Source organism: Peromyscus maniculatus, chromosome 2, assembly GCF_049852395.1.
Source record: "Peromyscus maniculatus bairdii isolate BWxNUB_F1_BW_parent chromosome 2, HU_Pman_BW_mat_3.1, whole genome shotgun sequence".
NCBI classification, from domain to species: domain Eukaryota; kingdom Metazoa; phylum Chordata; class Mammalia; order Rodentia; family Cricetidae; genus Peromyscus; species Peromyscus maniculatus.
In genome coordinates this window covers 58,492,081-58,635,327 of record NC_134853.1, presented here as the reverse complement: position 1 = coordinate 58,635,327, position 143,247 = coordinate 58,492,081, and the positions used below count along the sequence as shown (strand labels likewise).

Sequence of the window (143,247 nt, the reverse complement as noted above, 5' to 3'; positions counted from 1 at the left end):
AAGATCAAAGCAAGTCTGTTGTACAGACTGACTTCCAGCCCAGCCGGCGGGGCAAGAGCCAGACAAGGGGGGGGGGGACACCTTTAATCCCAAAACTCAGGAGACAGAGGCAGGTGGATCTTGGTGAATTCAAGGCCAACCAGGTCTACAGAGCAAGTTCCAGGACAGCTAGGGAACTCAAAAATCCAAAATGAACCCCCCCCCCAAAAATGAAACAAAACAAGGGGCCGGGACAAGCCCTTGCTGCAGCTGCAAAAGACCTGAACCCCCAGCGGCACACAACTGCCTCTAACCGCAGCGCCAGAGCACCAGCGCCCTCTCTTTGGCACCTTTGCTTGACCCCAGACTCTTAAAGTTAGGCTGGAATCCCCATTTCTCACTCAGCTTCCGGTTTCTGCTTAAACTGTGCACTCAGTAATGCACAGAGCTGCAGACACCTGAAGTCAACCCTGGATAGAGGTAAATTCCTAACGGGAGGGTGGTCCTGGGTGAAAGGGAAAGATTTGATATCCCAGCAAAGAGGAAGGGGAAAAATGACTAGGAAGCTAGTCCAGTGTGAGAAGTCTTGGAGGATGTTGGGGCAGGACCTCTCCATGGTCAGCAGCTTGTGAATGAAGGATCAGAAAATCAGGCCTGAATCATCTTCCGGTTCTGGAAGGAAAGGTGGCCTCCAGACTTGACATGATCTCCCGAGCTGCCTGATAGATAACCATTAGATCCAGGCTCCACAAAGCTCTCTCTGAACCTGGTAAGATGGTAGCCTAGCAGGAGCCTTCTGGTAAAACATTAGTCCACGAAGGCCCTCACTGAGCTCCTTCCTGTAAAAGCCAGTGCGAGTCAGTCCAAACAGACCTAGCGATCACTTGGCCAGGACTCTGACCTGAAAGGAAGGTTTTTGTTTTCATTAGCAGAGAAGCGAGTCAGACTCTGTCTGATGTGTTGGTTGGGTCAGTGTGGTCTCTTTGGCCATGGTCCCTGTTATCTTTGAAAGTGTGCTGTGCTTGCTTTTCCGTGACCTCTGCCTGTCTTCCCCACCACATTCTGTGTCAGAGTTCTTCCCAGAGATTACAAGAGAGATGGGGGCTGAGCCACTAACAAGATCACACCACATATTACCAGTAAGCGGAGAAGACAGGCTAAAGGAGCGTAAGTATGGGGCAATGCCGCCCAGTGGTACAGGACTTGCCTACTTTGTAAGAGGTCCTGCTATCAGCCCCCCTCCCCGACAGACACACACACACACACACACACACACACACACACACACACACACACACACACAAGTTAAAGTCAACAAATCTGCCTCAGTGCCTGTGTTTGCACTGAACAAAGAAAACAGGTAAGGAAGGTCAACCAGCTCGGAGTCCTGGAAGGAGCCGGTCCTCAGCCTCAGGAGTGTTTCAGTGAATAGACAGATACAGCCTTTGTCCTTGGCAGCTCCGGAGGCTTTCTCATGAATGTTAATAGAGTGTAGCTACTCTGTTTGACACTGATGGAGTGGGGTTTGCATCACGGCTCTGCCCAGCCCACGGCTGGAGGGATGAGAGGGCTCAGTGGTTAAGAGCACTTGCTGCTCTTCCAGAGGTCTTGAGTTTGATTCCAGAACCCATATCAGGAGTAAAATATAAAAATAAAAATTTTTATAAAGTGTCTTGGGGCCATGAATTCCTTGTTTAACCCAGCAAAACCCAAGTATGTTATAGTATTTGGTATACAGGAGGTTTTAGTGAGTGAACATTTGTAAAGTAGCAGTGTATGCCTTTAATCCGAGCACTCAGAACACAGAGGCAGGCAGATCTCCGTGAGTTCAAGGGCAGCCTGGTCTACAAAGCAAGTTTCAGGCTAGGCTAGCCAGAGCTACACAGTGAGACTCTGTCTCAAAACAAAACGGAAGGAAGGAAGGAAGGGGGGAGGGAGGGAGGGAGGGAGGGAGGGAAGGAAGGAGGGAGGGAGGGAAGGAAGGAAGGAAGGATGGATGGATGGATTCTGAGCTCTTACTAAGTGTGGAAGAAATACATGAATGTGCTCTTCACTAGCACCTCCTTTAATTAACCTGTTTGTATAAGGCTGGTTCCCCAAAAGCTTGAAACAGAAATTACATGTAAAGCTTTGTTTTGTTTTGAAAACCATCTCCTTGCCACCTATTACCACCCTATGGTAATGATCCTCAAATCCTTTAAACCTGTTTTAAAAATGTTCATTTTATGTATGTGTTTCACCTGTATGTTTGCATGTGCACCCTGTGCTTGCCTGGTGCCCACAGAGGTCAGAAGAGGGCATCGGGTCCCCTGGAACTGGAACTGCAAAAGGTTGTGAGCCACCATGTGGGTGCTGGGAACCAAACCTACACCCAGGTCCTGTGCGAGAACAGCAAGTACTCTAGACCACTAAGCCACCTCTCCAACCATGTCCCCTTCTCAAGTCCTTTCAAAGACAGTTACTCACTTCTTGTTTTCTTTCCTTCTCTTGTTCTTTCTTTTCCTAAGATAAGGTCTCACTATCCAGGCGTGGCTATCCCAGAACTCCCCCCCGTAACCCAGACTAGCCTCTGTTCATGAGCAATCCTCTTTCTCAGCATGCCAAATGCCACGATTACAAGTCTGTATCACCGTACCCAACAAGACACATCTTCTTAGTGCAATAATTTGTCTTCTTTTCCTTTTTGCTACAAAACAGAACTTGATGATTCTTATTTTTTGCATGTGCATATGTGTGATTTGTGTGTATGCATGCTTGCATGTATGTGGTGTGTGTACATGTATGCATGTTTGCATGTGTGTGGGTGCATGTGGGCATGCATGTTTGCATGTGTGTGGGTGCATGTGGGCATGCATGTTTGCATGTGTGGGGGTGCATGTGACTATGCATGCTTAGGTCTGAGGTTGGTGCCGGGAGCCATCCTCATTCACTCTTTACTTTATGCTTGAGAAAGAGTTTCTCCACTGAACCCAGAGCCTGTCAATCCAGCTGTCTGTGTGCTTCTGTGCCTCCTGGGGTCTGGAATTACTGACAGGCCACCACACTCCCCCTGGCATTTTGATGAGTTTTGGGTCCCCAAACTCCTGTCCCCAATATTCGGTACTTTATCCACTGAGCCATCTCTCAGACCCAGTTTTGTTTTTTCTTGTAGGGCCCTCTGTTGGCTTCTTGGTAGAGAAGGTTTTTTGGTTTCTGGTCTAAGGTATTTGCTGCTTTTCATTCAGAGAAAGGTCCCAGCTGATGCTTTGCTTGACCGTCTCCGAGTGAGATTGCTCATTAAAGCAGCAGGCGCAGCAGGCCAGGCTCCTCGTCATTTCCAGCCAGAGGATCTCTGTTATGACCCATTCAAAACTCAAAAGACTCCACAGCTTTTTACCTAAATCAGGAAAGTGGTGCCGAGGTAAGAAAGATGTGGAATTTAAAGGGAGAATCTTGATGCTAAAGTGACAGATGAACCAGGCATGGTGCACATACCTGTAATCCCAGGACTCAAGAGACCAAGACAGAATTGCTACATGGCTAAGGCAGTCTGGGCGACACAACACATTTCAGGCCGGGCTTCCCAGGAGTTACGGTTACAGCATATAATGACGTTCCATCTCTTTCTGTAGTCAGATATGGCTAGCTGTGATGAACATACTGTATCATGTTTCTCTATTCATTCTTTGATAGACTTTGGCTGTTTCTGCTTCTTTACTTTGAACACTGTGTAATGGGCTGAGGTATCCTTAGTACTGGACAGCCCTGAGTTATGAGTGCCCTCTGCACACGACACCCACCACACACTCCCTGTTCTATGTAGACTTTGCCATATACATGATTTCGGTTCTTTTGGGTGCACCAAGGAGTGTTACTGTTAGGTCATCAATAACCGTCAAACATTTTTTGAGGAACTGACAAAACTGCTTCCAAGACAACTGCATGGTTTTATAACATCACTCTGAAATGTGAGCCTGTCTACCATAGCTACATCCTCAAAGTGATATTCTTTTTTGCCGGCTTGACTGGATTGAGAGATATGTAGGATATCAATAAAATGCACCTATGGGTGTGCTGTGAGGATATGTCCAGAGATGACTACACCATGCGGGCTCTGACCTAGGCAATGGTTTAACCCACTGATGGATTCATATTCTCAATAGACTATTGGAAAGTTGTAGAACCCTGGGTGGTAGGGTCTAGTTAAGGAAGTAGGTTACTTGGGGTGTGCCTTTGAATCATGCTTTGGCCCCACTCCACCCCTTGACTTTGTTATTCTCCATATCCTGGGTCCCGTTAGGGAGCCAGCATCTGACACCTGTTCTCAGTACTTTGATATCCAGCATTACCTTGGGACCAAAGTCATAGATTCGGCCCACCCTGGGTAGAAACTGAGGCAGAATAATTCTTTCTTCCTTATGTTATTTCTCCCAGCAACTGTCATGGAGTGAAAAGTTCACTAATACCCACCACTGCTGGCTTTCTAACTCTAGCCAGCTTGGTAGATGTGACATGGTATCTCATTGTGGTTTCACTGAGATGTGGTCTTGCTGAGTAACCCCCGGCTGGCCTGGTACTCACTCCGTTCTCCAGGCTGGCCTTGAACTCACAACAATTCTCTTACCTAACTTCGCAAGAGTTAGTATTACTTTTTTTTTTTTTTAATTGACACAGGGATCTCATATAACCGAGGCTGGCCTTGATATCACTATGAAACTAAGGATAGCCTTGATTCCTGGTCTTCCTCCCAAATACCAAGATTACAGATGTTGGCTACTAGGTCAAGCAGCTCTTGGAATATATTTTTAAATTTAAGATTTATTTTTATTATTTTTAACTATGTATACGTGTCTATGTATGGATGTGCCTGAGGTGGGTGCCTAAGAAGGCCAACAATGTCAAATACTCCTAGATCTTGAGTCACAAGCACTTGTGAGCTGCTTGATGGGGGTGCTAGGAATTGAACTTGAGTTTTCTTTCTTTTCTTTTTTTAAATGAATACGGGGGTTTTGTCCCCTTGTGTGTCTGTACACCATGTGCATGTCTGGTGCCAACGGAGGCCAGAAGAGGGTATCAGATCCCCTGATGGCATTAAGGATGGTTGTGAGCTGCCAGGTGTGTGCTGGGAATGAAACCTAGGTCCTCTGAGGAGCAGCCAGGGCTCTTAACTGCTGAACCACCTCTTCATCCCTGGGTCCTTTTTTAAGGACCACAAGTGCTCTTAACCACTGAACCATCTCTCCAGTCCCTTGGGACATATTTTTAAATAAAATGCTTAAAACACATTTTATTTTCACCAGTGGGGACAAAAGTGATGAAACATCTGTTTAGAGAATGTATAATATGTATATGTATTTTTGTTTTTGCTATTCATTTGGCAGTGAGGATCAACTCCAGGACCTTGCCCATACCAAAAGTATACTCTATTGCTTAGCCATTCCTTCAGCTGAAGATGTGGCTTCTTTGACCTGTCAGTACCCAGAATCCCACACACAGACAGATATCTACATATATGCACATATTCTTTTCCCAATCTTCCTATTATGGGTATGTCATAAATTTAAAATCTCTTGACATCTGTTTCTTATACTTCTGTTCTTCTTTCAAATTAATAAGTGTAGCTGTAGACATAGTTCAGTTGGTAGAGTGTTGGCCTAGCATGTGTGAGGTTCTAGGTTAATCCCCAGGGGGCATAAGGCATGTGTGTTGGTGCCGCATGCCTGTAATCCTGGTGCCTGGGAGGTAGAGAGGGGAAGATCAAGAACTCAAGGGGACCCTCAGCTACACAGTAAGCTTGAGGCCATTCTGGGCTATATGAAACCCTGTCTTAAATAGTAATAGTTTCCCTGACCCTTTCCTTGATTTTGTTTTTCATTTATCAATCATTTCTTTATCCCAGAACTCTCTGACAGAGAGTACATCTTTTTCAACTCTTTCAAACATACTACAGATTCTATCAGTTTAATCTTTTTAATTGAATCCCCTAGCAACCATCAATTCTGCTGCAGACTGGCCTAGTTGGTCTTTAGGCCACCTGCACAGCTTGTCACACTAAGATCACCTCTCTCTCTCTTACCCATAAATCTTTTCACTCTTTTCCCAAATGGGTCATCATCCTTCCTCTTTTCTTTCTGGATTTGTCTCTGAAAAGAGGGGTGAAGTGTGATCCTAATTAGTCTTATCAATAAAAACCAGGAGTCAAATATCGGGGTAATAACCTGAAAGATCAGAGAAGCAAAGGAGCAGCCACTAGAGACTTCTTACAGCTACGAATCTTCTGACTGAATGGGGGCTGAGACCCTATCTCCATCTGCTTTATATTCCTGTCTCCACCTCCCAGTTGTGCTGGGATCAAAGGCGTGAGCCTCCCAAGTGCTAGGGTCAAAGGTGTGAGCCATCACTACCTGGCCTCCAGTGGCTAGCTCTGCCCACCCTCTGATCTCCAGGCAAGCTTTATTTGTCAGAACACAAACAAAATATCATACAACAGAGAAGCTTTAAGAACGACCAAATGAGAGCAAATGTCTTAGGTTTTATGTGTTTGAGAAAGTTAGATTCTGGCCCTACGCTTGACAGTTTGGGAGAAACAGGCTTCTGTAACACAAATCTTAAAAGGTCTTACTAATAAAAACAAACCCAGGAGCCAGGTATTGGGGTGAACTCGGAAAGGTCAGAGAAACAGAACAAGCCACAGCTAACCTCACCTTGCCAATTCCTCAGCTGGTTCTGTTTCCTCACACTGGAAGCCTCTGAGTCCTCATCCAAATGGATTTCAGCTGAACTGCTGCTAAAAGCTAAAAGCTTAAAAAAGGCTCTAGTTCTTGGTCCTCACGCCTTATGTCCCTTTCTGCTTCCTGCCATCACTTCCTGGGATTAAAGGCGTGAGTCACCATGCCTGGCTGTTTCCAATATGGCTTTAAAGTCAGAGATCCAGGCGGATCTCTGCCTCCAGTATGCTAGGATTAAAGGCGTGTGCTACCACTGCCTAAACCTAAGTTTAATCTAGTGGCTGTTATTGTTCTGTGACCCCCAGATAAGTTTATTGGGGTGCACACTATATCAACCACAAGCTTCTGTGTTGGTAATCACTTCCCTTTGGAATGTTGAGGTCATTTGGGCACTGTCTTGTACCTTCCAGTTCTAGTGATCAGATACCACTCAAGGTTTAATGCTTCAAGGGAGACCTGTGTCTCTCTGGCAGTGTTTCAGTGATCATCTCTTTTCTGATCATTAGGTTTCTCCATGTAGGAATATTTTCAACTAGTGTGCTGACAACGTGTGAGCTTTCGGCCTGGAGGTTCATGTTGCTCGTTCACTACATCCTTGATACTCTGAGATAATTCATTAGAGGGCATTATAGTTAGGGTCCTGAACGTCCCCGGAGCCCTGTGTATTGAGGGCTTGGTCCTCACCCTGTGGTGCTATTGGGAAGTGGAACTTCTAGGGACAGAGCCCTAGTGGGAAGAAGATACGTTATGGGGGCATGCTCTCACAAGGTACTGGACCGTGGCCTCTTCCTCCCTCCTGCTGTCATGTCCTCTTGCTCTGGTGCTCTGTGTCACCGCAGATCCAAAGCAAATGACCAGGGACTGAAACCATCACCAAACGAACCTTTCTTCCTTCCAGGTGAATTCTCTCAAAGCATATATTTTGTCATAGTGACAAAGAGCCAACAAAACGTGGTCCTGGAATTTTTTTCTTCTCTGTTTCCATGGCTTATAGATTCCTTTTGTTACTGTTCAGTCCTCAAAACTCTCATGACCCAGCTGGGCATGGTAGAGTATATCTATAATGCCAGCAATTGGGGACGGGAGTGGGGTGGGGTGGTGGGGGTGGAGTGCTGGGGGTGGGGGTGGGGGGTTGGGAGGGGCTGAGGCAGGAGGATCATGAGTTTGAGGCCAGCCTGGGCTATATGGAGAACTCTAGCCCAGCTGAGCTACATAAGGAAACCTGTCTTTTAAAAAAAATGAGAAAGAGACAGACAGACAGACACACAGACACACAGAGGCTGAGACTCTGATTGTAGACTTTGTATATAAAGCACAAACTATTAAGCTAGTGGGAGTCACAAAAGGATTAGCAAACTAGGCTTAGAGAACCATGACATTGTGACTCAGAGGACACTATAATAAAGAGACAGAAGAAGTACAGGAAATATAGTCAGGTATGCTGGTATGTCTGTAATCCCAGCACTTGGGAGGCAGAGGCAAAAGGACTGAGCAATCCGGGATGGCCTGAGCTAGACTCTGTTTCAAAAATACATAGGTAGGCAATAGGTAATAGACAGGTAGGTGGGTAATAAATATAGATCTATTAATAATGAGGTCTCATATCAAAGATGAAAGTTAGCATCAATATTCAAACTAATCACATGTTGTGTACCTGTACATATTAAGAATAACTGTAACATGCTAACTTACCAGCTAGGCTAAACTTTAGTTATTCTCTCCCGAAACTGGGAATGATAATTACATCATTTTAGATACTGCATTTATAGCAGTGAGTCATCATCAATACTAAAATATGACCTGGCAGAATGCCAACACGAGCAGCTCCTTCAGTGAGTCTCTTGAAAGAAGTTTCATTTGGCCTTTAGCTCTATAAGCCACTGGGCTGGTCTTTCCATGTTCAGTTGGTTTTTTCTTATTGTTGATGTTTGAGACAGGGTCTTATATAACCAGTGTTGGTCTTGAACTCATTATGTATCTAAGAATGACCTAGAAATCCTGATTCTCCTGCTTTTATCTCCCAAGTGGCTAGGATTATAGACTCTACTACCGAACTACAGCTCCAGACCCTCTTTTTATTTTGATACTGGGTCTCACTAAGTTGTCCAGGCAGGCCTGGAACTCATTATGCAGCACAGGCTAGGTTTAAACTCACGGTAATCCTCCTGCTTCAGCTTCCTGGTTGCTGTGATTACAGGTGTGTTTCACTACACCCAGCTCTCTTGATTTATTTTAAACTTCTTGGAAATAATTGAATGTCACTTTTCTGAAGAGATCAGGTGAAATCAGAAAATAAGACTGTAATCATTAAGTCTTTCTCTGAGTAGGCGTAATACACTCTATAGAGAGGTCATGGACCAAAAAAAAAAAAGCACCACTTTATTATCTGAAGATTCTTCTCTTTTTGAAAAAGAAAACATAAAAAATATTAAGCAACGAATGTTAAGCACACATCTATAATTCCAGCATTTATAGATATAGAGGGAGAGGTAGGAAGATCAGAAATTTTAAGGCCAGCCTGAGCTATATTAGCACCTGTCTTTAAAAAAAAACAAAAACAGGCTGGGCAGTGGTGGCGCACGCCTTTAATCCCAGCTCTTGGGAGGCAGAGGTAGATGGATCTCTGTGAGTTCGAGGCCAGCTGGTCTATAAAGTAAGTTCTGGGACAGACAGGGCTGTTACACAGAGAAACCCTTCTCAAAAAAAAAGTTGTTTTTTTTTTTTTTTTCAGTTCATTTTGCTTTAAAGGATAAAGGAAACCACCTGAAGGGCCGTGTTTCCCCAGAGTCTGGAGGCTCTGTCTACAGAGATGAGACCCAGCAGCCAGCCCTTTCGTTCTCTCCCCAGTTAACCATCTCCCTTTAACTGTATAGGCATTTCTAGCTTATTTGCCTCAGATGTGCTCAGAAGGAGGCCAGTGAGCTGAGCACAGGCCTTACCTGACTCCAGCCAATTATTCTTAACCCAGTGATACAGCCGGAGTGTTGTTCCCCGACTTTTATGTGCTGTAATTGAATCCCAATTGTGAAATTTTGTGTGGGTAGAGGCCTAATCTGGCTATGGTGCTTAGAAGTGGGGCCTCAAAGCTGGGTATAGGGGCTCAAGTCTGTAATTCAGGAAGGAGGGTGAGACAGGAGATTGCTACCAGTTTGAGGCTAGCCTGGGCTACATACTGAGTTCCAGCAAGTCTGAGATACAGTAAGTACAAGGTTAGCCTTAGTTACATGGTGAGTTTGAGGCCAGTCCAGGCTACCCTAGACCCTGCTCAAGAAAACAAACCAAAGTAAACAAACAAACAAAAGCCCAGAGGATTCTGAGAGGTGATTGGGTCACTAAAGTGGAGCCCCCATGATTGAATCATGGTGGATCTGTAGGAGGGTAAGAGCTGGGTGTGGTGGTACACACCTTTGATCCCAGCACTTCAAAAGCAGAGGGGGCAGATCTCAAAGTCTGAGACCAGCTTGATCTGGCAGCAAGTTCCAGGCCACCCAAGACCACATAGTGAGACTCTGTTCCCCCCACCCCAAAACAAAGAGGGCAAAACACCAAAAGAGATAGGCACACATATGTGAACTTCCAGTCTTTTGTATCACAGCAGGACTATGCCAGCAAGGCTACCACAAGATACAGACCCATGACTTTGCCCTTTCCAAATCATGAGCCAAAATAAACCTGTTCCAATAGTAAAAAAATGAACTAGTATTACAGGGTTGATAATGTAGTGTTTCTAGAAACACCTGTTTCTAAGAGGAGTCAGAGTTCCCCAACATTTCTCTAAATTTGTTTTTTATTTTTTTACTTCCCTTACACTGGTAGAGATCAAATGTTCAGATGGTGTTCCAAGCTTGGAGTGAAGGTCCAGCATTACCAGTGCCCTTCAGTGCTAGTACAACAGGATGCCTACCTCATGCTGTTATAACTAACACAGACTTGCCTTTCAGACTGCTGGAGGCAGGAAGCCCAAGGCCAGGTGTCAGCCTGGTGAGGACTTATCTTCAGAGTCACACAGACTGTGGACTTGCTGTGTTCGCACACATCACCATGGGTCTCTCTAGGCTCACTAACTGCTGCCTGTGGGCTCCCATGCAACAAAATCACCTCCCGGAGGACCCACCCTTCAATGCTATTACCTGGAGAGTTAGAGCTGTGTGACAGTGTATTAGTCAGAATTGTTGAAAGTAACAGAACTTATAGAACAACTCTCTTTATTTATAGAAAGGGGATTTATTAGCATAACTTACAGACTACGGTCCAGATAATCCAACAATGGCTGGCTATGAATGGAAAGTCCAAGAATCCAGTAGTTTCTCAGTCGGCAAGGCAGGATGTCAGCTGGTCTTCTGTAGACACTGGAATCCTGAAGAAGTAGGCTCTAAAGCCAGTGAGCAAAAGCTTCCTTCAGAAAGTGTGGCCCAGATTTAAGGTGTGACTTCCTACCTCAAAGATCTGGATTAAAAGAGGATTTACCTACTTCAAATTAAGCAAAAGTCCCTCACAGGTGGAGACGTTTGGGTTTTAGCTAATCCCAGATGTAAGCAAGTTGACAATCAAGAATAGCCATCACAAATACTAACCCAGGCTGTCAACTTGACTGCATCTGGAATCAACTGAAACCCAAGCAGCTGGGCATGCCAATGAGGGATTTTCATGACTGGATCATCTGAGATGGGAAGATCCATCCCAGATCTGGGCCATACTTTCTGGTGTCAGCCCACATGAGAAACGTGGAAGAAGGAAGCTTCTGCCTGTCACCTTCTTGCCCTCACTCTCACAGGCAAGCTCAACTGTCCTGCTGCATAGTAAGGCCCTCAAAAAACAAAAATCAAAACCAAACCTAATCTTCTAGCATGGCAAATAATACAGGTGATGATCATCAACCATGTGTTTTGTTGTTTTGTTTTTGAAGATAAGGTCTCACTATGTGGCGCTGGCTGTCCTGGAATTCAGTGTGTGGATCAGGCCTGCCTCCCTCCCAAGTGCTGGGATTAAAGGCACAGTGCCACCACCTCCAAGGCCACCCCTGCCCTGCCATTTCAAAGCGGTGCTTTTAAGGAAGGAGGTGCACCTCAGCATTGAAGCTGGAGCCCTCCCAGCATGATGGCTCACACCTTTAATCCCAGGCCTGGGGAGGCACAGGCAAGCAGATCTCCATGAGTTTAAGGCCAGTCTGGTTTACATAGTGAATTCCAGGCCACTGAGGGCTATACAGCAAGACTCTGTATAAAATAAAAATAACTTTTACTTCTTGTTACTGGAAATTTTGATGAGTCTCTTTTGGGGTATCACATGCTACCAGGGAAATTGAAGTCCCCTCTCAAGGTCCTTCATCTCAGTAAGAAGATAATGTAGAACAGACTTAGAGAGAAGCTCAACAAAAAAATTACTAGACTTTTTGGTTTGGTTTAGTTTGGTTTTGAAGATCCTCGAGTGGAAATGCTGTAAATCCCAACAGCTGGAGGGAGAAGACAGAGCAGAGGGAGAGAAATACCATGCCTTTTTGTAAAGCCACAGAGCAGGAAAGCTGGTTAGACACATCAGAGGAGAGAGAAAGTGTGACCAACCCAGAGTGTCCAGGAAAGCACATCCAGGCTCTGGCCAGTATCTGAAAGAAAAAGAGATAAAAAGGCAGTTATAGACTGTCATCTTTCTACCCAAGGCAAGAGGTAGACCCCATGCTTTTGACTAGGAAGAAATAGCTTTCCCTTAACGGTCCGCAACAGAGCCCAGATTAAGGCAACTGCAACACTCCCACCTCAGCAAGAGGTAACCTTAAAATCATTTACAAGGAGGGCTGAAATCAAGGAGTAGATATACCTTTTCAGGATGGAAAGCCAGGGACTTGTATTCAGATCTGGTCACCATCAGGAATTAGTGTCTGAATTGGAGTTTTGGTCACATTCTTACTTTTACCTTCCACATGGGAGTGGTTATTTAGGAAGAAATGAGAATTCAGGGCTCCCATCTAGTGTTCCTGGCCTGAGAACAAGGACATTCCCTACTTCTGGCCAAGGACAATAATGGAGCTACTCTGTGATGATAATTGTGTTCCCCAATATATTGAGCATCCTAATAAACATACCTGCGGTCAGAGAACAGCCACTAGATATAGAGGCCAGAAAATGGGGCACACACACACCTTTAATCTTAGCATTCCAGAGGCAGAGATCCATCTGGATTTCTGTGAGTTCAAGGCCATACTGGAAACAGCCAGGTATGGTGACCCAAGCCTTTAATCCCGGAAGTGATGGCAGGAGGCAGAAAGGTATATAAGGCCTGAGGACCAGGAACTAGAGGCTAGTTAAGCTTTTAGGCTTTTGAGCAACAGTTCAGCTGAGATTGATTCAGGTGAGGACACAGAGGCTTCCCGTCTGAGGAAACAGGATCAGCTGAAGAATTGGCAAGGTGAGGTGGCTGTGGCTTGTTCTGCTCTCTGATCTTCCAGCGTTCACCCCAATACCTGGCTCAAGGTTTGTTTTTAATAAGATCTTTTAAGTTTCTGTCTAGTCCATTCCCATCTTCTGTTCTCATCAGTGTGTGTGCCTGTGTGTGGCAGGAGCAGGTGTGTCACAGCATGTGGTTGGAGGTCACAGGGAAATTTTGTGGTTTTGGTTCTCTTCCATTTTTATGTGGCATCCAAGGATGGGACTCAGGTTGCCAGGTTTATGTAGCAATTACTTTACCTACTTGCTGATCCACCCAGTTGGCCCTCTTTTTATTATTTTGAGGCACTCTCATTAAATTTCCCACACTGGAATTTACCGTTCTCCTGCCTCAGCCTCTTCAGAGGATAGGATTACAGTTCTGAGCCACCAGGCCCTAGCTTCAAACTTTAATCCTACCAAACCTGGATTTTTGTTAACTTTTTTTTTCTTTTTGGTTTTTCGAGACAGGGTTTCTCTGTGTAGCTTTGGAGCCTGTCCTGGAACTCACTCTGTAGCCCAGGGTGGCCTCGAACTCACAGAGATCTGCCTGCCTCTACCTCCTGAGTGCTGGGATTAAAGGGATTAAAGGCGTGAGCCACCACTGCCTGACTTTTGTTAAGTTTTTAAATGATTTGTGTCAAATCCTTTAGACTCTGTATGTCTTAATCCCCCTACTGTAAAAATGAGGATTAAAAAATAAGTTAATCGCTGGACGGTGGTTGGCGAACGCCTTTAATCCCTTCAATCCCTTTAATCCCAGCCCTTGGGAGGCAGAACCAGGCGGATCTCCATGAGTTTGAGGCCAGCCTGGTCTACAGAGCAAGATGCAGGAAAGGCACAAAGTTACTAAGAGAAACCCTGTTTCGAAAAACCAAACCAACAACAACAACAAAAGCTAACCATTAAAGGAATGTTTCAAACAAGATGATTTACGGGATTAGTTCTGAGAACCTACTTGTCTGGTAACTGGTGGCCACAGTTCTTTTATGTATAAACCGTGGGGAAAGGTTAACTAGCAAACTGTAGCAGGGCTGGTTTTGTCCTTACTGGGACAAAGGCCAATTGGTTTGCTGCAGCAGCATCAAGAATCAGGGGCAGTGTGAGATCTCAAGGCCCTCCCCCAGATCTTTAGCTATAAAAGCAGTAAAAATTCTAAGGCCCATTTTCGAGACTATAGAGAACTTTTATTTATTTAGTTATTTTGTTTTTTCGAGACAGGGTTTCTCTGTGTAGTTTTGGTGCCTGTCCTAGATCACACTCTCCCGCTCTGTAGACCAGGCTGGCCTCGAACTCAGAGATCCGCCTGGCTCTGCCTCCCGAATGCCGGGATTAAAGGCGTGCACCCGGCTACAGAACTTTTTGCAAATTCAGGAATCCATCAGTTAAGGCCTTTAATTCTTATTTTCTTCGCCAGGGTTAACTAGCAGCGTCACAAACCGAATAAATGAGAAACCACATAGCCACACTTTACTGTAGGTTAAACCGAGACAGATCTTCACCAGTGCTAATGAATAAACCCTTGGTGTTCTCTGAAATCTCTTAAATACGAATTTAATGTTGAGCTGAAAACGAAATAGAATGAAAGAGCGGGGGAGGGGGGAGGCTGGGTTGTCCTTTCCTGAAGTCAGCAGCTTCCTAATTCCTCCACCGCCCACCCCTCCCTCCGCCCACCCCTGGCGAGAGCCTCCGGGGAGCTGAGGCCAAAGTCGAACTTCATTGTTCACGGGACACTCTCCAGAAGAGCCCGTTGGGCGCGCATGCGCAGAGCGCGCTCTTTGTGCCCGGCTGCTGCAAGCCGCTTGTTTGTGTCTTGCCTCCGGGCGCGGAGGCGGAGCCGAGGGCGTGGCCTGGTAGGCGCGTCCCGATTGGGCCGCCGCAGGGAGGTGGGCGGGCACGGGGCGTGGCCTCGGGTAACAACACTCGCGGCCGCGGCCCGGGCTATTTGTTGCTGCGCCGCCTCGCTCGAGTCATGGTCCTTGCTCCGAATCTCCCAGCAGCAGCCGCCACCGCCTCCCCGTGACGCCCGCTTCCCGTCTTCGGACGAACCCCGAGCCTCGCCGCGCCATGACCGTCGTCTCCGTTCCGCAGCGAGAGCTCGCTCTGGGCGGCCGCCTGGCGCCGCTCGGCTTCCTCGGGGCCCTCCCGATGGTGAGCCCGGCCCCGCCGCCCTTGCCGCGCCTTCCGGACCCGCGCGCGCTGCCGCCCACCCTCTTCCTGCCGCACTTCCTCGGGGGAGACGGCCCGTGCCTGGCCCCCGCGCCTCGCACCGCCGCGCCGTCCGGATGCAGCTTGGCCCCGGCGGCCGCCCCGCGGGCGGCGCCCAAGAAGCGGCGGAAGAAGAAGGTGCGGGCCAGCCCGGCTGGACAGCTCCCCAGCCGCTTCCACCAGTTCCAGCAGCACCGGCCGAGCCTGGAGGGCGGCCGCAGCCCGGCGCCGGGGCCGATCGCCGCGCAGGAGGAGCGAGGCCCAGCGGCCACGGCCCTGCTGCACAGACAACCCCCGCTCGGCAAGGAGGTAGGGCCGGTGGGGGCGGGGCGGCTGTTTACTCGGGAGGGAAGTTTCCGTGACGCTCGCTGGAGTCGCGGGGCGGAAGCGGGGAGGGGGGTGGCCGTGGGGGGGGGGAGTCCAGGGCCGCTGCGCTGGCGCCGCCCATTGGCTCCGCAGCCAGCCAATGGGAGCCGCGGCTGCGGCCCAGCAACAGCCCGCATTTAGAAGGTTGGCGGCGATCCAGGGGGTTTCAGCGTTCGGGGCCCGCGGACTGGCGGAGGGCTGACGTCAGCCCGCTACGTGCGGCGCTCTGGGGCGCTCATGAAGGTGGTGCTGGGTGGGGGCGGGGGCGCAGGCGCGGTGCCCACTGGGGCACCCGGGCGGGACCCGCGCGCGGCCTGACCCACGGAGGCAGTCGGACCTGGGGTTTTGGAAGTTGGCGGGAGCGTGTGTCGTGTGTCGTCAGATGGCCGACTCGAGTGTGTCCCAGCCCCCGTGCTGTGAGCGGTGCCCAAAATGAGTTTTAGAAGTTACCGAAATGAACTACGCCGATTAACTGATTTGGATGATATGGATAAAATTACCTCGGGGTTAGAGGGGTTTGAGAGTAGTCTTAGCAAAACAAAAAACAAAAAAACCTTTGCCGTGCCATTTGAAGGATTTATTCTTCGTTGATACCATTATCAAAAAGCAGTCATCGTACTGAAACTTGTACTTGATCAAGGTGTGCCCGTGGAGGGGAATCAAAATTACAGATTTTAAAGTGTTTTTATTTTTTTCATTTAATATTTTCAGTTTCAGTTTTTCACACAGGCGCTTATGTGATCTATATTAGCTTAGAACTCACTATGCAACTGAGAATAACTGATAATTTAGCCCCGCCCCCACTCCCCAAAATTCCGCGATTACAGACGTGCAGCATCACATCTGCTAAGATTAGTTCTACGATTGTTTTGAAGTATTAATCTAAAAGGCCTGGCCACGAAGATTTTAGTCTTCAAAGGCAGTATTGAAAGGGGAGGCTGTTCCACCCTTAACGATGTGTGGGTGGGTAAGTGACCTGGTACTTAGCTTTCGGTTTTTGTGTCTTTGCTATCATGCCAGTACGAGAAAGGCGAGAATCTAAATTGTAGAAATTCTCGTTTGATGAAAATTTCTGTAGGTTCCAGTTTTGGTTAGGAAAGTTACTACAATGAGCAAAAGTTTTTGTTCTGTTTGTTGGGATGAGTCAGTTTACAAGATTAGCCAAGTAGCCCAGGCTGGCCTAGATCTCTTGCTTCTTTCTGCTTTACTGGCTTCTTGGCAGGGCTTAAAAGATTTTTCATAGCCGGGCGGTGGTGGCGCACGCCTTTAAATACCAGATTTCGGGAGGCAGAGCCAGGCGGATCTCTGTGAGTAACAGCTGAAAACAAGTGTATAACACTAATAGGAATACAAACCAGATGGCGGTGGCACATACCTTTAATCCCAGCACTCTGGAGGCAGAGCCAGGTGGATCTCTGTGAGTTCGAGGCCATCCTGGGCTACAGAGTGCGATCCAGGACAGGCATCAACACTACACAAAGAAACCCTGTCTCGAAAAAAAAAAAAAGAAAGAAAGAAAAAGAAAAAGATTTTTCATGAATTTATCAAATCTGAAAGACATACAGGAACATTTTTCTAACCCACAGAGGACACTCGCTTGTTACAGTTGCTTACAGTTAGATAAGATGGACATAGTTACTTTGAATTTTTTGTTTGATATTTTACTTTATATGTATGCTGGTAACAGCATTGATTTTCATGTTTTGAGTAGCAACATATTTGGAAACCTAGTAGCAAGCACAACTAATACATAAATACTTAGTTGAAACTGGATTAAATTCTAGAGGAATTTGAAAGATGATATGCAAATTATATGATATAAAGATAACTTTTAAACTGTATTCACTTTTGTGTTCCTTTGTAGGTTTTAAAATCAAAAATGGGAAAATCGGAGAAAATTGCCCTTCCCCACGGCCAGCTTGTGCATGGTATACACTTGTGTGAACAACCAAAGATAAACAGACAGAAAAGCAAGTATAACTTGCCACTAACCAAGATCACCTCTGCAAAAAGGAATGAAAATGACTTTTGGCAGGATTCTGCTTCCCCGGATAGAATGCAGAAGCAGGAAAAAAAGCCTTTTAAAAATACCGAGAACATTAAAAGCAACCATTTGAAGAAATCAGCATTTCTAACAGAAGTGAGCCAAAAGGAAAATTATGCTGGAGCAAAGTTTAGTGATCCACCTTCCCCTAGTGTTCTTCCAAAGCCTCCGAGTCACTGGATGGGAAGCCCTGCTGAAAATCCTGGCCAAAGCCGGGAGCTGATGGCAGTGCACTTGAAAACACTCCTAAAAGTTCAGACTTAGATTTTAGTTTTCAATATGTATGTTAAACATAGATTTTTCCCAAATCCTTGGACTCTAAAAGGAAATGGATACAGCAGTGGAAACTTGCCAGCAGATGAGCTTAAGTCACACATAAGCAGCTTGTATTATATTTTATATTTTGTAAATACTGTATACCATGTATTATGTGTATATTGTTCATACTTGAGAGGTACATTATAGTTTTGTTATGAAAGTATGTATTTTGCCCTGCAGATGTGGTGGGTGTTTTGTATATATACAGTGGAGATATTTTAAGTGGTGCTTACGGCACGTGGAAGACTGTTTGCACAGGTACTGACGTTTTTTTTAAGAACAGCTGTCAGATCTCAAAAGTGAAGACCTAATGTGAAATTCATGTACTACTGAAGGTGAAATCTGGCACAATCACTGTAAACATGGAGTTTGTCTGTGTTTCTCTAAATTGACTTGCCTTTTAATCTGTAATTACTAGAAATTTTCCTGTTTTTACCAAACTTGAATTCTGGACATCAGTATGTAGCCATTATTGAGATTTAAAACGCCTCAAATTTTAAATGCCAACAAAATTGGTTGTAATCAAATTTTAAATCAATAATAATTTGGCCTCCCCCCCTTTTAAGCTAGTCTTGGCTTTTTGTGTATGACTGCTGACTGAATGGATGTGTGAGCAGCTGACTTCATGATTGGACTTTGAAATTCTTACGGTCTTTACCAATCTTACTACAAAATTTAATTGAACCTACCTCTGAGAGCAAGAATTTCTCATCTTAGAAGTAAAGCTGGTTTAAATATAGGCAGTTCTGACAGGATCTCATGTAGTACAGGCTGGCCTAGAGCTTGGCTATATAGAGGCGAGATAGCCTGGAACTTGAGATTCTGCCTTCAGTTCTCCGATGCTGGGATGGCTGGTGTGCACCACCGCCCCTGGCCCATGTGCTAGGGATTAAACACGGGGCTGTGTGCATCCTAGGCACGCTCCCTACCAGTCAACTATCTAGGTCAGGAATATGTAGTTTTTCGTTTGTTTTTTTTTTTTGTTGGAGTTTCCCATGCTGTCCTTGAACTTGTCCCATGGTCCAGCAGAGCTGAAACTTGTCTTTTTGCCTGGGCCTCCTGAGGAGCTGGTATTAAAGGCAAGCTCCCACACCTGACTTAGAATTTACTTTATATATATGAACTATTACTGCTTTACTTAAGTGCTTTTTAAACATTTTTACATAACAATTAATTTTTAATTATGTGCATGTGAGTGCAATGCCCTTGGAGGCTGGAGGAATTGGATCTCTGGAGCTCAAATTGCAGATGGCTGTGGGCTGTCAGTGCTGGGAAATGAACTCAGAAGAGCAGCAAATGTGTGTAACTGCTGAGCTCTCAAATGCCCCTACATTTTTCAGGGAGAAAAATACTACTTCTATATTAAATTAAAGGGATGAAGGAAATGGCTCAGAGGGTAAAGGAGCTTGCTTGGAAAGCCTGATTTTGATCCCTGGAACTCACTTAAAGGTGGAAGAGAGTTTACTCCACCGAGTTGTCCTCTGAGGTCTACTTGTGTGCTATGGCACATGATAACCAAACAATTGTTGCAGTGTTAGATGGAGACTTTGGAATTTAAAGCTTACATGAAGGTAAGCGGCAGTTGGACAGTGAGATAATCACATTTCTCAATAGTGTATGTGTGTGATGCTTAAAATGGAGAGACTTAAAATCCGCACTCTTTGTGGTAAAACCAAGGCTTATCCTAAGTTTTCCTGAGCAGTCCACAAATACACGAGTCAATGGGTAAAGGCACGTGGCACCAGCTTGAAGTCCCTGGAAGCCACGAGATGGACAACCTCTGTCTGCAGGTGATCCTGTGACCTCTCAGGCACCACCCCCAACTAAAAAACATTGGAAGGGTTGGGGAGATGTCTGCAAGCTTGAGGACCCAAATTTGCATTCCTAGCAGACTGAGCCAGTGACCTTGCAATCATGGAGGTAGAAGGGAGACGGAAAGATCCAGTGCTCACTGGCCAGCCAGCTCAGCAAGCCTGTGAGCCTCAGCTCCTGCAAGCCGCAGTGGGTCAGCAGGTGTATGTGCTACTGCACAGACCTGACAACTTGAGTTTCATTCCTAGAAGCCACAGGAAACAGCCTGGAAAGTTGTTCTCTGACCATGCACTTGCTACAGTACACATCCGCTACATATGTACACACGAGGTAGGGAGCCATCGAGTAAGGTATACACATGCGGTGGACAGTGTTTTATGTTTGGCCTAGTGCTGTTCCAGTGCCTGTATCCTAGTACTCAGAAGTTGCAAGCAGGAGGAGGGTACTTGTCTCAGAAAAGGGTCATGGTAGCACATCAGTGACGCCAAGTGCCAAGACCTACTGTGGTCCCTTTAAAACCAGTAATGTGGAGATTCTTAGACATTATTTGCCAAGTTCTCCAGCCACCTTGACTTGTAGTCTTGACCTGCTCAGACCAGTGTGTGTAGCTGACCTTCAGGAGATACTCTACTCTCCAATGAAGCAGTTTTGTCTATGATGCTAGTTAGTGACAGCTGATTTTTCAGCTCCAGCAGACCACCTGTTGTCTTGGTAAAGCCAAGTTCCGCATTTCAGTGGTGCCATGTGCTTGATCACAGATGATTCTTCAGCCGCAGCTGACCAGCGGCCAGAGATTCCAGAACATCACTCAGTGGTTCCTCAGAGTCTACTTTTGTCTGGAACTTAAGCCAAGCCCCTCACCTGACTTCCTTCCCTCAAAGGTGGACTGTAGGGCCAGGCATGGTGGCCACCACTTTTAATCGCAGTACTGGAGAGACAAGCAAATCTCCTGTGAGTTCAAGGCCACCCAGGCTCTGTCTCAAAACTAAACTCCCAAATTGCTTTTGGTCATGCTGTTTACCATGGCAACAGAAACAGGAGCTCTAAATGTTAATGCTGAGAAGAAACAGACCCAGGGCTCCACTGCAGTGTTTCTCCCCCGGAGCACCAAGGCCAGAACAGCTCTGGAAAGGGTGTAACTAAACACCCACCCAGTGGCAGTGGGGATCAAGAGTGGCTGACCGATGAGATTCCTGGGTCTGGTGGTGCTGGCGCAAAGCCAACAACCCCCACCCTGTTCCTGGTTCACAACGGCGTGCTGGGGAGAAGTGTGTACCGAGTGTGACGTTACAGAAAGAGAAGCCAGTCTTGCCAGTGAAAGTGGACAGTTAGCTTTCTGTTGCTGCAATAAACAACATGACAAAAAAGAAACTTTGGGCTGGGTCTGGTGGCTCACATCTTTAATCCAGCAGTCAGGAGGCAAATGGATCTTTGAGTTTTGAGGCCAGTCTGGTCTACATAGCAAGTTTCAGGCCAGACAGGGATGCATGGAGAGGTCCTGTCTCAAAACAGGAAAAAAAGCAACTTGGGGAAGCAAGGATTCATTTTATTTTACAACAAACAGGTCACAGTCTGTCACTGAGGGAATTCAGGGCAGGCCACCAGAGGCAGGAACTGAAGCAAGACCAAGTAGGAACACTTTACTGGTTTGCTCCCAATGACTTGCTCAATCTCCCAAAACAGACTCGTCCCCGCCAAGTTTCCATCTCAGACCTCTGGAAGAAGTAGAGGGGCTTTGGCAGTCTACTTTGTCATGTATCATCGTTAATGTCTACCGAACCCACCCTTCACCAAAAAAAGTTATTTTTGTTTGGTTTTAAGCATGGTCCCATATTACTGTAGTCCTGGAGTTCACTGTGAGGCCTGCCTTAGAAGGCATGCATTACCACATCCAGCTCTAAAAGGCAGCCTGTGGTGTGTGTGTGTGTGTGTGAGAGAGAGAGAGAGAGAGAGAGAGAGAGAGAGAGAGAGAGAGAGAGAGAGAGAGAGAAGAAGAAGAAGAAGAAGAAGAAGAAGAAGAAGAAGAAGAAGAAGAAGAAGAAGAAGAAGAAGAAGAAGAAGAAGAAGAAGAAGAAGGAGGGAGGGAGGGAGAGAGGGAGGGAGGTGAAGAGTGAACCCTGGGCTTTGGGCATGTTAGCAAGCATGGTACCATAGAGTTATATATATCAGCCTCTCTGATTTTTCAGTTTGAGACAGGTCTTTCTATGGAGACCAGACATCCTTGAGTTTGTGGTCCTCCTGCCGGTGCCTCCCCACTGTTGGGATTACAACCATGTCCAGCAGTGGTGGGTGCATTAAATGCATTGTTGGGGCTGGGAATACTGTTCAGTGCTGGAGTTCTTGTCTACCATGCAGGAGGCTCTAGCTTCAATTCCCCACACTGAAAAACAAACAAAAATTTAAGAACTACTAAATTATTTGCCAGACCTAGTGGTACATACCTATAATCCCATGCCATAAGCCCTCTCCCATACGCATACACACAATGAATTTTCAACATTAAAAGTACCTGTAAATATTACAGGCTATCCTCCAGAGCTGCTTGTGTGTACTTAAGTTACAGAGAATTCCCCAAGATGAGAGTTAGTTAACCTGACTGACAAATGTGAATTGAGAATGTGTTCCTGGCAGTCTCCTGTGTTGGGAGAAAAGATGGCAGGTCAAAAGTATTTTCCTTTCATCTTCAGAATTTGTTCTTCATTTTTAAAAATTCTTAGTTTTTGTGTATGGGTTTTTTCTGCATCTATGTCTGTATATCACATGTGTGCCTGCTACCCACAAAGGCCAGAAAAGGGAGTCAGGTGATCCTTGGACTACAGTTATGAATGTCTGTGAGCTGCCAGGTGGGTGCTGGAAATCGAACCTGTTCCTCTAGCCTTAACCACTACGCCATCTCTCCAGAACCTGGGGTGTTTTGTTGGTTGATTGGTGTGTGTGTGTGTGTGTGTGTGTGTGTGTGTGTGTGTGTGTGTGTGTGTGTGTGTTGTTTGTTGTTTTTAATAGGTTTCATTGTCCAAATTGGCTTGGAAAGACGGGCCTCCTCCCTTCGCTTCCTGATTTTTAGATTACAGGCATGCACATGCCTTGTTATTTTCAGTTTTATTTTTCATTTTTCTAACAAAATTTTTCCCCTTGTATTTTTGTTTTCAGATTTTTTTTTTAAGTAACAAAACTTGTTTTTACACTTTTTGTCTTACTATTTATTTATTGATAGACAGGGACTCTTACAGCCCAGGCTGGCCTCAGACTCAGGATCCCAAGTGCTAGGATTGCGGGCATGTGCCACAATGTGCGGTTGCTTTTTTCCTTTCAGTAAACATTTTGATGACTTTCAGTTATCTCCAACATAGCTCAGCTCTAGAGTGCTTGCCTAGCATTGGAAACAAACACCCTGCCCCTCACCCCAAAAGCTATGTGTGGGGACCACAGATTGCCCAAGGCATTTGAACAGGAGATTTTGGGTGGTGGTGGTAGTTTTTGCTATTGCTGTTTGGTTTTGGTTTTGGTTTTTTTTCTTTTTTTCTTTTTTTTCTTTCTTTGGTTTTTCGAGACAGGGTTTCTCTGTGTAGCTTTGCACCTTTCCTGGAACTCACTCTGTAGCCCAGGCTGGCCTCGAACTCACAAAGACCCACCTTCCTCCCGAGCGCTGGGATTAAAGGCCTGTGCCACCATCGCCAGGCTGGTTTTTAGTTTTTGAGATAGGGTCAAAATGGGTATTACAGGCATGGACTGCCACACCCAGGGGAGCAGGAAGATATTTTGGTATTTACTTGAAAACATGAAATCATAGAGGGCTTTGGTTTTGATCCTGTTAAGGCTGGATGTGGTATCTTATGCCTATAATCCTATCTATTCTGGAGGTTGAGCAGGAGATCAAGGCCTTCCTAGATGATATAACTGATTGAGAATTAGCAATATCATCTCTTAAAAAAAAATTTAAATGGGGCTGATAATATGCTTACTGGTGGAATTCTTCCCAAACATACACAAGGCGTTAAATTCATTCTTCAGTGTTATCCAAAACATACTAACACCCCCTACCCAACCTTGGACAAGTTACTGTTGGGGTGTTCTTGTTACAAAACAAGGGCTCACACTGGTTCTGTAAGGGAGGTTGGCCCCCTCAGAGTCAGTACAGGACACACCCAGATACCAAGTTCTCAGCACCAAGGAGATTTATTATCCAGGATGGGCAAATGGGTGGGGGTAGGGGGTAAACGGCTGCAGAGGCAGGCAGCAGCAGCAGCAAGCAGGGTTTTTGCAGTTGAGGGTTTTTAATGGGAAAAAGGGGGAGTCTGTTCTAGGGTGAGTTGGTAAATCCTGGTTGGACATGTTAGATAAACAGTGAATTTTGATTGTTGGACCTTGGTGTTTTGTCTCAGGAGTGAGTCATTGGCCAAATAAGGGAATGGACTTTGGGAGCCAGCTTTAGGATTGAATCTACAGTTTAGCAAGAGGGAGAGGGGAAAAGGGAAACCCTGCCAATTCCAAGGTTGCCCTGCTCTGGCCTGCTAGAGCCCTTCAGGTTCCTTACAAAGGTAAACAAAATAAAGCTTACTCTTCAAATATTAGGCTGCTCTTAAATGATACAAGAGGCGAGTCTTCAAAGATGGAATTGCCTCTTTCTCCCCACCTCCCATGGCTCTTAAAGCCACTGTGCATTCAGACCAATATCCCTGTGTGCATTTTACTTTTCTTTTGTTTTCAATTTTGATTCAAGTTTCACGTAGCCCAGGATAACCTAAAACTCTGGAGGCATCTGAGAATGACCTAAATTCTCGATCCTCCTGCCTCTTCCTCTCAAATGCTTGGGTTACAGGCATGTGCCCCTCTGGGGGTTTGAATAAGAATAGTCCCCATAGGCTCATAGATTTGAATTTTCGGTCACCAGGGAGTGGCACTACTTGAAAGAAGGTGTGGACTTGTTTGAGTAGGTGTGGCCTTCTTGAAGGAAGTGTGTCACGGGTGGGCTTTGTGGATTCAGAAGCCCAAGCCAGGGCCAGTGTCTCTCTCTTCCTGCTGCCTGCGGATCCAGATGTAGACCTCTCAGCTACTTCTCCAGCACCATGTCTGCCTGTGTGACACCATATTCCTCCCTGCAATGGTGACAATGGACTAAACCTCTGAAACTGTAAGCCAGCCCCAAGGAAACGCTTTCTCTTATGAGTTGCCAGGATCATGGTGTCTCTTCACAGCAATAGAGCACTGACTAAGACAGCCACCATGCCTGACCCTAAGGTACAGTCTATAATGATAGAAGGCAACTTTACATGATACACAGCCAACTTTCACCCAGGGCCACAGTCCACGCTGAAGCCCATGGGCATTTAAAAATGAATTTACTTGTTAGCATGCACACCACAATATGTTTATGAAGGTCAGAGGACAATTTTTGGTCACCAGGCTTGCAGAACAAGTGCTTTACCCACTGAACCATCTGGCCGACCCTCCATATGCATTTTCCCGATTCGGTTCTCTGGCTTTCCTCTAGATATTGTTTTAGCTTTAAGGTTATTTTGTTTTGTTTTGAGATAAGAGTCTTACTGAGTAGTCGTAGGTGGCCTGGAACTCGTAAAGGCTGCTTTTTACAAAAGATAAGACACAGTGCTTAGGGAAAGAACTCTGAATGGACCTTCCCTCAGCTTTCCAGTAATGTCCGTGTGCCCCTGGACTTCATCCTTCTGCATCCTATTTGGAATGGCATTGTTTTATGATAAAGATGTGGTCAAATACATGAATGAATAACTTAAGAGTTCCAATGAATAACTTAAGAGTTCCAAGCACACAGTAATAGCCAAAAATAGTTGAAGGAATCCCCTAGAAGACAAGCCTCTAGGCACACCTATGCGGGACTATTTAGCTTCTGAGCATGCCAGTCCAGAATTATGTTGGTTAGGTTAGTTGAGGAAGAAAGGCTGTGGTGGTTTGAATGAGAATGGCCCCCATACATTCATATATTTGAGTGTTTGGTTCCCAGTTTGTGGACTATTTAGGAAGAATTTGGAGGTGTGGCCTTGTTAGAGGAGGTGTGTCACTGGGAGTGGGCTTTGAGGTTTCAAAAGCCAAACAAGACCCAATCCTGTGTAGCACAAATCTTAAAAGGTCTTATTAATAAAAACAAACTCAGAGCCAGGTATTAGGGTGAACGCTGAAAGATCAGAGAAACAGAACCAGCCACAGCCGACCTCACCTCGCCAATTCCTCAGCTGATCTTGTTTCCTCACACTGAAAGCCTCTGAGTTCTCACCCGAATGGATCTCAGCTGAACTGCTGTGAAAAGCTAAAAGCTTAAAAAAAGGCTCTAGTTTCTGGTCCTCACGCCTTATATCCCTTTCTGCTTCCTGCCATCACTTCCTGGGATTAAAGGTGTGTGTCACCATGCCTGGCTGTTTCCAGTGTGGTTTTGAACTCACAGAGATCCAGGCAGATCCTCTGCCTTCTGAATGCTAGGATTAAAGGCATGTGCTACCACTGCTTAAACCTAAGTTTAATATAGTGGCTGTTCTCTGACTCCCAGATAAGTTTATTAGGGTGCACAATATATTAGGGAACACAATATCACCACAGTCCTGCTCTCTCTGCCTGCAACTTTCAGACTAGATTCCAGTGCCATGCCTGTCTGCCTGCCCATGCTCCCCACCATTGTGGTCATGGACTAATTCTCTGAAGCTGTAAGCAAGCCCTCAGTTAAACGCTAGCTTTTAAAGATTACCTTGGTCATTGTTTTGTCACAGTGAAAGTTGGCAGTAACTACAATAGAACTTGGTACCAGGAGTGGGATACTGCTGGTCATGTTGTCTGTGGGAAGAATATGGAAGACCTTGGGGCTTTGGACTGGAAAAGTGGTTGAATGCTCTAAGTGGGGATTAATCCATCCTAGTAGGAGCATAGAAGACAGTAGTGCTGAGAGCACTCTGAAGGCCCAGCTCAAGAGCTTTCAGGGGGGATGAATATTGCAGACCATTCTTGTGACATTTTGGGAAAGAATATGCCTGCTTTTTGCCCTTGCCCAAAAAAATCTGCCTGAAGCTAAATTGAAGAGTTTTTGACTAATGCTATAGGTAGGGGAGATTTCAAGATAGCCTATTTTTTGTTGTTGTTGTTGTTGTGGTGGTGGTGGTGGTGGTGGTGGTAGTGGTTTTTGTTTTTGTTTTTGAGACAGGGTTTCTCTGTGTAACCCTGGCTATCCTGTAGACCAGGATGGCCTTGAACTCACAGAGAGCCACCTGCCTCTGCCTCCCAAGTACTGGGATTAAAGGTGTGCGCCACCACTGCCCAGCAAGACAGTCTAGTGTTGACTATGTCTTGTGGCTATTAGTAATCACGCTTACGCAGAACTACAATGAAAAGAGTAAGCGGGGCAGAAAGAGACATAAAATGTACAGTTTGAAGAAAAAAAGGAACACCGGGAGAGGTAAAGCGGGAGCCAAATCCTGTGCTCAAGTAGATGAGAAATGTGAAGAGGAGCCAGAGCTTCACGGAATGAAGGTGAGCCACCGTTCTTGTCAACTTCTGTCTTGAGTAGGATGATTATTGGGTGACAAAACACCATGGCAAGGCAACTTGTAAAAGAAAGCGTTTAAATGGGGACTTGCTTCAGTTTCAGAGGGTGAGTCCATGACCATCATGGCAGGGACGGTGATGGCAAGCAGACAGGCGTGGTGCTGGACAAGTAGTTAGGAGCTCACCTCTGATCCATGCAGTGTGTTGAAGAGGTGGAGGCAGGAGGACTAGGGAAGCAGTCCAAGAGAGAGCAGTGTGTTGCAGTCCGCAAAGCTGAAAGGAATGGGAAATTCAAAGAGTCATCTAATAAGCCCTTTGACATTGGGCACGCACAAGTTGGATTTGGAGTTCGCCCTGCTGGTTTTTGGTCTTGCTTTGGTACAGCATTTTCTCATTATGCCCCTTTCTCCCTTTTGGCATGATAATATACATTCTATGTTGGGAGTATGTTACATGGGTTTTTTGTTTGTTTGTTTTGTTTTGTTTTTAATAGGGACTTATAGTTAAAAGATTGCTTTGAGTCTCAGAAGAGATTTTGGACTGTTAAACCATGTTGAGACTATGAAGGACTATGGGGACTTTTGAAGTTGGACTGAATACACTTTGCATTATCATATGGCAAGAGTCTATGGGGCCCAGGGAGTGGTTTGAATGAGAATGGCCCCCAGAGGCTCATATATTTGAATGTTTGATTTCCAACTGGACTATTTAGGAAGGATTAGGAGGTGTGAGTGTACTGGTTCATTTTGTGTGTCAATTTGACACAAGCTAGAGTCATCAGAGAGGAAGGAGCCTCAGTTGAGGAAATGCCTCCCTGAGATCCAGCTGTAAGGCCTTTTCTCAGCTAGTGATCAATGGGGGAGGACCCAGCCCATTGTGAGTCCTGAGTTCTATAAGAAAGCAGGCTGAGTAAGCCATGTGAAGCAAGCCAGTAAGCAGCACCCCTCCATGGTCTCTGCATCAGCTTCTACCTCCAGGATCCACCCTGTTTGAGTTCCTGTCCTGACTTCCTTTGGTGATGATTAGCAATGTGTAAGTGTAAGCTGAATAAACCCTTTCCTCCCCAACTTGCTGGAGAAGTTGTATCCAGGGGTGAGCTTTAAGGTTTCAAAAGCCAGGTCCAGCCCCACTCCGCCATCACACACACTTTGCCTGCAACTTTCACATCAGATGTGAGCTAGCAGCTACTACTCCAGTGCTCAGCCTGCCACCACAGGCTCCACCACGGTCGTAGACTCACCCTCTGAAACTGTAAGCAAGCCCCAATTAAATGCTTTCTTTTAAAAGTTGCCTTGGCCAGGCATGGTGGCACATGCCTTTAATCCCAGCACTCGGGAGGCAGAGGCAGGTGGATTTCCAAGTTCAAGGCCAACCTGGTCTACAGAGTGAGTTCCAGGACAGCCAGGGTTAGAGAGAGGAGCCCTTTCTCAAAAAAAAACAAAAAACAAAAGGAAAGTTGCCTTGGTCATGATATTTTGTCACAGTGATTCCTTAACTAAGACCAAGACCAACAGTAAGAATGGGCGGTACCATCCCCTGGGCTTGGGTTTCAGACGCCATGAACAGGAGAAAACTAGCTGAGCACAAGCATTTACTCATTGCTTTCTGCTTCTGCCACCATGATGGACTGTGTTTTGAACTGTGAGCCAAAACAAATCATACCTCTCAAAAAAAAAAAAAAAAACCCACAATCGTTTAAGAGGCTGGAGAGATGGTTCAGTGGTTAACAGCACTCAAATGCTCTTCTTGGGAACTCAGGTTCATTTCCCAACACCCACATGGTGGCTCACAACCATATATAACTCCAGTTCCAGGGATCCGACACCCTATTCTGACCTTCCTGGGGCACCTGGCACACATATGATGCACAGACACACATGCAGGCAAACATACATACATACATAAAATTTTTAAGTTAAAAAATATTTAAGCCAGTATCATTTTACATTTCATTCAAACTGAACAGTGTCCTCCTCAGCACTAAGTACTGATGAACCAGCCTGCCTCCATCTTAGGCTTGAAAGCCATTTTATAGTAAAGACAGCTAGGCTTATTCCTGTTTATGATTAAACCTCTATTTCTCAAGGATTGGGCTATGCACCACCTGTAACCTTAACTACAAGTGGTTCTATACTGCCTGTTCCAGGAAATGGCAACCATGTCTCTGTTTCAAAAGGTTATATGACCACCTGTGACAACCTGTGGTCATGACTACCTTGTTATGACCACCTTGCGACCATATCTTTGTTTCAGGAGGTCATTATGACTAACTTGGCATGCTTATGTTCTGCTTCTGTAACCCTGCCTATTCGTCTGCCAAATCCCCCATTTGGGCTATAAAAGCTTTGTTTTCCTCACATCCAATGCTCATCTCTTGAATCTCAATTTTAGGAGGAGACAGCCTTTGGACATAAATAGAAAAGCTTGCTTTAATTAGTTGCTTGCTTTAGTTAATTTGGCCATGATGATTCGGGTCAGTAGTCTTTCTACTTGCATCTTTGGGATTAATGGTATTATACTGGAAAACCAAGACAAGCATAAGTGAAACTTTTAAATATGTTCAGGAATAAATTAACTTTTTTCTAAGTGTTATGGAAGGCTGTTATCTGGGCATGACATGATCACTGCCATGTAGAGATCAGAGCAGGCTTGACTACTAAAAGTACAGTTAATTCCTTGGTTTCCTGCCCCTGCCCCTGCCCCTGCCCCGGCAGTGCTGGGATTGAAGAACCCAAGACTTTACATGTGTTAGTCCTTATTGAAGACGACAGTGTATACATATGCACATGTCAGGATAGCACTTCAAACCTTCCCGTAAGTATTCAACAGTCTCCTACACTTTTATAATTGCTTTATTACAGAGGAACATCAGAGTGAAATTTTGAAGTAAATAAATTTTGCTATGGTTAAATAGAGAAAATATATTCAGAGAGTATAATATACATTAATTTGTGGTACTTCTCCAAATATCACTGACATACAAATTATTTTGTAAAGTTGTTTCTCACATAAAGGATTTAAAATGCAAAAAATATGGAAGTCTATATTGGAAATTAATAGTAGCAACATGGCTCCAAACACTGAAAACGTAAGACATGTTTCTTAGGTATTCCAGGCATAAATATTAGCTGTAAGGGCTGACAGTGTGTTTCAGTAATGTGATCCAACAAAGAAAATCTGTAAACATATCTCTTATGACAATCATATGCAAACCTTTTAATCACAAATCTACCAAAACCCTCTGAAATGTAAACCTCAAACACATTTTAAAAGAAATTCTAAGTTATAACAACTACAAAAGCAATAATTGTCAACAAACTTATTTGGTTTTTAAAATGTAGAGTAGCATAATGTAAAAGTCACATACCTCACCTCAAAGCTGTTTTTATGAAATCTTTTTCTTTTGTCTGTGTGTGTGTGTGTGTGTGTGTGTGTGTGTGTGTGTGTGTGTGTATCGGGTCTCTATGTTTCCCAGGCTGGTGTCAAGTACCTGCCTTGGCTTCCTGAGTGCTGGAAATACAGGCATGTGCGTGTGCTACATGTCTGGCTTGAAGATATAGCTTTGAACATGAAGTTTTTGCATACATTTGTGTGTGTGTGTGTGTGTGTGTGTGTGTGTGTGTGTGTGTGTGTATGCCCACACATGCTATAGTACAAGTGTGGAAGTCAGAGACAGTTTGCAGGAGTCAGTTCTCTTCTACCTTTCAGTGGTTTCAGGAACTGAACTCAGATTGCCCAGCCTGCACTCAGGTTGCCAGGTTTGGGTGGTGAGTGGATTTCCTCACCAAGCCATCTCCTTAGCTAGTACTTCTTCATATAATGTACTAAGTGTTTAATTCTTTTTTAAAAAAGACTTTGTATATAATTAGGATATTGAACTAGAGCTCTAAAAAGAAAAAATGCAGATGAAAATAGCTATATAGAAATAATGGTATAAATATGAATTTATACAAAATGTACTATTCTTCAAATATGTAAGGCTTAATATGAATATTTGTGGATTCTGAGTGTTCCACATCATAATTTTTAGAGTAGTCTCAAATCATTCAAAATCTAGTACTTCTAAAATGATTTAACTTTAAAAAAAAAAAAGCATTTATTTATTTATTTATTTTTAGACAGGGTCTCATGTAGCCCAGTCCATGCTGGTTTTGACCCTCCTACCTCATCCCCCAAGTGCTGGGATTACAGGCATGTGCCACCAACACCTGGCTTTGTTTTCATATTTTAAGCAAACATTTATATCATTTCATGTCAACTGGCCTATGCTGTTGTATTAAAAAAACAATGACATGCTCTTTGAGTTATCTTTTAAACAGTTATGGAATCTCTATGTAAATTTTATCTTTTGAGATTTGAGAATACTGTAATTTGAACTAGTACCTACCAAGAATTGGCCCAAGCTTAAACAAAAGTCACAAGAAAGACACAGAGAGTTTAAGTTTGGCCTATGCAATTCCATATAGTCACAATTACTTTTTATGTGGAAAGTGCTTTAGAGTAAAACACGTTTTTGTAAAGGACATTATTGATAATATTTAATATCTAAGGAGAATTTTTGTATTGGTTCCCTTTTGCCGACTTCCTTTGGGAAGTACCCCTTGCTGCAATGTGAACAAAATACAGCCTGCCGATGACACTGCAGACACAGTGGTTTGTGGATAAGCCCTTACATTGAGATCAAATATTTAGTCGCCAGAGTTAGGGCGATTTGATTCCTTCCGTATGCCCAAAGTGACTAACACCAGTTCACATTTCTATAAGCCTTGAAGAATTTTAACCACAACCAGGTCTAATAACTTAGCAGAGCCCTGGAGCTCTTCGAGACGTTGCTGTTCACCAACTGTTTTTAGGATGATAATTCTGAGATCTGGAATGTGACCGGAAATGAGAATGCTTTGCTGTCTGGGTCTTAGTTCCGGAGCTGCTGTACGCTCTGGGGGACTTGCATGGCGATCTCGCTAGGGAGTCACAGTGTCGTCCGTGTGATCTTGATTTTGCCCCTGAGCCAGTCTGCTTTTGAGGTGAGCGTGACTGAGATTTTTCCATTGACTCGGACCTTTTTGGTAAGGACTTGGATCTTGACCTTCCTCTAGATCCAGAATTCCTTCTTGGTGTTCTTGACTGCCTTGATGAGGTAGACTGCCTTGGTAGTGATTTGGAGCGAGATTTAGACTGACTGTAAGAAGACCGCCTGTGTCGAGACCTGAAAACATGTGTGACATTAGAGCATGTACTTTATACAAGACAACAGGTTAAGAGACAGTACTTCCGGGCATGCTTTATATTGCACTGAATATGTGCAATGGTTTGAATATGAAATATACCCCCACAGGTGCTGTCAAGATGGCTCAGTGGCTAAAAGCACTTGCTGCTCTTCCAGAGGATCTGGGTTCAATTCCTAGCAACCCCATGCTCAGGCACACACAACTGTTTGTAACTGCAGTTCCAGAGGATCTGGAACCTTCTGTCCTCTGAAAGTATTGCATACATGGGAGGCACAGACATACATGCAAGTAAAAGACCCATACTGGTAAAATGAAAACGAAAAGGAAAAGAAAATATCCTCCCCAGACTCAAGTATTAGGGGCCTGGTTGCCAGCCAGTGGATTCTGAGGGCTCTGACTTTATCAGTGGGTTAGTCCCTTGATGAACTCATAGTGTATGGCATCATCAGGAGGAGGTGTAAGGTAGAAGGTGAGGCCTTCTTGGAAGTAGTGGATCACTGGGGGTGCTTTTAAAGCGCTAGCTCTCTCTGTCTCTCTCCGTCTCTCCTCTCTCCTCTCTCTCTTTCTCGGTCTTTTGAACCAGGGTTTCTCTGTGTAGCCCTGGCTGTCCTGGAACTCACTTTGTAGACCAGACTGGCCTGGAATCCAGGGAATCAGGGATCCACCTGCCTCTGCTTTCCAAGTACTGGGATTAAAAGCATGTGCCACCACTGCCTGGCAACAGCTGTTTCTTATCACCTGTTCTTTCCTCCAGGCTTACTGTTTGCCATGAATTGAGCAGTTTGCACCATAAGGTCCCTGGGCACGAGAGTCTGTCTCACCTCAGGCTCACAGCAATGGACCTAGCCTCCCATGGGCTGGATCCTCTGAAACTCTGAGCAAGATAAATCTTTCCTCCCTAAGTTCTTCTTGGAGATGTTTGTTATAATGATTGGAAATCTGATTAACACATTATATTTTAATAAATTAGTGACAAGACACTCTTTTTCTTGGCAGCACTGGGTCTAGAACCTGGGGCTGTTGTGGAATATTGATTTAAGATGTGTTACATTTGTTTCTGCTGTGGTACATTTGTTTAATGATGCAAAGATGTGTTACATTCTTTTATGTTGCATTTGTTTAACTCTGTAAAGCTGTGTTACTTTGCCTGTCTAAAACACCAGATTGGTCTAATAAAGAGCTGAATGGCCAATAGCTAGGCAGGAGAGAGAAAGAGATGGGGCTGGCAGGCAGAGAGAATAAATGGGAGGAGAAATCTAGGGAAGGGAGTGAGCAGCAAGAAAAGGAGAGGCAGACACCAGGGGCCAGCCACTCAGTCACATAGCTGGCCACGGAGTAAGAAGGAAAGAAAGACACATAGAATAAAGAAAGTTGAAAAGCCCAGAGGCAAACAGTAATTAAAGAGAAATGGGATAATTTAAGTTAGAAAAGCTGGCTAGAAACAAGCCAAGCTAAGGCTTAACATTCGTAAGAATAAATGTCTGTGTATTTATCTGGGAGCTGGGTGGTGTGCCCCTAAAGAGTAAAAAAAGAAAAAGAAAAAAACTACACGGGGCCTCGTGTTTGCTAGGTGAATACACCAAACCACAGCTCCAGTCCTAAAAGAAATCCTTCTAATTTTATCACTCATGCTTTTGGCTCAAACATAAGTAACCAGTCTGCAATACCTGTTATACTAGAATATATGTCCAAAATATTTTTACTGTGTGACCCTGTGTCATAGGCCATAGTTCTGCAAAAAGTCCCATAAATTTAGATTGGGTTAAGCATTCTCTCTGTCTCTCTGTGTGTCTGTCTCTGTCTGTCTATCTGTCTCTCTCTGAGACAGGGTCTTGCTGCGCAATCCAGTCAATCTCAATTTTGTGATTATCCCGTCCAACCTCACAAGTGCTGGAATTAAAGACATGTACCCAGCACCCAGCTGGGTTAAACAACTGTTAACAGGCATAAAAATCAGAAGAAAAAAAACCTCACAAATAGGGAAATAAAGAAAACAATTCTTTAAAGTTCATAAACAATGCTTGTAAAAGCAAAACCTGCTATATGAGCTAGCGTGATGGTAAATGCCTATTGTCCCAGCTTTCCAAGAGGCTGAGGCAGGAGGATCTCAAGTTCCAGGCCAGCCTTGGCTACACAGCGATACTCTCTATCAAAAGAAAAGCAAAACCCTCCTCACAACACTTATAATCTGAAAGCATTAGAGAATAAAAATAAACAAAACTTGAGTTACAAGCCTCAAGAGATCAAAGCTATCAAAATGGCTGGGACTTAAGAGACAAAATTCCCAGAGATGAGGGCATTGCAGACCCAAAACTCCTAAAATCTGCCCCAAATTCTGCAGAAGTAAAAGGCTGTCTTTATTTTTAATTGTGTAGTGGTGGTGGTGGGGTATGTGCATGTGTTGGAATGGGGGTGGGGGAGTGGTGGCACCCGTGTGTGAGCATGCAGAGACTAAAGGAGAACGTCTGTTACTCTGTGGTAATTTGCCTTCTTTAAATTCTTTATTTTAATTTATATATATATATATATATATATATATATATATATATATATATATATATATATTTGAGACAGTGTAGCTTTGGAGCCTGTCCTGGAACATGCTCTGTAGACCAGGCTGGGCTAGAACTCACAGAGATCCACCTGCCTCTGCCTCTGGAGTGCTGGGATCAAAGGCGTGCGCCATCACCGCCCAGACACCACTGGGTGTCTTACTCTATGGCTTTCCACTTTATTTTTGAGACAGGGTCTCTCGCTGAATCCAGCTCTCACTAATTGTCTAAACTGGCTGGTCAGCTAGCTCCAGGGAAATGCCTGTCTCTGCTTCCTCCAGTGCTGGGCCTGCAGACACATGGCACTGCGTCCAGCTCTGCCTTGGTGCTGGGGGTCCAAGCTCAGACTCTCAAGCTTGCACATGGGCACTTCGCCAACCGAGCCTCCTCCCTAACTCCACAGTGCAGGCGTACTGGTTTTCTTGTTCTCTTCTCTCTGTTTATTTGCTTGCTTGTTTTTTCAGCCTGGCACACATGTGCCCTGGCTAGTCTGGCACTCTGTGTAGCTGAGGGTGGCCTCAGATTCCAGAGCCTCCTCCTCTACCTTTCAATTATCACCACATCCAGGTATCCGGATCATACTTTAAGATCAGAATTCACTTTAAAATTCCACAGTGAAAAAGTTAAAGCATTAAACCATAAATGTTCAAGGGAATTTGGGCTTGACAATCCAGTTTCAATGACTGTTTCAGTAGTATCAACATTTAATTTCCACCGTGGTTTACTATGTTCTAATAAAATAGATACAGATTCCAAAGTAGAAAAACAGGTAACTTGCAAATGTTACTTCTTAACAAACTTACTATTTTCTTGTCTCCTTTCTATAATATGGGCATAGCTGGAATTGATTCTTAATAAAAATACATTATCAATTTATAAGAATAAATTGTGCTTGGGAGGCAGAGGCAGGCTGATCTCTGAGTTCAAGACCATCCTGGTCTACAGATGGAATTCCAGGACAGCAGGGATATACAGAGAAACTCTGTTTTGAAAAGCAAAACAAACAAAAAAAGAATAAATTGATTTTACTTCAGTCAACCTCCTTTCTTCAATAAACAACTGTAGTACAGTTTTTTAGTTTACTCCTTTTCAAAAGTCAAGATTCTGAATTACTGGGTTCATTTAGGAAAATTTTACTTATCTAAAATTCCTAACCTTGTTTGTTGAGTATATATTATTTTATGTATTTATTTTTGAGATAAGGTCTTAGTGTGTAGCCCCAGTTGGCCTTGATCCTGGGGCTTAATATCCTGCTTATTCCATTCTTGAGTACTGGGGGTAGAGGGCACATGACACCCACAACATCCCGCCTCTGTTTCCCCACTTTGGGGGGTATATATTATCTTTCTTTTGTGGGGAGGGGAGTCTGAGACAGATCTAGACATGCCTGAGTTAGCCTGACTGAATTCTAGATCTTCCTGATTCTGCCTTCCAAATGCTGGGTTTCTAGGTATGTGCCACTATGGCCAGTTTCATAGAATCTATTTAAAAAGTTCAAATTAAGTCAAATCCCCTGACACTTCAAACGGTTACTGAAGAACACTGGAATATATCCAGTGAATCCAAGCTGACAACCATATATGAGCTAGGTGTGGTGATGTATGCCTGTAATCCCAGTACTTGGGAAGACGAGGCAGGAGAATCATCTCAAATTTGAGCCCAGCCTGGGCTAAATAGTGTGTTCAAGGTGAGCTTGGATTATACAGCACCTTTAAAAGGTTAGGCAATGGTGCACATCTGTAAACCCAACAATGGGATGTGGTGGAGTGGAGAGAGTGGATTCCAGGTCACTGGCCAGTCAGTCTGGCCTAAAGGTTGAGCTTCAGGTGAAGTGAAAGACCCATTACCAAAACCCAAGGTAGAGAGTGATCAAGAAAGACATAAACCTCTAACCACACGCATGCATGCACACCCACACGCCTTCATGTGCACACACATACATAAGCATGTACTTATAACGCACACAACCAAAATAACAAGAGCCTGTCTAAAGATAAAAAGTTTGAAAAGGAGAGGGTGCTGGGAATATAGCCCCCATGCCTGTGGAGGTGTAGTAGAGTACCTACGAGCATGTGCCAGGTCCTGAGTTCAACCCCACTGCCCAGGAAAACAAGCAGAACCAATGCATGATAGAGAAGAGCATATCTTCCTACAAAAGTTTGTTTGTGCATATTAAACAAAACCATCATCTAAGTAGCCCGACCCCAGTATTCTTTAAAATGTTTTCCAGAAAACGTAGACAATGAAGCCGTGCACAGCTGCTTTCAGAACTCACTCCTTCAGGCTGTCTGACCGCCTCCGGTCTCTTCCCCAGGATGAACTTCGACTCCGAGATCTCCTCTGGCTGGGGCTCCTGGATCGCCTGTGGTTACTTGGAGAGCACAGGTGGCGTTCTTTGGACTTCATTTGGCCTGGTGCTGGAATACGAAGAACAAGGCTTCTAATGGTTCCCTACCTGAAAACCACAGTTGCTGCCACTCAGTCGATATCACTTTCTGAAGAACTTTAAGTAAAACGCTACTGTTGCTGAGGCCCATTCTGTTAAGTAATCGAGAGCTAATGGTCATTTACACTTACTTTTGCGATCACCTTGTGCAAACTGTATTTCAATTTGCCGGCCACATACCCACTTCCTATTGAGGTTATAAAGGGCATCTTCAGCATCTCGAACATCTTCAAACATGATCAGCTGTTAAGGACACTTTGGACATCAGATGGTAAGTAAAAATATTTCTAGGGTATTATTTACATGTGAAATTAAGTTACAGGAAAACCAAGTTCTGGCTCCAATATCAATAACCAGAAAAGCTTTTGTATTTTATTATGAAAACAAATCCCCTCTTGTGATTTAGAAACATGAATTTAAAAAAGGAACAGTAGTTACAATTAGCAGCATAATTTGAAATGTGAGAAAAAATTAATATCAAATTAGTTGGCATTTTACAATAAACTGTTTAGAGCTTATACCCAACCCCCTTTTCAGAGAAAGGATCCATCAGGGTTTTCACTGAAAATATCAGTGTGCAGAAGCTTTTATTCTGTAAATAAAAGTACTCTATCACTAAAAGTCTAGTTATGAAATTTAGGAGAAATGACTCATAAACAAAACTGCAACAATAAAAGTAAGCTAACCCAAAGGACTACTTTGGTCCTTTGAGGATGGTGCCCACCTTTGAACCTACTACTTTGAACAGTCCCTTAGGTGTTACTACTGGGATGTAAGTATGAAATAACAGGAAAACAGTTAGGTCTCAAAGAAACCTGGGAAATGGCTGAGGTGCCTATTAACATATCAAAGTGGATGCTGGCCACCTTCTTTCAGCTTTGCAAGTACCTGTTACAGAGTCATCCTGGCTGGCATACCCTACCCCCTACCCTAACCAGTCTGTCCCCTTCCTTCATCTCCCCTCCCCTCCCCTCCTCTCCCTTCCCCTCCCCTTCCCCAGCTTTTCTTCCCTCTACAAGACAACTAACTATTTTGGATATATGCTCTCTTGGCCTCTTGGGTCCTAGTTCCTCTCTTGCCCCTCCCCCCATAGTCCAGTTCAGCCTGGGCCCTTCCAGATGCCCCTGGGCTGTTTTCTCTCTCATGTCTACAATGAGGAAAAGTCCTCAACTATATATAGGAGCAGTAGTGTCCTCATTTTTCATTCAAAAACAATCTGTGACCATCTGGAATCACATATCCTGATTTGAAATGCTCCACTAAATTCCCTCCTCTAGAGCATATGATCCCAAGCCTTACTATAATGGACAATAGCTGTGTAAAATGGACGTAGCTGTATTTCAGGAGGTTGCTTACTAGCTTGTTCTCTCTCTCTTGAGACGGGGTCTCATTTTATAGCTCTGCCTGGCCTGAAGCTCTATATATAGACCAGGCTGTCCTTGAACCAACCGCAATCCCTCTGCTTCCCAAGCTCTAGGATTAAAGGTCTGAGCCACCATGCTGGGCCTTGTTACTAGTTTCTTAAACTAACAAACAAAAATGCTCAAAAAATGCACACAAAAGGAGACTGGCAATGACCTCAGGGACACTGGGTCTTGAACATTTAACTCTTTAGGACTTGCAAAGTGGACTTTTCAGAGATGTAGAACCAATAAAATCAGATTTAGCTTTGACTCCAGAACTCTGAATAAATGTAGGAAAGCCGGAAGTCTCAAAAACTATCTGTCTTTTGCTTGATAAAGGCCTCATTCTTCCAGGCTTTACACCTGTGTCCACCCTCCCTCTTTACTCTGCTCCAGCTTAGGTGCCTTTTGTCATGCTAGGCTTATGGTTGGAGTCTAGCTAACAAGCTGGCCCAAACTGGGGGTATGGGAGCACTTGCCAGCTACTGTGGACTCTTTTAGATTTTCTGAGATAAACATTAGACAATGTCGATCTCATAACATACACCCCTAAATACATATAAGCCCATGTATATTTGCATGCACATATAAAATAAAGGATATTGAACATAAGCGAATCCTCGGGGGCGGCGAGTGTAGAAGTCAAGTGGGATGTAAACATCTACTATGGGGCCATATCGACCAAATTCTCGGCGTAAGTCTTCAGGCCTGGAGTGGTATAGAAATAAGGCAAAGAAATATAAATAGCTGGAATAAACACTTTGCCTACAGAAATCCAATTGAAACTTTCAAAATAAAATGTATTGTTGGGCCAATGAGAGGGCTCAACTCAATGGGTATGTAGCTAAGCCTAAAGACCTAAGTTCAAAACCTTACACCCACATGGTGGAAAGAGAGAACAATCTCCTCTAGCTGAAAGTTTTCTTGTGTCCCACCTGGCTGGCGGTCAGGACAAATCTCTCTCACCTGCCACTCCAGCAGCTGCTCAGATGCAAATACACACACACAGGCTAATATTATTTTTAAACTATGGCCATGGCAGGCTTCTTGCTATCTAGCTCTTATATCTTAAATTAACCCATTTCTGCCGGGCGGTGGTGGCGCACGCCTTTAATCCCAGCACTCGGGAGGCAGAGGCAGGCGGATCTCTGTGAGTTCGAGGCCAGCCTGGGCTACCAAGTGAGTCCCAGGAAAGGCGCAAAGCTACACAGAGAAACCCTGTCTCGAAAAATCAAAAAAAAAAAAATTAACCCATTTCTATTGATCTATAAGTTGCCACGTGGTCATGGCTTACCAGTCTGCTGGCATGTTGTTCCTTCAGTGGTGGCTGGCATCTGCTTTTTCCTCTCCTTTCTCTTCCTGTCTATCTGTTTGGATTTTCCACCTACCTCTAAGCTGCCTTGCCATAGGCCAAATGGCTTTATTTTTTAACCAATCAGAGCAACATATTTTCACAGCATACACAAAGACATTGCCCCATCAATCTCCTGCAAGTTGTCTTTTAATCTTCAAGCATGGAGAGAGAGGACCACACACAAATAAAAGTAAAAAAAAAAAAAAAAAATTAAGTGTATTGTCTAAACTTCTGTATCTAAAACTGTCTCTTGTAACAATTATCTACATTTCTTTCTTTTGGGGAGGGGGGATGTGGAGGGGCCCCAAAACAGCTTGACCACACAGCTGCCATGACAGGCTTAAAGGCCCAGACCCAGCTTCTGTGACAGGCAACACCCAGACCCAGGGAAAGCCATAAGCTGACCCCACCCAGGGAAAAGTACCTGACATCCCAAGCATTCCAACCATCAGACAAGGTGGCCAGATGTCCCAGAGTCTAGCACACACCTATTTCTGTTTTACAGATACCCCCAGACAAATGTCAGCCAATCAGGGTCCTGAACCCTGGAAGTCCCCTCACCCCAACCTCTGCTCTGATTAAAAAAAAAAAAAAACAAAAAAAAAACAAAAAAAACCCCACCCTGCCTGGGCTCTGGGCTCTGCTCTCACCCCTGGAGCCTGAAGATAACAAAGACTCTTTGCTTTTACATATGGGATTGAGGCTCCGCGGCAGTCTTTTGGGGACCCCCGAGATTTGGGCACAACAGGAGAGCCGAGTCTTGCTGTGTAGCCCAGGCTGGCCTTGAACTCCTGGTCCTTCTGCCTCGGCCTCCCAGGGGCTGGGACTGCAGGCTGCACCATCATGCCAATTTCACCCAAGGTTTTAAAAGGGAAACCAAACCAAACCACTCTCAACCTTTCTCTCTTGGAGACCCTAGTTCAGGGAGTCTGGATTAGGGGGCTGGGAGTCTGTATTTTTACCAACATTACAGGTGGTTGTTAAACTCAGCACATGCACCTTTGAAAGTTACTTCCATCACAAGACTCGATGGTTTCATTTAAGAATTCATTCATTCATATATTCACTTGTCTCACTATAACTTCATGTTTATTGGAATTTTGTACGCAGAAAGCAAGAATTAGAATCAAAAGCAGTCTCAGAATTATTTCTTGAACTTTAACCAAAAAATGTGTATTTTCCCATATAACCCAAAGCAAAATAACTATTCTTATAGTTGATGGTGGTTTGAGCCTTCTGTATGCTTTCTACCGTTATAGACACAGGGCTTACTTTAAAAAGATAGGGGAGAGAGAGAGAGAGAGAGAGAGAGAGAGAGAGAGAGAGAGAGAGAGAGAGAGAGAGAGAGAGAAACAGCCAGGACATCTGGAAGAGTCCAGGACAGAGAGAGAAAGAAGTAGACTGGCCCTGGCCAGGGCTGTCTGCGAGGGCGAGGGATGCACAGAAGGGGACAGGAATAGAGAAAATAGTGAGAGAAGCAGGAGCAGACTACAGAGAGAACATAGCGAGAACAGCAGTATTATAAGGAGAATGAGTAGCTTTGGGGGAGGGAGTCTGTGAGCTGGAGGGAATTTGCAATCCTCCTGTAGTCCAGGCTGAGCTCATTTCTGGATATTTGAAATGCTTTCTGGAGTCTGGAGAACTGGAGTTTCCTTGGGACCTGACAGTGGCGTCATGTCTTTGTGGAGCTACAATTTAACCGGAGGTACAACTTGTCCAGCAGTGCGAGCTGACAGTTACATACACAAGCTGCTCATCTGAAGGTCATTTAATTCTCACAGCTCTATGGTGGTTTACAGACAGGTTAGCCTGTCGGTAACATCGCTGAGCTAGCAAATGATGGAGACGGAATCACACACTAGTCTGTTATTAATCACATGGCCTCGGGGAGCTCACAGGGACTCGGCCTTACGCTTCTAGTTCACAGCACGGCTCTGCAGAAAGAAGAATGCTTTGGAAGCAATGCAGAGCGGGGAGACTCCAAGGTGACTGCACAGCTCCTGGCTGCAGCGAAAGGAAGGAAGTTGTTGTTAGGACGAAAGTTAGTAAAGAGCTTGATGAAAGAAAGAAAGGGGAGACAGGGAGCTTCCTGGTGCAGAGCTGCGGAAGGAGATGTGCTGTGTTCACAAAGCCTGTGGGCATGCAAGTGAGGTTAACCAACTCCTCTCCAGACTAGATAATAACGTCTGACTTTTAATTACAGTTGAAAATTTTAGTTTCATATTAACGTCTGTTTGTGTGTATGATGTGAGTCCGTGAGTCCGGGCAGGCACGTGCCATGCATGCCAGGGTCAGAGACAACTCTTAAGAGTTAAATCTCTTTCACAGTAGGATCTGGGAATGTGGGGTTGTCAGGATTGCACATGGAGTGCCTTTTCCTGATAAACCATCTTGATGGCCCAATAGATGAGTAACTAAGGCTAGAGGTGAGGATCTAGGAACTATTACATAAAGATTCAGTTAACATTGACTAGGTATCCACTATATGCCCAGGCAGTGTCTAGTTTATGATATACTTTATTTAATGTTGCTTGGCTGCCTTTTCAAATAGTCTTTTAGTTGGCAATGTTTTTTTTTTTTATTTCTTTCACCTCTTCATTCAATAAATCAGAAGGAATGGGTCTCCTGAAAAAACTGGCTTTGGTCCATCTGAATGTCAGTCATCCTACCCACAGCACTGACTAGGAACCATGGGGATCCCCACAATGAAACCCAGAATGGCCTCAAGACTGAAAACCAAGCATCATTTAACTGGTCCACAACAAGTTTAGGTAACAGCAAGCAAAGATCCAAATACCTACTCAACAAGAGTGAGACCAGAAATTCACACCAAGAAACACCACAAACAATCTTAATCCTGACGCTCCATCCCATTGCAAAAACACAAACACCATGAACAACCATGACAGCTAGTCTCCTTCAGAAACTGGCACCCCCACTGTAATATTCCCTGAGACAAGCAACTTAGGTGATGCACAAGATCGAGACTTCAAAACAGCAATTATAAATATGTTCAAGGAACTCAAAGGATATGTATAAATCCCTGAAGTTGAATGAAAAGATGAGCACAGTTTAAAATATGAAAATAGAAGTTTAAAAAGAGAGAGGATCTTTGAAGAAAAGCCAAAGGGAAATACTTTTTAAAAATATTCAGGAATCCAAACAAAGATCTCAGAGGAAAATATCCCCAAGAGATTGGATCAGAAGAGAGAACATCAAACCTTGAAGACAAGGTAAAAGAAATGGATCACGCAATCAAAAAAATGCCAAATCTAAAACAAAACAACTAAGAGAAAACCCTGTCTTGAAAAACCAAAAAACCAAAACCAAAACAAAACTAAGAACAGAGCATCCAGGAAATCTGGGACACTATGAAAAGATCAAACCTACAAATCATAGGTATAGAAGATGGAGGGAAAAAAACAGGTCAAAGGCACAGAAAATATTTTCAATGAAATCATAGATGAAACTCGCCACAATCTAAAGAAGAAGTTGCCTATCAAGGTACAAGAAGTATACATAACACCAAATAGACAAGAAACTCCCCACAACATATGATAACCAAAACACTAAAGTACAGGACTTAAACAAACAAACAAACAAGAGTATTAAAAGCTGCAAGAGAGAAAGATCAAATCACACATAAAGACAAGTCCATCAGAATTACAGTAATTTTTTAAGATTTACTTTTATTTTCTGTGTAGAAGTGTTTTACATGTATGTGGGTGTATTGCTTGTGTGACTGGTGCTCAGTGAAACCAGGAAAGGATATCAGATCCCTGGAAACCAGAGTTACAGATGGTTGTGAGCCATCACATGGTGCTGGGAATATCAAATTCAGGTCACCTGGAACAGTAGCCAGTGTTTTTAACTGCTGAGGCATCTCTCTAGCCACCAACACACTGACTAGTCAATGGAGACCACCAAACCAAGAAAGCCCTGGACTGATGTTCTACAAGTTCTAAAAGACCAGAGATGCCAACCCAGCCTGCTATACTCAGCAAAACTATGAGTTGTAATTAAAGGAGAAATAAAATATTTAATGATAAAAGCAGATTTAAAGCATTTAATTTACATCCACTAAACCAGCTCTGCAGAGGATAATAGAGGGAGTACCTCGGTCTGAAAGGAAGACTAAACACACCCAAGAAGGCACAAGGTCTCAGAAGTCTCAGAAAACAACACCATGGTAACAAAACAAGAACTAATAAACACTTGTAAGCAGAGTTTTTGTTGGGACCGCCAGCTCCAAAATGAATGCACAGAGACTTATTATTAATTATAAATGCTTGGCCAATAGCTCAGGTTTGTTACTAGCTAACTCTTACCACTTAAATTAACCCATTTATATTAATCTACATCCTGCCACATGGCATTATCTCTCTTTCATCTTGCACCTCCTGTTTCCTCCTGTGTCTGGCTGGCAACTCCTCTGACTATGCCTTTCTTCTTCCCAGTGTCCTTAATCTGGTTCTCCCACCTAACTATATCCTGTCCAGCTATTGGCCAGTCACTTCTTTATTAAACCAATCACAGTGACATATATTTCTACAGTGTAAAGGAATAGTCCACAAACACTGTTCAACAACTATCAGTATTAATGGTCTCAATTTCCCATATGATCCATCTTTGTGCTGCCTCCAAGAAACACACCATCTAGGGGAGATACCATCTTGGTGTAAAAGGACAGAAAACAGAATTCCCAAGCAAATGGAACCAAGAAGCAAGTGTATATATTCTAGTATCTGACAAAACAGACTTCAAACCAAAACTCATCAGAAGTAAGGAGGGGTACTCCATACTCACTTAAAGAAAAATCCACCAACAGGATATTCCAATCCGAAACATGTATGTATCAAACACAGGGCAACTAGTTTCATAAATTAGCTCTAAAATTACATATTGACCCTCATACAGTGATAGTGGGTGACTTCAATACCCAACTGTCATCAATAGACCACCCAGACAAAAACTAAGTGGAGACACTGGAGTTAATGATAACATAAAGCAGGTAGACCTCACATATCTACAGTGCGTTTGCCCGAACACTAAAGAACAGCAGCTCATTGAACTTTCTCCAAAACTGACCACATATTAAGATACGAAGCCAGTCTCAACAGATATAGGGAAACTAAAATAACATCCTGCAGCCTATATGACCACAAAAGAATGTATGTTGATATGTATATTAACAGCAATAGAAAAGGCAGAAAGTACACAAACTCATGGACACTAAACAGCATACTATTTAATGAAAATTGGACCAAGGGGGAAATAATGGAAACTGAAAACTTCCTATAATTAAGTGAAAACAAAGACAGAACATCTATGGAACACAATGAAGGCAGTCCTAAGAGGAAAAGTTTAACACTAAGTGCCTTTGTCAAAAAGCTTGAGCACTCTCATAGTAACAACTTAATGGTAACTTGGAAGCTTAAAAAGAACAAAAACAAACAACACTCAAAGTCAAAGCATTTCCACTAAAATCAGGACCAAGATAAGCATGTCTGCTCTCTCCATTCCTGTTCCAAACAGTACTCGGAGCCTTAACCAAAGCAACCAGACAGGCGAAGCTAAAGGGGCACAAGTAGGAAAGGAAGAAGTCAAAATAGCCTTAGTTGAGATAATATGACTTTATACACAAATGACTGAATAACCCACAGGAAGCTTCTACAGCTGACAAACGCATCTAATGAATTTTTTCATATTATACCAGTCAGAATGGCCAAAGAAAAATGTCAGGAGATGCTGAGATGCTGGTGAAGATTCAAAGAAAGGGGAGCTTTTAGTCATGGCTGATTGGAATGCAAACTGGTGCAGCCACTAAAGAGATCAGCGTGTGATTCCTCTGGAAGCCGAGAATTTATCTATCTCAAGATCTAGCTATACCACTCTGGGGCATACACCCAAAGGACTCTACATCTTCCTATGGAGATATTTGTGTATCCATGTTCAATGCTGCTCTATTCACAACAGCCAGGAAATGCAACCAGCCTAGATATCCATCAACTGATGAATGGATAATCAATATTAATTAGCTGTTAAAAAAACTAAATCAGAAGCTTACACACACACACACACACACACACACACACACACACACACACACACGAAGGAGATCTAAATAAAATTGCCAAATAATGGGGGAAGCTTTTAGTACCAGGAATGAGTTACATCTAAGTGAGTTATTAGTCAAAGGGATCTCAAGGGAATCTCCAAACAGTCCTGGCACTTGCCAAGACTACAGGTTGCTCTCCACAAACTGACAGCAAAGCCCTATTGCTGAAGACAATACCTACACAACTCAGTGAACATGGAGAAGCTGAGCTGGTGCCTGCCTACACAGAGCCTGTGTGCTAGTGTCCTTAGTACAGGATGGTACTCTGCACACTACCAAAAAAGAAACGTAAACACCAAGTCAGCCAAAAGCTGTCTAATCTACAATGGTGTCCTGCCTGCAAGAGATGCTAGTGCAATGGTGGCACAAAGCCTGTGGGAGTCACCAACCAATACCTGATTTAACTCAAGGCCCACGCTACAAGATAGAACCCATACCTGACACTACCTGGGTGACCCAGAACCTGAGACTAGGGACCTAGAGTAAAATCAAATACCACTCTTCTAAAAACAAACAAAAAAGTAGCAATAAAATGACTCCTAATGACATTCTGCTATACTCATAGACCCATGCCTTGCTCAGGCATCATCAGAGAAGCTTCCTCTTGCAGCAGAAGGGAACAAATACAGAGACCCACAGCCAGACATAATGCAGAAAGTGAGAGACCTTGGAACACTCAGCCCTAAACCAGATCTCTCCATCAAATCCCTCCCCTCAGGACTCACAGGACCCATTGGAGGAGGAAGTGTAAAGAGTGAGCCAGAGTGGGATCGAGACCACCGAGAAAACAAGTCCTTCTAAATCAACATGATCCATGCACACAGGGATTCAGAGAATGAAGAGGCAGCATGCACAGGGCCTGCACTGGTCTGCATCAGTTGGGTCGTAGGGCTGAAAGGAGAAGGGACACAGTCCCCACCCCTAACCCAGAAGTGGTCTACAATTGATAGCCACTTGCAAATGAAAATTCAGTTTCCTCCAAAGGAGTCTCACTGGGGAAACAAACTACTCTCATTGGTAGGCTGTATGCCCAGCAGTAGATGCCAACAGAAAATGAACTCACCAGCATCTCTGGAGGCTCCTTGTCTCATAATGGCATGTCACAGCTCTTCATTTAAAAAATGATTATTTTTATTTTAGTTGTATATTTTTCTTCTCTTTTACCCTACAGGTCTTCATATATATATATATATATATATATATATATATATATATATATATATATATATATATATAATAGCTTCCAGTTTAGTGTTTTTATGGGATTCCTGAGTGTGAGGAAGAGGATCTCTGTTCCTTTTGTCTTCTCTTGGGTCTTTTTCTTCTGTTTGTCCAATTCCAATGTGTTAGTTTTTGTTTTATTTTATATTTTAATTATAATCCCATAGAAGCCTATTTGTTTTCTAATTAGAGACAGAAAGGGGATCTGGATGGGAGGGGAGATAGGGAAGAGCCGGGAAGAATAAAGAAAGGGGAAAACATAATCAGGATATATTGTGAGAAAAAAATCTATTTTCAATAAGAGGGGAAAAAGGAAAAAAATGAAATCATGAAATTTGCCCATAAACAAATGGAACTGGAAACAATCATTCTGAGGGAGGTAACCCAGACCCAGAAAGCAAACATCAGATATTTTCTCTCATATATAGATATTAGCTTTGAATCTTTAGATATGTGTGTTTCATTTGGAATACCCACAGTTTATGTAATCAGTAAAGGGCTATGGGGGAGGAGGGGAATTTTAAGGGAGGGGAAATAGAATGCCATTTTATAAAGGGATAAAAGGGAAAAACAGAACAGGAAGGACTGAATGGGGCAGGAAGAGGGGCAGGGTGCTGGAGGGAATACAGGAAGGGATAATTAACTCTAAAGGACTTCTGAAAAAGTCATATGGAAACCTACTACAGTAGAAGTTGCCTAAAATATATACATATATAAAAGGCATTTAAATGGATTTACTCTATAATGGGGGAGGGAGATATGCCAACTAGATACCATACACTACCAAATAAAACTGTCAGTACCAAGAATAGGTTACCTCTTTTTTAGTTACTGGCCAATGGAATCTCAACCCACCCACCCCACACACATAAAGCATTATAGACCACTGCCAATGCTATTAGTTACCCTCCAGAACCAACCTGCAAGCAAGGTACACCCATAGGTACAACATGTTATGGGTGTAACCAACTATGTTTTTATAAGTTGGATATAAGGTCTTATGGTAGTTTAATGAGAATAGCCCCTACAGGCTTGTATATTTGAACATTTAGTTTCCAGTTGGTGGACTGTTTAGAAGGACTAGGAGGTGTGGCCTTGTTGGAGGAGGTGTATCACTGGGCGTAGGTTTTGAAGTTTCCAAAGCCCACACTAGGCCCAGTCTCTCTCTCTCTCTCTCTCTCTCTCTCTCTCTCTCTCTCTCTGCTTGAGGATCGGGATGTAAGCTCTCAGCTACTGCTCCAGCATCTGCCTGCCTGCCTGCTGCCACACACCCCACCATGATGATTATGGACTAAACCTCTGAAACTGTAAGCAAGCTCCCCTTGAAATGCTTTCTTTCATGAGATGTGTTGGTCATGGTTTCTCTTCACAGCAACAGGACAGTAACCGAGATAGACCTGCCCCATGAGATGGAAGCCTGGCCTTGCTGATCAGACAGTCTAGCTGGAATAGTGAGCTCTGGGTTCAGTGAGAGACCCTGTCTCAGAAAAATAAGGTAGAGGGAAGTAGAGGATGACCCCTGACCCCCAACCCCACGTATATACACACTTTTAAAACACATGAAAAAAGAAAAGAAAATCAGCCAAATAAATTTCTTTATAATCTCATTTTATTTTTCTTCTCTTCCTTTTTTTGTTTCTTTTTTTTTTTTTGGTTTTTTTTTTTTTTTTTTTTTTTTTTGAGACAAGATCTTTAAAGATGTGGTATCATGTGCCTGTAAGAACAACCAGGAATATATAAGACCCTGCCTTCCTCTCTCAACTCCCCAACACCAAGAAAACAAAAAACAAAAACAAGACAAGGCCTCATTTGAAATAAAAGTTAAGCATACATACAGTGTACTGGCTTGTTTTATGTCAACTTGACACAAGCCAGAGTCTTGAGAGGAGGGAGCCTCAATTTAGAAAATGCCTCCTTAAGATGGGGCTGTGTGAAGGCTGTAAGGCATTTTCTTAATTAGTGACTGATGTGGGAAAGGCCCACTCCATTGTGGGTGGTGCCATCCCTGGGCTGGTGGTCCTGGGTTCCATAAGAAAGAAGGCTAAGGGAACCCTGTGGAGCGAGCCAGTAAGCCGCAATCCCCCATGGCCTCTGCATCAGCTCCAGCTTCCAGGTTCCTGCCCTGCTTGAGTTCCTGCCCTGACTTCATTGGATGATGAATAGTGATGTGGAAACATAAACCGAATAAACCCTTTCCTCCCCAAATCGCTTTGGTCATGGTGTTTCATCACAGCAATGGTAATCCTAATTAAGACATGCAGGATGGTGAAAACTAAATAAGATAATATATGTGAAGTTTTTAAAAATTACATTTGTTGCATGTGTGTGTCGGGCACACATGTCACCATGTTCATGTGGAGGTGAGGACAGCATGAAGGAGTCAGCTCTCCGCCTGCCTTGTTTGCCCTGGGGACTGAACTCAGGTTGTCAAGCTTGGCCACGAGTGTTTTAACCTGCTGAGCCATCTCTCTGGCTTATTCAGAGTTTTTCACATAGCACCTGTCACATAGTGAATATTTAACAATACTAGAAACTACTATTCTCTTGATACAAAATAATCTCAGTTTTGATTACCTCCCCGGGGCAGGCTAAAAAGTGATGAAAGAACAGAAAATAGAATTAGTAACTCTCAGCTGTCAGCCTCAGCACAGGGTGGAGGGCTCGCTGGATCCAAGGTTAGTAGTTACATGAAGACATGTTTTTATTTGTTTGTTTTACTTTATGGTGCTGGGGACAGAACCCAAGACCTCACGAATCTAAGACAAGCAATTACAGCTAAGCTACACCCCAGCCCAGATGTGTTTTATTTATTATGCATAATGTTTGGACATTATAGAAATCTAAAATAGCCAGTATTTTATAGCTTCTAAATCTACAAAAATGAGAATTCACATTATTCAACTGAATACATCTTTATTTAGTTATTGTGTGTGTGGATGTGGCTTATGTGAGGTCGGAGGTCGTGAGGAGGTTATTCTCTTCTCCCGCCATGTTGGTCCCAGGGATAGAACTCAGATGCTGAGGCTTGGAGGCAGGCAACTACTCACAGAGCCATGTTGCTGGCTCCTTATACGACTTAATAATGCTAACGTTTTAAAACTTTGTTTTTTCAGAGCTCAGGACCGAGCCCAGGGCCTTGTGCTTGCTAGGCAAGTGCTCTACCACTGAGCTAAATCCCCAACCCCATGTTTTAAAACTTACAAATATATACACTATATATTGTATATTTAAGTATATACAAATAGACACAAAAATCCAGGTTTCTGACTTCTCTTGAAAGTAAGATGAGGCCAGTTGGGGGTAGTAGTGGCACATGCCTGTAAGCACAGCTCTGGGAGAGGTCGGAGCAGAAAGAGGGAAAGCCAAGTCCTGATTGGGATACAAAATGAGTTGAATTGATGTCCCTGTCACTATAGCTCAGTAGGGGAGCCCAGCATGCATAAAGCCCTGGGTTTGCTTCTCTAGAACTGAAAAGAAAAAGTGGCATCAGGGCTTCCCCATTAGATGGTGCGTGCCCATTTGCCGCAGCCCACGCCTTCTACTATGCCTTTAAGCTGACCGCTTCACCCACCTGTATTACACCGCCTAGCTTTGTGGCCATTAGAATTGGAAAGCCCTGGGGTTTCTTTTGTAAACATGCCATGAAGACCTGGTGCTTATTGTGAAGTACTTAATATCCCTAAAAGTAAATTATCAGTGTAGTGGTGGCACACACACCCATGATCCTAGTACTTGAGAGGGAGGTGTAGGAAATAGGGATCAGAAATTCAAGGTCATCTTAGCCTATGTAGGGAATTTGAGGCCAGCCTGGACTAGGTACAGACCTTCTCTCAACAAAACAAAACTTAAATCATGATTGCTCCAGGTAACAAGTGAAGAGCTGTATAGATTTGTGCCTATTTGGGTCCAGGCAACTCCTTGAACTTGAACTTTTCCTTAAGTGGACAAGACTGCAGAACTAGAATGAGGGTTAAATAATTCCAGTGAAATTCAGGTGTCTATTAATGTCACCCCTCCCATTCCCTCTGGCTCCTGTTGAAGGAAAAAGCGCTATATGAAAAGGGGCATTTCTTAAGGTCTATGCTTGGCATCATCTAGACAGAATTTTCAAAGAGGGCTGGAGGAGATAAAGACTCCCAGCACTGAAACTGACTACTTAACCATGATGAAGGCTAAGACTGTTCCCAGCACTCAAAAACATATACATCGAATTGACCAGTCGTTTGTGTATGTATATATTTATTTATTGGGTTTTTGTTTTGTTTTGTTTTCATGTTTGTTTGTTTGTTTTTGTGACAGGATTTCTCTGTGTAACAGCTTTAGCTGTCCTGGAACTTGCTTTATAGACCAGGCCGGCCTCGTACATTAAATTTGGGCCATAAGCACTGTCTGAACAGCACAGAGGAAATTGCAAGGCCTAAGGTGCGCATCCTGAGATGAGACAGCCCCAGTTCCTCCGGAAGGTTAGTGGGCGGCGTCTGCAGGACGCAGTGACAACAAGGCCGGGACCATCACTGCCACCACAGCCAGCACCTCGACACCCGGCCAGCATCCTGACATCACGACAGCACCCAGTCAGCACCCCAACACCCCGACAGCCCGTAGTCCGGTGTCCCGACACCAGTCCAGCACCCCAACCCCCGACTGGTACCCGGACACCTGGCTGGCACTCTGACAGCCTGCAACTCAGCACCGGGGTACCGGGCCAGCATCCGACAGCCAGACAGCCCACTGCCCAGCCCGCACCCCGACACCTCGCCGCCCCGGCCCGTACTCGCGCAGGGTCCCGTCTTGGTTCACCTGGTGGCGTCGGCGACGTTCCTGACGAACAGGGAGGTGTTGGGGGGCCTGGTGTAGCGAGACATGCCGCTCGCGGCCCCGCTCCCAGCCGCCCGCCGCGCCCCCTCCCGGGCCGGCCGCGCAGCCGCAGACGCGGGCGGGGGGCGCGGGGCCTGAGCGACCGCGCGATCACCGACCTGACCACTGCCTGGGCTGCTGGGGAACAGACACGCCCTCACCCAAGCAGCCCCAGAAAAGATTCCGGGCAGGGCTTCGAAAGAGCCATGAGCAAGGGACAGGGCCCCTATTGCGGGCATGCAAGCATAGCCCAGCTTTCCCCCGGAGAGATCAACTCCATCTTCAATGGAGAACAAATGTACACACACGAGTGGGGAGGAACCACTACGGCACAGCGGCTCTGAGTATAAAGGCCGGCAGCAGTAAACTGGGAGAGCATCAAAGAAACCCAGACAAGAGGCCTTTTGTTTGCTTGTTTGCATTTTTGTAACAAGGTTTTAGGCCTAGAAACCCTTAGGTATTGTGGCTCCACTCTTGAAGCTCCAGCTGGACTTAATAATAGGAAAGTTGAGAGTACTTTGTATCGGCTAGCGGGGCTGCTGCAACAAATGTAATACATTGGGTGGCTTAATGAAAGTTATCCTCTAAGGATGTGGGGGGAGGAGGGCTCATTTGGTGGAGGGTTTGCCTAGCATGCAGGAGGCGCACTGTTCCAGTATCTCATGAAACAGGAATGAATGGTGGTGGCCCCGGTAATCCCAGCGCTCGGGAGGTGATGGCAGAGGGATCAGAGGTCATCCTCTACTACAGAAGGAGTTTGAGGCCAGCCTGGGCTAAGTGAGCCCTGTCCTCACTGATACTGCATAGATCTGCTCTTCCAATTTCCAGACGTTTTGAAGCAGCTAAGTACCTCTTTCAAAACAACAGCCTTTTGTTTGCGGGCCTGAGGCAGGAACGTTTCCAAGTGTAGACAACTAAGTAATATTACACCGGGGTGGGGGAGGGGTGGGCTTGGAGAGAAGGCTCAGCAGCTAAAGAGGGCTGGCTGCTTTTGCAGTGGACCTGGCTCGATCCCGAGCGTCCACATGGTAGCTTACAGACCCCTTAACTCCAGTTCCAGGGTATCCAACATCCTCTTCTGGCCTCTGTGGGGCACAAAGCACACATGGAATGTACATACATACATACTTATATACATGTAGGCAAAATGCTTATACACATAAAATAAAAAAAAATAATTTAAAAACAGGAATACTGCACTAAGCTTGGCCAGTGTCTTAACCAGCTGTGTTGAGTAAGTGATGAAGCTGTGCTTTATCATCCTTTTGATGTTTCATGGTACTCCTAAGGGTCCAGATTAAAAATCCTCCCTGTCCCAGATTTTTTAAAAAAAATCCCATTTACCCAAAGTTCTAGGCTTTATAAGCGAAGATCCTGCTTTGTTGAATCATGTCTTCCAAGCATCAGATGACACTCCCGGACTTGCAGAGGCTCATCAAGGAGAGTAGCAGGTCTAGTGACAGGGGAGATGCCTCAGTAGATGAGAGTGCTTGCTGTGAAAACATGAGGTTAGAATTCCCAGCACCCGTGTCAAAACAAAAACAAAAACAAAAACAAAATCCAACCTGGGCATAGCCACACACCTGGGAGCCCAGCGTTGTGAGGTCAGAAGCTTGCTGGCCAGCAAGGCCTGGAAAAGTGGAGAGGTCCAAATCAGTGAGTGACTCCTTCTTCCAAGAAGACAGAGAGGTAGAGTGGAAGACCCCCTGAAGCCTCCTCTGGCCTCGGCACAAACACACATCACACACATATGTAATCTCTCCCATTAAAATAGAAGCATTTTAAGTTAAAAGAATAAAAAGTTAGCCTAGGGTGACAATGTGGCTGGGGACATCTGCCCTGTGGACCTCTTCCCATCCTCACCTTCAAGCGTCTTAAGAAAATGATTTGACCTGAAAATTTTTGGTCTATTTCACACTTCTTAATTTCCTCCCAAAGTCAGGGCTTATATTTTTAAATATTTTAAGAAATTTGTGTATCTTTTCTCATGTAGATACTAGCATTATTTTGCTTTTCCCTCCTTTGGAGATAGGGTCTATTATGCAGCATTGGCTGGTTTGGTACTCACTGATGTAGCTCCAGGTGGGCTTGAACTTACAGCAATCCTCCTGTATCCGCCTCTGTAGCACTGGAATCACCAGCATTCACCACCATCCTTGCTATTTCACTTAGAACAAAAAAAAAAAAAATAAAGTTAAAAAGTTGTAACTGAGCCAGGCATGGAGGTGCGCACCTTTATCCCAGCATTTGGGAGGCAGAGGCAGGTGGATCTCTGTGAGTTCCAGGCCAGCCTGGGCTACAAAGCAAGTTCCAGGACAGCCAGGGCTATTATACAGAGAAACCCTGTCTCAAAAAACCAAAGCAAACAAAAACAAACAAGCAAACCCAGAACTTGTAATTGAAATCAACAGAGAGCTCAGTATGGCAGGGCTCTTACCTAGTGTGCATTAGCCTTGGATTTGAGTACGAGCTCTGTAACAATACATGAGGAAGAAGAAGAAATTACAGATCTATAAAGAGTATTGTAAAAAGAAAAATGTCAGAACCCCCTTTTAACTGTTAAAGCTTGTCTTAAAGAACAAATTCTTCTTTTCTCTTCTTTTTCTTTTCTTTTTCTTTTTTCTTTCTTTCTTCCTTCCTTCCTTTCTTTCTTTTCTTTTCTTTTTTCTTTTTTTTTTTTTTTTTTGAGACAGGGTTTCTCTGTGTAGCCCTGGCTGTCCTGGAACTCACTCTGTAGACCAGGCTGGTCTCGAACTCAGAGATCTGCCTGTCTCTGCCTCCCGAGTATGCAGATTACACAGAGCTGGGCAAATTCTTAAATCATTGTGCATGTTATATTGAAAGCGGATGGTGGCTGGGGAGATGGCTCAGGAGATAAAGGTGCTTGCCACCAAACCTGACGCTTGGAGTTTGATTCCAAGGACCTGCATGGAGAAGGAGAGAACAGACTCCAACAGCTGTGCTCTTCCCCTCACTGTACAATACACAGGTCAATAAAATGTAATTACACCAGTAAAAAGAAAGACAACAAAGGCATGTAGGGAATTCTATCTGGTGTTTGGTATTTACTTGGAGGACTTGTCTCTGCAAAATAGCTAAGAACAGTGCTTGTCATTCAAAATCCAGGATGTAGCTAAGGCCTTTCTGCTTGTTCTCTGTTCGCCAACCTATACTCTCACTCCAGAGAACCTCTCCGAAATAGTACAGGAGAACGCAACTCTGATTTCTTTTGTTGTTGTTGTTGTTGAGACAAAGCCTCAATCTGTAGCCCATGCTGCCCTGGAGCTCACTATGTAGTAAGGCCTAGTTTTAAACTCATGGTAACTCCCTACCTTGGCCTCCAATACTAGGATTATAGTCCATAAGTCACCATGTGCTGTGTGACACTGTTCCTGGGGTATGTGAACAAATGTCTACTCACAACACACCACAGTACACATATCACCAAAGATCAACTTGGTGAATCAATGAGTTTCATTAGGGTTACCTACAGGAATGTGGGTGAGGGGTTGTTTACAGGAATGACTCAAAGACAGTTGCATCACCGAGGCCCATTCTGGTATCCATAACAGCTCAGAAGAGCTGGAAACTAGCTCACTGAGGAACCTACAGGAAACTAGACAAGCTGGAAAGCATCTTCCAGGATGGTCTGAACCTCTTCCAGGCAGCTTAGCTTGTCCGAAAGTGTCTCTCAGCAGTCTTTACAGCTTATATATGCTTGAGGAGGGAGGGTCTTTGTGTATCAGGTCAGTTTCAGGGACTTCCTGAAGCCTTTGAGTTGTCCATCCCCTGAAATTAAGAAGCTTGCTATATATTATAGTCCAGGCTGGCCCTGGGCTCTGAGACTGTCCTATCTCAGCTCTTCAAACGCTGATTTACAGATGTGTGTTACTACACACATAATATTAGTGTAGCTTAATAGGATTAATTATGTAGCTTTGGTTTTGAGTGTCATAGTGGAGAACTCTAACTAATTGAGAAATTAAGTTATGCTCCGGCCTGTGTGTGCACTTTGAAGCGTGTGTGGTAATTTGATGGAGTAATGCTGCAGGTTGCCAGCAGATGGCAGTAACTCTCCTGTAGTGAGCACTGCCATAAGAGACCTCAACAGGGTCATAATGGTGATGGGGACGCTAGTGTTTTGTTTCCTGGTTTTTGTTTTTGTTTTTTGTTTTTTGCCATGGTAGTTATGTGGTGTGTACAGCGCTACTGGAGATTGAGCCTGGGCCTTGTGGCTGCCAGTCAAATGCTCTACCACAGACCACATCCCCAGCTGACAGGAGATTTATATAGGATGGATTATAAATCCCCCCCCACACACACACCCGCCCCCTGCTATTATCTCGCACTTAGTTTATAAAACACCATTTCACATAGCCCAGTTGGAGAACATATGATTGCCTCCTATTATGAATTTTATACTTATGCTGTGTGTAGGGAATATGTAAAATCTCATTCTATGGTAACCTAAGAAGGAGGGGTAAGTTGATCTCTTTCAGAAGTCAGTGAGTATGTACTCTGATGAGAATCTACATCTTGCTTGTGTTGGATGTGGGTGTTTCTTTATTTGCCACATTTTTAGGGTTGATTTACTGTATTCAAAGTGACAGGTGCCTGTAGCTGTCTGGTGGTTCTTAACTTTTCTTTCGATTTCTGCTCTGTTCATCTCCGCTTGCCCACCTGCTTACCAAGGCCTGTTCTAGAAGCCACACTACCCATCCAAAGAGACTCTATCTCTCAGCCTCCCTTGCTAAGGTGTCAGCACGACTGTGTTCTGACCAAATACATGTAAACAGAAATGTTCCACAGAGATGCCTGCGATAGCACCTGAAAGGATTTTATTCAGCTTTTGTCCTTGTTGCCTGGAGTTTGGCTGGATAGTGGAATGCTGGGAGTTCTTGGACTCACGAGGATTTCTTGAGAAAAATCACATACTGATGACAGCAGAATAGAACTACACCACTTTGTCTCTGTTGACAGTGAACTTGTAGCTAACACTAGATATCTTTTACATGAAATTCTATCTCACTAAATTATGTGTTATTTTGGTTTTTTGAGTAAATGCTGCTGAATTTTATTTTGTTTTATTTAAGCATTTATTTATTTATTTACTTTGGTTTTTTGAGATGTGTTTCTTGTGTAGCCCTGGCTGTCCTGGAACTAGCTCTGCAGACCAGGCTGGCCTCGAACACACGGAGATCCGCCTGCCTCTGCCTCCCAAGTGCTGGGATTAAAGGCATGCACCACCACTGCCCAGCTCTGAATTGTATTTATTTTTGAGACAAGGTCTCACTATGTAGCCTTGGATGTCCTAGAACTTACTATGTAGAACAGGCTGGCCTTGAAAGAACAGAGATCTTCCTGATTCTGCCTTCTGTGTACTGATATTAAGGATGTGTGCCATCATACCTCACCATAGCTTTTTCCTAAGTGCTAGGTGTATGCAGGGAGGAGAGGGTCATTTGATTCTGAGGACTTCTGGGTTTCCTATGATTTGTGCTGGTGTTGAACCTGTATTGGCCAAGTGTCCAATGTCTGCCAGAGCTATCCTCTCCGCATCTAGGGCTTCTGTTGACCACATTTAGCTTTGTAATGTGCAGGCCAGGCAGATTCTCCCACATCCCCAAGATTCCCTAGTTTATACCTCCTGAGGTAGCTTGAGGGTTCCTCCCAAGTGTGTTGGCAATGTGGGGAAAAGCCACAGCTCTGAGATCTGAATAGGTAAACTTGGCTTCATACTTTCAAAACCCACTAAGCATCAATCACCCTGCTGGAGGCACACAGCTGGGGATGCTAAGTACTCAGTTGCAAGCTCAGAACTTTTCAGTTGTGTATCAGTGAGTCTCGAGGAAGACAGGTGGTGACAGAGGTTGATACAGCCTCAGAATTATCAAACTCCACATTAATTTCATTTTATGTGTTCTGCTCTTGGAGCCTGAGGTTGGGGTTACCTTTCCCTGTATCATCACTGCCTGGGCCTCACCATTCCTTGCTTGTACTTTCTAGCTCGTGAGCATTCAGCCCATGTCCTCTTCATAGCCTCCTCCCAGACTGTCACCCTGGGCCTGGGGCAGGGTGAATTTAGGTTGCCAGCCTGGTGACCGTTCCCTGTTCTCAAACCCCTCACCCCTCGAGTTGTTCAGTTTGCTTTGTTGTCGTTATTGTGTTTGTTTGTTTTTTGAGACAGGGTTTTGTTGTGGGATCGATCAGCTCACAACGGACCAAAGTACAGATACCACCCAAGTCCAGTTCGGTGATCCACTGAGTTCTATCGGGGCTGCGTATACAAATATGAGTGAGGGGTCACTTATGGGAGCAGAAACGACTCAAGGACAGCTGCATCATCCCCAAAGCCCACAGCAGCATGAGTGACCGCCCACAGAAGCGTTCAGCCAATAGTATTGGGGTGACTAACCCTATGGGCGTGGTCTTGTCTGAGTATGTGACTGAATAAGAACAGAGGAGAGGGATTGCACTCTCTCTCTTGGGTGGTGGAAGCAGGAGCAAGCCATGGAGAAGCGTGGCTTGTTCTCATTGCCCTTGGGCAGAACGGCAGGACGACAGCTGGATAAGCAGGCATCTGCTTTGTTCTGTATTCGTGTGTTATTCCCATTGCACCCCTTAATAAATTCTTCACCAGACTTGTGGGCTCTCACTGCAGGGTGTCTCTGTGTAGCCCTGACTGTTCTGGAACTCTCTCTGTAGACCAGGCTGGCCTCGAACTCACAGAGATCCACCCGCCTCTGCCTCCCTAGTGCTGGGATAAAGGTGTGCACACCGCCACCCGGCTAGAGTAGCTCAGTTTTAAACAGTAGATTTCAGGTCAGGGTGGCAGCGGCCATGGCCCTCTGAGGTCTGGGAACCCCTTCCACGGCTGACCCATCCCACCTGGAGGAGTCACCATCTCAACAAGCCCGGCAGCTGGGTTGGAGGCTTGTGCCGCAGCTGGGACTGGCACTCCCCTTTCACCAGGACCACCCGGCATATCTTTTGGCTAAGGCGGCTGCTCCCCGCCTGTCCTGGAGAGCCGCACTGGGGTTGCATACTGCTCGGCTTTCTCCTCGCTGGCGAGTGCCTTTTCGTGTCTCACACTTGGCAGCGTCCCGTCACTCCTTGGGTGGATTTCACGAAGATTTCCCACTCTTCCTTTTTTGATACTGGTACTTTGTTGCTGGATCACATAAAAGCAGCCTGCCATCTTACCTGGAAGTCTTGAAATATTATACTGTAAAAATAGAAATAAAACAAAGACATTGAGAAAGAAAATAAAGCCGAGTATGCAGCTTAGGAGTGCTCCCCAAATCTAGAGTATACTTACTTTTCCGTATCCCTATACATATCCCTGCCCCCAAATTCAAATTAAAGAAAAAAAAGGAACCTGAATGATGTGAGGAGATACTGGCGGTGTCTGGCCAGGATAACCCCTGTTGCTACATTAATAGCGAATACACAAGTTAAAAGCATGTTTTGAAAATGCAGACTTAGAGGGACTGGGAAGCAGCTCAGCAGTGTAGTCTGTTTCCTGTGTGCTTGCCCCCTCCCCTTCCGCATGATGTTTTACTGTCTGTCTGTCTATTATCTGTCATCTATTATCCATCTATATATCTAATTTATTTTATTCTTTTACTGTGCCTTTCTAAATACTTTAGCTCATTCATTCAAAACCAAATATATGGCTCTTACAGAGCACTCTCTAGACTGTATATTGTGTGGTAGTTTCCTAGGAGATTGAAAGATTCCATCTCCCAAAGACACTCCAATAGATAGAAAGTAAAAACTCAAAATAGCTCCAGGAAGTCCCTGAAACGGACCAGATTCACTGGGCCCCTCCCTCCCAAAAATAAACAAAGACTGCTGAGAAGTGCTCAGCAGTAACTGAGTAACCTAGACAAGCCCAGTAGCCTGAAGAAAAGCAGAAATCAGCTAAGCTGCCTGGAAAGGGGCACTCTCTCCAACCCACCCAGCTGCCTGTAGGCTGTGCAGTGTGCTCCCAGTTTCCCGCTTTTGTGGGCGGTCACTCATGCTGCTGTGGGCTTTGGGGATGCAGCTGTCCTTGAGTCGTTCCTGCTCCTGTGACCCCTCACTCATATTTGTATACGTAGCCCCAGCAGAACTCATTGGTTCAGTGAGTTGGACTTTGGTGGTATCTGTACTTTGGTCTGTTGTGGGCTCCCTATCTGGGATGAGTGGACATGTGTGGTGCATCTCCCCAGGAAAAGTCAGTCACACAACACTGTACAACACAGAGGCAGAAAGTGAAAGGCACTGTATACAGAAGACCTTTGGGAACACTGTAACTGTATTTTCCTAATAGGTTTTGCTGGAAATTTCAGGTTTGCTCCCAGCTCCATCTTCTTAATGCCCGTAATAGCTGGATGTTTACTTATTAGTTTTTAGACCACTTACAGTTTTATTTATTAATAACTCTTCTTCTGGTATCTTTTTATAAAAATTGCTTTTGTAAAGCCGGGCGGTGGTGGTGCATGCCTTTAATCCCAGCACTCGGGAGGCAGAGGCAGGTGGATCTATGTGAGTTCGAGGCCAGCCTGGACTACAGAGTGAGTTCCAGGAAAGGCGCAAAGCTACACAGAGAAACCCTGTCTCGAAAAACCAAAAAAAAAAAAAAAATTCCTTTTGTAGAAACCTTGAGGATTTTAAGCAGCCTGTGACCATTCATCATTCATTCTTACTAGCAACTTTAAAATGTGTACCACCCAAATGAGTGGGAAGTGTGAGAGCGAACCTTAGTGCCAGAAATTATTAACAAGATGGGCACACATCCAGCTACATGCATTGGGGATGGGGAGATGGCTCGGGAGTGAAGTACTTGCCATGGAAGTGCTTGAATCCTAGAAACTATATGAAGTCAGACATGACAGCATGTGTCTGTTTCCCAGGACTACTACCGCAAGATGGTGGTAGAGGCAGGACTGTCCTCAATAGTTCATGGGCCAGCTAGCCTGGCAGACGCTTCAGTGAACCCTGAGTGACCCTGTCTCAAGTAAAGGAAGGCAAGGCCAGTCAGTCACCTGAGGTTTTCCTCTACCCTGCACATATGGATTGTAGCATGTGCATGCCTGCACTTACGTATGCGAACACACACACACACACACACACACACACACACACACACACACACACTAAACCATTGTAAGAATTTTTTAAAGGTCCATATGTTGCTTGAGAGATCAAAGCTGTCACGGGTCTTTCAGGTGCTGCGCCAAGCTGGGTTTTATATAGTATCAATGGGATGAGGAGCAATTGGCATTTTCCACTCATGACCCTCAGGAGGGAAATCTTCTTATCCACCACAACCAAATGCTTGTGTGTTGGTTCTGAGGGATCAGCACAAAAGAGAGGCCTGTCCCTGGATGGACCTTTACTGTTCTCATTTCCAGGAATGGCTGTGGCCAGCAGAGCAGCTAATCTCACTTGGCAGGAGAGAGGGAAGCCAATGAGAGCTTGAAGTCCCTGAGCACTGGGACAGCCAGGACTTTGAAATATCTGCCTTCCTTTTGTGGATCATTTGAGAAAACTCATACAGAACATGAAGACAAGTAGTAAGATATTGTGCTGGCTAGTTTTACATCAACCTGACACAAACTAGAGTTATTTGAAAGCAGGGAACCTCAGGTGAGAAAATGCCTCCATTAGATCTGGCTATAATGCATTTTCTTAGTGATTGATGAAGAGGGCCCAGTCCATCATCTATGATGTGGAAGTGTAAGCCAAATAAACACATTCTTTCCCAACTTGCTTTTGGTCATGGTAGTTTATCACAGCAACAGTAACCCGAACTAGTACACAGACCCCTACCCAATATGAACATGGGTCTGTGAGGCATTTTGTGTTTTCCAGGGTTGCTTTCTCATCCCTAGTTCTTCTTTTGGTTTCTTCATTCCCTGAATGCTTTGCTTATTCTTTGTGTATAACCATTCTGCATAGACAATACAGATAAATGTATTTTCTAATGTGCTTGCTTATCTCCTCTTGGGTGTCCATGTCCACCACTTCTCCAGATGTCCAACACACACACACACACACACACACACACACACACACACACACACACACACTCTTACACACATATACACATATATACACACATACACTCTTACACACATATACACACACATACATACACACACATACACATACATACATACACACACATACACAATACATATACACTCACACACATAATACACATACACACATATACACACACATATACACATACACACCAACTTGTCCTTCATCCTCCTATTGCCTCAGTTTACTCTTTAAATTTTATATTATTTGTAATTATTTCTTCTATTTTTGAGATTATGGTACAAATATATCATGCCCCCTTCCCTTTCCTCCCTCTAATACCTCATATATCCCTCCTTAATCTCTTTCAAATTCATGATCTATTTTTTCATTAATTGCTGTTACATACATATATGTGTATTTCTAAATACATAAGTACAACTGGCCCAGTCTGTATGCTGTTGCAATGCATACATACATATGCTTTCAGGACTGACCATTGGATAACCGGGTGGTCTACTCTTCCCTGAGGAAGACTATTTCTCCCACTCTCGGCATTCTTTACTTGCCTGTAGTTCTTTGTGTAGGGTCGAGGTCTCCTGGGCTTCCTCCATCCACTGTGGCATGTCTATCGTTGTCTTGCTCAGCTCATGTTTAGGCAGTCATGTTGGTGAGACTCTGTGTGTAGCTTCTGATATTACTAGGAGACACAGTCTCACAATAAACTCCCTGACCCTCTGGCTCTTCTTCTGCCTCCTCTTCTGCAATGATCCCTGAACCTTAGATGCTGGCATTGCATTGTAGATGTATCATTTGGGACTGGGCTCTGAAATTCTGCATTTTGATTTGGTTGTGGATTTCTGTAATGGTCTCCATTTATTACAAAAAGAAGTTTCCTTGATGAGGGATGAGGACTACACTTACCAGGCTAGACCTCGAAGAAGAATTACCCTTGTTTTCTTAGTAACTTCTCCTCCCATCTAATTGTTAGCACTAGAAACCTGTTACCATTTCTCTGCGTTGTCCCTAGCTAAGATTCAGATATTCAACCAGATGTCAGCTGGAATGTGGAATGTTACTGGAATTGTTGGGTTTAGCAGGAGTCTATTAGTTTAGCCTATACTTAAATGTCTTCTGTTTCCAATTCATCTTTCATTTAATCTCCAATTAGTCTTGTAAACAAAATTCTGATAAAGTTTAACACATCCAGTGGTTGGGTTGTTGGGGTTAGGTTAGGAATCCTTAGTGGCATGTACAGTTCCTCTATGTTCCTTGTAGTAGTTTGAATGAGAATGGACTCCATAGGCTCATGTATTGGAATGCTTGCTCACCAGAGAGCGGGACTGTTCGATAGGATTAGAAATTAGGGGGTGTGGTTTTGTTGGAGGAGGTATGTCACATGGGCTTTCAAAAGCTTATGCCAGCACCCCCTCTCCTTCTCCTCCCCTCACTTCTGGCTCAGCCTGCAGATCAGGATGGAGCCCTCAGTTATTGCTCCAACCATGGAGAGCATAATGCCATGCTCTCCACCATGACAAAAATGTACTAAACCTCTAAAACTGTAAGAAAACTCCCAATTAAGTGTTTTCTTTTACAAGATTTGCCTTGGCCATGGTGTCTCTTTACAGAGACCCTATAAGGTAGGACCTGACCCATTCTCCTGCCTCAAGGGGCTGGAAACGGCCGTTAGAGAAGTCAGAGTGGGGTGGGGGGACTAGATGTTGAAGCCTAGAGGGCCTTGCAAACAGAAGAGTGACTAAGGCAGAAGTTGTTACCAGAACTGGGGTATTGCTGGGACAGACCCGATCATGCTGTTTCTTGAAGGAATATGGGAGACTTTGGGACTTAGGACTGGAAAAGCTGTTGGGCATTTTAAGCTAGGCTTAATGGGCCATGCTAGTAGGAGCATGAAAGACAGTGCTGAGGACAATTTGAACTGTGGGAGCCCAGCTCAAGAAGTTTCAAGAGCAGAAGACTATTAATAAGTGGCCTAGAGACCATTCTTGTGATGTTTTTGGCAAAGAATGTGGCTACATTTTGTCCTTGTCTTAAAAATCTGCCTGAGACAAAATTGAGGAGCTTTGTGTTGTGGGATATTTATACAGTGTGTAATAATGTATTGTTGTGTTTAGTGTAATAAAAAGCCAAATGGCCAATAGCTAGGCAGGAGGTATAGGTGGGATTTCTGGGCAAGAGAGAATTCTGGGAAGAAGTAGGCAGAATTGCCAATCAGACTCGGAGGAAGCAGCATGAGCAGTATGGAGAGAGATGAGATAACAAGCCATGTAACAGAATGTAGATTAAAATAAATGGATTAATTTAAGTTATAAGAGCTAGTGGGACAAGCCTAAGCTAAGGCTGAGCTTTTGTAATAAGTCTCTGTGTTGTTATTTGGGAGCTGGCAATACAGAGAACAACTTGGTACTGTTTTGGATTAATGGCATTAGCAGAGGAAATTTCAGGACAGCCTAGTGTTAACTTTATCATGTGGTTACTAGTGATCACTCTTACGCAGATCTATAATGAAAAGGAAGAAGCTGGACAAAGAGGAATACAAAATATGCAGTGTGTGAGGAGAAGAACACCAGGAAAGGTTGGAGCCAAGTCTTGTGCTCAAGGAGATAGACAGGTTAAAGAAAAGCCTGATGCTAAATGCCATAAGGGGAGTGCTAACCTCAAGGCAAGACCCCACCCAGCTAAGCTTCCAACTTGTAAAAATGAATTAAAGAAAAGATTAAGCATTGAAGAAAATTGAAAGTTGAACAAATGTAACTGAAAGAGGGACAAGTTCCAGCCCATCAAGCAGCAGAACGTGGCAGCTTCTGCCACGTGGCTCTGGATTTATAATGAAGAATACAAGAAAGGGGTTGTGGAATATCTCTCTACATCTAAGGAAAGCCACTGAGGCCAGGTGTGTTCCAGGGGCATCCCTGAATGAAGTCCCAGGGAGGCCATTGTGTGAAGCTGTGAAGGTGAAACCTCGATCGCCTTGGGGAACCGAAGATGTTGGAGATGCCAGAGTTGTGGGATACCTGCCAAGGGAAGCTTCGAACAGGGAATGGGACCAGGCCAAGAGAAAGAAGTGTGCTACTGTCAATAAAGCTGAAAGGAATCGGAGATCTGAAGACAGGGTGAAGTCCCTCCATCTTCTATTCTTACTGAGGCCATTTCAGGTTTAACCAGAATTTGATCTCCTTGGTGGAGCATCCTATGGAAAAATTACCCAACTCTGTTCCAGGAACCCGAGGTCAGGTGGTCCTAGCTAACTTAGCTTCCGTTAAACTGCCTGCCCCCACCTTCCCAAGCTGTCAAATGAGATCCCAGGTTGTGGTTTCTGCCTTCCAAAAGCTCATGTTCTGGACACTCAGAGCCATATCTAAGTCCCCACATACTTGAGTGTGGTCCCAGACAACTGGAATAAAGACTTTCAATTGGTTAAACTGTGTTTGGGTGGTCATCTGTGGTGGGCTACCAGTAACATTCAGACATGGAGATGCAGAATTTGGAGTTTGCCATGCTGGTCTTCGGTCTTGCTTTGGTCCAGTATTTCCTCACTGTGCTCCCTTTCTCTCCCTTTGGAATGGTAATGTGTATTCTGTGCCATTGTATGTTGGAAATATGTGATCTGCTTTTTCATTTTGGTTTTATAGGGGGTTGCAGTTAAGAGATTGCCATGAGTCTCAGAAGAGACTTTGAACTTTGGACTTTTAAACATTGTTGAGACTGTGGTAGACTATGGGGACTTTTGAAGTTGGATTGAATGCATTTTTGTACTATGATATGGCTATAAGCATATGGGGATCTTGGAGGGGAATGTGGCAGTTGGAATATGAATGGCCTTCCTAGGCTCACATATTGAATACTTGGTCCACTCGGGAGAGGAACTGTTTGGTAGGATTAGAAGAATTAGGAAGTATGGCTTTGTTGGAGGAGATGTGTCACTGAGGGTGGGCTTTGAGGTTTCAAAAGCCTAAGCCAGGCCCAGTCTCTCTCTCTCTCTCTCTCTCTCTCTCTCTCTCTCTCTCTCTCTCTCTCTCTCAGCCTGTGGATCAGGATGTAGCTCACAGCTACTACTCCAGAGCCATGCATGCCTCTGTGCTTTCCATCATGATGATAATGGATTAAACCACTAAAACTGTAAGCAAGGCCCCAATTAAATACCTTCTAAGAGTTGCCTTGGTCATGGTGTCTCTTCACAGCAATAGAATAATGACTAAGACACCCCTCCACCCCCAATCAAAAATCATCTTTCTGCTGACCTACCTACTCCCTCAGTTCTCGGCTTTCTGCTATTTGGCAGCTAGTTCTTCCAACACTTCAGCCCATGTGGGTTTTTAAATGTATGTTATATATTTATTTCAACTAGCCATTCCAGAGGTAGTGATGTGCACTGGGGATTGGTTTGGAGGATTTTAGCAACAATATTCTGTAGTGACACAGTACTTCTCAGCACTCAGGTAGTGGCAGCCCCCAAATCATGCCATGGTTCTGTTTCATTCTAGACTGAATTGTTCAGGTTCAAAATATCATAACTGAAGACAGCAAGGAAGATTCCTATCCATTTTTGGAAACATTTTCTTTATTTCCTGTTTTGTTTTGGGAGGACATAACTGCATTTTCTCCATGAATCAAATCTTTCTCTCTCCTTCTAAACACTGCTTCCACCAGTATTTCTAGTTGCCTTTATTTTTACCTTAGTTTTCTTCATCTCCTCCCCCTCCCCACACACACCACTACCATTCCATCCCACTTTCTGTGATCTCATTTAGGTTACGTTTTGTCAGTCTGTAGGGGATTTCATTTGGGGATTATTTTTATCCTACCCAAAGCATATAAACCATACTGAAGCCTGTCATTTGTCAAAAGGAGGTCTGAAGCTAAAATAACATGCAGTATAATGTCGTATAATGTGAGTGGTGTTTCAGTTTTGTTTTCCACAGTATCTGAACTTTCTCCCCTCTATTTTTGCTAATAAAGCACAGGAATTTCCTGTTTCAAAGTTATCATGCCCTGTGATGGGGGCTTGTTTTGTGAGTAGTCTGGAAGGAAAGACACATCTTTGTATTTTAAAACTGGACATCATGTAAGAACTATTTCTATTGACCCCCAGTTCCTTCCCTTCAAAAAGGAAACAAACAAACAAAAAAAACCCTTAATAGTTAATTCTGTGTTGTTTCTTTAACTCCAGCCCCAGATAAAGGAAGGGAGTTTTTCTACATGCTTTTGTTCCTAGCAACAACAATTCAGTGTCCTTAGTTGCATCATAGATATGGCAGACAGTTGTTTGGACAGTAGATGTAGAATGCCACATGTCCAACCCCAGCTGTAGGAAGATATTCTTGAGCTAGTTAAGGTGGTTCAAAAGGTAGAACACCTGCTCTGCAAGCATAAGTTCAAATCCCCAGTGACCATGTAAAGAGATGCGTATGGTTGTGTGTATCTGTGCCAGCTCTGGGCATGGGTGGAAGGCAGAGACAGGTGGATTCTGGGTGGCTGGCTAACCAGCTTAGCTGAGAAGGGCCTTCAGTTCAGTGAGAGACCTTGTCTCAAGGCAATGAGGTGGAGAACAATAGAAGATACCTGAAGTCCTGCTCTGGGCACTGCATGTACATACACAGGTGCACACACACACACACACACACACACACACACACACACACACACACGTACGCACACGCGCGCACACACACAAACAAATAAAAGACATTCTTTTTAGACACCCAACTCTAATCTGTAAAGTTGCATGGAGTTGAATGTCTGTTGGTAGATTGGTGTAGTGTAATGAGTAAAACTACCATTAGAGTTAAGAAGAATAATTACCCCAAAAATATTTACTGTCACAGAGGGAGGATGTCTTCGTCAGTGTTCTGTTGCTGTGAAGAGACACCATGACCGTGGCAACTCTTATAAAAGAAATCATTTATTAGGGCTTGCTTATAGTTTCATAGGTATAGGCGGACTTTCCTGTTCCACCAGCCGCTCCCCAAATAATGATGCAGAGACTTAATATTAATTATAAATGCTCAGTTGATAGCTTAGGCTTGTTACTAACTAGCTCTTTTAACTTAAATTAATCCATTTCTATTCATCTATGTGCTACTCCAAGGCTCGTTTACCTCATCTATGAACTGTCCATCTTTCTCGACCTGAGTCTTATGGCGTCTCCTCACAACTCTGCCCTTCTTCCTCACAGCAATCTCTCTGCCCCCAGAATCTGCCTAGCCATCGGCCAATCAGCTTTTTATTAACAATAAGAGCAAAACATATTCACAGTGTACAGAAGGATCATTCCACAGCCCATAGGTTTAGTCCATTCTCATCATTGCAGAAAGCATGTTTGCACACAGGCAGACATGGTGCTAGAGAAGAAGCTGAGAGTTCTATGTCCAGATCCATAGACAGCAAGAATAGAAACACACTGGGCCTGACTCGGGCTTTTGAAACCCCAAAGTTCAGACCCAATGACACACTTCCTTCAAAATGCCACACATACTGCAACAAGGCCACAAAGTAAGATGAATCTTAAAAGGTCTTATTAATTAAAAAACAAAAAACCTGGAGCCAAATACTGGGGTGAAAACCGAGAGATCAGAGGAATAAGACAAGCCACAGCCAACCTCACCTCACCAACTCCTCAGCCTCCAGAGAGGGCTACTTCCTGTCTACTCATGCCTATATCCTTTCTGTCCCTACCACCTCACTTCCTCTCTCCACCCAGCTACATCACTCTCTTTCTGCTTTCCTCTATCACTTCCTGTCTGTCTGTACAGACCTCCAGACCTCTATGGTTGAATAGCACTGAAAATAAAGATGTGTAACACCACGCTTATCTCTGTTCCCAGTGTGGCCTTGAACTCACAGAGATCTGGATAAATCTCTGCCTCTCAAATGCTAGGATTAAGAGTGTGTGCTACCAATGCCTGATTTCTATGTTTAATATAGTGAATGGCTTTTTCCTCTGATCTTCATGCAAGCTTAATTTATTAGACCACAAATAAAATATCCACACATTTCTCCTTTTTTTGTCTAACAGAAAAAGTTATAACTAATATAAGAAAAACTATATAAGTACAATAATTATATACAATAAATAGGCAATAAATACATCAAAAATGTCTTGTCCATTTGCATTTGACAAATTCAGCAAAAATATTACTTTATCTATCCTATTTTGGTGAGTCCAAGTTGTGCCTAATTCACTTTCTGTCCTAACCTGTATTACCAACCCAAAACTATCTTATGATGTCTTTCAGACTTATAGAATTTACACCTCTTAGTGAGTTTCCTTTCTGAACTTCTTAACAAGGAAAACTGTAACTATCTAATCTTCAACTCCCTCAGAGACTAGAGAAGGAAATAATATTACCTAGTAAAACAGGAAGTACAAACAATCGGTTTCCAAAAGATATGAGAAATGACAGAACAGCTGGCTGCCTGGACAGTCACCCGAGGTTTCTCTGCAATGTTGGGGCATCTATCTTTGGCCTACAGGCCTAGCATATCTGACAGACTCACCTGTGAAGCAGAATTTTCTAAAGAGCTTTCTTACTTTGTCTTGGCAAGGAATGGCAATCCTGTCCTACTTATCCATTTTGGACAGCATACTGTCAGCAGTTCATGCGAGGGCACTTTCTTGCCTAGTGGATAACTTTTGACACAATGAAAGTAAACTCCATATGGAGTTTCTTCAATGTCCATCATCTTCTCTGAAGTAGATTGGTGATGCCAGGATGAGACATGTCTCATAGTCATTAAAAAAAGAAGAAGAAAATCTGTTATTAAGACATCTTAAATACCATATTCTGTAAATCTCTGAAGTATTTGAAGATGACCTATCTAAAATATATTTCAGTTTAACCTTGAAAACATACCTAATATGACTATAAGTTTGATTGTAATGACTAACTATTAACTTACATTTCTTATATCCTAATTAGTTGGTAATAATAACTTTCAAGGACTAGAAAATTGCATTACAATTTTAAATGAACTGTATAGGTAAGATACCTTGAACAAGATTAGGAATATATGTACAGTATTTTCTAACAAAATCAATCTCAAATTTGTATCAATACACACAATTTGCATGCAATAAACAAAAATCCAATCCAATGTAAAATATTAAAACTAGTAGTTGCTTTCTAAAAGTAGATCCAATAATCTACCTTTTTATCTTATCATATCTATATCCCCCCTTTTTTCTTTTCAGCATAGATTCAATAATCTACCCTTTATCCTATTATTTCTGTATCTTTTTTTCAGAGTAGTTTCAATAATCTACCTCTTATCTATATTCTCTTTTTTCTTTTCTTTTTTTTCAAGAACCCCAATTCTAATTTCTTTTGTTTAGCTTTTTTCCCCAACCATTAACAATTAACAACTTGTAAGCAACCATTCTAAATAATGACAATTATCTATAACCCATTGAATGACCAAAATCCAACCACCCCACCTCTTGGGAATGTGGGCATCATATTTTTAATATTACTTCCTGCTGTCTGGGAGCAACGGCATCTTTAGGGGATCCTGAAAAGAAAAAAATTGGGTTAATTGTCAAGTCCTGGGAGAGGTAGAGAAGATCCTTGCTGAATGTCCCTCAGTGGACAAAACAAGAGCTAAAAAGTAATACTCTTCTCTGGAGCCTGAGGAGATTGCTACATTTCTGCAGGGGTTTCCCCTTTTTCAGAGTGAAGTAAAAGAAGCAACATCTTAGGCTGGAGAAGCAGAGCTCTGTTGGGAAGCCCCCTTAAGAGGGGGCTGAACAAAGCTCAGCTGTAACAGCTCCCCAGGAGAGAAGTGAGATTGCTATATCCTGTGGGGAGACCATCCCCCATCACACCAGGTATACCTTGACTTTCCCGAACAGTCAGGATAGCCTTTCCTGCTGAAGCAGTTCCAGGCCTGACTTTCCCAAGAGGTCAAAAAAATTTCCCTTCCAGGGTTGGGCTGCTTCTTTGCAGTTCCAGCCATCAGAACTGTTCTAAATAGCTCCAGGTGTCCGGGACACCCTCAGGGCAGAGCTGTTGTTCTGAGCCGCTCGAGCAGGTACCTTGCCTTCCATCAAAGCTGTCCTAAGCAGCTCAAGGTGTTGCCTGACTCCCAGGTAGTCATTATCCTTTAGATAATCGATCTAAATGGCCCCATAATGGCACACTAGATCCCAATATTAAACGGGACCTTTACAACTATTGTGAGTGATCGGGGAAATGGAAAGAGACCCTATATGTAAAAGCCTTCTCTTACCTTCACTCCAAGCCTTCTCTCTGTGCCTCCTGTTCTCCAACCCAGCTATTGCTAGCTATGAAGCCAGAACAGGATGAAACAAATTTCTTTTTAACCAGCTAATGAGCCTCCACTGTATAAACCAAAGCCAAAGCCCACAGCTTCCTCTCTTCCAGTCCCTTCAGTTTCCCTCCACTAAGGCCTGTAGTTTCTCTGTTGTTAAAGGCCATTGCTGAACCAATACAGGCTTGTCTGTTAACCATTTTAAAGGTAGAGCTGTTGGTGTCTTGAAAGATCAACAGCTGTTGTGCCCTCTTCTTGTAAAATCTGGATGACCAGTGACTGTTCTTTATAATATCTTCTAATATTTTTCTCAGAAACATGTCTTAGTTTATGGTTTGTTTCTCATGTTGAAGGAATATTTTTCTCAGGAACATGTCTTAGTTTATGGTTTGTTTCTTAGGTTGAAGGAATGTTAACCTGAATATTCCATTGTTGTAATAAATCATGGCCCCAAAAATTCATAGCTTTATTAGCCACATATGGCTTTTTCTTCTCTGTCCTTCTGGCCCTATACATTTGACCCATCTTGTGCTCTGTTTCACTTGTGATAATGTTCTAATCCCTAACAGCTGAACATTATCCTGAAGAGGCCAAGTTGGATGCCAAGATTCTGGTGCAATTATTGTTATATCTGCACCTGTGTCTACAAGACCCTCAATGAGAATGTCATTTATTCATATTTTTAATTTTGGTCTTTGTTCTTTTATAGAAGTTTGCCAAAAAATTTGCTTTATGGTTTCTCCCGAGTTTTCTGTTCTCTCTGCTATAGCTGTTCTATCACCCTGAGCAGTATGGTTTTTTACAATAGGCTTTGGTTATTTAATTGCTCTGGGAAGGGGTTTCTTCTACAATGCCAGGAAAGGATGAACTGAATTTGCCACGGATTAAATAAATGCAAATAAAATATCACCAGACCACAACTAATCCCTCTCAAGTAGTACCACTCCCTAATGACTAAACATTAAAATAAGGAGCCTATGGAGACCATTCTTATCAAACCAATGACAAGAGATACATGATATAGGATGTTGGGAACTAGAACATGAAACAAGAAAATAGTATGAAGACTGGAGAGAAGACACACATTCAACAAATCATCATAATTTATTAAAGAGATTGATGAATGCAAATGACCATGAAGAAGAAATCCATGCCAAAAGTAGAAAATGAATACATATGTATATGTGTGCGCACACATACTCAGGAGGAATAGGGCCCAGAATTACCTGTCTTTCCACCACTTCAGATGACAACACTGTTAATTTGTAGCAGGCAACCTAAATAACAGCTTGTGTTTAAAATTTATATACAAGCCTATCTGTAGCTGTTTAGCATTGCCTAAAGAGAACAAGAAAGACTTCCAGTGCTTTTGGCAGAGTTGCTGCCATAAAATTCATTCAAGACGACTCTTTTCATTATGATGTGAGTAGATGCATTTATGACTGCAGATGTCTGTTTACACAAGCAATCAAGTACAGTGACTAAACACTGTCCTCTGTATAATACTGTGCCCAGTATTTAGAAGGCTGTGTAATCTCGGATACTCATCTGTAAATTGAAGATAAATGGTCACGTTAATAACCTCATAGGTTGGGAATGAGGACTACGTATTAACGTTTAAAACACCCAGGAAAGCATTTGGCACAGAGTAAATGCTCTTATCTTAACATTGTTCTGGCTTTTAGCCAACTCACTGAGCAAATTAATCTCCAGTCTCACAGATGCTGGAGGATTTCTATAAGATGTGTATCAGAGTAAAGTTTATTAAGAATAATGAGGGTGTGGCTGGAGAGACGGTTTGGCCGATTAGAGTGTGTATTGTTCATGCCAGAAGACCAGGGTTCAGTTCCTAGCACCCACAGGGTGGCTCACTACCTTGTATAACTACAGTTCCAGGAGATCTGATGCCTTCTTCTGACCTCCTCAGACACCACACACACACACACACACACACACACACACACACACACACACACGGTGCACATGTATACATTTAGGCAGAACGCTCATACACATGAAATAAAATTAAAATTAAAAAAAGTTTTAAGAAAGAGAAAAGTGAGGCCATTTAGTATGTTTAGGTCTGAGTTTTAGTTAGGATGTTAATTAAGGATGGTTTTCACATTAGAATGTGACATGGATTCTGGCATTGTTAGGATATAAACTAGTAAAAACTAATCACTTTCTTTCTTTCTTTTCAAGACAGAGTTTACTTTGTGTAGCCTCAGCTGTCCCTGAACTCACTCTGTAAACCAAGCTGGCCTCGAACTCAGAAACGTGTCTGCCTCTGGCTTCCTAGTGCTAGGATTAAATTCCTGAGCCACCTCAACAGACTCCTTCAGACTCATTTTCATAGGCACATTTTTTCTACATTATTGGTTTTTTAAAAATATATATTGTATCTTATTTGAACTAGTTGTGGTAAATTAAGAGATGGTAGAATGGGAAGGACCGGCTGAAGCTTTTAATACTAGAAAACCTCAGATCACCCATTATTAGGCATATCATCAACAATTTTTTTGAACTTTGTATCACTCTGGAAGAAAACGAGTGCATGACTTCTTGAATTTCTTCATCAGGTAACTTAGACCCTCTGTGATATTCACACGAGCTGTACAAATCATGTTACTTGGGCTTACCGTCGATCAAAATTTTAGATAAAACTTAAGTACAATTTCTTTTCTTAGGAGGAGCTGACATCCCAGCTCCACTCCGGGGCTGGAGGTGGAGCTGCAGGGCAACTCCGGGCCCGGAGGGGTTAGTTACATCATACAGGGCTATGGAAGCCACAGAGCGCCCCGGAGGGCCGCCGAGCGTTGCCGAGGCCTGCCAAGGACGGCCGAGCGTTTCCGAGACCTGCCAAGGACGGCCGAGCGTTTCCGAGACCTGCCAAGGACGGCCGAGCGTTTCCGAGGGCCGCCGAGCGCTGACGAGCCCGGCCGAGGGCTGACTAGGGTTGAGCGTAGTCCGCCCGCGCCATGGGTCCGGTGGTGGAGCGGCCGGCCGAGCCGGGCACGAGCAGCAGCGTGGCGGAGCTGGAGCTGCTGAAGCAGCGCGCGGCGGAGCGCATCGACGAGGCGGCCGAGCGCCTGGGCGCGCTGAGCCGCGCCATCTGGAGCGCGCCCGAGCTGGCCTACGAGGAGCACGGCGCGCACCGGGAGCTCACACGCTTCTTGGAGCGCGAGCCTCCGGCCGCCTCCTGGGCCGTGCAGCCGCACTTCGGGCTCCCCACCGCCTTCCGTGCCGAGTGGGCGCCGCCGGAGGCGGCCGCGGGGCCCGGCGCGCTGCAGCTGGGCTTCCTGTGCGAGTACGACGCGCTGCCCGCCCTGGGCCACGCCTGCGGCCACAACCTCATAGCGGAGGTCGGGGTGGCGGCGGCGCTGGGCCTGCGGGCTGCGCTGGAGGCCGTCGCTGCGCCGCCGCCGGTCAAGGTGAGCCACGCCGGGCCGCAGCGGTGTTTGTCGGCCGACCCGGAGTACCAGGCAGCTGCAGTTTGCTGACTAGGTTGTGCGATCCCTGCAAGTCAAGTTTGTAGACAAAAAATAAATAAATAAATAAATTATTTGAGTAATTGGTATTTGCATAGTCAATTTCAATCTTTAGAACTACCAGACTACCCAACCTCTGCAAGAGTAGAAGTAACGGAGAAGCGAATAAACAAACATTTACTACGTAGATGGGTTCATATTTAAGTGGTAATCTTTATTTCACAATTACAAGAGGCGTCTTGGTTCTGGAAGCAGAATGCCGTGCGTGTCTGTCTTGTGTTACTCCACTCTTTTCAGATGGTGTAATTCTTGATTCTGTGAGCCAGGAACCATCTGTCACTCAGCCCGGTCCCCCACCCCCACCCCCTACCCCCACCCCCCAGTGACATTATCCTCTGCAACAGTTCATCGCTTGTGGCCCTTTCTCTCTGGCTACCTTCTCTTTTATGCCTCTGGGTTTTTGTTTTGTTTGGGGAGGGTGTGAGACCCTGGACAGACTTAGAGAAAAGTTCTCAGCAGTTGGCAAGAGCCCGTTAGATTCTGAATAGGGCACAGCTCAGTGGCTAGGCATGGTGGTGCACGCCAGGCAGATCTCTGTGATTTGGAGATCAGCCTGGTCTACATGTGAGCTCCAGGACAGTCGGGATTATATAGAGAAATCTTTTCTCAAGCCCCAACCCCCCCAAAGCAGCTCAATTTAAGAGTTTGGATGCTTTATGAATTAAAAAATAAACACAGCCAGACTTTGAGAAATATGCCAACTTCAAGTAGTTGTTCTCAGCAAGGTTCTCTCATGAGAAAATGGAATCTGAGTGGATTCCCTTTTGCAAGTAAAGCCTTTTTTTTCCAACCCAGCTTGTTTTATTGTATTTTTATACATGACCTTAGGAATACATTAATTTTATGCAGATAATTTGTCTTTGCTTAAAAAAAATTGCTTGAAGAAGTTAAGCATAAATATCAAAGTAAAATGTTTATTCTGTAAAGTTCTCTTTTGTTTGATTAGGTGTTTGGTGACCATTAAATCTTCCTGGTTGAACTGGTGGAATCGAATTAGTAAGTTTGTGTAATAGTTGACGGTTTCTAACCATGGTACTGAGATTGTTTAACGCTCATCAATGAAGGGTTCATGAGTGAGGAGGACCTTTTCAGTGGTTTCTCTGTAAGAGTTCCAAGCTGAAAGCCAGGACAGCTAGCTAAGGTGACTGCAGCTCTAAACCCTGGAAGTCTAAGCCGGCCTGAACTGGTACAGACCACTCACCTACCTCACAGGGTTGTAGGGAGGGTCACAGGTCACGTGCCAGCTCCTCAGCAGTAAAGCTGTGACTAACTATATACATAGTCTGCTAACAGGCTCAGCTGGAAGAGACTTTAACAGATAAGTCCTAGCAAATGTTGAAGAACTTAATTAAGTTCATAGAATTCCTTTTTTTGGTCTTTGTTATCACTTAGTTAAAACTGAGTTCTAAAATTGGAGAATTTTTCCTATAGCATTTCTAGCACGCATTTATATCAGATTACTATAGTAATACAAATTAAATGTTGTGATTCTGCACCATATATTTTTACTCACTGTATAAGTGTCAGAAAAGAACTTCTTCAGGGTTTAAGGACTTAAGTATATGTTCTGAGTGCATATGCACTCAAACCTAGTTAATGTTTTCCTGTTAAGAGTCTCATTGGGCTAACATATGCATCTCCCTGTAGGTCGTTGTCCTGGGAACCCCTGCTGAAGAAGACGGTGGTGGCAAGATCGACTTAATCAAAGCAGGTGCCTTTAAAGACCTTGATGCTGTTTTCATGGCTCATCCGTCTCAAGAGGATGCCGCCTATCTGCTGGATGTGGCCGAGCGTGAGTAAGTCATCACATCGAACATCATTTCGTGGTGGACAGCAGACTGAAGAGTACTCAGAACTAGGGCAGTGACGTGATTTAGTGGGTAAAGTGCTTGTCACTGAAGCGTGGCAACCCAAGGTCTACCTCCAGAGCCCCATCAAAGCCAGCGGAGTTGTCCTTTGGTCTCCGCAGATGTCCCATGGCATGCACACCCCACTCCCCCATCACACACAGACATAATTTAAAAAAGAAAAGGAAACTAAGCCAGACACTACAGCTCCGCATTTATCCAGTTAAAAAGTCAAATGACCTGAGCATGGTCCTAGCGCCGTGAAGTGCAGGGGACGGTTCCATTACCACTCCCCAGAGCCTCAGCCACTACACCCCAGTGCTGGTCTTGCGGGTGTGTACCTCCGTGTCTTGCTTGTGTGGTGCTGGACAAGGACTGAGCCCAGGTAAACACTCTGCCCTCTGAGCTGTGTTGCCGGCCCAGCTTTGCTTTTTTCGTTGTTGTTGATTTAAGCAGTTTCATGTAGCCTAGGCTAGCCTCAAATTTGCTATATAACTGAGGATGAGGTTGAACTTGTGATCCTCTTGCCTCCCAGTTCTGGGATTACATGTTTATGCCACTATACCTGGTTTTATGGGGTGCTGGAGATTGAGCCCTGGGCTGTAGACATGCTAGGCAAGCATTCTGTCAGCTGAACTATATCTTTGTCTTTGTTGACACCCATACTACACACACACACACACACACACACACACACACACACACACACCCTTCTCAGCTATGCGTTCACATGTACATACTTACACACACACACACACACACACACACACACACACACACACACACCCCTTCTCAGCTATGCATTCACATGTACATACTTACACATACACACACACACACACACACACACACACACACACACACACAGCTAATTGGATTTTCTTATTTTAGTGATAATGGAGGAGGTCATTTCCAGTGGTTTCTTTTTTATTTCCTAGCGTTACTGTGAAATACTATGGAAAGGCGTCTCATGCCGCTGCTTACCCTTGGGAGGGAGTGAATGCCTTGGACGCTGCGGTTCTCGCCTATAACAATCTCTCTGCATTAAGACAACAGATGAAACCAACCTGGAGACTTCATGGTATACATGCCAAATATTTGTATAGTAAATGGTACTTATTATATGTCAGTGCAGTAAAATTATTTAATATTAGGTTTTTTGTTTTTTTTTTTAATTGGTTGGAAGCCAGGCAGTAGTGGTGCACGCCTTTAATCCCAGCACACGGAGGCAGAGGCAGGCGGATCTCTGTGAGTTCAAAGTAGTCACTCACTACAGAGTGAGTTCCAGGACAGCTAGTGCTACACAGAGAAACCCTGTTTAGAAAACAAAACCAAAACAATAACAAGAAAAATTGGGGGTTGGGGATGTAGTTCAGTTAGAATGCTTGCCTGGGATGCACTGGGCACTGGGTGTGGTTCCCAGCACTGCATAAAACCTGGTGTGTGTCACATACCTGTAATTCTAGTACTTAGAATCACAAGTTCATGATCATCCTCAGCCACATGTAAATATGAGGGCAACCTAGGGTAAACAGGGGCAACCTAGGGTAAATGAGAGCCTTTCTCAAAAAAAAAAAAGTGTCAGTTACTAGTTTTATTTACTCAGGGACTAGTATAGTACACTCTTAAAATCCGTGTGTATAAGTATAGTAGCATGGTCTTCTCTTAGGTACACATTCCTCCTTCCTAGTCTGGGATTACAGGCATGAGCCTCCTCACTGACATAATTTTCTTTCCCTCCCCACCCCTTTTTCCTCAGTTGATTTCTTTATGATCTAGGAAATTGTGCTTTAATATCTATTTTTAACTCAGTTTTGCTGTATGCTAAAATCGTTTTATAATTGTGCTTTTGTGAGTTTCTTGTCTTAATTTTCTTCTCTGGTGTGGGTAGCCGTTGGTTTGAGATAGGCTCTCACTGTGTAGTCCAGGCTGCCCTTAAATTCAGCATCCAGCATCCAGGCCTACCCCATCTTGCTGCTTGTCTTAATTTCCTCAAAAGGGATTAGAGTGGAAAAATTTTAAATTAGATGATGAGGAATTCATTTTTTCTTTATTTATCTGTCTATCTATCTATCTGTCTGCCTGTCTGTCTATATTTAAGATGAGGTCTCTCTCCTGTAGCCCAGGCTATAGCCTAGGATTACTTTGAATCATGAGCTTCCTGCCTCCTCCTCAAGTGCTGGGATTATAGAGTTGCACAACTGGCTGGAATTAGATTCTGTGTATCTATTTTAGTTATTGGTAGAAACAAATAAATCTTTATTTTGTGTGGTCCCAAACAAATGTGTGTTTTGATAGTTTGTAGTTTTTAGGGGTCTTTGTTCAGCTTTTGTTTGTATATATGATTGTATCCAAAAGGCTAAGAAGTGATCATAGTAGTCTCTAATTGGTATGAAAATTTTTTCTCCACTGCTAAATGTTATTTAAAAATATTTGTAGGATTTTTCAAATAGGATGATAGTTACAGAGCCTCATGCCATTGTAAAAAGGTGTCCAAGTTTATCAAATTGCACAACTGTAATAAAGCCTACCAAGATAAATTTCCTCCAGAAAGTTTAATACTACCGTTTGTTTTGTAGCTATATAAGTCTGCATTTCTTTATAATTTAGATTATAATCTTTCCCTCTTCACCTCCTTGTTTTTTTCTTTCTTTCCAGTTCTGGGAGTTAAACCCAGACTCTCACACATGCTAGGCAAGTGCTCTGTTGTTGAACTTTACCCTCATCTCAAATTTAATTCCTTAACATTAAATAGATGCCTTAGAATAAAGTACATATGGACAATTTCCCCTGATTAGCTGGGAAGTAGTGTCTCTCTGTGGGAGTGTTGTACAGCATGTCAAAATCTTTATCAGTTTATCAGTGAAGCTAATTAGTATAAATTATTTTCCTTTTTGTACTGGCTACAAAACTTTCTTTAAACAAATCATCAAATTTAACTTCAGTAATTTGGTTCTTTTTGTAGGTATAATAAAAAACGGTGGTGTAAAACCCAATATCATCCCCTCTTACTCTGAATTAATCTATTACTTCCGTGCACCCTCAATGAAAGAGCTTCAAGTTTTGACCAAAAAGGCAGAAGATTCCTTCAGAGCTGCAGCTTTGGCTACAGGCTGCACAGTAAGCTTTCCGCAGTTAATTATGACCAGTTACCTGTGGGCTGTGGCTGTTTGTGTTGCTGCATTAAAGCCTACCTTGGTTCTTTTTCTCTTGCGGTGATTTTTGTTTGTGCCGGTGGTGGTGCTGGGGATCTGTCTCAGGGCCTTGTCCTCACTGGTGAGGTCTTGAATCTGTAAAATGAGTTGGCTAAATTTTTTATTTGAAATCTTTTGGTGAAAATTTAATATTTAACTAATCTTTACTTCTTGTACATTTTCTTGAGTGTCTGCAGTAGAAAACACTGCAGGTCCCCTACTTAGACAGTAGCTAGAGTACTTAGCATGTCACTGTGCTAGAATCCCTGCCTTTTACATCGCTTTGTGTAGCTCCCATAAAGGGCCTTTGATGACATCTGTCTGTCTCTTCAGCAAAGATGGGAATCAGATGTGTGTGTAGCTTGCTGGAATGGGCGTTAAGATGGACTCAGCACAGAGGAGATTTTGTCGACTAGAACTGTAACGTCAGAAACGTTTCAGTGTCAGCCGTGTGTGCTGCAACCTGGGATGAGGTTTACAGCTACATAAAGGTCAAATGCGGCAGTCTGGGTGGAGAGACAAGATTTTAGATGTTGATTTTAGAGAGAGACAAGACTCTTGTGTCTCTTGGCCATGAGCAGCGGTGTCTCTGGGGCTGTTTTCTCTATCAAATAGGGGTAATAATGAATCTCTCCAGGTTTCTTGGGAGAGACAAATGAAATCACATCTGTGAAGAGGCCACAGCCTGTCCTTCCTGTCTTCTGTCCTTGGTCTAGCAGTGCATGGTTTGTTCCTGTGGTAGTAGTGTCTCAGCCCTTGTCCTCAAGGTGTGCTTTTTGTCTTAGTAGAATGGACAGTGTTCGGAGGAACAGAGCAGTTAAGAAAGTGTCAGGTTAGCCTGCAGACACAAGACCCTGGGTTCAGTTCCCAGTTGGTGGGATGGGAGAAGGTTTCCTGGAAGACTGCAGACCTAGTTGAGCTTTGAAGGATAATCATACTTCCAGATATATGAACAACAGAGAGATCTCAGGCAGGGGATGTCATTGGAAAGATGAGAATGTATAAACTCTCATACTGTTTTGTGAATAGATAAATGCATGGATAAGTATAGGAATAAGGACATGTCCTCTTAGGCCATTTGCAAAGAGATTTAGTGTACAGCTATAAAGCTTCTACAACCCAGGGAAACTATACACTTGTTCCCTTCTAATTCTAAGTATTTAAATATTTTCAAGTTAGATACATGAACTATTATTAGCTAAGGGTAAATCTCGGTATTTCCTAAGTTAGGGCTTAGGGCCTGGAGAGATGGTTCACTCAGCAAAACACTTGCTTTGCAAAGTGAGGTCCTGGGTTTGAGCTCCAGAACCTACTTTTAAAAGGCAGGTGTGGTGTAGTGCACTTGTAACCCCAGCTCCGGGGAGGCAGAGGTAGGCAGATTCCTGTGCCTCACTAGCCAGCCAGCCTAGCGTGCTTGGTGAGCTCCAGGCAAAAGGAGAGAGAAGCCCTATCTCAAAACCCAGAGAGGAGAGGCTCCTGATGAATCACCCGAGCTTGCCCTTTTGTCCTTCACATGCACATGTATGCACACAGCAAACAGGGTTTATTGTTGGATTTAAATCTGTATTTAAGTAGCCTTTTACTAATTTAGATTTTGGCTGATTTGTAAGATTTGTGTTGCCGTTATTCATACCTTAGATGTTGCCAAGAATAGATGAAAATTGATCTCTGCTGTTTGATTGTTAGCTTTTGCTTATTGAAAACAAAAACTGTGAAGTCTATGACTGCTTATGCAGCCACATAGAAACTGCTTCTCTGTCTTCATGTACTCACATCTATAAGCAAGGCTTCGTGAGCCTGCCTCACTGAAGTGTCTGTATTCTCTGGGGATCCCTTTGAAATGAGACTGATACCAGGGACGGTTCTGTGTTCAGTGTATTGATTTGTAGAGATGCATTGCTTTTTCCCTTTGGAGATGAAGTCTAAAGCAGTGTGCATCAGAGTGGTTTGGGCTTCCTGCATCAGAACTGCCTGAAGGTTCAGGTACTCGCTATACCCTTTGAGGTGACTGGGGTTGATTCTTGCTGGCCAGTGTGGAGTTGACTGACACTCTGTGGTTGGTGCTTGTGCAGCAGAGCAAATGGGGTGTTAGGAACTTAGCTTTATAATGCACCTTTGTGTGTGTGTGTAAGGTAAGAGATTTGTGAGGGTTTATAGTGCCTATCCTAAAACTTTTCCTGGTAGAAACCATCACTGTTTTGCACTTAGTGAATTTAAGTTTTTAATCTCGAGCTTTGTTTTGTCATTTTTTATTAGGTAGAAATTAAAAGTGAAGCACACGATTATTACAATGTTCTTCCCAATAAGACACTGTGCAGTGCGTATATGGAGAATGGGAAGAAGCTGGGAATGGAGTTCATCTCAGAGGATGCAATGTTGAACGGACCCTCAGGTAACTGAGCTGTTTGAGCTCTGTGGTGGGGATCGTGGCTTCATGCAGGCAGACATGGTGCTGGAGGGACAGCTAAGAGCGCTACATCTTGCGGGCAACAAGAAGTCAGCTAACTACACACCGAGGGAAGCTTGAGCAAGAGAGACCTCAGAGTGACACACTTCCTCCAGCAAGGCCACCTAGTGCCACTCCCTTTGGGGGCCATTTTCTTTCAAACCACCACAAGTGTTTATTCAGCTTACACTTCTGCCACATCACTGTTCATCACTGAAGGAAGTCAGGACAGGAACTCAAACAGAGAAGAATTCTGGAGGCAGGAGCTGATGCAGAGGCCATGGAGGGGTGCTGCTTACTGACTTGCTTCAAATAGAACCCAGGACCACCAGCCCAGGGATGGCACCACCCACAATTGGCTGGGCCCTCCTCCCATTTATGATTAACTGAGAAAATGCCTTCCAGCTGGATCTTATGGAGGTATAAGATCCTCCTTAACTGTGGCTCCTTCCTCTCTGATGACTCAAGCTTATGTCAGGTTGACACACAAAACCATACAAAACCAGGTCTTGCTGATGTTGTCTAGGCTGGCCTCCTGCTTGAGGTTCTTGATTTCTGGGATTACAGGCATGTGCCACCACACCTAGCTTATTAGAGTGCTGTGTGCGTGAATGTATGGATGTGCACTATGTGCATTCAGGAGCCCTTAGAGCTCAGAAGAGGTCATCAGCTCCCTTGGAACTAGAGTTACAGGTAATTGTGAGCTGCTATGTGGCTGCTGGGAATTAAACCCCAGGTCTTCTGCAAGAGCAGCCAGCCATCTTATGCCCTTAGCCATCTCTTCATCCCCTATTTTTAGAGTTTTATTTATTATTACGTATATGTGAGTGCATGATGTATGTGTGTGATTGTGCATGCCACAGCATGTGTGTGGAGGTCTGGGGATAACTTTGCAGAATGTTCTCTCTTTCCCCGCTCTGTGGGTTCCAGGGATCAAAAGTCAGGTCATCAGGCTGGTGCAGCAAGTGCTGTTACCACTGAGCCATCCTGCTGGCCCTTCTTTGGTGTTACTTTAGGTTCTTTCCTCTTTTAATCAAACTACTAATAACGTTTGAAAGATGAGCTGTATCTCCTGAGTATAATGAGATGGTGAGGATGTAGAGCCATGACGACTTGGTAAAAATGGGTGTCATGGTCATTCACTAGCACAAGCACTTCTGGAATCATGGACTAGAGTAAATCATTAGTATGTTAAATTAGTACTTGTAGGATTTCTACGTGGAGCTGTTGAGTAGTCTGGGTTTGAGTCTGGAGCCCCCAGAAATGTCTAGGCTGGAGGCTTAGGGTCTGCTGATATGTGGGAGGTGAATGGAGAGGACACGGATGTTAATACAGCTATCTAAGTTCATAGAGAAGACAGGGGTGAAACACTGGAACCAGCGTTTAGGAGGAGATGGGTAAAGCTAGGAGATAGTAGAGAGAGGAAGCTAGATAATCAGGATGGACGGGGAAGTCAGGGACGCGAAGACCGTGGAGATTCATGTCAGGTGCTGTAGACGCTGAGTAAGTGTAGTCTCATTGAACCATCGGTTCCTACACTGCAGTAGGAAAGAGAAACGGGAAGTTCAGCCACAGGAAGTTCAGCTGTGGAGAGAAAGCTTAATTGGGAACTCCAGTGACTGCCTCAGCTTCTGGAGTCAGCTTCTGCTAGATTTGATGGCATTATTTCTCTATTTGTCTTTCATTTGGAAGCTATGAGAGTCTATATATCTTATCTATGTAGCGCCTACCCTATATCCCCCAGTGGTGACATCTTATAAAACTACAGCCCTGTACCACAACCAGAACAGTAACACTAGTGGAGTCCCTGAGGTGGGGCACGTAACTCGAAGAGGGCTGGCCGAGAGCATACATGAAGCCCTGGGTCTGACCCCCAGCACTGCATAAAGCATACATGGGGCCCCATACCTATATCCCAACACTCAGGAGGTAGAGGCAGGAATGCTCAGTTCAAGGTCACCCTCAGCTACATAACAAGTTCAAGAGCAGCCCAGGTTACATAAGACCCTGCCTCAAAATATATGCGTTTGAGTGTGTATATGTGAGTGTGTGCACATGGAAAGATAGGTATACATACACCTCATTGATTTAACTCAGGAGTCCTCAGAGTTCACAGTGGGGCGCCAGCAGGCCAGGCTTTGTGGCTGGGCAAGGACAGGTCTGGAATGCCATGGTGGAGGTGGGAGTGAGCATGAGCACCAGCAGACAGCTCTCCCTGTCCTAACAGGCCTGAGGGCCTTGGCCCCGTACGGGGTTCTAGGTATAACTTCATCATTCAGAGCGCTTAACCAAACATCCTTTTCCTCCTGTTTGTGTTCTAAGGCTCTACTGATTTTGGAAATGTCAGTTTTGTGGTTCCTGGGATCCACCCGTATTTTTACATTGGGACTGACGCCTTGAATCACACGGAACAGTACACAGAGGCCGCAGGTGAGCGTGAGGCTCGGTGCTCAGGGTTCTCCTGCTGCTCCTTAGCCGGCCCTTCCCTGACCTGGCTTCGGCACGTCCTGGACTGTGATCAGGAGTAGGAGAGGCAGTGAGAGGTGACCTCACTGAGAGGTGACCTGGGGGATTAATAAGTGCTGCATTTTAATACATACAGAGGTATTCTAATTTGCTTTCTTTACCTTTTAGGATCACAAGAAGCTCAGTTGTACACTCTGCGTACAGCCAAAGCTCTGGCAATGACTGCACTGGACGTCATCTTTAAGCCTGAGTTGCTGGAAAGAATCAGAGAGGAGTTTAAATCGAAGCTTCAAGAAGAACAGCTTTTAAATACACCCGCATAGGAGGAGGACTTAGGGACTGCTCAGGAAGCATTGGGTTTGCGTGTTTGTTTTTGACCTCTAACATTTTTTCAATGCAAGAGAGCATGCTTGATTTCCACTCTTGGTAGGTGAGGGCAGGATGGAGCAAAGACACTAATGGAGTTTGTGATATTTCAGGCATTGGTATGTGATGCCATTTCTTAAGCTAGATGATATGCGATTCTGTACCATAGTAAGGTAATGTTTTGTAAATGTCTCTTTCGTATGGTTTTATGAGATTCTGTACCATGGTACGGTAATGTTTTGTAAATGTCTCTTTCCTATGGTTTTATGTGATTCTGTACCATGGCAAGGTAATGTTTTGTAAATGTATCTTTTCTAAGGTTTTATAAGTCCCACAGGTTTCAAAACTTAACACTCATGAACTCTGTGGTCCAGAGTAGTGAATGTCTTCTCAGCAGTTTAAAGTGAGGGGCGTTTGTTTCAAGTCGAACTGTATCTGTCTTGGTCTAGAGAAACACTTAAGCATAGCTTGTAGAGCACACCTAGAATCTCCAGTACAGAAAATTAGCTTTACTTGTAACTTTTTTTTTTTTTTTTTTTTTTGGTTTTTTTCAAGACAGGGTTTCTCTGCATAGCTTTGTGCCTTTCCTGGAGCTCACTTGGTAGCCCAGGCTGGCCTCGAACTCAGAGATTCGCCTGGCTCTGCCTCCCGAGTGCTGGGATTAAAGGCGTGCGCCACCACCGCCCAGCTAACTTGTAACTTTTTTTTAAAGAGAATGTCCTTGATTTCCATGTAATTACTCCAAGAAGCGGCAGAGGAGGAGCAGCGGTCAGTACCAGGAAAAATGACGGGGAGACAGGGTTTGGGTTTCCAGTGGGGTGGGCTGTTGTGTGGTAGCCCAGGATGTTACAAGAGTTGGGAGAGGAATACCGGCTGGTGTGCTCTGTTCCCCAGTGTCCTGCGCTGCTTCCCACCACCCGGCAGCCCGCTGCCCACAGAAGCCCCGCCTCCCTCTCCCCCCCCCCCAACCCTGCTGGCCCATAGTGAAATCCACCTGGGAAGGTGGCCTCTGTGTCCTCGTGTGGGGACTGAGTGAGGGTTCTGTGTCCTGGTGCAGGGACTGAGTGAGGGTTCTGTGTCCTGGTGCAGGGACTGAGTGAGGGTTCTGTGTCCTCGTGTGGGGACTGAGTGAGGCCTGTGTCCCGGTGCAGGGACTGGGTGAGGGTTCTGTGTCCTGGTGCAGGGACTGAGTGAGGCCTGTGTCCTGGTGCAGGGACTGGGTGAGGGTTCTGTGTCCTGGTGCAGGGACTGAGTGAGGCCTGTGTCCTGGTGCAGGGACTGAGTGAGGGTTCTGTGTCCTGGTGCAGGGACTGAGTGAGGCCTGTGTCCTGGTGCAGGGACTGGGTGAGGCCTCTGTGTCCCGGTGCAGGGACTGAGTGAGGGTTCTGTGTCCTCGTGTGGGGACTGAGTGAGGGTTCTGTGTCCCGGTGCAGGGACTGAGTGAGGGTTCTGTGTCCCGGTGCGGGGACTGAGTGAGGCCTCTGTGTCCCGGTGCAGGGACTGAGTGAGGGTTCTGTGTCCCGGTGCAGGGACTGAGTGAGGCCTCTGTGTCCCCGTGCGGGGACTGAGTGAGGGTTCTGTGTCCTGGTGCAGGGACTGAGTGAGGGTTCTGTGTCCTCGTGCGGGGACTGAGTGAGGGTTCTGTGTCCTCGTGCAGGGACTGAGTGAGGCCTCTGTGTCCTGGTGCAGGGACTGAGTGAGGGTTCTGTGTCCTCGTGCGGGGACTGAGTGAGGGTTCTGTGCCCTGGTGCGGGGACTGAGTGAGGGTCTAGCCTTTTCTCTGGAGTCGTCTGTTGCCTTCTCAGCTCACGTTGTGCCTTTGTGTCACCAGAGTGCTTACAGAACTACAAAAGAGTTCTCATCACGAGAAAACCCAGGATTTTACCTGGACGTTGGAAACCCTTCGGTTATGCCAGTAATAATCCTGGAATGGGGGGAGTCACATCAATGACCAGTTTCTCGTGATTCTTACTTAGGCTTGAGTTTCTTTTTGGTGGCTGACTTTGGGATGAGTTTTCCGTCTGCTCCCATCTTCCCTTTCTTCCTGCCGCGGCTGCTGCCTCTCCAGTGCTGGGGTTGTACACATGCGCACGCCCAACTGCCGCTAGTGTGAACTTCTTGCCCACGATTAAAGAGTGCAAGGCTGTAAAACACACTATTGGGCACTAGTGTTCGTTATTGTCAGTCGAGCCCTCAGGTTGAGGGGGCGCTCCAGAAATGGAAGCCGAAGGGGCGGCCAAGTGCATTGGGCTTCGTGGAGGAAGCGAGTCACGTTCCCAGCTTTCACTTGCAGGGTTGATCTCCGGAACTCCTCCCAGCCTCTAGCTCCCGTTTGATGTGTCGTGTTGAGGGTTAACAACCGAGAACTCTCTCTGCTCTTCCCTGACTCGATCTGGGCCTGGTGTCTGCCTGCTTACTTGCTTTTGTGCGGCCAGTATACTAAGAGTAGCTTTTGCATTTTCCGAGGTTAAAAAACGCACCACCACAAAACATGGAGTCTTTACCATCTGGCCCTTCTCAGAAAAACCGACCAGCCCACTCCATTGGACAGTGTCTGGTTTCCATCCTGTCAGATGTCCTGGGTAACCTTCAGGCCTGTATTGAAGACACTTGAGTGTGTGGATGGGGCTCCCTGACGTAGTGACCTGCACTGTTCCACTGTCAGCTCTGTCCTGCTAAACAGAAGCCTAGTGCTGCTTCCCTCATCCAGTAAGTCCCCAGACTTCCTCTGCACACCACCCTCTGTCTCTCAGAGCAGCAGTGAGAGCGCGCTCCTTCATGACACCTCCGTCTGGATAGTCACAGCTGAGTTCACACATTTGGTATGGTTTTATAGAAAGAGGGGTGTCCTTGAAAGCTGCAGTCAAGGACTAAGACAGTCAGAGATGTGGGTTATGTTGATGGAGCTCTTCCCCTCAGTAACAGGTTATGAGTTTCTCACATCCTAAGGAACAGGTGCTCTCTGGTTGGTTTGGCTTTGGCTTTTGTAGTGCTGGACACCGAGACCAGGGCTTCACACATGCTAGAGCAGATCTGTAGCACTGAGCTGCGTCCCCAGCCCAGGGCAGGACATTGGTTTCACCTCCTAAGACCTTGACAGAATCCCACAACAGCGGTTGTTACTGACACATCCCTTCCTCTGCAGATGGTCACAGCTGTTTCTCATGTCTGTGTTCTGTGTTTGGTTTACCTTTTTAGAGTAAAATTAAGCTTGACTCATGTACAAACAATGTCACTTGTAGGTAAGGAAGGGCGGCGCTGTTTTCTCTCTGCTTGGTTCCCGTGGAGGTTGCTGTCGTCTTGCAGAGGGCCTTGCTGCCGCTTTGACGAGTCTGCCCTCACACTCCAGCCCAGCCTGAGTAGCTGGACGGAGGGGTGTGCCATTGTGCACGGCCTTAGCTCTCTGTTCTCAAGAGGGCGATGCTTGCTTCTAGAAAGCTGATGAGACTCAAATGTGGAGTGCTGTATTTTTGTTGTTTTTTAAGAATGCCATCACGTTTTCTCCAGGTGTGGATTTGATGAGACTTTAATCACTTAATAGAGTCTGTAATTCATGCTTTTGTACTAGATTCTCTATCTGAAGTCAGTGTCTGTGTGAGGTGGTTAAACTTTTCATATCTAGCATAGTTGCTAACTTCTGGATTGACTACCTACTTCCTTGGAATCACCCAGGTTCAGACGCGTTCTAGTGGCTCCTGACCACAAGATAAGTGTTCATCCCGTGATGGGAGCTTTCTCGTGACACCCAGGGTAGAAAAGGGATGGCTGGGGTTACTTTTCTAAAGTACACAAACCTGATCCATCTCCCGACAAGGCTAAGCTTTTTAACATGAGAAGATTTTTTAAATCTTGACTTAGTTTCTGACAGTCATCTGTCAGTGGGTCAGTGGGCCTGATTGAGTTTTTGTTGTTTGGAAGTGGTGTTCTCTTCCAGTGGTTTACAGTCTCGCATCACTTACACCATGTGCTGAAGCCTTTTCCTCAGCTGTCGCCTGGGGGCATATGTGTGCGCGTGTGCTTGTGCGTGCGTGCGTGCGTGTGTGCGTGCGTGTGTGTAGAGCGCGCATGCTTGGGGGTGGAACCCAAATAGAGCTATAAAATTCCTTTACGTTTCATATGCACTGGCCATGTACACACAGCTTGAGGGAAAGTCTGTTCAGTGTTTTAGTGTGCCTGAGATTTGACTGACCTGTTCACAGAGGCCAGTTGTGTAGTTACCCACCTGGGTCATGCCACTCAAAAAGGTTTGGATTTTGGAGCATTTTGGACTTGAGGTTAGGTGTGTTCAACCTGTACTGTTAACTAGTAAGTTGCTAGGTGTTCTATGAGTGTAGCTAATATTTAGCTTTTCTCAAAATTTTTGAACTGATTTTTAGTCTTAATAAATTCTCCTTATTGAATGAACTACACAGGAGATTTGTTTGTTTGTTTGTTTTGAGACAGGGTCCCTCTGTGTAGCTTTGAAGCCTGTCCTGGAACTCACTTTGTAGACCAGGCTAGTCTTGAACTCACAGAGATCCTCCTGCCTCTGCCTCCCGAGTGCTGGGATTAAAGGCGTGCGCCACCATCGCCCGGCTCGCGCGCGCGCTCGCTCGCTCTCTCTCTCTCTCTCTCTCTCTCTCTCTCTCTCTCTCTCTCTCTCTCTCTCTCTCTCTCTCTCTCTCTCCCTCTCTCCCTCCCTCCCTCCCTCCCTCCCTCCCTCCCTCCCTCCCTCCCTCCCTCAACTATGTCCGTCTGTAGCATAAATGCTAGAGTATTTAAGGTAGACATTGCATGTTTTTATGAGGATGTGTAAACACAGAGGGTCCCCAGGATCTCCCAAGGTGCTGAGTGGTATAGTTCCATTGATTTTTTTTAGAGTGTTACAGTGTCAACATTTGAGGGTGAACATTTGCAGAGGTTCCCCCGCCCCCAAACACTGGAGAAAAGTAAAGACCGAGTCATACACAGAAATCCCTAGTGGTTGGTGGTGAATTCTCCCAGGATTTTCTTCACCTGACCCGAATTCTCCCAGGATTTTCTTCACCTGACCCACGCTGGGGTGGTGGACACCTGAAAACTGTCCTGGGGATTTTTAAGGAAGGGTTTTAAATACTTTAAAATATGGGAGTCACTTTAGTCAGTTAAAACAGAAATTTAATATCAAGTCCTTTAAACTTTGTAACTTTTTTTTTAAAAGAAAAAAACCTTTCTGTTTTTTTGTGTTTTGTGATTTCTGACCTTTTACCTGAAGCAATCTTCTGAAACATGTCCCAGATCATCAGAGTGAATTTTGATGAGGATAGCAGTTAGCAACTTTAGTCATCTGTAAGGTGAACTCACACTTCAGGCCTCTGTGTTCTAAGGGCATGCCTTAGGATGGCGTGTTTGGGTGTGAGAGGTTAGTATTTCTAGCTAAGCAGTCTCTGCTCTCATGATTGTAATAGTTTTGTAATATTTAATAGGTACATATTAAAGTTCATGGAAAATATAAAATGTGTTTATCTAATAGCAGTTATTTTTAATGACATATCAAAATAGAGATTTCATAAAAATAAAGCATAACCACCCAAATACAAGGTTGTGTACTGTTCTCTTATTTGTCGGATTGTGGGTTTGGTTTCTTTTTCCTCTATGTAAATGTTATATATAATGGGAATTTTAAGACAGTCTTTCGTTTAAAAATGAGTGTTTAGGCTGGACATAGTAGTCACCCCTTTAATCCCAACAATGGGAGGCAGAGGCAGGTGCATCTCTGTGAATTTGAGACCAGCCTGGTCTACAGAGTGAGTTCCAGGACAGCCAGGGCTACAAAGTGAGATCCTGTTCCCCCAAAACAAAAACAAAACAATAAATTAAACTACAGTTGAAGTGAATGTTTTATTCCTCTCCGAACTGAAAACTGGCCACCTCTGTGGTAAGAGTCAGGTGCGTATTACAGCATCACACTTGACTTTCCATTTCACAGACAGCTCCATCTTCTCTAGACAGTCCAGAACAGATTTCAGTTCTTACCACAGCTTAAAGATCTGTGAGAAAAACCAAATATCCACTGGCCTTTGTGTGAACTACTTACTGGCTTCTAAAATAGAGCTGTCTTAGTGTTTCTGTTGTGATAGACATCATGACCAAAAGTAGCTTGGGGAGGAAAAGTTTGCAGTCCACTGTCCAGGGATGTCAGGGCAGGACCCACAGCAGGAACTTGGAAGCAGGAGCTGATGCAGAGGCCATGTGGGAGCACTGCTTACCGGCGTGTTCAGCCTGGGACCACCAGCCCAGGGGTGGCATCTCCCACATCACCACCAGCCCAGGGGTGGCATCTCCCACATCACCACCAGCCCAGGGGTGGCATCTCCCACATCAGTCAATAAAATGTAACAGGCCAATCTAGTGGAGCATTTTCATAGTCGAGGTTCCCTCTTCACAAATAACTACTGTGTCAAGTTGACATAAAACTAGCCAGCATAGGAGCTCCAGACTTCTAAAGTTAACTTTTGTCCTTTTTAAGACCGAGGAGAATTGTGTATCCCAGGCTGACCTTAAACTCACTATCCTTCCTCAGCCTCCCAAAGTCTAGGATTATAGGCTTGTGTCATCAAGCCCCACCCTGTCCCCGTTTCCTCTGTATGTTTGGCTCAAGCATGATTTATTTTGTCTCATTGATCCGGAATTGAAAAAAAAAAGAATGTAGGCGATGTAGTATCAAAAGGGACATTGGCAGGGTTGGGAAGACGACTCGCTGGGTAAAGCACTTGCCCTTCAAGCCTGTCCCCAGACCTGACTCTACAGAGTTGTCCTCTGACCTCCACACATGTCCCCACACTCACATCACACACAGGGAAGGGAGATTCCCAAAGCTGGCCTTCAACTGATTGTGTAGCTGAGCCAGGCCTTGAACTGATCCACCTGCCCTCACCTGGGATTACAGATGTGCACCACCAAAGCTAGAATACAAAGCAGAGATTCCTTTTTTTTTTTTAATTCATACAATGTATTTTGATCATAGTTTTCCCTCCCCCAGATCCTCCCCACATCTCCACCCATCCAACTCCATGCCTTCTTGTAGTTGGTTGTTTTGCTCTTTTGGGGGCCTGTCACCCAGCTCCCAAATAAATCACACACAGAAGCTTATTCTTAATTATAAATGCTAGGCCTTAGCTTGGCTTGTTGCTAGCCAGCTTTTCTTAAATTATCCCATCCATCTATCTTTTGCCTCTGGGCTTTTACCTTTCTCTTCTGTGAATCTTACTTTCACTCATACTCCATGGCTAGCTGGGTGGCTGGGTGGCTGGGTGGCTGGCCCCTAGCATCCTCCTCTCCTTGTTCTCTTGCTCTTTCTTCTTTTCCTTCCAGATTTCTTCTTCTATTTATTCTCTCTCTGCCTGCCAGCCCCACCTATCCTTTCTCCTGCCTTGCTATTGGCCGTTCAGTTCTTTATTATACCATCAGGTATTTTAGAGAGACACAGTAACACAGCTTCACAGAATTAAACAAATGCAATATAAACAAATGTAACACACCTTAAAATAATATTCTATAACACCTTTCTCTCTTTAGAAAACAAATAGTCAAAAAATAATAAAAATTTAAAAGAAAACACAAGAACCCCACCCCCAACACACACACCATAAAAACAAAATCAGAAGCCATAATATACAAACAAACAAAAAAAAACCAGTAAGATAAAAATGCCCAAACGATATGAGACAAAAATATTAGAAAAACACCACTGAGTTTATTTTGTGTTGACCGTCTGCTGCTGGGTGTGGGGCCTATCCTGGAGTATGGTTTTTATACCCATTGAGACTCCATTGGTGAAAACTAAATTTTTCTTTGCAAGTGGCTGTCAGTTGGAGATAGCTTCTTGGTTAGGGTTGAGAACGTGTGTTCACTTCCCCTTCTTGGCACTGGGATCCCATCTGGCTTGAACTTGGGCAAACCTGTGTGTGCTGCCACAGTCTCTGAGCTCATGTGTGTATCGGTCTTTTTCTGTCTGGAAGACACTGTTTCCTTAGAGTCCCCATCACCTCTGGATCTTACGATCCCTTTCTCTTCCACATAGATCCCTGAGCCAGGAGGGGAGAGGCTTGATGAAGATGAAGGCATCCCGTTTAGGACTGCTCTCACTCGGCACATTGTCCCCTTATGGTTTCTTGATTAGTTCTTACCTGGTGCAGGAGGAAACATCTCTGATGATGGCCGAGTAAGACACCGATCTCTGTATAGCAGAATGTCCTTATGAGTCATTTTATCACTGTGCTCCTCAGCAGGACAATAGTATTTGATTTTCTCCTAGGCCTGTGGCTCATCTGGTCCCAGGTGCTTGGCCACCAGAACAATATCAGGGATTGGTTCCATCTTATGGAGTGGGCCTTGAATCCAACCGATTGGTCACTCCCATAGCTTTTGGGCCACTAGTGCTCCCGTGTATCATGCAGGCAGGTCACCATTGTAGACGGAAGATCTTGTCACTGGGTTGGTGGCCGTCTTTCTTGTCTGGTAGTGTGCAGAGGACCATGAACACCAGTCAGTAGGGGTGCAGTCTCCGGTTAAGCGTTGTTTGACTTTCTGTGTTCAATGAGATCTGTAAGCACAGCACAGATTTCCTGTCCTGAGATAGTAGAGGTACCGTAACTTAGAAGGCTTGCTACTGTTTACATCCTGTGGGTATGTCTTCCAAAGGCCGTATGTCGAGGGTGTGGTCTCCACTGGGATAAGGGGGTGAAATATCACTTACCACCAATGACTCTTGCCAAAGAATTGAAGTTGATTTCAAGATTCAGCAAAATCAGGGGGCTTAAGGTTATGCTGCTCCAAGGTGTCATTACTGGCATTCGGTGAAGGTTTTATTTTGCATACTTCAAAGCCCAAAGCCGAAGCTATGAAGAACATACAGACTGTTTCTCCACACTATCCCCAGCTCTGCTCAGGAGACAAGATCTCATGGTTGAATGGAGGCTGCTTGCATAATGCCCTTGAACGTGTAAGAAGCGGGCAGCAGGGCTGAGGAGCAGGAAGCAAGAAGCGATATCCTGCCCGCAACATTCCTTGGGCAGGTGGGGCAATCCTCCCGGGGCAGTAAAGAACACCCTGTGGTAACAGTTCACACCGAGGACGTGCAGGGACGTCTGTTATATGCAGGCTGCAGCAGATTCACCGTGATGCAGGGCCCGAGTTAGGTTACTAGGATCACGTACTTGAAGGGACCTTGGAATCTTAGCCCTGTGCTTCTCTCTGCTTCCCAGACGCCATGAGTGCACAAGGGTCTTTGTGCTTGTCAGGATAGGCCATGCTGCTACAGTCCCAAAGAGAAAAGGCCAAGCCAGCGTGGCTGAAACTATGGATCAAAATAAACCTCTCTCTTGCTGATTATTCTCAGATATTTTACCAAGCTGACAGCAAGCTGACAGTTAGTTTTTAATGTGGTAAATATAAAAAAAAAAAAAAAATGGAGTGCTACTCAGCCATAAAAAATGAAGTGTGTGTGTGCATGTGTGTGTGTGTGTGTGTGTGTGTGTGTGTGTGTGTAAGGCACATCTGTGAAGGCCAGAGGAGGATGTCAGGCAGCCTGTTTTATCAGCTTCATCCTGAGACAGGGTCTTTCAAGGTTGGTGATCAACAAACACCAGTGACTTCCTGTTCCTGCCCCCACGGTGCTGGAGTTATAGATGCAGGCACGTGACCATACCTGGTTTTTATGTCGGTGCCGGGGATTTGAATTCAGATCCATACCCTTACACAGCACGTTCTCTTACCTACTGGGCCAACTCCCCAGTCCCCTAAATATTTTAGGTCTGAAGTATCCCTTTGGGTCCTGGTCATTTAAAATATATACACATATTTGTGACTGTGTGTGGTGTGACACATTCTGTGACACTGTGTGACAGACTTTTCCTGGAGAGATGCAAACAAGCATCTACTCACCCCAGACAGGGAACCAGCGGCACACCACGGAAAGGAGATACCATCAGAGTCCAGTTGGTGAACTGATGAGTTGTAGTGCAGTCGCTTTCGAGCAGAAATGACTCTAAGACAACTGCATCACCCAAAGTCGGTACCAGCATGGCTGACGCTCACCTCGCTGGGAACCCGGAGCGCACTGCACAGCCTGCAGGCGGGCGGCTCAGCAGGTTGGAGAGTGTCATCTTCCAGGCAGCTGGTCTGGTCTCCACTTGGAGGCAGCTTGGCAGGTCTGAGCATCTTGTAGGCAGCTTGCCTGAGAATCAAGGCACCTCAGCTTATCTTTTAAGAGTCTGTTAAGCAGCTGGCCTCTCTCTTTCAGGTGACACTCCTTAGCGTTTACGTATGCCTGGGGAAGAAGGGGCCTTGTGTATCCTGACAGTTTCAGTGACTTCCTGTATGAAAACTGAGTTGTTCACTTTGTGAACTTACGTAGCATGTCTGCAGACTGGAATGTTTTGCCTCCCTTTAGAACATCCTATGTCTTTTTTTTTTTTTTCCCATCACAGGCAATTTATTTTGTTCTATTCATTCACAGTTAATACAGAAAATACTTGGACTAATGGGGAGCCGATGGGATACATGCAGAACTGTGAAAGTGATCTCACTTAGCCAGCTGTACACGTAGACTGTAATCTACATTCAGATCATTTCTGAACTAAGACTATCATCTCAGTTTATCTGTTGAGGTCAACCAGGAAACCCTAGAATATACCTTGATTTTTGCAAAAAACAAAATAGGGGGAGGGGTTTCTTCAGCATTTCAGTCCATGAGTAACAGTATCCTAACAGGCAAAATGTTCTCTCACTGTCAACATAGAATGAACTGCTGCTGGAGGTCAACTTGGGCTTTAATTTGCATTAGCACTTACATGCATAGTAGTCCAAGTTGTTGACCTCATGACTTTAAAAAGTAACTCTAAAAAAGTAAAATGGCCCTTCTTGGAAGACTAAAGAAAGACATCCAGCCACAGTTGTAAAAAGTCTCATCAAGCCGGGCGGTGGTGGCGCACGCCTTTAATCCCAGCACTCGGGAGGCAGAGCCAGGCGGATCTCTGTGAGTTCGAGGCCAGCCTGGTCTACCAAGTGAGTTCCAGGAAAGGCGCAAAGCTACACAGAGAAACCCTGTCTCGAAAAACCAAAAAAAAAAAAAAAAAAGTCTCATCAAAACAATATACCCTTTTATGAATTACGCCTCAATTAAAAAAAAAAAAAAGTAGCCCCAAATAAGAAGCAGCTCTGAAAAAGAAAATATAACTTAAGATATTTGAAAAAAAACAAGGTGAATACAGGTTCAAAAATAATTAAGATACATTTTCTTAAGGCTACCTAGAATTAGGCTTTAAGGAATTCTACCATTTCAAGTTTACCACTAGTTACTAGATACCTATTTACAAACAAGATGTTCACTTTTTTTGTTCCTTTATCAAGAGAAAAATCTACCTTCAGACTATGAGGGTGGTGATGGGGAGGGACTAGAAAACAAGATTCAAACAATCCCATGCAAATATCACATTTTTCAAATGGAAGAACTCCAAACTGCACTAGAAGTTCCAAGACACTTTCCATTGAAATGATTTAAGTACAACTACATGGCACCAAGGTTTAGGCCTAATATAGGCCTGACAACCAAGTCCTTGTTTTCTGGAAGAAAGGCCTCAAAAGTCCCACTCAATTCCACATAACAATACTTCAAAGATCAATTAGGTTTTCCTTTCCTTAATATTTTTGTTTTTGACTGCTAATCTTAAAGACTAGATTAAAACTTAGCTCATTTCCCAGAAGGCATTGCTTCCCTTTGCTCTATGAAAGAGTCCACCAAGACCTCTTCCTCAAAACCATCTAGCCCCCAGCCTCCAGTCTGTGCTTGTGATGCATCTTTCTCAACATCCTGAAAAGGTAATGTAGGTAAAATATGCTCATAAACATTAAAACTAGTTGTTAGAAAGACGTAACTAGCTTTATAATTTAAGTTTTAAAACATAAATACTTGCAGCTTGATCTGCACTGACAATGATTGTCAAGCCTAGAATTCAACATTTACAAATTCTCATTCACACACACAAAACACGCTATTATCACACAACTTGTGTCTTGAGAGAATCTTCTGCTTTTTAAATCTTTGGCCTCCCAGTCTATCCCAAGTTCAACCAACTTTAACTAAAACTTCACTCAGAATTTCACCAAGCTTTTCACCCACACATTAATGCTTGTTGTATCTTTCATCAACTGTCAAAATCTGAAGCCTGCTCAGAGATCGCCAGGTAAAAGAAAATAAATGAAATACACAGAGGTTATTTCAAAACAGAACATGACCATCATCAAAAAAAAAAAAAAAAAAATGTCACGATTCCCGATTGGGATCATCTTTTGTTTCCCACGTTGGACTATTTCACACTCCGGCATTGGCCAAAGGACACGAGAGCTGGTTCTGGAGCATACAGTTTCTCACACAGGTGTCCCCAGAGGAACACCAGAGACAAAGTCACGTGAGGCCTCTCCCGTACAGAGACTGTCTCACAGGGGCAGTGAGGGTGGACACCCACTAGTTTGTGGAGATCCCTGAGAGAGTATGATTCTTAAAATCTGGACTGTACATAATTCACATCAGCCCTGTTCAGGTACTTACTGGAAGAAAGATGCAGCTGTTTGCCAGAACTCAGCACTCCACTCTAGATCTCTGCTGCCTTAGTCTCCGTCGTGGATTTCCGAGTTCTGGTAGTTACCTGGACCACTGAGGCATTGCCACAAGACTTCTTCTCTTTTGAAACATACTTTTTCTCTAGATATTAGGATAGCTACACCAGCTTGTTTCTTAGGTCCATTTGCTTGGAAAGCCTTTTCCCAGCCCTTTACTCAGAGGTAGTGTCTATCTTTGAAGTTAAGGTGTGTTTCTTGTATGCAGCAGATGGATGGGTTCTGTTTTCTTATCCATTCTGTTAGCCTATGTCTTTTTATAGGTGAGTTGAGACTATTGATATTGATGGATATTAATGACCAGTGATTGTTAATTCCTGTTATTTTTTGTGGTTGTGTTGTGTTGTCCTTCTGTGGTGTATGTTGATGTGGGATTATCTATTGCTTGATTTTTCATGGATGTGTTTAGCTTCTTTGGGTTGAATTTTCCCTTCTAGTGCTTTCTGTAAGACTGGGTTTGTAGACAGATATTGATTAAATCCGGTTTTATCCTGGAATATTTTGTTTACTCCGCCTATGGTGATTAAGAGTTTTGTTGGGTATAATAGTCTGGGTTGGCATCCGTGGTTTCTTAGTGTCTGCATGAGATTTGTCCATGATCTTCTAGCTTTCATAGTCTCTATTGAGTAGTCTGGTGTTATTCTGATGGGTTTACCTTTATATGTTACTTGGTCTTTTTCCTTTGCGGCTCTTAATATTTTTTCTTTGTTCTGTGTGTTTAGTGTTTTGATTATTATGTGGCGAGGGGACTTTTTTTTTTTGGATCCAGCCTACTCGGTGTTCTGTAAGCTTCTTGTATCTTCATAGGTATTTCTTTCTTTAGGTTAGGAAAGTTTTCTTCTATGATTTTGTTGAATATATTTTCTGTGCCTTTGAGTTGGTATTCTTCTTCTTCTTCTATCCCTATTATTCTTAGGTTTGGTCTTTTCATGGTGTCCCAAATTTCCTGGACGTTTTGTGTTACGACTTTTTTGTCTTTAGTGTTTTCTTTGACTGACGAATCTATTTTCTCTATCGTGTCTTCAGTATGAGAGATTCTCTGTTCCATCTCTTGCAATTGGTTGGTTATGCTTGTTTCTGTAGTTCCTGTTCGTTTTGTCAGGATTTCTATTTCCAGCATTCCCTCAGCATGTGTTTTCTTTATTGTCTCAAATTCATTTTTCAGATCTTGGAATGTTTCTTTCATCTGTTTAATTGCTTTTTCTTGGCTTGATTTGATTTCTTCCCATTTTTTGTTCGTTTCTTCTTCCATTTCTTTAAGGGAGTTTTTTATTTCCTCTTTAATGGAGTTTTTCATTTCCTCTTTAAGGGAAGTTTTTATTTCCTCTTTAAGAGAGTTTTTCATTTCCTCTTTAAGGAAAGTTTTTATTTCCTCATTGAGGGAATGTTTTATTTCTTCTTTAAGGGCCTCTATCATCTTCTTAAAGTCATTTTTAGGGTTGATTTCTTCTGTTTCTTCTCTCATGGTATGTTTAGGTCTTGCAGGTGTAGAATCACTAGGTTCTGATGTTGCCATATAGGTCTTTATGTTGTTGCCTGTATTTTTGCACTGGCATCTTCTCATCTTTTCCTCTCTGCGGTGCAGGTGGTGTCTGTGTCTGACAGTGCCTCTCTTGTTCTAATTTTTAGTCTTGGTTTAGTAGGGGTTCTTGGTTAAATTGGTGCTATTGGGCTGTTTCTTCAGGGACAGCTGATTTCAGTCAGTGAATTATATACTTATGATTCTGGTGATCTGGTTTAGTGGCTGGGTAGCGCCTTCTTCTGTGTTCCCAGGTCACGTTTTATTCATTTGTCAACTCCTCAGCTGATCTCGTTTCTTCAGACTTCAAACTGTAGGCATCTGAATCCTCTCCCAGATGGGTTTCAGCTGAGCAGGGTAGTCTCACCAACACCTCCAAGTTGTTGGGTTTCACAGGATCAGCAGTTGGGGCCTGGGTTGTCCCCAGATGGAGTGCCCAGACTCGCCCTGGTTCCGACCCACGGAGATAGCCTCTTCCCCAGGTGTTGGGGCTAGGGGCGTCCCCGTTCCAAGCTGCGTCTGCCCCTCTCCGTCCCTGGGCCTGTCCACCCCTGCGGCCCACCGCCACAGGCCCACCTGTGTCCACTTGTCTCCGCTGCCGCCGGGCCTGTATGTCCCTGTCAGCTGCCGCTGGGTCTGTCTGCCTCTGCCGGCTGCCACTGCGGGCCTACCTACCTCTGCTTGTCACTGCTGCCGGGCCCATCCACCTCTGCGGGCCGCCACCGGGCCTGTATGTCTCTGCCGGTTGCCGCTGGGCCTGTATGTCCCTGTTGGCCGCTGCCACCGGGCCCGTCCACCTCCGCAGGTCGCCGGCCTGCGTCCGCCTGTCTCCACTGCGTGGCCCGTCCACTTCTGTGGGCTGCCGCCGGGCCCGTCTACCTCCGTGGGCCGCTGCCACAGGCCTACCTGCGTCTGCTTGTCTCCGCCATCTTGAATCTCCCTCCTATGTCTTAATAATGGGTTTCCTCTGAGATGGACAGGAAACTGTTACGGAATGCATGTGAAGGTCAGAGGACAACTTTCCAGGAGGTGCTTCTCTCCCACCTTGTTGAGGAAGGGTCCTTCCTTGTTTCTGCCACTTGTGCATGCCAACCTAGCTGGCTCACAGGCCTCCTAGGACAGCCCTACCACCAGCCCCAGCTCCAGAATTTTTGGTCTGTTAAGTCTGGAGTTCAGGGTCAAATATGAGCAGAGAAGGAAATCTCCATAACACAGTCACAAACAAGAAGTAAGGAAAGATACTGTGTTGGTTGATCTTGTCACCTTGACAGGACCTGGAATCTACTAAAAGGCGCATCTTTTGGTTGGTCAGTTCCAGAGTGGATTACCTGGAAGAAGACCCTTCCCCAGAGTGGGTGGAACCTTCTAGCTGCAGCCTAGATGTCAAGAGATCCAAGCAAAAGGCCATCTTGGCTTCCGGCCTGCGTTCTTGCTGGTGACGTTGCATCGGCCACTGCTGTTGCTGCTGCTGCCCTGCCCCACTGTGTCAGAGGCCACCAGCACCCACCAGGAGTCTCCCAGGCCTTCAGTTCAGGTTGGGTCTGCAGAGGCATCTGGTTTATGGACTGAGGGGCTACCAGGTTCTTAGCCTCTCCAACTTATAGGTGACCACTGATGGGCTTGCTCAGCCCACGTTGTGGAAGCCACCCTAGTGATCCCATGTATTATGCACATTCTGTTCTGTTACACTAGAGAACCCTGCCTAATGCAGGCACTGTGATGCCTAGAAAGCAGAGAGAGCTTTTACCTCATGTATTTAACACCAAAGATCCCTCTGCTTTCCATTCATTTCTTAAGAGTTTGGAGAGACTCCTGCCAGGGAACCAGGTAGGTGGACTGCAGACCTTCATCTTCCTCTGTTCTCCAGACCCAACCCCTCAGTCTCATCCCCAACTCTACTGGGGATGCTGTGAATGTGTTGTTCTGATTGATTGATAAATAAAACACTGATTGGCCAGTAGCCAGGCAGGAAGTATAGTGTAGGTGGGATAAGGAGAGAGGAGAATTCTGGGAGGTGGAAGGCTGAGTCAGGGGATGCTGCTAGCAGCCACCACCATGAGAAGCAAGATGTAAGGTACTAGTAAGCCACAAGCCACATGGCAACTTATAGATTAATAGAAATGGGTTAATTTAAGATATAAGAACTAGATAGGAAGAAGCCTGAGCCATTAGGCCAAACAGTTTGATTAATATAAGTCTCTGTGTGTTTATTTGGGTCTGAGTGGCTACGGGACTGGCAGGTAAGGCAGGCTGGGACACAGGAAAACTTCAGCTACACAACTCTGCAACAGAAATCCTTCTACAGCCTCCCCTGCCCCCAGTCCTCATCTACTGTGCATCTCACAGATCTCCCTCCTAACTGTCCTTCCCCCACTCATTGCTTTATCCCATCCCCCAACTCCAGCAGGCATACATACCCTGCTAACCCAAAGGCCACTCGTTTCAGGGAAGCTGATAGGCTGACTTCAGATCTTCTCCTCTCCTTCTTTCCCTCCATTCCTAACCCCCTCAGTCCCATCCCAGCTCTGTAGCAGAACATCTGCTGCTGTCTCCCTTTCCTCTCCAACCCCATCCCCCATCCCCAAGGACCACAAAGATCTTCTCCTCCAACCTTCCCTCTCCCAGCTCATCCTAGTATCCCAGCCTCCAACACCTGCAGGCGTTACCTGAGCCTCAGGACCTGAGGACATATGACTCAGACCCCTAGCCTGTCCCCATTCTTAAGGGTCAGCTCCCAATATCTAGAAATACATTTTACCTGGAATTTCCAGTAGCCACAACTATCAGGTCCAAAGAAAATTTCCCACTAGACAACACATAGCTATCACACTCTCCAAAAATCTAGAGAGGAAACAGAAACCAAGGAACCAAACACCCACCCAACAAAGACAAATCCAGAAACCAGCACCTAGACCTATAATCATCCCAATTCCAGATGCCTAGAGGCCAGTGGAAAAACAATAATAATAGCCAGGGCAATATATCTCCATAGAGCCCAGCTATCCTACCACAGCAGGCCTGAATACTCCAACAAAGCTGAAACACAGAAAAAATTAAAATCACCCGTATGAAGATGATAGCGATCCTTAAAGAGGAAATCAATAAATCCCTTAGAGAAATCCAGGAAAGCACAAACAGTGGAAGGAAATGAATATAACTACTTTAAGACCTGAAAGTAGAAATCGAATCAATAAAGAAAACCCAAAATGAAGCAATTCTGGAAATGAAAAATTTAGGAATTCAAACATTAACTACAAAAGTAAGCTTTATTAACAAAATACAAGAGATGGAAGAGAGAATCTCAGGTGTTGAAGATATGATACAAGAAATGGATATATTGGTCAAATAAAACATTAAATCTAAAAAAATTCCTGACACAAAACATCCAGGAAATCTGGGACATTATGAAAAGATCACACCTAAGAATAATATAGGAATAGAGGAAAGAAAAGAATCCCAGCTCAAAAGCCCACAAAATATTTTCAACAAAATCATAGAAGAAAATTTTCCTGACCTAAAGAAGGAGATTCCTATAAAGGTGTAAAAGCATACAGAATACCAAATAGATTGGATCAGAAAAGAAACTTCCCTTGGCACATAATTATCAAGACCCTAAATGTACAGAACAAAGAAAGAATATTAAAAGCTGTAAGGGAAAGAGACCAAGTAACAAAGTAGACCTATTAGAATTACACCTGACTTCTCAATGGAGACACTAAAAGCCAGAAAGGCCTGGACAGATGTGCTACAAGCTCTAAGAGACCACAGTTGGAAGTCCAGACTACTATACCCAGCAAAACTTTCAATCACTATATGGAGAAAATAAGATATTCCATGACAAATAAATACAGAGACCCATGGGCAGATACTATGCAGAGAGAGAGAGAGAGAGAGAGAGAGAGAGAGAGAGAGAGAGAGAGAGGAGCCTTAGAACACACATCTCTAAATGGGATGTCTCCATCAAATCCCTCCCCTCAGAGCTCAGGGCATCCCATGGAAGAGGAGGCAGAAAGATTGTAAGAGTCAGAGGGTGTGGAGGACACCAGGAGAATGAGGCTCTCTAAATCAACTAAGCAGGGCACATATGAACTCACAGAGCCTGAAGCAGCAAGCACAGGGCCAACATGGGTCTGCACCAGGTCTTCTGAGTATATATTATAACTTCCAGCTTAGTATTTTCACAGGACTCCTAAGTGTGTGACTGAGTGGGTCTCTGATTCCTGTGTCCGCTCTTGGGGCTCTTTTCCTTCTGTTTGCTTGCCTTGTCCAGCCTCAATGTGATGGATTTTGTTTTATCTTTGATTTTGTTGTGTTTGGTTGTTATCTCTTAGAAATCTGTTCTTTTCTAATGAGAGATGTAAAGGGGGTGGATTTGGATGGGGGAGGTGGGGAAGGACTGGGAAGAATAGAGGGAGAGGAAACCATAATCAGGATATCTTATGTAAGAAAAGAATCTATTTTCAATTTAAAAAAAAAGAGTTTGGAGGGCTGGAGAGATGAGATAGCTCAATAGGTAACTGATTGCTGCAAGCATGAAGTCCTGATTCAGATCCGGATTCAGATCCGAATATGGCAATGCATGTAACCCCAGTGCTGGGCCCCCAGATAGGAAGATCCCAGGGCCTCCCCATGCAGCCAGTTTAGCAAAAAAGCAAGCTTGAAGTTCAGTGAAAGACTCTGTCTCCAAAATGTGGGAAGTGATTGGGGAAAGACATGTCAGTGTTAACTTTTAACCTCTACACAATGACACAGACAAGCACACATGAACTCACACACACACACACACACACACACACACACCAAATGTAGTTGGGCCTCCATACCTACAAGTTCTGCATCCATGTATTCAACTCACTCTGAATAAAGATTTATCAGTAATTGTAATAGGACAGGCCCATAGGGTTGAGGAAATTGCCTCAGACCAATAGCCAAGGCATGCACATAAAGAACTCCTTAAGAGCCAACCTGAAGTCTGCCTGAGGGCCTAGCAACAGGAGCTGTCAGAGTTCCTAGTTGCTGTCAGAGTTCCTGATCATTCTGAGTCTGCCTGAGGACCTAGTAACAGTCGATGTGATATCAGAGTTCCTGATCATGCCCAGCCAATGAGGGATGACCACACAGACTGGGCACTGAGAGAATGGTATATAAGGCCTTCCCTGTTATTGAATAAAGGAGTTTGTTATTTGCTTTCAATAGACACCTGGTGTCTGAGTCGTTGATGCTGTGCCTTCTCACCCCCTCCCCCGAGGAAGATGTTAGAATTCAGCAACAAGTAATAATACACATTAATATTGAACACATGCAGGCATACTTTCAAGTGTGTTAGTATGTGTGTGTGGTGTATGCATATGTGTATAGTGGCTTCACGTGCTTGAATGTTCACTCACAAAGACTAGAGGAGAATATTAGGTGTCTTGCTTCATTACTGTCCACCTATTCCTTGAGACAGGGTCTCTTTCTGAATCTAGAACTAGGATAGTGGCCAGCAAGCCCCAGAAGTCCTCCTGTCTCCACTATGCCCCCTACACACACACACACACACACACACACACACACACACACACACACACACACACACACACCACAGCACTAGGGTTGCAGACATGCACATAACCACACACAGATTTCTGGGTGGATGCTGGTGATTTCAACCCACTGTCTTTCAAATTTGAGCAGCAATGTTCTTACCCATTGAACCACCTCTCCAGTCCCCAGATTTTTTCCTGTCATTCTCTAAATGATACAGTATAACTAATTATAAAGTATTAGGTATACTGCAAATAGATTTCCATGGGCATATATGTTGTGTGGCACTATTCCTGTGCATATGCGAGCAAACGTGAACCACTCCAGATAGGAAACCGATGACAGACCAATAAGGACACCACCAAAGTCCAACTCAGTGAACCAATAAGCTTTATTGGGGTTACTTATAGGAGCAGTAATGACTCAGAGACAGCTGCATCAACAAAGTCCACCCCATCATGGGTGACAGCTCACAACAGCTGGAAATCCAGAGCTCACTGCATGACTCACAGGCAGCTGGATGGGTTGGAAAGTGTCCCTTCCAGGTAGTTTGGCTGGTCTTTGCCCCTTCCAGACAACTTGGATCACCTGAAAGCAACTTTCAGTGGTTCTTATTGCTTATATATATTTTGTGGAGGAGCGATAGTTTATCTATTTGGTTTCAGGGTTTTCCTGAAACTTTTGAGTTATTTGTTTCCTGAGCTTAACCTAAATGGGCTTCTTCCCTGTGGGATGGAGGACATCACCTTCTTTTAGCACATCCTAAAGAGCTTCCTTCCAAAATAAAGTATTCCAACTTGGGGGAAATTGCTATAGAACAAATGGTTTGGAGACAGGCTTCTAAAGAAAGAACTTGGGTTAAATGAGGGCACTGATATGGGCCCTGACCAAATATAACTAAGGAGAAAAGGACATAGGTGGGTATAAAGGAAAGAAGGCAAGGGTGCAGCAAGATGGTGGCCATTGGAAAGTCAAGGAGAGAGGCCTCTGGGGAGACCACATCTGCCAGCACCTTGACCTTGGACATTAGTCTCTAGAACTGTGAGAAAAGAAATCTCTGTTAATCAGGCCATTTGGTCTACAGTCCTTGACACAGCAGGTTAGCAGACTAGGAGAGCATTCTACACACTGACCCAAGTGCTGGAGTATCCCGAACAGTAGGTAAGGTTTAGCTTTGGATCTGGAAACCTAGACAGCTCAGTGGCCCTAGTGGTGAGGGAGAAGACAGCGGCAAAGATGTTGACTTTAAAGGTAATTGTTTCATAAAATAAAAATGAAAAAACAGTCTTTTTAAACCTCCCGTAGCCCAGGCTGGCCCCCAGTATGCTGTGAAGCTATGGCCAGCTTTGAACTCCAGGTCCTCTCACTCCTGCTTCCCAAGTGTTGAGATTACAGACAGGTGCAAACCATGGCTGTCAACACAGTCATTTTCAATATCAATGGTAATTATTTAATTTATGTCCTTCTAAGTTTGCTACTTGAGTTTGGAGAAAGCTCTTGGTGACCTTTCATTGTGGGAAGTGAAAGACTGTCTTCTAAGTAGGACTTTGCAAATAGTTTTTTTTAAATACTATAATATACTATAAATAACTATTTAAAATAGTTATTGTTTAAAATCAGAATAAAGAGTAGCCATACATATATTATTTAGGGTTGGTCTTTCAAGTTAACTCTGAAATGATGGGAGATCTAAGGACATATAGGAAGGGAACTTTCCTGGCACAGAGGATGGTGGTCCCTGGAGGGGTCTCTTAGACCACCTCCATATTTATTAATATGTTCCACAATGTGAAGTTATCATTTATGTCTCACTAAACTCTGAACACAACCACAATTAAAGGGCCATGTCTTAGTTAAGTTGGCTTAGTGGCTAGTGGGATGTGAATGGGTATTGAATAGATCTCCCTGTCTCTGTGAGTGAAAGATGAGGCCCAGAGAAAATGCCATACTGTCAATTGATGTTTGGGGAAGTCTGGTTGGAGTTGTTATAGATCTTCTAGATAGATAACACAAAGGCTTGTGTTTTAAACATTATTTTAAAATAATACATCAAATTACAACCCATGACATCAGTTGCCACTGGGCCACTTTATCTGGTCTGCAGCATGCTCAGTCTAGATGACAGCTGTTGTCTAGTTCCTAGACAGTGCTGGCTCTCGCTGAGTGGCAACGTGGATGTCTGTCTGTTTCTTTTGCTTTTTAATGCTGTTTTCTCTTAAGAAATTGTGTGCTTCTCATTCTCATGAGCTATAAGCATCCCAAGTTTCCTTGAAATGCTGATTATCCAGAAGAAATTAATACCTCTTCAAGCTCCTCAGTGATATCATGCTACTGAGAAAACACTTTATTTTGAAGAAACACCTGCTCCATGGTAGAGAGGCACAAAACAGTGACTAGAAAACAGGAAAAGGAACACGGTTCTCTAGCTTACTCACCTCCAAAAACAGACAAAATGCACACACACACATCTCTATCTTCCAAGTTTCTTTACCAGGGAAAAGTCAACAGTCTAAAGAACATGTCTTATAAGGGGAGATATCTACAGCTTGTTAGAGAGGTCCTGAGCATCACTGCCTTTCATTAACTGTGGAGGATACAGAGTGGATGGAGGGAGAGACTGGAACATGAGCATCATTACCTTTCATTAACTATGAGGGATACAGAACAGGTGCAAGGACAGACTGAAGTAGGGCCTTTCATCAAAAGGGGTTCGTGTGCATGTGGGCTCCATGCAAATGAGTTTTATTCAGGTACTCCCCAGTTCTACATAGCCTAAAGAACACAGTGCCACCCATGAAGGAAGCCCTCCCTGTGAAAAGCATCCAGGACCCCAGCACTGAATTGCAGCATGTCCATATGTGGCCTCTGTGCTCTTCCTGGGACCTGGGGACAGCTAATATCAGTGGCTATCATGACAAATTCCTGCAACACCTTGTATAATGCTGACTGCAAAATAATAAATGCAAAAAAAAAAAAAAGGTGTCTTGTCAGTGCATCTTTGGACAGCTGAAGAAGAGACAGTGAAAACCCAGGTGGGTACCGGGATGGTTTTCCAACCATCCTGTTTCATTTTACAGCAATTTCTGTAGTGTGTACAAACCACGAAGAAGGTGAGATTGACAGAATCACAGGCATCTAAGAGAAAATTGACCAGTATATCAGATTGAATAAGATGTATGCGGCTGGGAAAATGATCCTGGAGTATTTATCAATGGCGTGCGTGTTGATCCTCATGCTCACGTAGCTGCCTCTCTGGCTTTTCCTCTGAGGAGAACCCCTCTCGGAGGCCAGGGTCAGCTGCACCATCATCCTGTCAGGCTTCTCTCCATTCTCAGGCATGTAGCCCCCCAGGTCATTCACCTCCCCGTCACTGTAGCTGCCGTCCAGCATCACTGCTCGGGGCTGGGGCAGCCCGCAGGTGCAGGAGATCTGCGGACACACAGGGGCGTGTGAGCTGAGCACCGTTCCTCAGATGCCTGCCAAAGCACTGTGTGTGAAGGGGGTTACCCTCCAGCCTCTTTTAGTCTCAGTTTTGGGGGAAAGATAAGAAAAATGATGATGGTGTCACTGTAAACATCCTAAGACAGCCGTGAGCACAACACTGTGTCAGGAACTTACCAGCAGCCTCAAGATCAGGGTTCGAGCGCTGGCATGGTGGTGATGAGAACTGGGTGTTGAACTAATATCTACGTGTTGGCACGCTGTTGTACCAGAGACCAACAAGACTAGCAACGGCTAGCCCTGTCCTCAGTGTCCCCTTTGGGGACAGTGGTGACAAACCCAGGGCCTTGGACATGTTAGACAAGAGTGCTATCCTGAGCTACCCCTTTTTTCATTTTGAGACAGTCTTGCTAAGTTACCCAGGCTGGCCTCTGACTTGTGACTCCCTCCTGAGTAACTGGATCACAGGTTCGTGACACCACCACACTCAGCAGCAAACTTTTCATTACAATGTTTACGGATGACATTATTCAGTGTTTGTCATGAGGCCTGGGACTGAAAGACAGCACTTGCGGAATAGCATATGGCAAGGCATGGCTGGAAGAGGAGGCTCTAAACTGTAGGCTGGGAAAGGGGAGGAAGGGCGGGAGGAAAGACAACTTAAGAAATATGGGAGATAGGAGGTCATGTATGAAGGGAAGATTCTTAGGAGGGAGTAGGGTTGCTCCTGGAGGGGCCTTTTAAATCACCTCCATATTTATTAATAATATGTTCCACAGCATTAAATTATCATTTATTTCCCTCCTGGGATTTTCTCACTAAACTCTGAACACAACCACAATGAAAGGGACCATGTCTTAATTTGGTGTAGTGGCTGCTGGGATGTAGATGCTGAATGAAAACCTTTACTGAATGAAAGGTGTAAATGTCAAATACTCTTGACCATGGTTGGAAGTAAGCGGAGCAGAGGCTATCAGAACTCTTTTTACAGGGAGGGGGGACCTGCCCACAGTCCCAAGGCTAGCCCCGCCCCCTCGATGTCACGGTAAAGTCACCTTCTCTCGAAACTTCCGTTCCTTCCGCTCCTGCACTGTGGTCAGGTAGTTGACAGCCGCGTACTCCAGCACCGAGAGGAACACGAACACGAAGCTGACCCAGAGGTAGATGTCCACGGCTTTGATGTAGGACACTCGGGGCATGGAGGCGTTCACGCCTGTGATGATGGTGGACATGGTCAGCACCGTGGTGATGCCTGCCATAAACGGTGAGAAATAAGCATGTGCTTGCTTTTACCAAATGCTGTAGGCCTTGTCCCTCGGTGTCCCTGCCTTTTGTTCAGCCTTGGCTTGGACGGCCAGGACCTGCTCCCTCCTGAGGAACATCCTCCTGTCTTTGAGAGCTAGATATCATGAATCTCACCTGCCCCTCTGCCCCTCATCTCCACTTCCTCCTCGGCACACCTGGCATATCCATTACAGCATCAAATCGCATCCTTTCTGCAGAAAGCACCAGGAATGGAGGTATTTCCTTCCATTCTTTAAAGAAAGGACATAGAGATCTAAGCAACCATGTGGTGAAGGAAGGCATGAGGTTTATTTCAACACTGCATCCTTGGTGTCATGAGAGTTCTGTCATCCCGGGCCTGTCTCTCCAGCTGACAGCCACCCACCCACCCACCCACCCACACACACACACACACACACACACTGGACCTGTGTGCCCATCCAGCAGGAGTTCTGTCATCCCGGGCCTGTCTCTCCAGCTAACAGCCCCCCCACTGGACCTGTGTGCCCATCCAGCAGGAGTTCTGTCATCCTGGGTCTGTCTCTCCAGCTGACAGCCACCCCCCCACACACACACACACACTGGACCTGTGTGCCCATCCAGCAGGAGTTCTGACATCCCGGGCCTGTCTCTTCAGCTGACAGCCCCACCACCACTGGACCTGTGTGCCCATCCAGCAGGACTACCTTGAGCACCTTGACATTAGTTTTATGAGGCTCATTTTATGTATAGGAGACAGGTTTTAATATGAGAGCACACTTGAACTCAGCACAGCTGGAGTGAACTCAGCTAACTGCTGGAGAATGGGGCATCATCTGTGGAAGTGTGCCCAGGACTGCAAATTAAGCTGAGAACATTTGCTTGGAAAACATTAAATCACAGAGGATTGGGGTTCCCCTAAGGGCCAGCTCCAAACCATTTCCCTGAAGCCTGGTGGGTCACCCTGTCACTTGCAGCCTGAGCTGTCTGAGCTGTAGCGGTGGTCGTGACTGAGTGGGCTCCATGTTTAAGATAAGGATGTTTGGTGGGGTGCTGAGAAAGGAAATGAGAGGGTGCAAGAAAACTCAGGGCTTCTGGCTGCAGAGATGATGCAACCCAAGACCTTTGATTTTTAATAATCCCCCTCAAGGATTTTATTGCAAAGATCCGTCGGGTCATCTTTGAGGAACACTGTTACAAAATACATTATCCAGACCAGCAGGGAAAACCCCCAAAGACTGGGAGCGCCCTGCCCAGGACCACAGTGAGCTGCTTGGACAGACAGCCATGGGGGCCTGGACAGATTCCCATGTGGCACTTAGATTGTGTGGTGCTACTTGAATCAGTGCCTTGACTCATTTCCAAGTTATGCTGTGAAGAGGAGTACAGGACCTGCTTGAGAAGGATGAAAGGAATGCCTTGGATTTTCAGACACATAGCACACACTTGAGACGGTCCTTACCTAAGGGGACTCTGGCAGGCACAGCTCTGCGGTCGATCCAGAAGGACACCCAGGACAGCATGACCATGAGGGTGGCAGGGAAGTAGGTTTGGAGCAAGAAGAAGAAGATGTGACGACGTAAGGTGAAGTTGATGTACAGACGGTTGTACCAGCCTGGGGGCCAAGGAAGAAGAGAGAGCGTGCAACATAGTTGCTTGACTTCTTCAGAAAACAAGTTCTGTTTGTCCAGGTGTATCTTAGATCTCACACTGGAACCATTCCTTAAACAGTGGCAGTGACATGTGGTGACCCTCATGACTTGTGTGAACCCACTGTAAGGAATCTGTGTCCCCTTCATAAACACAAAGGGAACCCCTTGAGAGAAAAATCTCAGTTTTCAAATTATGGCCAAGGATCCGTCAGCCTCACAGTCACATGGGAACTTCTTAGAAGTTCAGCTATAGCTCATGGGTAGAGTCCTTAGCCAGCATGCACAAGGCCCTGAGGTTGGCCCCTCCCCCTTTCCTCCCTTCTTCCCTCCCTCTCTCCTACCAGACCCCTAAGCTGTAGCCCAGACCGCTGGAGCAGAATCTTTCTTGAGCAGCAGCCTCATGTGGTTTGTGTGTATAGCAAAGCTAGAGGCAGTGGCTTAAACGGCTCCCTTTACTTCTTTCCCTTTGCTTTTCTCTCTTCTTTGTTTATTTATTTATTTATTTTGAGGCGGGGTTTTAGGTAGCCCAGGCTGGCCTCAAACTCACAATGTAGCTGAGAATGGCCTTGAACTCCTGAACCCCCTGCTCTACCTTGCAAGTGCTGGGATGATGGTGAATATCCCTATGCCTGGCTCCCTTCCTGGATTTTTTTTATGGGAAGAACTGTGTTTTGAGGTATAAATAGTCTTGTATCTAGGCACAGAGTAACAGTTACTGGTCTACTGTGCTTTACTCTGCCCATGTGGTTTTCACGAGAAGCAAAGTGTGTGAGGAAGGTGCCCAGGACCGAGAATCAGTGAGACCTGGCAGTGATAACTCAGGATCCCGTGTCCAGTGAGTACATTGCATGGGACATGCCTCTTGGTTCCAGCAAGCGATTGCAGAAGGACTTTCAGAAGACTGCGACCCAAATAACTAAGCATCAAGGGTGCGTGAGTCAGCGTTTGCGTTGGATTGCCACACTAAACTGGACTATCAGTGCTCTCTAATGGGTCAGGACTGCTCACAAGGTGGAGGTCCAGCAAGGGGAACTGCAGACGCTTCTGAAAGGTGAGTGATCAAAACAGAAGCAAGAGATGGAGAATGCCAACCCTTGGCTGTTTACCAGCACAGGCCAGCATCTGGGGAAGGCCACAGAGCATGGCCTCGAGCAACAGGAGGTGACAGGGCCTGTACAGACCTTTGACTCATAAGGCCACAGCCGGGTCCACATGATGACCAGGGGTCACTCTGAGGGGCGTGGGTAGTAGTGGCACACCCAGGGAGACAGAGAACAGCAGTCGGAATGAAATGTGTTTGTTTCTATAGAGGCTCTGATGAGCATTTCAGGGATGTAGTGCCAACTTAATGAGGCGATCATCTCAAATAAACCTACTCTCGTGGCTTACCTTTGAGCCATAGCTAATATTTCCCAGGTAATTATCTCTGACACATTGGTGGGTCAAAAATGACCTACAGAGCTAGTTGTCTTGGAGCATACCTACAACCCCAGCACTGGTGATACTGAGCCAGAGGTCCAGCCTAGATACGTGACATACAATGAGTTCACCAGCCTGGCCACATAAGTGAGTAATGAGTTCACCAGCCTGGATACATAGTGTGTAATGAGTTCACCTGCCTGGCTACATAAGTGTGTAATGAGTTCACCTGCTTGGCTACATAAGGGTGTAATGAGTTCAACTGCCTGGATACATAAGTGTATAATGAGTTCACCAGCCTGGCCATATAAGTGTGTAATGAGTTCACCAGCCTGGATACATAGTGTGTAATGAGTTCACCAGCCTGTGAAATAGTATGTGGTGATTTCACCAGCCTGGCTACATATTGTATAATGAGTTCACCTGCCTGGATACATAGTGTGTAATGAGTTCACCTGCCTGGATACATAGTGTATATTGAGTTCACCTGACTGGCTACATAGTGTATATTGAGTTCACCAGCCTGGCTACAATGTATACAATGATTTCACCATCCTGGATGCATAGTGTGTAATGAGTTCAGGGAAGCATGGACAATGGAGCAGACCCTGTCTCAAAGGAAAACAAGTCACCCCACCCCCACCCTATTCATACTACCCACTAGACTTCATTTAAGACTCTGGTCTTCTGTTTCAAAGCTCTGTTCACTTGGTATGACAACCAAATCACACACTTCCTAAACAGAGCCTGAAGCATCTGGCCAAGACAAAGCCTCCCTGGTACTCGGCGCATGCTCCGGGCTCACCTGTACTGCTGTAGAAGGCTAGTTTTGTAGTGGTGTGGAATTCTTGAATGAGGAACTGGGAGAGGGAGATCCTCTCATCTGTCTTTAAGGAGTCGTTGCCTTTTTTCCAGTATAGCATGAGGTCATCTTCTGTGTAGGCATCTGGGAAGATGAGAGCCAGTGTCAGGCACAGGGCGACAGTCAGGCCAAGCCCGCCTGTGGGCTGTGTGACACTGTGTCCTAAGCCACACAGACTACTTGGCTTGCAGTAAGATGGTAAACTGCAATCTAAACAATACAGACAACTCTAGTTTGTCCCAGTTTCTCAAAAGTTATCAGAGCAAGGCTTCTAAGTTCAAGAGCTCACGGTTTCTACAAAAAGCCTCACCCCACAATCCAGCTGCAGTAGCTAGGTTAAACCAAATGATAGTGTTGCTTGTAGGGCAGAGATAGTTCAAAACTGGCAAGATTTCGTATGGCTCGGCTTTATAGATGAGGACCCAATCAGCTCCTTCTTTTGCACAGGGTAATGATTCACCACTTGAGGGCCAGAGTGTGACTCACTCTCAGGCAGCCTGAGTGGAGGATGGGCTTTTCCTCAGGCTGATTGTGCCCACTTCCTCAAAGTAAGGTGGGAATGACTGTGGTCACCACCCTCTCAGAGGCTGCCACATGCCCAGCACACCCCCTTCTGGAGAGACCACTGTGTCCAACTGCATGCATTCGTGCTGCTGGACTTAACTGAGGTGAAACCACTTGGAGCTGCAGGTAGCATCTGCCTATGTACAATCTGGTCTTCCGAGGGCTCTCTAAGCCTTGGCTGTGTGATAGGAGACCTCACGTGTCAATGGCTCGGCTCTGATACACACAGATATCAAACCAGATGCTAGCCTGTAAAGGTGTTTTCTAGAGGTGACTAGCATTTCAACCGGTAGGCTTTGGGTAAAGGAGATAGCCCAGGTCACCCTGGAGAGCCTGATGCCAGGAGGTGAAAGGCAGGAAAAGCAGAGCAGAGATCCTGGGAGAACTGTCACCTGCTCCCCAGAGAGGTGGTTAGAAGTGCTGGTGCCAGGCTGCACCTACTCACAGCTTTCAATTTCCAGGGAGCAGGTCTGCGTGTCCAGGGGGAACCTGCTGAAGTCCATGTTGCACATCGCCGTCACTGTGACTCTAGAAACAAAAAGACACATGGCTTCAGCACCTGCTGAAGACAGATGTGAAATGATAGGCAGACAGAAAAGACCCGCTTCCTTTCTCCAGTCCCTAAGCAGCATGTTGACATCAGGAAAGACCCTTAGGCATGACACGCTCTTCAGAGTCCTCTCAAGGATTTATGTTTAACATTAGGATCTGTGCAAGGTGATTGAGTATCTCTGTTAACACCAGCACATTCCAAGGATCTGGAAATGCAATGTCAGCATAACAGTGTAAAAGACACATATACACACTTTTCATTTAAATGATTGTTGAAAGAATGAATATTCCCAAAATAGAAGTATCCAAATATTTCCCTCACTAATAACTACTCAGAGCTCGCTACTTCTTACTGACATTAGTACACTGTTAGCTGTGCTCCTGATGTTGATGGCACTTACTTGTGTCTAGTAGGACATTGCAGAGCAGTGGAATTCACATCTGACACTGGTAAGTGGTGAAGAACCTGAGACTAGATAGCTTTGGGCCTAGGGAAAACCTTACTATTATTAATCTGCTAAAGGGACATAGCAATAAAATGACTCCTGATGACATTCTGCCATACCCATAGGTCAGTGCCTCACTCAGTCCTCACCTGAGAAGCCTGCAGTAGACAGCAGTTAGCAGAGTCCCCCAAACAACATTCAGAGAATGAGAGACTTTGGAGCACTTAGCCCTAAAAGGAATGTCTTTATCAACACCCCCTCCCCTCAGGGCTCAGGTATCTATGCAGAAGATGTTATAAGATGCAGAGTGGTGGATGACCCCAAAGAAACGATTTTCTAGACATAACAGAACTGATTCACAGAGACCGTGACAGCACACACAAACCTCTGTAAGTTCAAACCAGACCAAATCCCAGCACTGAGAGAGGGAAGAATGCCCCACACTAACCAAGGAGCTATTTGCAATCAATAGCTGCTAGGAAAGGGAAAATCCGTGTTCTCTGATGGAGTGTCCCTGAGTACATCGGCCACACTTCAGGGCACGCCCCTTACCCAGGAGAACTTGGCCAACACGAAGTGGAATCTATGTATTTTTGTGCACTTTTTGTTTCATTTAGGTAGTTTCTATCTTAGTGGATTTTGTTTTGATTTTTATAGCTTTTTTGTTTGTTTTGTTTTTAGAGAGAGAAGAACATGAAGTTAGATGGGTAGGGAGGTGGGGAGCTGGGGAGCTGAGAGAAGCTGGGGCAGGGAAAGAATAGGATTAAAATATATTGTATGGGAAAAATAAAAACAAGTAAACAAAGAGAAAAAGCATCTAATGTATGTGTTTAAAATGGCATGGATGTTCAGGAGTTATTCATCCAGTGTTTGAGAGCTATACCCAAATCAGGAAGTAGAGTGTGTACATCTTGGGCAAGTGAGTAAAATCCTACACAATTCTTCTTTATCTCACTTCTTACTTATTAACATTAATAAAAGCATTGAAGGCTGGAGAGATAGCTCAGTGGTTAAGAGCATTGGCTGCTCTTCCAGAGGTCCTGAGTTCAATTCCCAGCAACTACATGGTGGCTCACAACCATCTGTAGGGAGATCAGATGCCCTCTTCTGGTGTGCAGGTGTACATGCAGACAGAGCACTCATATACATAAATAATTTTTTTAAAGCATTGATCTACACTCATTTGTCAGCTAAACAAGCAGACTCTTGCTGTGTTTACTGTGGTCTCACTTTACAGAACTTTTGTTGATGGAAGAATTATGAAAACTAGTAAATGGTTTCACATAAAAATAGTAGAAAACGGTGTTATTAAAGTACATGGAAGTTATAGGTAAGGAGTGCTGTGTGTTTTATTTCACTGGTAGACCAGATGCTTCCATCTTAGTTCTCTTTCCCATTGCTGTGACAAAAGGCCTCAACAAGGGCAGCTTAGGGCGGAAGGGGGTCACTTGTCTCACAGTCCCAGATCCTTATCTCACATCCTTATCTCTGAGGATGCCCTACAGGAGATGTACTTCCAAACAAGGAGATGAAAATCCTGTACCTGCACTGCTTAGATCCAAGTCAGGACAGGACCGGGGATCATAACAGATATCCCCAGGACACTGGGACAGGAATTCAACTTTGACATTAATTAGTACATAGGTTTGTCTTTGCCATTCTTCAACACGTGAGCCCAGATCAAAGTATGTCAACCCGAAACACACCATCCACATGGTATATGGGAGCTAGTCCCAGACAGTGACCACTCCCTTCTGTGGGAGTCTGAACGTGGTCCTCCCTGACCACCAGATTCTCTATCTGTCCTTGTACAAAGGCCTTTGTAGGGGACAGGGTCTACTGGCAGTTAGCACTCCCAAGTCTGAGCCTCTGGGGATCTCTCTCTCTCTCTCTCTCTCTCTCTCTGTCTCTCTGTCTCTCTGTCTGTTTCTCTGTCTTTCTCTCTCCTTCCCTCCCTCCCTCTCTCCTTCCCTCCCTCCCCCTTCCTTCTTTTCTATTTTTCTTCTTTGGGCAGTGCTGGTGGGACCCAGGGTCTCGTATTTGCTAAGCAAGCATTCTATCACCGAACTGCACACCCCCGGTCCTAGGTTTTATTCTTGACATGTAAACGTGATGCTCAGAATGACACTGTAATCAGGTAGTCCAGAGTCCCATGGTGTTTCAGGATGAAAACTATATTGGCCAGGAAAGGCAAAAGAATCTATTTAAACCTAAGTTCTAAAACAATACCCCAACCATGGGACTCAGAGAGAGGAAGACATGTGTCTGAGCCTCTGGGAACATGTTTATTTATTTATTTCCCTGACTCTTACTAGGAAAATAAACTTGTTTTTTTAAATTGGGCACACTTTCAGGCTGGAGAGATGGCTCAGCGGTTAAAAACACTGGCTACTCTTGCAGAGGATCTGAATTTGATCCCCAGCACCCACATGGCAGCTCACAACAGTCCGTAACTCCAGGCCTAAGGGACCTGGCACCCTCTTCTGGCCTTTGCAGGCACACATGTGGTATCCAAGCACACATACAACCAAAACACCCATACACATGATACAACATAAAAAATTTAATTCATTAAACACTTAAAAATGAAAATATTCCGGCAAGGCCTAAGCTCTCAGTCTCAGCCTGCGTCGGTCCCCACCTGAGGCTGTACAGCACTTTCCCATCGGGCTGTACCCGCAGCATGACATTGTCTGTCGTGGTGTCGTGGATAAAGGAGCGCTTGGAGTGCACAAAGAACATGTCGGGAACCCAGATCTTCTTTACGAGCCGGCCATCAAATGTCATGCTGAGATTGTTGGTGCTCGGGAAAGACAGCCGCTCATCCTTCCAGTAATGCCTCAGATAGAGCGTCATGGTGAAATCCTGCAGGTGGGAGACAGCGGAAACACAGACACCCACCCGCTGGGGAGCCATCACCAGCGGGGACGCACCTGAAGCCGGTGGGCTGAGCATCGCCACTGGAGAAGGCAGAGAGGAACCCAACACGGGACCTAGAACAGACTGCCCCTGAACTCCACCCACCCAGGACATCCACCGTCTCCATGACAACTGCAAGCTGGAAGCGCCAGCAGCGTTAGAGCAGTGAGCACCTCAGCTGGAGTAAGCAGTCCAGCTGCCAGGCCCTGAGCCGGGCTAGCCTGGGCTGTGTTCTTCGCTGCCTCCTGGAGAACGCAGTTGGAAGAGTGCTGAGGAGTGGCTTGCTTGCGAACACTGTCCTGTTTGCTCCCTTCCCTGGCTCACTCTCTCTCATTCTGTCCTGGCATTGTCTGGGAGTAGTCCCCGAGGACACACTGGACTAGAGCACTTCTTTCCAGCCTGCTTCTTGGAGGCTCCAGGCCAAGGCAGACTTTTAAAAAGTCCCCTAACTTGTAGAATGCTTCCCACCCCCAACCCATGCTACCTTTAAAATTTTTGAGATAGGGTTTCACTGTGTAGCCCAGGCTGGTATGGAGCTTCCTTTATAGAAGATCAGGCTGGACTAAAACCCAAGGTGATCCTTCTCCACCTCTTGGGTGTTGACTTGAGGACATGTACCACCATGCCTAGCTGGCAACATTTTGTTTTATTTTGTTTTTGTTGTTTTTTCGAGACGGGTTTTCTCCGTGTAGCCTTGGTGCCTGTCCTGGATCTCGCTCCATAGACCAGGCTGGCCTTGAACTCACAGAGATCCTCCTGGCTCTGCCTCCTGAGTACTAGGACTAAAGTAAAGGCATGCACCATCACTGCCTGGCTCTGGTAACATTTTTTAAAAATTGGAACCCACTGAAAAGCAAAAAGGAATAGTCCCACTGTTCAGGTTTCTAGAGCAAGACATAGATTCTGTGGAAATGCAGAGGACCTGTGTTTCACAAGGCATCCATGTTGGAAGATAAAGATCAAGTTTGTCTCCTGGCCCTATCTCATACCAACTGGGAACTCTGGACAAATGACATGATGTCTGTGAGTCATCTGCAAAGTGACTGTGACAATTCCCATCTACCAAGGAGTTAGGAGTTGGGGGGAACCGATGGTGTAGAGTTTCTGCCCAGACAGGTAGGTCCACATGAGCTCCCACTGCCCAGAGCCTTGGTCAGAGAAGCACTCACCATGTCCACCTCGGAGATGCTGTCCAGGCTCTCCACCTGCACGTCCACACCCACGGGAATGGCTGGGCCTGGAAGGACATGACAGGAGCGTGTGTTCGCTTTTTTTTTTCCCTCTCTTCCTTCTTACAACTCCTCTCCCTCCCGCCCTCCTTCTATTTTTCTTCTTCTTCCTCCTTCTCCTCCTCCTCTTCCTCCTCCTTCTTCTTTTTCTGACAGAGCCTTGCTATGTAGCCCAGGCTGATCTCAAACTCTCAATCCTCCTGCCTTAGCTTCCAAAGAGCTAGGATTATAAGACTATTCTATCACATCCTGCTAAAAGTCTCTTTGCTTGAACTTCTACTGTGGATGAGGTGTGCAAATGTGTGTCAGTCATGCCAGAGTCCAACATTGGAAGGTTTGGTCATACCTGCCTACAGTCAAATAAGAACTAAAAGAACAGGTTCGTGGTTGGCCCCTTGAAGTCCCCCCCACACACACACACACACACGCACATACACACTCCAAAAAGTAATAAAAATGCTTTGTCCTTTGTGGAATAATGAGAGTAGATTATTTTATTTTATGTGTACAAGTGTTTTTGCCTGCAGGTCTGCCTAGAGTCCATGGAAGCCAGAAGAGGGCATCTGATCCCCTAGGACTAGACTCAGAGACCATGAGCTTCCCTGTGGCTCTAGGAATCGAACCTGGGTCCTTTAGAAAAGTAGCCAGTGTTCTTAACCACTGAGCAATCTTTCTAGGCCCCAAATAATGAAGTTAGTACAGATCATCCCTTCCTGGTTCCACATGTTCATCTGAAGCTGTGTTAAAGCCCTAGGCTGAGTCAGGGTCTGGTCTAAGGAACATCAGCACACTCCCTAGCATGAGAGTGCCTACTGAATTTTCTCCATTTGTACCTCCTTTGGCCTTGGAAGCTTTTGTCTCTCACTTAGCCACGAGAACCGCATTTCTTGGTAATGGTACCAGGACTGGTCATAGTCACATCATTTGTCCTACCCACAGATCTGTATCTTTATTACATGGTGAAGAAGTTTCCAGTGAAGATATACTGTGCCAAAACGGTCTTAAATCAAAACATTACATATTTGTTATTTCCAGGATATTAAAACTTAGTCTTGACAGAGAATAAGAGCTTGCTTGCTCTTATGTGGGTTAGGTATAGGGTGTCAGTTACCATGACACAAAGAGGTGGGATTGAATCCAATAGCTTACCTATGACAAAGAGAATAAAGACTTTTCTAGAACTTGGGGGACTGGTTTGTTGGGGGGCACATTAAGGTGGAGGTAAACATGACTAGAAAAAAATGAAAGGCGTGAAATTGATTTCTAGGGCCTGGAGGGAGGGCTCAGTCAGTAAGAACTTCTGATCTCGCCTGCATGAAGACCTGAGTGTGATCCCCGGAACCCAGGTAGAAATACTAGATATGATGTTATGTACTGCAGTTCTGGGGAGGCAGAGGCAGAATGATTTCTGGGGCCCACTGGCTAGCCAGTCTAGCCTAGTTTTGAGCTCCAGGACAATGAGAAACTGCCTTAGAGGAGATAGACAGCACTCCTGTGGATGGCACAGGAGGTGTCCCCTGGTCTCTGCACCCATCCACACCCACACCTACATACATATGTTTGTATACACATGAACACACATCCACACCCACACCTACATACATATGTTTGCATACACTTGAACACACATACACACAGGCATAAAATATATTTTTCTCAGGGAAGAAACCAAACTAGGTCAGTGAGATGGTTCAGCAGGCACAGCTGCCCACTGCCAAACCTGAAGACCCTGAGTTGGATTCCCAGACCCCACATGATGGAAAGAGCCAACTTCCACAAGTTGTCCTCTGACCTCCACACATTCTGTGGTGTGCACGCCACACCATCCCCAAAATAAATAAATAAATGTTAAACAGAGAGAGAGAGACAGAGAGAGAGAGAGAGAGAGAGAGAGAGAGAGAGAGAGAGAGAGAGAGAGAGAAACCCCTTTGACAGAGGGCTAAAGCCTGGCAGCCGTTAAACCGCAGATCCTTGCTCCGCAGTGAACTCTTTCTTTCCCGAGCTATTTTCATTTCATTAAACCCTGCAGACAGGACTCTGATGTGTAAGTGGCGCTCATCTGCCAACTCCCAGTGAGAGGCAATCCAGCTCAAGGTTATTGCATGAGATTTCAGAGCATCCTCAGGAGGCAGCCCTGGCTGCATCTGCCCTGCCTTCCTGTGGCAGCCTCGGTCTCACTGACCTTCAGTGAGCCTTCTTACAAGCACCGCCCTGGGACAGCTGGCTGGCCCTGCCTGGCTACACAATAGCAGGTACTCTGGCAATGCCCAGCAGAGAAGGGCCATGAAGGACAGACACTCAGAAGGTGCTCAGCCCACCATGCTCAGCTAAGGCAGATAGGATAAGCAGACCTGGGTGCAGACAAAGAACCCCAGAAAAGGAGAGGAGCCCCACCCTTGAGCATACATCTCATACCTCCGAAGCCAGGCCTCATGCTGAAATCATGGTCATCTATCCTCAGCAGCTGCTCTGACTTGGTGAGAGGCGACTTGGTGATGTCAGAGCTTCGTCTCAGAATTGGGCTGCCACAGAAGGAAAAGCAGGTTGATCAAATAAATGTGCTAACCAAGGCTGGGCAGAGCCATAGCCATCCATGTTCTTCCTGCTCTTGGCAGGTTTCCTAGGGTGTGCTTGCTCTCCTGAGAGCCACCCAGCCTCCCCTCTTCCTTTTTCTAATTTTCTGGATAAAGAAACCGACCTGCAAGTTCCAAGATTGCGGTCCCCAGCCACATAGGGGCTTCTCAAATAGCAATGCCAGGCACTGCCTCGGATATCCTGATTATCATCTGGGAACTGCTATTTTTTAATTTAAGGGACTGAAAACTGGTATTTTTTAAAGTTTCCCAAGGCTGGGGGTGTAGCTCAGTGGTGGAATGCTGGCCAGCATAGGCACAGCCCTGGGTTCTATCACTGGAACCGAAGGGGAAAAGAACTCAGTGATTTAACATATAACCAAAGCTGACACCTGCCGGAGCTGGTCTGAATGGTGAGCCAGACTCCTTCAAAATGCCTGAGACATTGCGGGAAGGCTGACTGGAGGAGAAGCGATTGTGTATGGCTGAGCCTCACCCCCTCGACTTTCTGTGGTCATTCTATGGAGGGTGAACACCCTCACATGGTGTTTCCAGGGAAAATGCTTCTGAATTGCTTGTAGGGACACCTATCTGTTTTTGTCTTTTTATCAGTTTATTCCTAAATGTGTGATGTGTTTTCAGTGTTTGACAATCTCTCTGTCTCTCTAATGCAGGTAGGGGGTGGAGAGATGGCTCAGCAGTAAAGAGCACTGGCTGTTCTTCCAAAGGACCGGGGTTCTATTCCCAGCACCCACATGAGCCCAGGGATTCTGATGCCCTCTTCTGGCCTCCATAGGCACTGCATGTACATAGAATTCAGGCAAAACACCCATACACATAAAATATTTTTTAAAAATTAAGCATGCAGTTAACTCTACTGACCTACCCCTCATCCACAGAAACTTGTATTATTGCTTCCTTGTCTAGACAGAGTTTGTTACAGAAATATGTAAGTACTTACATATAGGATTATTTTCTCTCCTTATACAGTTGATGTTATATGAATGCTTCTTTATCTTGCTTCTCCCTCAGTTAATAATATGCCTTGTATTTTCCCACACGGGAGTGCCCCGTACCCCTTATCCCACTGCATCCTGCCTCCTCTGACCAGTCTTCCTGCAGCAGACACGTGACTTGCTCTGGGTCCCCTGTCCCTACAGTAAGTGACACTTGAAACTCTTCATTACCCAACAGCATAATCCTAGGGGTCCTCATAACTAACTAACCACCTTCCCAGCTCCAGATGCTGATGCCAGCCCATGTCCTCTCTGAGAGCCCTGCCCCAAGTACAGACCCTCCCACACTTGATCGGGGGCTCATTAGAACCTAGATCCCCGAACCTCACGGGCCCTTGTGGGTCTGGCGCAGGGGTCTGGGCTGAGGATGTTGAAAGACAGGAGGGGACACTTGAGAGCCCCGCTCAGGTGCATTACCTTCCCCATGGCTGGCTCAGGTGTGGTATCCTCCCCCTGACGACTGCCTTCCAGAGGCTTGCTCTGCTCAGCTCTCCGCCCTTACTAACTTCTTCCCTAGAAGAACCGCTAGTGCTCAGGAGAAGACATGAAGCTGAGGTCCGGGAGCCAGGGCCCTATCCTCCCTTCAGAACCTGGCTGATTTAGACTGCTAAGCAACCTGCTGGTTCCCTGAAAGCCACTTTCCTGATCGGAAGAAGGCTTTGAGTGGATCGTGTGGCGTGCAGGCTGAGTGGGACATTTGGGGAGGTAGCACCCTTGCTGAGCAGAGGAAGGAGCTAGGCAGGGATGGGAAAGCCAGCTTCTTCCTGGTCCTCCTGGGGTGGGGCTGAAAATCGCTGGAGTCCTGGTGCTTGCTGTTATCACGGGCCATACCTGCCTTGCTTGTGGGCATCATCGTGTGCTCCTCGTCTCTGTCTCTGAGGTCTGCTATAGGAACAGAAAACAAAAGATGCTCCAGAGACTGTCCACTGACTTAGATCAACAAAGCACCGCGGCCTCTGTGCACGCTTCAAATTTAGCCGGAATGAAATGGGGGTGGGGAGGGAAGACGGCTCAACGCATTAATCTGGTCTGATGAGCGTTTTCCAAGTACTCACAGGAACAGGGAACGAGGATTAATTATTTAGAAGGCCTGATTTACAGAGATCTGACTTAAGCACAACCCCACTGCATGCATGTGCACACACACACTTACATACACATGCATGCCCACTCACACAGTAATATACACACTCATACACACATACACATACTCACACACACATTTACACTCACACACATTCATGCACTCACACACTTATATACTCACTCATATATGCACATGTTTATACACATACTCTTGTGCACACTCACACACACTCAAACACACACACATTCATGCACACTCTCATGCATGCACACACATGCACTCAGACACATGCATACACACATACACATATGCGTGCATGTACACACACTCATACATGCACTCACATCCACCCAGGCTTGAAATTGAGCCTGAAGAGTTGCACATTCTGACTTGGATCCACTAAGAAACTGTGGCAAACAATGCTGCCAATTACTCGTGCCCTCCTAGTTGTACTTGCCTCTGGCCCGGGATTTGGGCAAGTGGGTACAGCAGGGAGTGAAGGAGGGACTGAGGCTGGAGCATGTATTGCTCACTTGTTCCTTCCTCAGAGCTGACGCCAGCCAGCTATGCCCTGGGCCTCTGCCTAGGGCAGACATGGCATCCTGTTCTTCCTCATTCTAGAGGACATCAGCATGCCTGCTTTCCTGCCCTGAGACCTGCCCACATCTCTGTGAGGAGTGCTTGTTTTTGATTGGTTAAGCCCTCTGAGTTTAATGCTATTCCCCGCCCCCCCAGAGGACTCCACTGGCGACAGGGACAGGGATTATGTCATCCATAGCACAGTGAAGCAGGGCAGGTAGGAGCTTGGCAGGAGAGGGATGGGAATCGGGGAAGGTAGCTGAGAGGAGAGATCATCAAGGACAGAGTCCTGTGCATGTCCAGCACAGGGCAGCGCTGGCTGCAGTGGACGCTCAGCACAGGTAGCTGAATGAGAACGGAATAAGTTCCCCGTACATGGAACAGAGCATGTGAAGAGGGACAAGAGACTGAACAAGGAGGTCAGAATAGAAAATGAGTTGTCCTATTCTGACTTCCCCCTTGGGCCAGCCTGCAATACAACCACTCACCACCCAACAGGACTGTCAAGCTCTGAGACAGCCAGCAGTTGCCGTGGCAAAGCTAGGACTCTAGCCTAGAGGACACAGAGAAGGATCCCCGATGTCTTTCTCATTGTTGTTAATACTTCAAAGCAAAATTTCTTGTTCATTTGCCATATACAAGCTGGAAACTAGAGTCAACATGAAGCAGCTGGAAGCAACCCAGAACACGACTCTGGCATGTCTATGCACGTTCTTAACAGCCCAGGGAAGGCAAGTAGACAGCTGCTTGCTTAGGTCATGGTATAACTAGCACGGGATATTTTCAGCACCTTTTTACCAGCTACAAATATGACGGTTGTTAAAATTAAGCACAACACAAAACAAGTAATATGAACACCTGGCACAGCTGGAGTAATCACCGTTGGCCGGGCACTGTTCTGACTCCTTCTGTGATGAACTCGTCACTTCTCAAAGCACTTTGTCTGCAGACCTCTCCATCAGCTCCAGTTCACATGTGAGAAAACCGAGGCAAAATACTGGAGCTCAAGGAGCTTTGAAAGTGGCAAACTAGGCACTGGGTTGGTGATCTGGATTCAGGGCTTGGAAGAAGTGTTGGCCATGCTATCTTGCTGGATGATCTTCCTCTCTCTGCTAGAAATTGGGTTGGTCTCCACCTCTATTTATTTAGTGTTTGAGCCAGGGTCTCTCACTGGACCTCACGGATTTGGCTGCCATGTCCTATTGAGAGCTGCCGGTAGCAAAAGGCCATGGGAGTATACAGCAGGTGACAACCAGTGTTCAGAAGGTCAACCTATCAAAACCAAGGGTTCTGTTGGAGGAAACCATCATGCAAGGCATTTCGGAATTGTAGTGGGTAGCCATTCCAGCTTGGATCTGGAAGTTCCAACCCCCATTGAGACTCTGGCAACTGTCATGCCTACTAGGCGGGGCCAAGAGAGGACCCTGAAGACCCGAGATCTGTATGTGCTGGCTCTCTCTGTTCCTGGACCCTAGATGGTGGAGGTTGACTGAGCAGAGCTCCAGAGAACACCGCTGGACTTCGATACACCTTCCCCAGACCCCCGCAATCTTCCTATCCCTTCATTTGTAAGTCACCCACTAAATAAATCTTCCCTTTAACTACGTGGAGTGGCCTTAATAATTTTACCAATATGAAATTACTGCTTTTTGAATGAACTGGCTGTTTCTTGTTGTAAACTTTTTCTGCAATAACAGCTATGATATCTCCCCATTACCATGCATCTTCACGTAATGTATATATTTAATCTCATGATTACATCTCTGCCTTTTGGGTACATATATCTGTGGGCGGTCAGGAAAATGACTTTTTATTTAGCTGTATCATTTTGATTATAGAAATTGTATAGAAAATATACTAAGATATGCTTCAAAGCCAGATCCATTGTCCCACGAGACTGGACACTCAAAGTCTGCTTTGTTCTTTTTGCTCAGACTAACACAGAAAATAACAATCTCTCCTCAGTCTAACACAAACTGCTATGATCTTGAGGGTTCTGAAACTTTCTCAGGATTGCAAGGAGTCTCCAGTTAGAAATGTGAGGAGCTAGGCAAGAGAGGAGCCAAGAGAGAGAACTGACTTATAAGAATAAAGTGAATGGACTGAAAGAGCTCGGTGTGCGAAGATTCATTTGATAGCCCTAAGATTAGAATCCCAGCCGCTTGTAAGCATCTTCCCCTGGAGTCTGGGAGAAAACCCCTTGGGGCAGGTGTCAAAAACCTCCCCCCACCCCCCCTCCCCCTCACCCCACCTTGCAATCCTAAGAAAAGTTTCAAAACCCTCAAGGTCATAGCACATTCCTAGAACAGACGATCACCATAGTAACGCAAGGTTCCAAGGTTTCAGGACCAGAGGGAGGGGGCGCAGTGCCAAGTGCCACAGACTCTGAGACATAGCTTTTTGTCAGCAGACTTGGCAAGTGAAGAGTTGGCAGGCTTTTCTTAGGGTGTTTTGTGTTAGTAACCTTGGTAGACACCTGCGGCTCTGACCTTGTGCATAACTGTAAAGTTTTAAACTTATGATCTCTATATAAAGGCCTTTAGTCTAGTTTGAACTTGCTCTGAGGTAAAAATGAGCTAAATGTGTGCAGTTTGTATTAGACTGAGGAGAGATTATTATTTTCTGTGTTAGTCTGAGCAAAAGGAACAAAGCAGGCTTTAAGTGTCCACAGTCTCATGGGACAATAGATCTGGCTATGAAGCATATCTTAGTATATTTTCTATACAATCTCTATAATCAAAATGATACAGCTAAACAAAAAGTCATTTTCCTGACCACGCCCAGATACATGTGCCCATAAGACAGAGATGTAATCATGAGATTAAATATATACATTACATGAAGATGCATGGTAATGGGGAGATATCATAGCTGTTATTGCACAAGAAGTTTACATTAAGAAACAGCCACTGTCACTGATAACTGCTCCCAAGAATCTGGTGGGGCCCTAACACAAAGACCTGACCTGCTATTCATTATCCTTCCATAGCAAGCACACATTGAGAATGTTTTTGTCCATGTCTCAAGTTGTCTCTACCTAGACCATTCTTGTTTTGCTGGTCCATGTCTGAACATAAGTTCCCTGTTCCTTCCTTCTGGAAGACACGACTTTTACATTTAAAGCTTTAGTGTTCTCCCCACCCACCACCTATTCTCTCTGATAGAAGCTTCAGGTTGTATTTTCCCTAATTCCCTTGGAAAGGCCTTTCTTCCATGCAGCTCTATCTCCGATACCTACACTACAACTTTTGTGAACAACTTTTGCTTAGCATTTTCATCTTTTAAAACAATATTTTATACGTATGAATGACTGTCTGCATGTATGTATGTGTACCACATGTGTGCCTGGTGCCCACAAAGGTCAGAAGAGGACATCAGACCTGGAACTGAAGCTACAGTTGGTTGTGAGCTACCATGTAGGTGCTAGAAACTAAACTTGGGTCCTCTACAAGAGCAGCAAGTGCTCCTAGCCCCCGAGCCAGCCCCGGCCCAGCAGTCACATCTTATTCACTCTGTGCTTATGTGACTTTGAATAGGTGGGCTCCTCACTAAATGAGTGAAGTTCCCACCGCTGATCAAATTGTTAGGCATTAGAAACCAAACAGGAGTATGTGTGTCATGGAGAGCACCTGTAGTACAATGTTGTCAGAGGTGAACACGCTCTCCACCTGGTTCCAGCCCCACCCTCTGCACCAGCGATTAAAGCAGTGAGCTATAAACTCCTTTACCTAACCACTGACATCTGCTCCTGAAGGCTGTTAAAGGTGGGGACTCCTGTATCCTGTATCACTTCTCAGTCTTCTACCTGACTGACTCTGATCTTGGTGTAAACTGACCCCATTGACCATTCTCTCCCTAGGAAACCATTGACACGTCTCTAGGATGCTTCCCTAGTCTGAGGTCCCCAGGGGGGTCAGCCTCCTTAATAATAATGCAGAAACTGGTGAACGGCCACTTAGTAACTGCTAGGACAGACATGTGGAAGGCATCCAATGGTTCTTAGTGTCCTTCGAATCGAATCTACATCTTCCGGTCCCGTTCTCCCCGAGCAGCCTATCCCTTCCTGATAGGCATACAGGAAGTCTCTCCATCGCCTTTAGTGGTCCAGGGCCATGTGTTCTTTCTTCTTCACACCGCTCCTCTCCCTGCCCTCCTGCCCCTGACATGACCACTCTCCCAGACAAGCAACCCAAATGCCTGCTGGGAACTCACCTGAACCTGCTTTCTTATCTTAATGCCACACATATCCTGGCAATTCTAAATGCCCTGGGCTCCATCTCCCTACCTGCTCATTCCACTGTTATCCCTGACCACTCACTGCCACTCATCTGTTCCAGGTGTGACCTCTGCTCACTTTCTGTTTCCCTTCCTACCCATCTACTGTATTTCCTGGTGTGCCAGCAAGTCTCGTCTCTCTGGGATGGAATTCTCCTGAAGCTACCTGGGTTCCTTTGCCTTTGGAGGAAGTGCAGGTTTTAACATGACAGGAAGGTATGGAACTAGCAGGCTCTGGATCATGCTGCAGAGCCTGGGCTGGCGTGCACACGTTTCCAGCCCTCCAGTGAAGAGAGGAAGGACAGTATGTTTGAATCCATTCTAGAACTTTGCCCAGTATCCTACATGATACAGGAAGGTGAGTCATATTTGGATATGCCTTCAGAGAGATTTTTTGGAATCTAGGCGAATGTTTAGGCTACATAAAAACAAAACTTAATTTAAATGATGGGATAGGGACTGTGTCCACTTTCTGTTTTTAAAGAAATGTAGTCAAATCTACCTAGAGTTTTAGTATCTGTATGTGTGAGCTCATGCTTGAGCCACGGTGTACATGTGGAGGTCAGAGCACAACTTGCAGCCATTGTTTCTCTCCATCTACTCTTCAGGACCCAGGGGTGGAACTCAGCTCTTCAGAGTGAGCAGCAAGAGACTGCACCCACTCAAACATCCCCAGGCCCACACCTACAGTTCTAAGTGTCTCATGCTAGTTGATCCAGGACACTTTCTATTTATTTTACTTTATTGTTGTTCTTGTTTTGAAACAGGGTCTCACTATTTGTTCTGGCTGTCTGGAACTCACTATGTAGACCAGGCTGTCCTCAAACTCACAGAAATCTGCCTGCCTCTGTTTCCCTAGTGCTGAGATTAAAGGCATGTGCCACCACACCTGTCTGATCCAGGACCCTTTCAAGAGACCATCCTAACTAAATAATCATTATAATATTTGTAATAATAGGGGCTGAAGAAATGGCTCAGTGGTTAAGATCATTTGCTGCTCTCAAAGGGAATCCACGTTTGGTTCCCAGCACCCATATGGTAGCTCACAGCCTTCAATATGTTCTCTGACCTCTCCAGACAGTGTATACATGTGGTGCATATACATACATACAGAGAAAACATTCGTATGCATAAAATAAGAATCAATAAATCTTTTAAAATATATTTGCAATAATAAAGAGGAAGAAACTAAATGTTAATAAAGAAAAATGCTTACATGGTATTATACATATTATACATTATTATGCAGCTAATCAAATGATCTTTCTATAGGCTAAAATAAATAAATATGTAGGCAAAACCATATTAAATATAATAAGGTTACAAAAATGTATTTGCAGACTAAAAAAGTTGCCATGTGTGTCTTCCATAATAAAAAATGAAAAATGTCAAAAAGTAACTTTTAAAAAGGAAATCTATTTCACTCTCTAGGAATGAGGCAAATATGAACACTCACAATCTCTGTTCAGGTATGGTACTACTTGTTCTTGCTAGAGCAAATGGTGCTTGATGATAACATGATCCCATGGCCCAGAGTCTACTCAAAACTATTAAAAGTAATAAATAAACAAATAAATAAATGGTGACACTTGAGGACATTAAAAAAAAAAGCACGTTTCTATTCACTAGTAATGGGCTGTCCAAAAGAAAAGTCAACAGAACAGTCCCTTTTATAATAGCTGCAGAAAATAAAACGCTTAGGAACAAGTGCTCTGCCACTGAGCAGCAAGGGCACTGAGAACACACTCTAGGAAAAAACCGTCTGTTCCATCAAGAGTGTCGGGAAAACTGGATACCCTCATGCAGAAGGATGAACTGGACTCTGATCTCACATCCAATACAAGAATGAACTCAAAATGGGCTAAAGCCTTAAGTGTAAGGCCTGAAACTGTGAAACTATTATTAGACACAAGGAGAACTCTATGCCATTGAGCTCGGTGCTAGTATTTCAGACGTGACCTCAAATGCTCACGTAACAGAAGCAAGACTGTGAGGTTGTCGCAAACTCGCAGCTTCTACATGGTGAGGGGAGCAATGGTTAAATGAAGAGGCCAGTCTGGGCTACAGACCTACAGGCTGGGAGAAAATACTGACAAGGCCTACATCTGAGCAGGGTGCCACCAAAAATTCACAGGGAATTCAACTCAATAATAAAGGAAATGAGTGGATTAAAACAGAACAAAGAGACACCTCTGCCTGCCGGTTTTCCCTTTGAAAAGAAGCTGTGCAAGTGGCCGTGAAAACTGGAAAAGCAAGTGTCAGCAAGGTGTGAAGAGTGGGTAACCCCTGTGCACTGTTGGTGGGGTGCAAAGTAACACAGCTATTCCAAAACACCATCTTATTATCAAATAACAAATAGAACTATCATGCCATCGTATTCCAGAGCTCATATTTAAAGGTTCTGAATTCAGTGTTTTGAACAGATGCCTGCATTTCCACATTCACCACGGCACTGTTCACAACAGCTAAGTTATGGTATGAAGAGGATTGGTGTATTTTTAACAGGACAGTAGACAGCCCTTTACAAAAAGGAATATCTGCTGTTTGTGACATCATGGACGGACCTGCAGGATGTCATTCTAAGTCTAATAAGCTAGACACAGGACAAATGCCTAATGCTAATGATTCTCAATCTCCCTCATAGGCCCAAATTTGGACCCAAATCTAATTTCCTGTTTTCAATTGCCAGAAAGAGATCTCCACAGCGTATAAAATCAATTCATTTTTTCTTCTGTCTCTTTCCCCCAGCTTACCCCTTCCCCCACCCTCTCTCCCTCTCCCTCTCTTCATTTTCTCCCTCTGCCCCCCTCCTCTTATTTTGCTTTGAGAGAGGGTTTCCTGTACCCAGACCAGCCTCATCGGTTTGAACCTATGTCTTTGAGGATGACCTGCCTGGTCTTCTCAAGGGCTGAGATTACAGATGTGTGACACTGTGCTCTTAGGCACAATTTATGAAATTGACTGCACATCTCACTTACAGGCAGAGCTTAAAACAACAGAGGTCACAGAAACAGCAGGACAGTCACTCAAGCCTGGGGGTCGGAGAGCTGCTGGGCAAAGGGCGGGTACCTTCCTGTTGAAATACTGCTCAGCAAAGCGACCGTGGTTATGATGTGCTGTAGATAGCAGCGTTCATTCTGATATCTGCATATTCAGCATTCATTTCGGGTCTTCTCACCAAAATCAAATCCTAAGGGGGCTGGAGAGATGTCTCAGTGGTTAAAAGCACTTGCTGCTCTTCCAGAGAACCTGAGTTCGATTCCCAGCACCCACATGGCAGCTCACAACTGTCTGTAACTCCAGTCCCAGAGGGTCCAATTCCTTCTTCTCACCTCTGTGGCACCAGACACACACAGGGTGTGCAGACAAAACACCCATACACCAAATAAATAAAATTTATAAAAATAAAATCCTAAGTAACCAAGGTGACAGATATGTTAACTAGCCTGATTTAATTATTCCATGTTTGTGCCTATATAATACTCTATACCCTGTTAATTAGTTTATAATACTTTAATTTTTAAAAATTAATAAAATCTTTAATCAAAACTAATTTTCTAAAAGAGTCTCCTCAGTCTCTGTGACTTCTCTAAACACATTTCCATTCTAATTGTGTCTTGAGAAAAAGGCTATGAAGTTTTGGTGACAATTAGCAGGGTTAGTTAGTTTCAATCCCCATGAGCACATTTGGGTCAAACATCTCTGCATTTTTGGGCTACATCACAAATTCCATTTTCCCAAGCAATTCCTGACGCTCTGGGCACAACGGTTCTCCTCGGTACCCCAGGGTACCGTGAGCACTGGATGTCTAAGTTCCTGGTCTTATGACATTGTAGAAGCAGACAGAAACCGGCAGGGTGAGCACATCGGAGCTGGGGTGCTGGTGTGTGGAGGACTCAGGCCTCAGGAGGGAGCACAGAGGAGCAAGACAGGGGCCTACTGGATCCTGACTTCTGAGAGACACACTTCCCTTCACATGAGCTGGTCTGTCTCACTCTGTGGATTTACATCTGAATAGGAGGAAAACTCAGGTTGGACTGGGAATTAACACTGATGACCAAAAGATGGCCTTTTCTTCATCCATCTCATCAGTAAAGAGGAAGTGCTAGGCCAGGTTGTCTCCAGGGCCTAATTTACTGACCGATGTAGGGCGGGTCAGTGTGATAGATGCTCACCAAGCCAGTGTGGCCTTGGAGCCAGGTGAGGCCGAAGGCCAGGCCTCCGGCTGCCTAAGCTCCATCTGCTGGGTGGCTACAGCCAGGGCAGCACGCACCGTCCTGGGCTCTCTCAGGTTGCAGGTAGTGGGCAATCCACTGATGCTGCACGGCCTGAAGAGAACAGTTTTTAAAACAAAACTGAAGAGAGTCCCACATTCATACAGAAATAATTAGTTACAAAACCATTCCCGCAGATCAAAACTTTCATCGGTCTCTTGAGAATGTGCGCAGACATCAGTCATCCTTAGTGTTCAGAAAATGTACAATATTTTCTTTTCCAGAATCCTCTTTTTTTATCCAAGATAATTAATAACGGATTTAAGAATATAGGCTAATACTGTCAAGTGCAGTACCATTACAAAGGAAAACACCATTCTAGCTTCCTGAAAGGGAAAGAGAAGGAAGGGGAGGGGAAGAGGCTTCTACACACATCTGGCCATGCAGCTGCCTGAGACTGGACCGTGCAGAACCTGCTCTTCATCCCCAAGGCCTTTGCGTTGGCCTCACTCACCTGCCTTTCCTAGATGGCTCATGAACTTCTCTTCCTGGCCAGTGCACTGTGCTCTCAGCGGCCAGAATCCATCCCCACCACAAAAGGAAGATGCCAAATTTCATATTCTGGACGGCCAACATAGATTTCCAAATCAAACCGTTCTCCCGAGAGCCGTGAGAAGGAGCCGGTTTGGGAGACTGTCGGTCCCCTCCTAAGGCACCATTGCTGTTTGTCATTAGAAGGATGTTTACTGCTGCAAAATGAAGCCGCAGTCTGTAATCTGGCCAGCGGGAGAAAGCAATCTCCACTAACCCCGCAAATCCTCCTGCGTCAGATGTCAGGGATTTTCTGAGGTTGAACTCCTGTGTCCTGCAGGACGGTTCTTGGGGCCGGTCTAAATTAGTTCGTCATCAAATGTGGTGAACGTGTCCGAGAGGATCTGTATTTTCAAGTCGGCTGAACAGAAAGAAGAAAGTAAATGTGGAAAAGGCTGAGGCACTGTCTGTCTGCTTGCCATGATCCTGCCCTGATCTGTGTGAAGCTTCTAGAGGCGTCTAGCTTACTCGCAGCTTTTCGGGGTTGATACCCAGTGGGTAGCTGTGGTTAAGAGGGAGGGGGGGGAAGTTCCGTCATGATGGGAAATGCTCCTGTCATCAGCCTCACTGGGCTTTTACATCTGGAAATGCCAGATAAGTAAAGGAACTGCTATCAAGTGTTATCCCTTGACACTTGCCCGGAATCCTTGGCATATAATCTGCAGGCCCAGGCTTCTGTCTCCGGGACAGGACCGAGTCAGAGTCCCATGGAAGAGGGCTACATTCAGGACTCCCAGTTACTGACTCTGCCAAGCTGAGCTCACATAATCGAGAACTTTCAGGCTGTGCTGGCAAACTGAGTCAGGATTCCCAGAACTCCACAGCTGAAGAGGCAACCTGAAACTCAGGCAGCCTGGGCTGGCCTTGTCTTCTCTATATAGTCAGTTGTTCTTGAACTCTGGCTCTTTCTGTCTTCAGAGGGGGTAGAGTCTTTAAGAGACGGGGCCTAGCCCAGGTGTTGTGGTGCATAGCTATCATTTCAGTGTTCTGGGAGACTGAGGCAGGAATATTATACATTTGAGGCCAGCCTGGGCTACCTGAAAAGACTACATTGAAGAACCAAGAAACCAAATGAGAAGGAGGAGTCACTAGGGGAGGAGAAAGATGAGGAGAAGGCAGATGAAGAGGAGGTAGGAACTACCGTTAAGATAGTTAGATTACAGGGAGGAGGTCCCACTTCGATGAGATTAATGTGGCTCTCAAAAGACCTTGTTTGTTTCTAAGAGTGGAAACTCCTTATTAAAAGAACAAAGGTCACAGCACTTCCAACCCCTCTACCCAGTTGATCCTACACATCTTTCTCCAGGGCTCCCCATTGAGTCTGCCTGACCCTCCCCTCCAAAGACCTCCCCAGTCTGCCAGATGCAGCCAGGGTTCCACATCCAGTGCCCTGGCCCAGACTGGCCAACTCTGCTAGAGTCACAACCAACCTCTTCCATCAGGATACATCCTGCCAGCCCCCAAATCCACATGCCCCTCCCATACCAAGTCCAACCTCCCCAACCAGCCAGATACACTCCCACACTCCAGGCCTGGATCAGGATGCACATCCTGCACCCTAGCCTTCAGTCCACCTAAGCTAGTTCCAGCTTTTAGGCCCAATCCACTTACACAACCTGCTCTCTCCATATCAGACTTAGAACTAACAAAATAACCTACATACCCAGACCTCATTGTAAGATACAAACTATATGAATGATCAGTCCAGTACCTTCTCTACCAGTCCTGTAGAAATGTTTGTCAATGAGAATTACCTGGATGAACCCCAGGACATAGAATTTAAAAGAACAATCATAAACTTCATCGAATAGTTTAAGGAGTTCAAAGAATACACAAAGAAAGAGCTTAATAATAATGAGAAAGAACTTAAGGAGATTGAATGACTGAGTGATTCCCAAGAAAACGTAAACATGAGGCTGATGGAAATGATGAAGACAGTCCAGGACTTGAGAATGGAATTCAATAAGGAAAGAGAAATGTTGACCCTTGAGGACTCAAGCTGAAATGAAGATGGAGTTGAAAAACATAGTAGCCCAAATGGAAAACTCAAAAGAAGGCCTTATAAGTAGAATGGATGAAGTAGAAGACAGAATATCAGGACCCAAAGATAAAGTAGGGGATTTAGGCCAAATAAACAAGGAATATGAAAAGCATTTTAAAACACAGGAAAAAAAGAACATGCAGGAAATATGGGACACCATGAAAAGACCAAACCTTTGCATTGTAGACATAGACAAGGGAGAAGAATCCCAAGTCAATGGTATAGACCAGATCTCCAACAAAATCACAGAAGAAAATTTCCCCAAACTAAGGAAAAAACACATATGGATACAAGAAGCATATGGAATTCCAAATAGATAAGACCAGAAAAGAAAATCCCCACAGCATCTCATAGTGAAAACACTAAACATACATACATAAGTATATCTAGAGCTTCAAGAGAAGAAACACAAGTCACATATAAAGGAAAATACATCAGAATAATAGCTGATTTCTCAATGAAAACTTTGAAAGCCGGAAGTGCCTGGGGCAATGCATTCAAAGTCCCAAAAGACCATGATGGTCAACCTAAGCTAATATACCCAGCAAAACTATTCACCGTAGTTCAAGGAGGAAAAAAAATTCCATGATATAGAGAACCTTAAAAAAATTACATCCAAAAAGAAAAAAACAAACAATAGTGAAAAAAACAGAAAGCAATGTTTTGGGCTGAAGAGAAGGATGAGCACAACCAAGAGACTATGGAAAGAAACACAAGCCATGATAACTAGCACACAAAAGATGACTGCAAACACAAACAACAACACCAAAACCAACAACACAGTGACTGCAACTGACACATGCATTTCAATAATAACTTTAATATCAGTGTCCTCAATTCTCTAATAAAGACATAGGCTGACTGCATGGACCAAGAAACAGTATCTGTCTGTTATCTACAAGAAACATATCTTAGCTTTCAAGATAGAAGCTGCTTTAAAGGATGGACAAATATGCTTCAATCAAATGAGACCAGGAAACAAGCAGGCATTGTTACCCCAATATCTGACAAAATATACTTCAAATTAAAACTAGTTAGAACAGATGAAGAGAACATTCCCTTCATCCTCATCAAGGACACAGTTGGCCAAAAAGACAATACTACCCTGAACATATATGTACCAAACCCAGACACACCTAATTTCATGAAAAAATGTACTAATGGATTTAAAGAAACAGATTAAAACAAGTCCATTGGTAATAGATGATTTCAATACCCTACTTTTTCCAAAAGACAGGTATCTGAACAAAAATTAAACAGAAACATTATAATTAAATGATACCATACATCACATGGACCTAACAGATGCAGAATATTCCATCCAAATACCAAAGAACACGATTTCTACTAGACAGCACATGAAAGCTTCTCTAAAATAGACTACATCCAGGGACACACACACACACAAAAATCTCACAAACTCAAAAGATTTATGTAACTTAATATTTCCTATCTGACTACCGTGCAATAAAACTTAAAGTCAACAGCAAACAAAGCTTTAGTAAATATACAAACTCATGGAGATTAAACAACTCATTACTGAATGATGAATGGGTTGAAAAAGAAATAAAAAAATTTCTGGAATAACTGAAACAGAAAACACAACACAACAAAATCTCTGGGACATGCTGAAAGCAGTTGTATGAGGGAAATTTCTAGCTCTAAGTGCCTACATTAAAAATTAAAAAGAGCACAAATTAATGAGTTAATGATGCAACTAAAAAATTTGAAAAAACAAGAGCAAACCAAATCCAAGCCCAGTCAAAAGCAAGAAATAACAGCAATCAGAGCAGAGGTCAATGAAATAGAAACAAAGAAAACAACACAAAAAATTAAGGAATCTAAGAGCTGGTTCTTTGAGAAGATAAACAAGATCCACAGACCCTTGACCCAACTAATCATGAGAAAGAAAGAGAGGACCCAGATTAACAAGATCAGACATGATCAGGAAACCATTACAACAGACACCAATGAAACTGGAAATATTATGATGGGATGACTTAAAAACCTGTATTCCTTTAAGTTGGAAACCCTAGAAGAAATGGATGAATTTTTAGATTCGGTCAAACCGCTTAAAATTAAACCAAGAGAAGCCAATAATCTAAACAGATCCTGACTTAATTACTTTTCTATTACTGTGATGGAGAAAACTTATAAAAGGAAGCATTTAATTTGGGGCTCCTGGCTCCAGAGGATTAGAATCCATGGCCATCATAGTGGAGAGCAGGGCTGCGGGCAGGTGGGCATGGCCCCTGAAGCAAGAGCTAAGAGCTTACATCTGATCCATGTAAGGGGGGGAGCGTGCAGAGGAGGGATGGAGAGGGAGAGGGGGAGGGGGAAAAGGAGGGAGAGGGAGAGAACTAGCTAGGAATGGTGTGGGCTTTTGAAATCTCAGAGCCCACCCCACTGACATACCCTCTCCAACAAGGCCAGACCTACTACTATTTCCCAAACAGTTCTACCACCTGGGGACCACGAAATCTAACATATGAGTCTGTGAGGACATTCTCATTCAAACCATCACTGGCACATAACAAATGAGGAGACTGAAACAGTAATTTAAAAGCCATCCAGAAAGCAAAAATTAAAAAATAAAATAAAATAAACTCAAGTTCAGGGCCAGATGGACTCACAGCAGAATTCTACAAGCCATTCAAAGAAGACCTACAGTCAATCCTTCCTAAATATACAAAAACAGAAACTGGAAGAGCACTCCCAAGCTTCTTCTAAAAAGTCAGTATCACTTTAACATCCAATCCAGGTAAAGACATGACAAGAAAAGAAAACTACAGGCCAGTATTCCCGATGAACATAGCCTCAAAAGTGCTCAATAAAATACTTGAGAACTAAATATAGATACACACCAAAAAGACTTTCCACCATGACTAAGTTGGCTTTACCCATGAAATGCAGGGATGATTCAACATACACAAATTAATAAATGTAATAAACCACATAAATGGACTTAAAGGCAAAAATCACATGGTCATTTCAATAGATGCAGAAAAAGCCTTTGACAAAATCCAACATTTTTCCATAATAAAAGTCCCAGAGAATGTGAGACTAGAGGAAACATACCTCAACATAATAAAAGCTGTATACGAGAAGCCCACGGCCAACATCGTTGTAAATGGAGAAGAGCTTGAAGTAATCCTGCTGAAGTCAGGGCGAGCCAAGGCCATATCCTGTTCTCATTTTTTTTCAATATTGTGCTTGAAGTACTAGCCGGAGCAATAAGTCAAGAGAAAGGATTTAAAGGGATACAAATACAGAAAGAAGTCAATATTCATATTTGTAGATGACATGATATTATACATTAGAGATCCCAAAAATTCTACCAGAAAACTTCTACAAATGATAAACTCAGCAATGTGGCAGGATACAGAATCAACTTCAACAAATCAACAGCTTTTCTATACACCAACAAAAAACATACAGAGAAGGAGATCATGGATACACTCCCATTCATACCATCCTCAAAGAAAATAGAATATCTAGGAATAAACCTAACCAAGGAAGTAAAGGGCCCCTTCCATGACAACTTTAAACCTCTAAAGAAAGAAATAGAAAATGGAAAGGCATCCCATGCTCCTGGGTTGGTAGAATTAATATTGTAAAAGTGACAATTTAACCAAAAGCTATATACAGATTCAATCCAATTCTAACCAAAATCCCTATCTCATTCTTCACAAAACCAGGACAAAAATATCCCAAAATTCATATGGACTCACAAAAGACCACCACTGATAGCCAAAACAGCTCTGAGCAAAAAGAACACTGCTGGGGGGGATTGCCATTCCAGATTTTTTAAAAAGATTTGTTTCCTTATTATCTTATGTATATGAGTGCTCTCTCTGAAAATACAGCCTGAATGCCAGAAGAGGGCATCAGATCCCATTACAGATGCTGTGAGCCACTGCATGATTGCTGGGAACAGAACTTAGGACCTCTGGAAGAACGGTCATTGCTCTTAACTACTGAACCATCTCATTTTTCCAGCCCTACCATTCCAGATCCTAAGATATATTACAGAACCATAGTAATAGAAACAGTATGGCACTGGCACAAAAATAGACACATAGACCAATGAAACAAAACTGAAGACCCAAACATGAGTACACACGAATTCAGCCATTTAATATTTGACAAAGATGCCAAAAATATGCTGAAGAAACAAAGTATCTTCCACAAATATTGCTGTGAAACTGGGTGTCCACATGCAGAAGATTGAGATTAGACCCATGTCTATCACCTTGCACAAAAACTGACTGCAAATAGATCAAGATCTAGACCTGAAACCTGAAACACCGAAACTTCTAGAAGAAAACACAGGCAGTACCTTACATGATATAGGTGTAGGAAAGGACTTTGTGTTTGTTTTGTTTTCAAGATAGAGTTTCTTTGTGCAGCCTTGGCTATCCTGAAACCTGCATTGTAGACTAGGATGGCCTCAAACTCATAGAGATCCACTGTCTCTGCATCCCTAGTGCTGGGATTAAGGGCATGCAGTGCCACCACCCAGCTTGGAAAGGACTTTCTGAATAGGACTCCATTTGCCCAAGAGTTAAGGCCAACAATTTTGTCATGAAACTAAAAGGCTTCTGCAAAGCTAAAGAAACAGTTAATCGGGTGGAATGTAAGGCCACAGGATGGGCAAGAATCTTTGTCAGCTACACATTTGACAGAGGATTAATATCCAGAAAATAAGAACTCAAAAACCAAAGAGTCAAAAACAAACAAGCAAACAAATGACCCATTCGAAAAATGGTCCTTCGGCCTGAACAGAGAGTTCTCAAAAGAAGGGGAAAAATGGATCAGGAATATCTAAGACATTATCCATCATCTCCAGCAATCAGGGAAGTTTAGATCAAAGCAACTTTGACACTTCGGCTAACTCGAGCCAGCATGGCAGGGACCAACACAGCCACTGACAACAAATGCTGGAGGGGCCGGGGAGAAGGGAACCCACGTTCATTGTTGGTGGGATCGCAAACTGGAGCGGCCACTGTGGAAATCAGTGGGGAGAATCCTCACAAAGCTAAAGATAATTCTACTGTATGATCTAGCTATATCATTCTTTGGCATATGCCCAAAGCACTTGGCATCCTCCTCCATAGACATTTACTCAGCTGTGTTCATTGCTGCTTTATTCATAGAAGCCAGGAAATGGAAACTACCTAAACGCCCTTCAATAATAAACTGATAATGACAATGTGGTACATATATAGCATAAAATACTATTCAGCTGCAAAGAAAAATGAAATCATGAACTTTGCAATTAAATGGCTGGAACTAGAAAAGATCATATTGAGTGAGGTAACCCCGACCCAGAAAGACAAACATCAAATATTCTCTTTCATCTAAGGCTTCTAGCTCAACATCTTCAGATGTGAGTACATATCCTGTAGTAACAGAAGAAACCAGGAAAGTTAAAACAAACAAGGACTATTGTTGGGGAGCAGGCAAGAAGGAGGGGAATAGCAGAGCACAAGTGATCTGACTGGGCAAAAGGGAAAAACGGAGGTGTCTAATTAGGAAGGGGGTGGAGATAAATACAGGAAAGAGGGTAAGATGCAGTAAGGATGTCTGAAAAAGTCATGAGAAATTATACCATTAACTATCTACTGGAAAACCCACCATAAGCTTAAATCTATAATAGAAATATATAGTTCAAATGAAAAGTGCCCATCTGGGCTGACAATGGTCCCTCCAAGAGCTGAAGACCTTTGTAGTGGCTGGTTTTGTGTGTCAACTTGGCACAAGCTAGAGTCATCAGAGAGGAAGGAGACTCAGCTGAGGAAATACCTCCTTGAGATCCAGCTCTAAAGCATTTTCTCCATTAGTGATCAATGAGGGAGGGCCCAGCCCATGGTGGGTGGGGCCATCCCTGGGCTGGTGGTCCTGGGTTCTATAAGAAAGCAGGCTGACTTCTTACTGAACGGAGCCACCATGGTGTTCAGGCGCTTTATGGAGGTTGGCCAGATGACCTACATCTCCTTTGGGCCTCACGTTGGAAAGCTGGTGGTGATTCTAGATGTTATTGATCAGAACAGGGCTTTAGTGGATGGACCTTGCACTCGGGTGAGGAGGCAGGCCATGCCTTTCAAGTGCATACAGTTCACCGACTTCATTCTCAAGTTCCCACACAGTGCCCACCAGAAGCATGTATGAAAAACTTAGAAGGCAGTTATCAATACAAAAGGGGCAACCACAAGATGGGCCAAGAAGACTGATGCCAGAGAAAGGAAAGCCAAGATGACCTTTTGATCATTTCAAAGTCATGAAGGCAAAGAAAATGAGGAACAGAATAATCAAGACCGAAGTGAAGAAACTTCAAAGGGCTGCTCTCCCAAAAGCTTCTCCCAAAAAAGTGCCTGTTGCTAAGGCCGCCATTGCCGCAGCAGCAGTAGCTCTGTTAAGCTGAAGTTCCGGCCAAGAAGGTGACAGGACCAGGCAAGAAGGCTGCGGCCCAGAAGGCTGCACCTCCTGTTAAAGGTCAGAAGGGTCAGAAGCCCCCAGCCCAGAAAGCTCCTGCTTCAAAGGCAGCTGGCAAGAAAGCATGAGGCTGTACAAAGGAAAAAAGGCTCTTTTTGACATGTTGGCAAAAAAGAAAAGAAAGGCTGAGCAAGCCATGGGAAGCAAGCCAGTAAGCAGCACCCCTCCATGCCGCTGCATCAGTCCCTGCCTCCAGGATCCTGCCCCTGTTTGAGTGACGAACAACAATGAGGAAGTGTAAATCAAATAAACCCTTTCCTCCCCAACTTGCTTTTTGGTCATGGTGTTTCATCGCAGCAATAGAAACCCTAAGACAACCATCTAACAAAAACCCCAACACCAGGTATGAAAAGCTCTCTTTTGAGTTGCTGGTCAGAGTTGTCTAAGAGACTCCCCAAACATCCTAGGCTATGGCTACTGCCTTTGATTGACCCTAGAAGTGGAAGGCTGAGGTCCCCATTACTAAAGACACCAGGAACCAGGGCCCCTGAACTGGAACTGGTTTCAAAGCCTCCTTCCTGAAGACCAGAAGGCACCATGAAGCTTCCAAAGGAGGGCAGCAACCAACAGTCCTTCCCAACTATGATGCCTATGAACCACAACAGCAACCAGCTAACAGTACAGTAGTG

The 143,247-nt window shown here is 44.7% G+C and overlaps 4 protein-coding genes and 1 pseudogene across 7 annotated transcripts; 3 read left to right on the top strand and 2 right to left on the bottom strand.

The window, feature by feature from the left end:
* The first annotated feature begins 15,040 nt into the window (after positions 1-15,040).
* Positions 15,041-18,606, top strand: Pnrc1 (proline rich nuclear receptor coactivator 1). The gene is made up of 2 exons (XM_006975302.4): positions 15,041-15,622; positions 17,544-18,606. Exons 1-2 carry the CDS (start codon positions 15,173-15,175, stop codon positions 17,985-17,987), a joined length of 894 nt encoding a protein of 297 aa, XP_006975364.1. The 5' UTR covers positions 15,041-15,172; the 3' UTR covers positions 17,988-18,606.
* A 12,162-nt stretch (positions 18,607-30,768) lies between these two features.
* Srsf12 (serine and arginine rich splicing factor 12) lies at positions 30,769-52,868 on the bottom strand. Of its 2 annotated transcripts, none has more exons than XM_076564028.1 (5): positions 52,479-52,868; positions 39,594-39,693; positions 37,714-37,825; positions 37,412-37,553; positions 30,769-32,562 (listed from the first exon to the last, which is right to left on the bottom strand). In XM_076564028.1, exons 1-5 carry the CDS (start codon positions 52,772-52,774, stop codon positions 32,193-32,195), a joined length of 1,020 nt encoding a protein of 339 aa, XP_076420143.1. In that variant the 5' UTR covers positions 52,775-52,868; the 3' UTR covers positions 30,769-32,192. The 2 variants fall into 2 exon arrangements, with proteins under 2 accessions (XP_076420143.1, XP_015849683.3); XM_015994197.3 differs by having other exon boundaries at positions 37,714-37,817; positions 39,589-39,693; positions 52,479-52,610.
* A 21,857-nt stretch (positions 52,869-74,725) lies between these two features.
* Positions 74,726-90,128, top strand: Pm20d2 (peptidase M20 domain containing 2). Of its 2 annotated transcripts, XR_013049044.1 has the most exons (8): positions 74,726-75,283; positions 77,048-77,196; positions 78,186-78,328; positions 80,213-80,367; positions 82,698-82,833; positions 85,210-85,317; positions 85,522-85,892; positions 86,009-90,128. XR_013049044.1 is itself a non-coding variant. In XM_006975300.4 (7 exons), exons 1-7 carry the CDS (start codon positions 74,831-74,833, stop codon positions 85,674-85,676), a joined length of 1,299 nt encoding a protein of 432 aa, XP_006975362.1. In that variant the 5' UTR covers positions 74,726-74,830; the 3' UTR covers positions 85,677-90,128. The 2 variants fall into 2 exon arrangements, 1 of the variants encoding a protein (XP_006975362.1); XM_006975300.4 differs by having other exon boundaries at positions 85,522-90,128.
* A 16,821-nt stretch (positions 90,129-106,949) lies between these two features.
* Positions 106,950-134,352, bottom strand: Gabrr1 (gamma-aminobutyric acid type A receptor subunit rho1). Of its 2 annotated transcripts, none has more exons than XM_006975297.4 (10): positions 134,006-134,352; positions 124,168-124,221; positions 122,163-122,269; positions 119,688-119,755; positions 118,241-118,464; positions 115,047-115,129; positions 113,981-114,121; positions 111,567-111,719; positions 109,897-110,093; positions 106,950-108,829 (listed from the first exon to the last, which is right to left on the bottom strand). In XM_006975297.4, exons 1-10 carry the CDS (start codon positions 134,221-134,223, stop codon positions 108,536-108,538), a joined length of 1,539 nt encoding a protein of 512 aa, XP_006975359.2. In that variant the 5' UTR covers positions 134,224-134,352; the 3' UTR covers positions 106,950-108,535. The 2 variants fall into 2 exon arrangements, with proteins under 2 accessions (XP_006975359.2, XP_015849677.2); XM_015994191.3 differs by having other exon boundaries at positions 108,388-108,829; positions 109,897-110,054; positions 134,006-134,327.
* A 7,720-nt stretch (positions 134,353-142,072) lies between these two features.
* On the top strand, positions 142,073-142,686 carry LOC102907909 (large ribosomal subunit protein eL14-like; annotated as a pseudogene).
* Positions 142,687-143,247: the final 561 nt, after the last annotated feature.

What these genes read in the sequence shown, in the direction of transcription:
- Pnrc1 (XM_006975302.4), top strand. Translation starts at nt 15,173, where the DNA reads ATGACCGTCGTCTCCGTTCCGCAGCGAGAGCTCGCTCTGGGCGGCCGC. An exon ending in AACCCCCGCTCGGCAAGGAG is followed by an intron (nt 15,623 to 17,543) that starts GTAGGGCCGGTG and finishes GTTCCTTTGTAG; the next exon opens with GTTTTAAAATCAAAAATGGG.
- Pm20d2 (XM_006975300.4), top strand. Translation starts at nt 74,831, where the DNA reads ATGGGTCCGGTGGTGGAGCGGCCGGCCGAGCCGGGCACGAGCAGCAGC. An exon ending in CTGGATGTGGCCGAGCGTGA is followed by an intron (nt 77,197 to 78,185) that starts GTAAGTCATCAC and finishes TTTATTTCCTAG; the next exon opens with CGTTACTGTGAAATACTATG. An exon ending in ACCAACCTGGAGACTTCATG is followed by an intron (nt 78,329 to 80,212) that starts GTATACATGCCA and finishes TTCTTTTTGTAG; the next exon opens with GTATAATAAAAAACGGTGGT.
- Srsf12 (XM_076564028.1), bottom strand. Translation starts at nt 52,774, where the DNA reads ATGCCCGCAATAGGGGCCCTGTCCCTTGCTCATGGCTCTTTCGAAGCC. An exon ending in AACGTCGCCGACGCCACCAG is followed by an intron (nt 39,694 to 52,478) that starts GTGAACCAAGAC and finishes ATACCACTCCAG; the next exon opens with GCCTGAAGACTTACGCCGAG. An exon ending in TGCACAAGGTGATCGCAAAA is followed by an intron (nt 37,554 to 37,713) that starts GTAAGTGTAAAT and finishes TTCGTATTCCAG; the next exon opens with CACCAGGCCAAATGAAGTCC.
- Gabrr1 (XM_006975297.4), bottom strand. Translation starts at nt 134,223, where the DNA reads ATGACAAACAGCAATGGTGCCTTAGGAGGGGACCGACAGTCTCCCAAA. An exon ending in GATGCCCACAAGCAAGGCAG is followed by an intron (nt 122,270 to 124,167) that starts GTATGGCCCGTG and finishes CTTCTGTGGCAG; the next exon opens with CCCAATTCTGAGACGAAGCT. An exon ending in AGCCTTCTACAGCAGTACAG is followed by an intron (nt 111,720 to 113,980) that starts GTGAGCCCGGAG and finishes CTTGGCCCCCAG; the next exon opens with GCTGGTACAACCGTCTGTAC.